This window comes from Archocentrus centrarchus, chromosome 12 (genome assembly GCF_007364275.1).
Source record: "Archocentrus centrarchus isolate MPI-CPG fArcCen1 chromosome 12, fArcCen1, whole genome shotgun sequence".
Classification (NCBI taxonomy): domain Eukaryota; kingdom Metazoa; phylum Chordata; class Actinopteri; order Cichliformes; family Cichlidae; genus Archocentrus; species Archocentrus centrarchus.
In genome coordinates, this window is record NC_044357.1 from 20,533,914 (window position 1) to 20,674,090 (window position 140,177).

The 140,177-nt window shown below is 39.8% G+C and overlaps 4 protein-coding genes across 5 annotated transcripts; 1 reads left to right on the forward strand and 3 right to left on the reverse strand.

Annotated features, from left to right (window-relative positions):
• Positions 1-26,540: 26,540 nt before the first annotated feature.
• LOC115789569 (uncharacterized) lies at positions 26,541-32,075 on the reverse strand. Its single transcript, XM_030743042.1, has 3 exons — positions 30,155-32,075; positions 29,333-29,406; positions 26,541-27,222 (listed from the first exon to the last, which is right to left on the reverse strand). The coding sequence occupies exons 1-3, from the start codon at positions 31,798-31,800 to the stop codon at positions 27,059-27,061; spliced, it is 1,884 nt and encodes a 627-aa protein (XP_030598902.1). The 5' UTR covers positions 31,801-32,075; the 3' UTR covers positions 26,541-27,058.
• Positions 32,076-32,348: 273 nt separating this feature from the next.
• LOC115789568 (protein turtle homolog A-like) lies at positions 32,349-75,624 on the reverse strand. The gene is made up of 17 exons (XM_030743041.1): positions 75,564-75,624; positions 75,228-75,428; positions 68,085-68,231; positions 63,670-63,818; positions 60,370-60,481; positions 55,320-55,461; positions 50,054-50,199; positions 44,371-44,513; positions 42,619-42,759; positions 42,001-42,117; positions 39,733-39,883; positions 39,369-39,480; positions 37,368-37,558; positions 34,462-34,679; positions 33,997-34,081; positions 33,133-33,303; positions 32,349-32,386 (listed from the first exon to the last, which is right to left on the reverse strand). Exons 1-17 carry the CDS (start codon positions 75,622-75,624, stop codon positions 32,349-32,351), a joined length of 2,325 nt encoding a protein of 774 aa, XP_030598901.1.
• A 9,618-nt stretch (positions 75,625-85,242) lies between these two features.
• On the reverse strand, positions 85,243-95,545 carry LOC115789338 (transmembrane protein 230-like). The gene is made up of 4 exons (XM_030742712.1): positions 95,407-95,545; positions 92,566-92,678; positions 91,780-91,902; positions 85,243-86,093 (listed from the first exon to the last, which is right to left on the reverse strand). The coding sequence occupies exons 2-4, from the start codon at positions 92,662-92,664 to the stop codon at positions 85,953-85,955; spliced, it is 363 nt and encodes a 120-aa protein (XP_030598572.1). The 5' UTR covers positions 92,665-92,678; positions 95,407-95,545; the 3' UTR covers positions 85,243-85,952.
• Positions 95,546-122,494: 26,949 nt separating this feature from the next.
• On the forward strand, positions 122,495-129,457 carry adra1ab (adrenoceptor alpha 1Ab). 2 transcript variants are annotated; one of them, XM_030743020.1, is made up of 3 exons: positions 122,495-123,410; positions 129,003-129,024; positions 129,113-129,158. In XM_030743020.1, the coding sequence occupies exons 1-3, from the start codon at positions 122,495-122,497 to the stop codon at positions 129,156-129,158; spliced, it is 984 nt and encodes a 327-aa protein (XP_030598880.1). The 2 variants fall into 2 exon arrangements, with proteins under 2 accessions (XP_030598880.1, XP_030598879.1); XM_030743019.1 differs by having other exon boundaries at positions 129,003-129,457.
• Positions 129,458-140,177: the final 10,720 nt, after the last annotated feature.

A 140,177-nucleotide genomic window follows, 5' to 3' on the forward strand; every position in this document is an offset into this window, starting at 1 on the left:
AGGAGAGAGTGGGGACAGTCAGTGGTATCAATTCCTTTATCCTCCAGGAATTGTCTGCATACTCACGCCACATGAGACTGGGCATTGACATTTACCAAGAGGAACCCAGGACCCACTGCACCGGTGCACCAGTGTAGGATCTGACAATGAGTGCAAGGATTGTATCCCGATACCTAAAGACAGTCAGGGTGCACAGCCTGTAGAGGTCTGTGCGGTCCTCCATGGATATGCCTCCCCAGACCATCACTGACCCACCACCGAACCGGTCATGCTGAACAATGTTACAGGCAGCATAATGTTCTCCATGGCTTCTCCAGACCCTTTCACATCTATGACATGTGCTCAGGGTGAACCTGCTCTCATCTGTGAAAAGCACAGGGCACCAGTAGTGGACCTGCCAATTATTTTTTTCACCCATCCATTTTCTTTTGCTTACCTGGAGCCAGATTGCAGAGGTAGCAGTCTGAGCAGAGAAACCCAGACCTCCCTCTCCCACCTCTTCTAGTTTATCCGTGGGAACACCGAGATATTCCCAGGCCCGGAACAGCTCATCCACTAGGTGCCTAGAAGGCATCCTAGGCTACGTTCACACTGCAGCCTGAAGTGACCCAATTCCGATTTTTTTGTGAAATCAGATTTTTTTTTTTTTTGCGCGGTTGTTCACATTTCCAAATATATGCGACTTGGATGTGATCTGTGTGTGAACAGCAGACAAACCTGAAAGTGTCCCACATGCGCAGTAGAGGACGCGATAACGTCACATGTAGCGAACGAGGTTCGACTAACGGACAAACTCTTTCTAGCACCCTTGCATAGACCTTCCCGGGGAGGCTGAAGAGTGTGATCCCCCAGTAGTTGGAGCACACCCTCCGATCCCCCTTCTTAAAGATAGGGACCACCACCCCAGTTTGCCAATGCAGAGGCACCAACCAGATCTCCATATGACTTTGCAGAGGCATGTCAACCAAGACAGCCCTACGATATCCAGAGCCTTCAGAAACTCAGGGTGAATCTCATCTACCCCAGGGGCCTTGTCACCAAGGAGTTGTTTAACTACCTCAGTGACCTGACCTCAAGTGATGGGCAAATCTTCCCCCCTCGTACCCAGACTCTGCTTTTGCTACAGAAGGTGTGTCAATGGGATTAACGAGGTCCTCAAAGTTTTCCTTCCACTGCCCAACTATAGCCTCAGTTTAATTCAACAGCGCCCCACCCGCACTTTAAACTGTGTTGATGGAACACCACTTTCACCTTCTGAGTCACCGGTTTGATAGAAGTGCTTCGAGGCAATCCAAAAGTCTTTTTCCATGGCCTCACTAAACTCCTCCCACACATGAGTTTTTGCTTCAGCCACAACCTGAGCCACAGTCTGCTTGGCCTGCAGGTACCTGCCAGCTGCGTCTGGAGTCCCACAGGCTAACCAAGCCTGATAGGACTCGTCCTTCAGCTTCATGGCTTCCTTCACCTCCAGTGTCCACCATCTGGTTTGGAGATTACCACCAGGTACCAACCACCTTGCAGCCACAGCTCCGTGCACCAGCCTCAGGTGTGGAACATGGTGCATTCAGTCTCAATATACTCAGCCTCCCTCGGAATTATATCAAAGCTCTGCCTGAGGTGGCAGTTCAAGATCTCACGGACTGGGGCCTCTGCCAGGTGTTCCCACCGCATTCTCTTTATAAGTTTGGGTGTGGCAGGTCTGGCAGGTCTGTCCAGCATCTATCTATCTCTATATATCTATCTTTTTCCCTCAATGTGGATCATAAATGGGTACACGTGCAATAAAGGCTCAGCTAATCATATATGGCAGTGGCACTGCTTCTGGGAGACCTTAAAAAACAATCTTTGAAAAAACAATTTACTTTCCCTGTTTTTCCAATTTAATTTGCAGTAATGTTTCAAGGTCGCAGCTTGATTGACAGCCATTGGCACGAGTATGGCACAATGTCCCGTAGGTTTGAGACAGAAAATAACTTTTTTTTTTTTTTTTTTTTTTTTTTTGTAGGCAAGCTGGAAAGTAGTATGCTTATAAAAGTAAGTAGTATTGTTTTGAGACATAACAACTGGCAACTACTGTAGATGCCATACCACCCTACTGCAGATAAAATGCAAGCATTACATTTCTCTGCAGCACACCCACTTATTCTGGTAAGAGAGAGCCCTTATTAACAAATGAGGGTTGAGTGTCTTGCTCAAAGACACTTTAACAAGGATCTATAGGCAGATTGATTATTGTGTGAATCACACCTGTGACTTGCCAGGAAACAACTCCTCACCACTAATTGTTTTGGCTACAAGGTAAATTGAGTCTTAAGATAACACTCCTATTACTGCTGGTTTCCTGCATAATTAACATTATTGACCCCTACAGTGGAGCTAATTCACATTCATCTTGCCCTCATTTGTTTTGATGAACACTTTCCCGATGCATACTGCTGTGCGGATGATGTAACTGCTTTTTTTCCGCAACGGAGAGGTGTGATAAAGACAGAAAATTATAGCTGCCAGCATACGTTGGATGTCAGTTGTCAGATGTCAGCCTGTACATCAAAGTTTGCCTCTCTACAGTATATAGGCACACACTGCCTGTCAATATACAAGCCTGCAGGCAGTCAGTCAGTATAAAGTCAGTGTGTACAGTTCATGTAATGATTGGGGGAGATCGGAACATCAGGGACTAAGCCTGGAGAGCAAAATAACTTGGACTTACACAAAAGGATACAAAATATAATTTACACTTTGTTGTTGTTGTGACCTTCTATCTCCAGGGTATATATAGCATTGGTAGCAAGGAAGAGGAAGGCAGAAACAGACTCTAGTTATATAACACTGACTGCACTATAGCTGCAGAATTGTACTGGAAATTTTTCTGTTTGATTTTGAATGAACCTCTTCTATAGTAACAACATAAGCCATGAAAAATAATCAGTTAGTCATAAAATTCTTGGAAATTTTAATCCTACAACTAAACAGTATTTAAAATAGCTTTTTTCTTACATAAAGCAGTAACATAAAACCATTCAGATCTTCTAATTTTATAGGAATCCCTCTAAAAGCATTTTGAAAGTAAGGCAAACCAGGATGTTTTATGGGTAATGCAAAGGCTAATACACCTACTGTTATCTTCCGCTGAAAGCTTTTCTCGCTAAGATTTCCTTGGACTGCAATGTGCTTGGTCTGCATTTTTCTTGATTTAGGCCCAGCTTATCTTAAGCTTATAGAGATGTCAGCAAAACCCCCCCTTTAATAGCGCAAGGCTCTTAATTCATTACCAAATGTAAACTTTGCTGCAGAGGAGAGCAGGATGGGCTGGGGGAAAATTAGAGGGTACATTCTACTCAACTAATTACTCTGTAAATTCAAGACCCCCTTGGGAGGAAAAAAATGAAAACACAGAGACATTTTTGTCTGCATTTAATAAAATCTATGTACCCAAAGGGTGTAATTTTCACAATTTTACATGTCATATTAGTTGCTTTTTTTTTTTTTTTTTCCTTCAACATAGGAGCAAAAAAGTCTGGTTAAAAAAAACTATAATTATCCACTTGTACCAGCATTGCTTCTGCCTTAAACCACCTGGTCATAATCCAACCACATCAAACAGAAGAAGATAGTGTGGATAACATTATTCAGGTAGTACTGTGAATATGCCTCCAGACATGAGCTATCAAAATATGTTTATTACCCAAGGGTTTTCTGCTTAATGATGCTGCCAGGGTCACAAAGGGGAAATATCAAGCTACCTGTCTGTGATGACTGTGATGATTAAAACCTTTGATGCAGAGCTGTCACCCTGCCTGACTAAAGACTGATGTAGGCGAGGACACAAATCCCTGCAAACTGGTCATTAAACAGCAGACATCACAGAGCAGAGGATAAGCCAGACCAAGTGCTGCTCTTGTCTGTGGCTCCCATCCACACTCTTATCTTGTCGGAAGAGACAGATTTCAAGGTCAACCAGTGACCTCTTAAATGTCCAAGCTGTCATGCTGCCAATTCAAACACACACACACACACACACACACACACACACACACACACACACACACACACACACACACACACACACACACACACACTTAAAACCTACCTAAGGACACATTTTGGTCTTTGTCACTGTTTGTTTCAAGGGAGCCTTTTTTTGGTGGCCTTTAAAGACTGCATGAATTGGAGTTTTTGACCTCCTGAAGACAAAAAATGTTATAAGGTAAACTCCACTGAAAAAACACTCACATTATAGGCTTAAAAATAGTCTCCAAAAAGGTCAGTTTGAATTCACACTGTGGTAGAGAGAGGGGTGTTTGATTATCAGGACATGGGTTTTGGCAGACTATTCCTTGGTGGCTTCACAGGTAGACTTGGACGTGAAATCTCAGATTTCAGCTTTCCCAGATGGTGATAAAGCTTAAGAGGTTCATCTGCTGGTCAGGTCACCAGTTTGATCCAGAGTGGAAAAAAAAATGATTAGCAACTATTATACTGATTACCATCAAATTTTGATTAGATAGTCATGATCCTCATATATGGATTGTTAATGAGTGATGCCCTGACTTTTCCCAGTGCTGACACTATTAAATTCTTAATTGCTCACTTGTTTTGAGACAGATGATGAGTATGATATTTCATTAAAAACAAACGAACAAAAATTGCAATGACTTTGAAAACAGGCTCACCTTTTCTGGATCAACTGTCTCAGAAACAGAATAAAGAAAAATTCATTTTAAAGTACATGGGGCAACTCTTAATTAGTAATGCTGTTCATATAGCAATTACAACATTTTGGAAAAATTCAACATGATTAAAAGAGTTAAGCTCTTTTATGAAACACTATCTCAGAGCATGGCTGCATCTCATTTTGCTCATCTGTAGGTTAGGATTACCACAGGGACCCAACTGTAGTATATTTTTGGTCTGCTTGTCGTGGGTGGCATGAGGAGCTTGTGCACACTGTATTTTTTTATTTTTTTTTAATGTATAACATACTGGAAAGGTAGAAAATTGACTGTAATAAGTAGAAGAAGTAGAATTTTTCTTGTAAAGCTACTTTTAAACATTAATATACAAAGAGACACCAGACAAGTCAAGAAAAAAATTGGCAGGTAGAAAAAATCTAAGAAAATAGATTTGAAGCAATAATAACAGTAAAAGAATAAAAGCAGTGGAGCAGGAATAATAATTAAGGCAATTGAATGATGACAGACAATAAAAGACTATATAAATTAGGACATCACATATAATGAAACCACATAATTTGGGACTCATATAATCCCATAATCAAGCGGTTTTGATCGCAAAAGCACAGTCATCTTTCACTTGAATCCTGGTGGGGTCCTAATAGTCATTCCAGAGTATGTAAGACTGCAAACTGGCAAGTATGGGGGTTACCATTTCTTCTCCTTGATGTGCTTTAAAAGTGATTAGTAGAATCTTAGCATAAATACTAAACTGTGCAGGGAGCCAGTGGAAGAAAGCCAGGATCAGAGTGATGTAATGCCATCTGCAGTAAGTCATAGCATGACGAAGGCTTCCTAATGGATCAGAGCTGTCAAATCTGTTCAGCTGAAGTCAGTGTATGTTTTCATCAATGCTCATTTACTGTGGCTCAGATGGCAGAGTTGGTTGCACACTAGTCACAAGGTTAATGAGTCAATATTTTGCTCCTCCTCTCCGAGTGTCCGTGGGCTAGATTAAACTCAAGGTCATTCCCAGTGGCAGGTGAACACCTTGTGTGGCAGCTGTACCATGAAGGGCAAGAAATGGCACAGGACACTGGAGGGTCCATTGTTTGAATAATCAAAAGATTGGTGGTTCTATGCTCAGCTCCCCTGGTCTGCAGGTTGAAGCATCTTTGTCAAGATACTTAATGCCAAATTACCACCAGTGCATGAGTGTATGTGTTGGATAAATAAGGTGTGAATAGATGAATGAAAATTTTAGTGAAAAGCACTGTGAGAGGTAAAAAAAAAAATAAAAATAAAAAATAAAACACATTATGTACATTTACTAATAGCTTTGTGTGTCAACACATTGCACTTATAGATACAATGTAGCCTGAGCTTTTCTAGATATTATATTAGAGGTGGATGAGACCACAAAGGGACATTAAATGGCATTTTACCTGTCAGTTCCTTAGCAGAAAGTTCTGGTGATGTCTGATTATGCAGATATAAAAACAGTGCAAGTAGCAATCTGGTATAGAGCAAGTGAGTGGTCATATCCTGTCTTACTTCCATTGCACTCTACTTGTGCAGCATCCTTGTTGTCACACAAATTATGTTCAGCCGTGATGAGGCAGCTGACTTTCTCACTGTGTACAGTACTACATGTGAGAAAGCACAACCTGATTCTTCCATTTCCCAGAGTTGAATGTGTGAAAAAGATTGTAACTACACGTCATTATTTCCAGAAAGCTTCTGTTCATCATACTTGGCATAGCTAATAACATAATATACAATAAATGCCATTTGCTTTTACGATAATGTGTAATTTTCCTTTTATGAACAATTTAATTGATCCAGTCTTTGCTAAGACTAAAATACTCCATCCATCCATCTATCCCTCCATCCATCTTCTTCCATTTATTAATTTCAGGGTCGCAGGGGGCTGGAACCTATCCCAGCTGCCATTGGGCAAGAGGCAGGGTACACACTGAACAGGTCACCAGTCTGTCGCAGGGATGACACAGATAAGATAAGAATACTAAAAGAATATTGTCAGGCTTAAATTAAACAAAAATGCAATTAATGAGTCTGTAATTTGGCTTTAAGAAATTACTTTTTTTCACCCTGATGTAATGTATTGTCATGGAAGCAGCATAAGGATGAGAGGGAGTTTTTTGTACCAGCGATCCACCTGAAACAACACAACACGAGAGCTTAATCATGCATAAGTAACCTTGATACAATTAGCATGCACAGCCATTAAGACTGGGCTGCTCCCTGTTGAATAATAAAGACCCCAGTGCTTTACCGTGACAGCTCGAGGAATATTTTTAATTGCTTTCCTTGTAGAAATATTTCTCAAGACACGCAAAGACTGATGACAGAGAAGAATATACAGTATATGGATGAAAAACTACACTTTAAATCACATGTGGTGACACTGAAGACTTGAAATGAATCTTTGTATAATTGTGTTCATTTAGAAAGCAAGAAGGTTTGGAGTCTATCAAAGTTTAGTTATTGTGTGGAAGTTTTAATGTCAGTAACTCCCATGGAACTGATTCACCTTTTTAAAATATCTAAACCAAAAATCACCACTTTCAAACAGTGCCTAATGATTTAATCAATAAATTCTTCTAAAAAGTGAGCACACCAATGGCATCAGGAGCTAGTATTAAGCTATTGAAACCTGAGCTTTTCTTCTTCTTTCTTTATACAACATTTGTGTCTATTTGAGCAGTTATGGCTAGTTGTGCTTATGATTGTAATGCTGTAGAAAGATCCACTTCTGCCCTACACGATGACTGACTATGTTTTCTGTTCAATTTGGCCAAAAAGTGCTTTTCCTAAAGTCCCTGAAATTAATTAAAAATCTGAGACTATAGTTAAAAAAATAGAACTTTTTTATTAAAAGGTAGACTCAAACTTCTGGTATAGTCAAGAATGCAAAGATGCCTGAACACGTCCCAAAAGGTTTTCTAAAGGTTATCTAAAGTAAAAAAATATGATTTATTTGCACATTTAAGTAAACATTTGAATTATGACAAAATGCCTGCAAAACAAATTACACTGCATCAGCTGTACACTATTCAAATATTAGCATGCAGACATGGCAGATTAAGACCATGGTGATCATAGTAGTAGATCATAGCAGTAGCATTTTCTGTAGATTGAGGAAAAAGCAGTTCCTTTGCAACATGAAAACCAGGGCTCTGTTGGAAAACATGTAACAATAACTTAAAATAAGGTAGAGTAATGCAGTTTACTAGCTTATTTTAATTGGGACATTGATTATTTAAAGAATATGTTTTTTAAAGACAGGCTAGAAAAAAAGATTTGATAAGACTGTAAAAGCAATTTGACTCAAAGGGAACCATGGAGGAGAAAGGCTGAGGTAACAACAGAGAAAGAGAAAGGAGGAAGGAGAGTGTAAGTGCAGCAGAGTGAAAATTGAGCTTTTTTTTTTTTCCCCCCTTCTTCTTACCAGAGCAGGTCAGTGTGAAAACACATGTTCAGTTTCTGTTTGCCCTTTTTTGCAACAGGTTACACTGGCATGAAATCAAAGTTTTGACTCTGTAATGAATATATTCTGTCATCATCTTTATATGGGTTTGATATAGTGGTAGAGAAGCACAGTATTCCTGATGTTGACTTTTAATTACAGTCTGCTTGAAAAGTTTAAATAGATGCCTTTATTTGCTGCAGTATTATCACTGAAAGCACCTTGTGTGGTGAGTCATACTGCATGCAGAGCATGTGGAGCCGTTGAAGAGAAGGGAAAGGGAGTGAGAAGAAGGAAGGGGTGGGGGTGAGAAAAAAGAATAAAGAGTTATCTCACTGATGGGAGCAGAGATGCCTTGTCTGGAGCAAATTACCAGCTGCTAGGAGGGGAAGTTGCTTGTGCTCGCGGGTCTTGTGATGTGAAATCTCTCCAGTGGTTTGTTGCCTGCAGGGAGCCATATGCGGACAGGAGCAGGGCAGTGAGCAATGAGTGGCAAATAAACAGTTCACTGAATGACACGCCGTGTACGCAGCATGGACAACCCGGGCTGGAGGTTAAAACAGCAAGAGCAGCCAACTCTCCAGGGTGGCAGGAAAACCAGTGAGACACAGCGAAGTGGGAGTGTGTCTATGTGACAGGTGTGTGTGTGTGTGTGTGTGTGTGTGTAAACTCTCGTAGATTTAATCTCTAATTACATTTTCTATTTCTTTTGATTAGGTATATTTTTCATTTGTTAGACTTCTTAGTGTTTATGCAAAATAAGAATAATTATAATTACACATAATTACACATAATCACAGAGGGAAAAAAACACATTTTTGAAGATCTAATATTGAATTATTGATTTGAAATGGGTAATGTAGTTGGGGTGTATGCAATTTTCAGAGCATCACTTAACCAGAACCTTACAGGGTCTTTCATTTTTCTACAGTAATGAAGGAAAACTGTTTCGCTGCTTTGAGCTAAAAAGTAATGTATTGGGAAATTTCACACTATTTACCTCGTTCGCCATCTTAGACATGCAAACATTTGCTGACACAAAGTACAGCTCGAGCTCATGGGAGTGTCATTAGTTTAGGAGGAATTTGGTTGTAAACCATAGGATTGAATTTTTAACTTAATGGTCCAATATAATTACTCGAGGGACCATCTGAGTTTTTAAATTTAATCCTTGGGGGACCACAATTGTGTGCACCAAATGTCATATTTAATCCAACCGATACAAGTTGAGACATTTAGTCAAAGCCAAATGTCACCCTCACGTTGGCACTATGCTTAAAAAAAGTCCAAGTGATAGCAATTTCATTTTCTGGCTGTCTTAAAAAAAATCTTGACTGATATTGTTATGCCTCTAGAATGGTAAGGTAAGTGTACTGGGGCGCTACATGCAGCCAAAACATCTTTAGTGGACCTTGAACTTTGATTCCACAAATATCTGGATGGGATGAAACACCATTCTTCCCAATTATATTCCCTCAGTTGGTGTTGTGATTTTAGTGGAAAGCTGTCTAATCAGAGACATTGGATGAGGAGGAGGGATGGCACTCAAAGAATCCTGAATTGAAATTCATGAGGAAAGCAGCACAGCAAAAATGGTGGTAGCCCTATTACTGTATGGGCCAACTTAAATAAAGCTGGTGACTTCATACATGTAATCATTATGTCCTGATGACCAGTGAATTTAAAGCTAATTTAGATAATGCTACCAAGTGGGGAGACTTGCTACTAGCACAGCAAGCCAGCAAGGTTTCATCAGAGAATTAAGGCAATCACTCAAGACAAGTTTGCATTGATTTGCAGTGACACAGTGTCACAAAAACACCCACTGGATTCCTTCACTTTAGGGATAAAGTATTTAAGATTTTTTTTTTTTCTTTAATTTGTCAACTGTCTGGAAGGGAGATTATATATTTCAAAACATAGTCATATCATTTTGAAACAATGTTCTGCTAAAGGCTGAACATTTCTCTGATGATCCATTAAAACCTGCGCTCCCCGAAAAGCATTTCTCCAACTAAAACGGTAAATGGAGCAGTTTGTGAGTCAGTTTTGCTCACAGGCTCAGCCAGTGTTTGTGTTTAAAAGGTTCCTTGATGTGAGCTGATCAATGCTAAAAGTAAAAGTGCATTATGCGTGCACCTTTTAACAAATATCTGCCAAACGTCACTCTTTAGGTCTTTTGACATTCTGTTAAGCTGAAGTGCTAAAAAAGTGAAGTAATGGAGTGAGTAGAACTCCTGGACTGAAAATTAGGTACCAAAGCAATGTCAGAGGTCAGAATATAGGCAGCTAAATAAAAACTCTTAAAGCTAAAAGCTTGGTATTTTGAACAGCTGATGGCATTTTAAAATCTTTATTCAAGATATAAAGATATTAATAGCAGGTGAAAGTGGATTTAATATATATGCACAAAGCGCATACTGTACAGTATATGACAGTTCAATAATGAAATTGCGAAAGCTGCTCATACCCACAGCTATGATTTTTTTTCGACATTAAATACATATTTTACCAAATTCTTCCTGACTAAGTAATCCTCATTTATTGCATTTTAAAACAACTCAAATATGAGGCCGAACTCAATGAATATTCACGTGATGTGGTTACAAATTGTGGCACAGAGTGGACTACGTGAGCACACGCCCATGCACTGTACGATGCAGGAGTGGCAATTTTCCTTCTAGTCCAGCTGTCAGATATTTGGAGTTACTCTTGGAGAGAGTTAATTGGAGTGGGTTTAGGGTCCTTTTCTAAAATAGCTTGGGAAAAAAAAGGAGCAAAAGAAAAGAGGAGTGAACTGTCACAGAAGGAGTTTGTCCAGATCTGCAAGCACATGTGTACTGAGCGTAGTGTACCCTGGTGGGACAGATTTAACTTTGTCTCTTTTAGTAATTAATTTTAACTTAATTTGTTAGTATAAAGTGCTACAGTTAATAGGTGGACAGCCTCGTGGAAGCAACTATATACAGTATATATATTTTTTAAGAATGCACAATAAAGGTACATTTTGCTGCCTGTTCTTTTAAGTAATCCAATTCTCTTTGCCTAGAATCTGGCTGTTAATTCAGTCAGCAGTGTCCTTTGGCCCTGGACTGTACGCCCGTCCATAAATCTCATCCCAGAAGAAATTAAATTGTTCTATAACTTGTCTTCAGCATAAGTGTGTCAGTTCTCTTCCACAGTAACTCTTAAAACTCCATGTTGTAAATTTTAAAAGCAGTAAACATGACGTGACATAATATTCTGAATTATGTAACACTTTAGTAAATATATCATGAATATATTTCATTATTGAGAACAAATTCACATTCCAAGATCACTTTAAGTAACACTGAACAACCACCCGTCTCAGAGCCCTGTGGCCAAAAACCCCAGAGCACTTGCTGCTGGAGTTAGATGCAGTTCCACTAATGAGCAGAATGCTGATCAGCTGTGGCAATCGGGTGTGGGAACACTGAAAGGGAGCGAGAGCAGCTTTCTTTAGTGAAGAGACCAAAAGGTCAGCGGTCATGACCCCCCTACCCCCCGTGACCATATGTGGAATAAATTGGATGCACAAAAAAAAACTGCAATTAATTTTTTAGTTCCGTCAGTCCAAATCAATTTAGTTTAAAAAATATCTACAATACTTGAATTCTTGAGTCTCAATATCCAGATTATATGGCCTACCACATAGTTCTCCAATGCAGTTCTTTTAGTCACATATTCACGCTGATCCCTCATGGATTTTCCTTTGTTAACACAAAACTCAGTAACTTCTTAGTCTTCACCAAAATTACTATTTCTTTCTTTATCATGCAAATCCATACACAGCCTTTACCAGGAGGCACCTGAAGGCTCAGCCTCCCTTGAAGCAAGGCCTCTAAAACTTTTTTTAAAGTTTTAAAATCAAAATGAACTTCTTTTTTTTTTTTTTTTTCCCCCCTTGAAATATTCAGTGGATGTTGAAGGACACTTAAGCCCTGCACTTCTGTGGTTGTACGTTCTCACTTGTGGTCAAACTGAAAGTGGCAGAGATGGTTATATCCTAACATCTCAGACCCCAAAACACAGAATACTGCAACAAAGGGGCACTCTTTCAAAGTCTATGCATCCACATAAACTGTGTATTACAGATATATGTAGCCTCATCACATGAAAAGGGAAGCCAATATAGAACTACCTTAACTCTACAATTGCCAAGGGGGTCATTTTGACTTGTTGGCATTTTAAAATTAATGTAACTCTGTTAAAATAAAAACCCATCATGCCATATTTATTGACTTTTGCTGAAATGGGTTTATTCATCTTATAGTGAATTTTGGGGTGTGTGGGATTAAAAAGGAGAAAAATGGCCAATTATAACTAGAACCTCCAAGGACACCATATTGACTTCATAGAAATTAATGTAAAGTGTTGCAATGGGTCATGCCCGGTTGCCTAGCGACACATTTTGAAGGTTGTTATAAGATGACCCAGAGCTAGGTAAATCCGATTGATAGTTAATAAATATATAGGGGGCTCTAGTTAGATAAAAGATGAACAATTACTGCAGAGCTGAATGGGTCATGGATGGGATGTTGACCCGGGGGGGAGTGTGACTGGACCAGTGGGGAACTGGGTGGGTTGCTGGTTGTGCAGAGCAGCACGGGAGCCGTAGCTGACCTGAGAAGAGAGTCCAGAGTGTGGAGAACTAACCTGAGCAAATAAAAAGTAAAATTAGCATAACTAATTCTAAAATCCAAAACTCATTTTTTTAACTTTCCCATAATGTTCTACAAAAAAAAAATAATAATTCTAATTAAATTCTAATTCATTTTTGCAAAATTAATAACCCACCCAAAATTTAAAACTAAATGCTTACTTTGTCAACTCTTACTTACAGTTATAAAAATTAAATGAAAATTAACAGCTTAACTTGTTTACAAAATAACCTCTTCGCCATTACTGCTACCATTGCAGGATGGGCTCAAAATGCACCCCCACCGCGACCCCAGGTGGTTCTAAGGAATGTTGGCAGTTCTAGTATTGTACAGTAATCTGTGGGAGTGGCAGTGGGTAGACAATGAGTTGAATCTAACATCTAATCAGAGGTAATGACTGTTTTTCATGAATCTATCTGAATTTGTCTTAATGTTTATATTATAAATCAAAACAAAAAAAGCAGTGTCTAGTAGTAGCTACATTGTGACTGAAGTAAGACAAAAAAAACAAGATAAAACGAGGATTTTTATTATTATTATTTTAGATATTTGCGCCGCGAAAGCTTCTCCACAATTAACGTAAATCATCTATGAGACACAGCATCAATAACAGGTCAACATCCTAAGTTTTACAAAGGTGCTGCAACACAGCTTTCAAGGTTATCAGACTTAATAAAAAGACATGGAGCCTTTTGTGTTTATCTGCGTACTGAATGTAGAGGTGCTGTGACAAGCCGGTGATTCAGAGCATACACTTTTTTTTTTTTTTTTAAACACAAGCACAGGAAAAGAAGTCACTTCTGCACCAAGGAAGCCCACAAGTATATAAGTGTTCTTTCTGCTATTGCTGGCTTGAAGTATCACTAAAAGCTCTATCTAGGAAGAAAAAATCAGGACATCTGGACTTGCTGCAGCTTGAAATGGATACCTCATTCACTGAAGCTCCCCTGAGTCCAAGCAGTACTATTGAAACTCTTGCACTCTAGCATTATGTTGGCACAGAAGAGTATAATGTCTCATGAGTTAACTTAGGCCTGTCATAACCCCGGTGTGCCATCCACAAGCTCTAAAAAACATGATTTCTTGCCCTCTGGAGATCTCAGTTTAGTGCACTGAGATTTCTAAGATCTGTATGACGTAAATAAGTCTGTCCACTCATAGCTGACAACAGAGGACATCAAATAAATCCCTGTCTTCCTTCTCTGGAGGGCTGTCACGTGCCCCTCAAACACAACAGCTGTGCTCAAGACCTTTCTGCTGAATAGCAACAGTGGCACACAGTAGAAGAACAGGTGTTTATGCTCTTCCTTCTATCTCCCTGCTTCTTAGAGAAGCCAAAAATAATAATAAAAAATAAATAAATGCTGGAGAAATTCCCACAGAGGCTCTTTGTACATTGTGCCTGACAGGAATAACTGCACAAAACAGGAAAGTTATTTCTAGATTTCATTTAATAACTGTGAAGACTAAAGACCAAGTTAGAAACTAAAGGCCATGTTTTAATGGAGACAGATCTTGAAGGCCTTTAGCTTATCCTTGGATGCTTTTATTGTGACATGCTAACTTGCATAAGGAGAAAGAGTATGCTTTGACTTACCTCTCATTAGGAAATTACTTTGGAATTCCATTTGAAATCAGATTTTTATTTTTATAAATTTACCACATTTAGTAATGTCATACATCACAAAGTATAATGTCCATATGAAGCACTAATATTAATTAACTATGGATAAAAAGCACCCCCAAACCTCTATGGGATTACATTCATGTCTGTAGCTTTTAAATAGGCTGTGTAGCACTGCCAATGCTGTACCCCGATGATGGACGGGGTGGGATTTATCAAGACGTTTATTTCCATCACAACTGACCACAACAAGCCACTATTAAATTTTAAGCAGCCGAAACGCTCTCGAGGTTCTGCTTAACAGCATGTCAAAGCTTCTAGTGATGCAGTCGCTGTGCCTGGGGATACTCGGGACACTTTGGTTCTAGAGTTCTAGAGGTAACACATTACAGTTAATGGCACAGTGTAGAGATGAGGAAAGATGACAGCATCACAACATAATGAGACGTAATGAGACATGACAAGAGTATTGTAATTTTATTGCCCCTTATTAGCGTCAACTGTCCACTACCAAAAACTCATTTTTTTTTTCTCTTGTCTTCACTCATGCTGTTGGTGTTCTGTAATAAGTAGAATTTTTTTTCTTTTTTTTTCTTGACCTGCTCTTTTTGCTAATAACCAGCAACAGGAGCATCAACTGTTAATTACAGTTGATACACAGTGGCAGAAACATTATGGTTAAGCCAAGGAGTGGTCCAGTGAGATGGGTTTGGGTGATGTGGCCCATGGAAAAAAAAAAGAAAACCCAGCCCTAAAATTTTCCACTGAATTTTTTGCATGAAAATTTAATTGAACACATTGATGATGGCAGACAGGTAATTTGTAGGTTGCTGGCGGTTTCCTTGTTTCATGTTACCTGTTTCCAATGTGCCTTATAGCTCTTGCTTGCAAACTCTTAGAAAAATGAATGTTGAATTGTTAGGCATGGTGCTGGTCTCTATTTTACAATACAGTGAAAGTTTAAAGGATGTGGAAAGCAGTAATAAAAACATTTAATGTTCCCACAAACTGAGCTTTCCCTCCATCACATCATAATCGTGACTGTGATTGCTCAAGGACATTTTGAAAATAGCCTTGAAGAAGCCTTGTGCTCAATTTCATTAGTGGTTCCTGGTTTAATCCTGTAGCACTGCACCATATGAATTATCTGCCGGTGGTGCCAAATTGCTTTTGTCCCTGTTTCAGCCAGCAGAGCACTGCCAACTACAGTGCAGATAAGGACAACCAAAGGAAACTTTCACTAGTAGAGATTTTACAAACTGTGACATACTGTTGCATCTACATCAGCATTTCTGTTTTCTTAGTTTATTTTAAAAAGAATAGTTTTATATTCTGATGTGACAAGTCTTCAAAAAGGCAAAGAAAAAAGATCCCTATTGAAACACAAGAGGTGATATAAACACTTGAAAGACAAATGTACAAACTCAGATCGCTGGGAACATTAGAGGATGTGAAAAGTACAGATGTCAGTTATCATTAAGTCACTAGGCAGGAACACCACAACTGTGAACTGGTGAAAGATTAGATAGACTGCTGTGCAAGTGTCTTCCCCTCATTTCTTTTTATTTTTCTAGGAAATGAGAAACAGGTGCAGAAATGTATTGATCAATGTGCAAACACAAATAAGAATACAGTATATAAGGCAAATACAGAGTTTGCACAATTCTAATAAGCTGGAAAGTCAATATTTGGTATGATCGCATTTATTCCTCAACACAGCCTGAACTCTCTTAGGTACGTTTTCTTTTAGTAGTCTTCAGGAATAGTTTTCCAGTATTCTCGAAGGACATTCCGAAGCTTACCTAAGAGAGTAAGCTTCCAAAGACAAAATATCAACATTAAATTTTGTTGTTGTTGTTGTTGTTTTAAAAATCTATTCTCATTTTGAAATCGATGCTAGTAACCTGTTTAACAACAGACTGGGGTATGTTTATCACTGCGTTGCATCGTCACTTCCTTTACCAACATTAAGCATTTAAGAACAGATGGGGGGGCATCTAAGCAGCATCTAAGAGTGACAACCTGGCTAGATATCACGGAACATAGTACAAAGAACTATGCATTGATATCATAGATATCAATGCATTGTTCATTAGTGATCATATAGGGCTGAATAGGTGAGTAGCATGGGTAACTTTGCACTTTTGTGAAACCACGATTAATGAAAAATGGTGCAGACAGGTTTTGGATGAATATATCCTGTCATTTTTTGGAATCACTGGGTTATGCATCTCACAAAAACAATACTTAACTACATTCAACACATAACACAGCAGTAATCCATTGAAAGCCCAGGTACTGACAAACTGACCTACCTGCAGTCCAGGCCTGTCATGCACTGAATGCATTCGCAACATTAAGAAATGATCAGATATAACAAATCAGGGCCTGAATGGCTGAGCAGCTGAAACCCCATATGAAGGAAGAAAACTCCATAGACCTTAGCACACCAGACTGAATCTATGCACTTTTATCTAATTTGCTTTTTGGCCAAACACATTTGACCGCACTAACCTGTTTGTAATCAATTTGACTAATGGAACAATCTATTTGCCCAAAACAGTAAACATTCATTGTGTAAAACAGCCTATTGATGGTCTGTATATGGAGGTGAAAAGATAGAAAATATAGAAAATGTTTGGTTTTATCATATTCTCATACGTAGACTAGCAGTTATGAAGTATGAGGCAACAAACAAGCTGTGCCTTTGTGCATTTCTGCAGGACATTTTGCTCGTATGACAGTGTATGACAGCTCACACTGACACCAGTGCACTGCTATTTTTCTGTCACATTGGCGTCACTTAGTTTGCATCAGGCATTCTTGTCTTTGAAGACGTTTGTCTGTTGAAAGTATAAGTGTGCTGTTGTGCGAAGCTGCTAGCAATCAACAGATTCCATTTCATCATACTGTATACACATCACAGACAAAGTCAAAAAACATGTCAAGGACAATCCTTTCACTGGTGGTTCCTGTCTATTTGAGACGTTTTGAGGGATCAAGAAGACAGAGCAAATCAACAGGTGCAATATGGAGATTGTGGGGACATGTGATGTGCAGCTGCTCTGATCAAAATGAACAGCTGCAGGCAGCATCCCATCTCATTTGATTGGGGGCAAACCGTCATGGCAGTGACAAATCATAAGCTATCGCAGTAACACCTTAAACAGGATACAGACCTGAGGATTACTGAAACCTGTGAATATTATGTATGCATATGCATCCATTACATTCTTTTTTTTTTTATCAGTCTTGACAGTCAGAATTGAGAAAAGTTAAATGTCTAAATGAGTTGGACAAAATACTTACAATTATCACTTTGTGTGGAAATGGATCCATACAGAGAGAATTTTTCAGTATCTAGTTTAAATCATTTTTAAAAATTCAAAAATTAATTGAGAAGATATTGTACCAGTTTATTTACTGTAAAAAATGTAACAATTTTGGTGACACTACAAGAAAAGTCATGCTACAGTCACACTAGGGAAAATAGTGGGTGGTGACTTCAGCATGATCAAAATTATTGTGACCATGTACAAGGAACTTAAGCTCATACTGCCTTTGAAACCAGGTCTGCAGCCACTCGCAGTCAGTTGAAATCTTCAGAGGAACTTTGGTACATCAGGACGTTAATAAAATAAAACAGAGTGAGTTTGCTAACAGTCCGCAAATGATTGTGGGCAAGTTCAGTGCAATGCAAACTGTATGTGATAATACGGTGATTACCTGTGATAAACTGGTGAAAACTGCTAATCTTTTGCTGCCTAGATACAAAGAAATTTACATTTAACAAAATTCACATTAACCACTAACATTAAGTCCAACCAGAACCTCATAAATTTGAAACAAATCTTCAGAAATTCCTCCACCAATAGTGACACAGTTGCTGCAACATGGCGAATTAACTGCAAAATGACAAAGGGGCTTGGCAATCTTACTTTTATATAAGAATAAAACCGTAATACTGTAAGTAAGTAAGTAAGTAAAAAATTTTTATGTAGCACCTTTCTAGATAAAAATCACAAAGTGCTTCACAACAATCAAAGGAAATAAATAATACAAACAGTTGGCAACCAGCTGAGTCAAGTCCCCTAATTCAAAGAGACGGATTGCAGAGAAGTTGTGCTCAGATCGACTCTGTTTGCTTTTAGAAATTAGATGGCAGTTATTTACAAACCTTCACCAATCTGTCTAAGAGTGATTGCAGGCAGTCTGAGTTGACTGTCAGTTGTTTGGAGGCAGGCAACCTGCGATTCACCTCAAAAGGTGCTGCAACTACAGTACTTGCAATCAATCTCCATCAGCCAAAAAAAAAAAAAATCTGTCCAATCGCCAGACAGTCACCAAGTTTCCCTTACATATACAAAACAAGCACACTCACCCACCCATATTACAGTATGATTGCACATTTGAAGTATAATTGTAAACACTGTTTCAAAGTACTCACCCATCAAAACAGCCAATTTGACAGACATGCTGACTGGGCCACATTCTGGGCCCTGGGGCACTCCTCCAACTTCCCCACTGAAAGTTTTGCTTCAGACAACAGGACCATGTGACTGATACAATTATTTATTCAGCAGACTTGTTTAGACTGACAGAGAAGCCAGTTCATGTTCCCTTTTATTATCTGATTATTATTCTATATCTTACATATTGTTTAATGTTTAACAAACTAATGTTTGTGAGCATAGCAGCTGTATTATATTAAGAAGTATAAAAATGCAAACTGACAATTTATAAGCAATTATACTTAATCCTTATTTTTTCCATTACATGTGTATTGTCTGCTGGAGGAATGGTGTTGATTTTAGGAACTTTTAATCTGACATTTTAGGCTGAGAGAATTATAGGCTAAACAAAGAGGTTTGTCAGGTGATACATAAAATACATAAACTGTGAGCACTGTGATTATGGTGAAAATAGTAAACCTTTCTTTGGTTATGAAATGAAATGCTGTTAAATTGAAAAGTGTCTGCATGCTGTATGCGCACTTTAAATATAGACAAGCTATGTATAGGTAGTTTAACTTCAGACCATCTCCAGTAGCGATCCATGATGATCACAAGCAACTGTGATCAAACTCCAAGTGAGATGGAGAGAAGCAGATGGAAACATGAGCCGTGCCATCTGAATCTTACAAAACTGAGAGTTATGAACTTTAAAACACAAATTTGCTTTGCAATGTTTCTTTGAAAAGTTTTAAACAGTTTCTCACCAAGTACTTGTACTTGTTTTATAGTCTGACAATACACTTTGGGTTTAATTTCTATGCCAGTGAGCCTTCTCCCAAAAAGTTTCATTTTTCAAAGGGTTTCAGTCGGTAAAGTTCGATTGATTTGGAAGGCATTTATGTATGCAAATCATTCAAAAAGAGAATACCAATCTGTTTAAGAATTCACTTTACTGCTGATCAATGTGTGTGAACACATTTTATCCAGTGAATGACAAATAGTGGGATGGAAAGACTGTGTAAAGTAACTGCAGTGGAAAAAATCTGATGTTGGGCAAGATAAAGAGGGTTCAGGATCCATCCATTCATTTTCTTCTGCTTATCCAATTCAGGGTCACGAGGGGCTGGAGTCTATCCCAGCTATCACAGGGCGAGAGGCACAGTACTCTCTGGACAGGTCACCAGCCTGTCACAGAGCCAACAACAGAGAGACAGACAACCATTCACACTCACATCCACACCTATGGGCAATTTAGAATTTCCCATTAACCTAACTAATGGCATGTCTTTGGACTGTGGGAGGAAGCCAGAGTATTTAGTGAGAACATGCAAACTCCAGACAGAAAGACCCCGGACAGATGGTGGGTTTTGAGGCAGCAGCGCTAAGCACCGCACCACAGTAAGAAATTAATCAATGACAGAAATCAAGTGCATTTTTTTCCCTGTAAAGCCTTAGACTACAATAAACTGTACACTGGATGAGACTGAGAAGGCCATGAGACATCACTTTTAACAAATATCATGCAAATATATTCTATTTCACTGCACATGAATTCTTAAAATAGTTTACAATGCTGCAGTTTTATTGAAAACAATATTATCCCCGAACAGAGGAGTGTATATAAGTGGAATCTATTGAACAGAAGTACACAAAAGTAATCGTTTACACACAAATGCCTATAACATTAAAAAAAAAGAAACAAAATCACAATCTGATAACCTAATCAAATACTTACAAAGAAATCTGAACGTCTGACATGAAATACAACTTGAAATGTGAGCAGATAATGAAAAATCATAACTCTTCATCTGAAAATAAACCAGAAATCTTCACCTTTTATTTAGACATACTTTACCGTTAAGATGAGCTCTTTCATGCAGTTACAGTCACTTTTGTAAACGTTATTGCAGCTTTTTAAAAAGGTTCACATCACATAATTGTTGAAATGAAAAAAAGTTCACAGGAATATACATGCTTGATTTTAACCATATTTTCCATATAATAAAAAAATAAGTCTCCTTCAGAGTCTCAGCTTCAGAGGTCATATATACAGTTAATTCAGTTAACTGGCAAATAAATCCATTATATATGTGTCAAATATAATTGTCATATTTCAAAGACCTAAAAAGTGCTTTATCATATCAATGGTTGCTGCGGAAAATTGAGCTCACTTATCTTTACGGTAAATGTTTCTTCTCAAGGACACAATAAACCACCCCATATAATAAGGTCATCAATTCTGGATGAACACGCTTTGTAATCAATGAGAGAATAAGAAACACCCACTGCAAGGTTATTGCCCTTGGGATAACAAGAACACAGATGTTTTTCAAAAGTCTGTCTCTTGGGTAAATGCCTAATTAAAGTGAAATAGGGGTTAAGAAAGATTGTGCTGTACAATAAAAGCAATACAACAGAAGAAAAGTCATTCTCTCCCCTGATGCTATTATTCCACACTCTGCTGGGAGGCATTCAGAGAGGTAATTAACTTTGCTGACATGTTGTGAATTCTTGCCTCTTAGGCTGAATGCTGGATGTGTAGATAGACTGATTGAAAAACTCCCATTTAGGTTTCCATCTTTAAATTATCCACGTCCAACCATATTTCCATGGTAATATTGCTGATAATCGCACTAATTTTACACTTGGCAGGAGATAATAGCCACAGCTTATCCTCAGCAACAAGCATTAATTGCCATCCTGATTCGTTATGCCACGCAAAATAAAATACCTGCTATAGTTTGCTTAAGGACAAAAAAAAGCACAAAAAAAAAATAATTATGAACGTCTCTGTTGTTAAACCTGGATGTCGTAGCATGAAAATGTCAGCATGCTGCAGCTAGAAAGTATTAACGTTCATTTCATGGATGATTCACGTGGGATCTATACCCATCTGCCTGGCAGCTCATTAGGCATCTTCATTATTAATATCTATTAATGTTTTTACAGTGGCATGTTAAATATATAAAAAAAAAATACATAACACAGAGGAAAAGTGTTTTACTATATGTAGATAGATAGATAGACAGATATAAAATGTTTGTTTTATCTAGCTAGTATACTGTAGCGCTATAAAATAAGCCCATCAACACATGAGGAGAAAACCGCAAATGTTTGGCTTTTCATCCTTGCTAAATAATTAATATTACATATGCATTATCTGACAGGAGTTGTGATTTAATGAACTTAAATCTCAGAGTGACCTGTTTGTCTGTTTTAATTATAAATCCAATCGATGCTGTGAACTCATTCTTCATCCAGTGATTTCAAAAGTATGCACTGGCGACTTTTAATTGTGCCTCCAGGTAAAACCACTGATGTCACTCTGAGCTCCCTTCAGTAATTGTGTTTTGAGATGGGCATGAGTGAGTGACTTAAGATAATGGGGGGGGGGAGGTTCGGCCTGAAATTGGTCTTTTTAGAAACTGGCTGCAATCAGTTTTTAACATAAAAATTTACTGTTACCTAAATGACTGAAAACTGTGTAGCAAAGTGAAAGGGATCACTCGTAGCTTCTTTTCTTCGACGTTGTGTAAAGACAACATCAAACAATATGTTTTGGCCTCCGAGTGGCCAAAAATACTGTAATATCAGGGTTACGACACTGTTGTAGATATATTCATGCCAACTGTCACTTCTACACAATAAAATGATTAAACTAGTGAAACTAAATTAAGAATTGCCGTTGTGGATGGTAGAGCAGTTTAAACAATTGTAGGGTGTAACAAAAAAAAAAATGCTAAATGAAATCAGAGATTTGTTGCTAAAACAACACATGTATTTTTGGCTGTACTGTAAATGTTAAAAAAGAAAGTTAAAGGAGTTGCTTCTGTGTTGTTTCCCACACAGTGGCCGCCCTTAGAATTGCAGTAAAATGTAGTGGCACACCTCGCTGGCTGTCACCATCGAAATTAGAGTTATTGCCAAAATCACCCAGGAAATTCTGCTTCTAATTTAAGTCAGAAGTCAATTTTATGAATAGAGAATTCTGTAAGGATACTATTACTAATGACTATAACTAAAAGAAACTATAATTAATCAGCCCATCGGAGGAGGTTAATTTATACAAAGAATTTTAAGCCATAACACATGTACAGTGTCAAATCTGAGGCCCAGTTTTTCCATTGTAAAAGAATTTCCTTCTTGCCTAGAAATCACAGACTGTGAGGATGATTAATTCACACCAAGTACTCACGCTGGTGAAATCATGTGAATTTCTGTCATTTGAATGCTACAAGTGTTTTCTTTTGAAAGAAGCTGTTGAACTACCTGTGCACAGGCCGCATTTGTACACACTCATTACTGCTTTCAGTGTTTGCTCTTTGCATTGTAAAATCCACACTCCACAGCCGGAGACAAGAAATACGTGTTTGTCCCACCCCGTAATCTCTGATGTCAAAGTGATATAAAAGTCTAAATAAATGGAATTGCAGAGGATTAAAAAAAATGACTGTGACATTACCTCAGATCGTTTTCTCAGGATGGCGGTTGTCTGGTGCTGCGGTACTAATACCATTAGTATAATTGGAAGCTGGTTCATATGTAATACAAGTACTTTATCAGTCAGTGAAGTCAGCTGCCCACTCGGTGTCAAACAAGCAGAATGGAGCTCAATATTTGTACGCCATCACAGATTGCTTCTGCAGTTTACATTGTGCAAATCAAGTAAAGTGAGAAGCCAGTTTTACTCCTCAATCTCTGCGAAGCAAAGATCTGCAGAAGATCTTGAGCTACAAATTCACCTATGTATCAAGTTGAAATTTAAGGCCTGATTTGATGCCACATATTCAGGGGCTTTGTGGAACCTAAATTAGTGATTAATTCAGAGGTTTTGCAAACTTTTTCTTCTTTAAGAGTGTGATGTGTTTCTGATCTGATCTGACAATGGTTCATAATCAGGAGTTTAATTGCATTTTTTTTTCTCAATTTTTTTCTGGACTTTGCATAATGTATATTTTAAGCTGTCAGAGGATTATATTCTTGTTACAGCAAAAACAATGACAAATGTGTTTTTGGCAAACCAGAATCTGAATGCAATTCAATTAAATCTGTGAAAATCTAGAGAAAAATTATGAAGATAGGTCTTGAAGTCATAAATATATGTACTATTTCTTAGACTATGACCCAAAAAAAGCATTATTCACTGGAATTCAACTCTTTTTTCTACATATCTTTACCATCTCAGTATTTTGAAAACATCTATAATTACATAGTTGCTTTAAATGCAGAGCATCCAACCATGGAAAGTTTAACTTTGATATTCAATAAAGTCTCCAGTTACTTTCTAATTATATCAAGCTTAAAACTTTACAGCGGTAACGTAAGCACTTTTTTTTCCCAGTTTGTGTATGACAACTCCTTTCAGTGAAACCTTGATTGGTTTCTAGCTTTGAGAGTCACTTCCTGGCATTTGCAAATAATTCATTCACTGCTTAATGGCCATAATAAAAGAGTGCTCGCTTTGAAGCTAATCCTCCTAAGTACACACAATAACTGAAAAAGGTAGCAGTATAACAATCAGCTTTATGAGCCCTCGCTGTTCTCCACAACTCTTTGTGAACAGGTTTCTTTAGAGGTGTATTATTTGGCTGTGCTGCCACTAGCCAGTGTTGTGTTTTTCATCCTCTAATATATACATAAATGTTATACATGATCACCTATTTTGCACCAGTTAGGTTTGTAAAGGAAGGGCAAAAACAAAGAGAAAACCCTAGTGCTGAATACTGTACAAATCATCTATGAAACACATGGGATTTTTATCATTTCCAGACTAGAGGTACAATGCATACACCAGAAAATGAAAATGCTCTACAGAAGGGAAACATTTGCAGTAAATGTAGTTGTTATGAGTGAATTTCAGTTATAAGATGGATACCCCACAATGCTTTGGTACACTGCAGACTTCTGGGTTAATTATTTGCTTGACTAATGTGTAGGCCTTAAGATAGAGGTACAGCAACCAAAACCAATTGTTCCCCTTTTCCTTTCCTCCATTGTTCATGAAGAAAACAGAGCATGAGGCACGGGAATTTTTTTTCCTCAGTAGGTTTAGGGAAACGGTGAAACATTTGTGACTGGTTTGATCCTACAGGACGAAATAATCTGCAGTAAGAAAGAGAGGCTGGCAAAAAAAAAAAAGCTCTGATTTTACAATTTGCAAGATAAAATATGGGAATTATTCCCCACATTAAATAATTAAAACTGATGTTTTATGTTATAAATTTGTTCCACTGTTATGCATCAAAACAAAACAAACTCTTCAAACATCTTAGTACCCAATCACACCAGCAGGTCAAAGGTTATACATTGAAAGACATATTAAAGGATAAAAGCAACCGCTATCCTTGCATTGCTCAGAACCACTGGCTTTCATAACATTTAGTTATTTTAGTCAATCAACATAATATCTGATGCTTATGTTACTGAAGCCTGGTATGCGTATGTCATTCTTGCTGGGCTGAACAAATGACTAACACAGAAGTCATCAGTATAAAAATGCACATCACTCCCTAGTTGAGTGCCCTTCTGCAGATCCAGGCTGCAAATTCCTTTCAGTATCAGGATTTTTAGTGTTTAGTGTTCTGTTTCTCCCTACTCTACAGCATCCTTTAGCTTACCCGCTGTATGGCTAAAAATGCCTCTGAGCCAAACGGTCAGCGACAAATGTGTGAGTCAGTGTTTTAGAAAGTCTAATATGAAACAAAATATGAAATGGATAGTAGGAACGGGATTGTGAGTGGTCGCATTTGGGTTAAAAAATAGTGTGCGCTGAAAACAGCATAATATCAAAAAGTTTGGCTTAATAACATTTGATTAAACTTTATGTGTTGTAGTGCTTTACAGACTTATACAACACCAGTCCAGACTCTTTCACAACTTTCTATTCTTAATTGCACCCCTAACTAAAGTTTTCTCTTTTTAACTTATTAAAAATTACAATCTCCATCTAATAAACACCATAAAGAACTACACAAATTTAGTTTCCCTCTGTAAATATAACTTGTAATGATCGTGGAGTTAGATTTTGGCTTTTCTCCAAAACAAATTCACACAAGTGAGTTTTGCAAGGTGAGATCATTAATACACTATTTGACTGCATGTGTGAAAATACCCTCTGACAAGTAAAGGATTCAACTGGTGCCACTTTTCTGACGCACTCCTACCTCCCAAGTGTTTTTAAGCACATGTTGCTGAGAGGAGAAAAAAAACAAAAAAAAAAAACAACATTGATTAGCCAGTAAAGTGACCTTTGGTAAATTAGGCAACAAAATTTAATAAGGCTAATTTTCTTTTATGACCATAAAAAATAAACTAGAAGAAATGTGATCTTAGGTAACATGACCCTCTTCAATTACTGAAGATAATTAATGGTCTTGCTGCACTGAACAAGGAGACAGCGTGGTGAGGAAGCCTTTCATTACGCTGAGTAGATGTTTGGGATTCTAAAAAAAAAAAAAAGCTTCTTTTAGTAAAAACTATCCCTGCGGGGAAATTACAATTCTAGAAAGATGGTTACACTGTATCAGTGCAGCACAATAACCTTTTGTATTTTAGTAATCTTGATTACTTAGAGACATTTCAGTAACATCTCTTCTGTTAAACTCAGAGGTGATGGATACTATCTAAAACTCAATCACAGAATGAACCAGCAACTTGATAATGAACGAGATCGTTTCGTCTTTTGTTTGGCTACTGAGTCATCTTTGGATGATGAATGCATATCAAAGTACACAAGAAAACACGGTGAATCCATCAACCCAGTGAAAAGCTTTGATATTGGCGGATTGGCAGACAGTCTCAAAAGAAAATGTCAAAAGGATGATAGTTATGGGTCACAAAGTGAAACAAAGTTTAAAAGCGTTGCATGAAGGTAGAGACGGTTTTATGGCTCTACTACTTTTACTGAGATCTGTGTGTGCTGAAAATAATTGTTTTCAGTTGAAGTTTAACAAAAAGGATACTCAAACTAAAAAGCAGTTCTGTACTTGCCCCCCCCTGTTTTGGGGAGGTTGAAAGGGGGACTAAAATTGATCACACAAAAGCTCACATTCTGCCACTTGCACTTTTTGTCGACATTGATGTGAGTTAGTAAGTGAAAGGACACACCAGGTGAGACGTGCCGAAGGCTGGCACTGTCAGAACAGCACAGTGTCTGGTTCTGGCTCAGCAGAGCAGCTGCTTTGATGCCCCGGGAGCAGAGAAACCTGACTGCAATTTTTCAGTGCCTTAGTGGAGAACTGCATGCTGGGTAGGCTGCAGCGCGGATCAGGCTTCGGTAGATGTAACGAAGGAAGCAGGCCTGTAGGTAAAAAGAAATTGAGGAATTATAGTATCTGTGAGTTTCCTGACATTTTACCACAGATTTCATTTCATTAAATTTCTGTACCCTGTAGGTTTGTCCCTTATATCTTGAACACCCAGAGATGTGAAACTCTCATGGGCTAAGGGTTGGATATTAAATACTGGCTTCTGACAGCAGGTTAGCTTTCAAGTGAATTCACCAGAGCTAAATATTGAAAACGTCTGAAGTTTCTCTTAATTTGTCTGTGCAATATATAATCACAAATATCCCCAGATCAAATAAAAATGTGCTAAGAGTTCTAGAAATGTCTAGAAATCTACCATGGACAAGTATGCCACACTGCCACTACAAAGTAATGAATTTAAATTTAAATCAAACTTTTGACTGGTACTATATATTTAAATTAAAGTTTATATTCAGCAGTGATATACACTTATCTGGTATAGCATTATGACCACCTGCCTAATATTGTGTCGATCCCTCTTTTGCTGCCAAAACAGCCCTGACCTGTTGAGGCATGGACTCCACTAAATCCCTAAAGGTGTGCTGTGGTATCTGGCACCAAGATGTTAGTAACAGATCCTTTAAGTGCTTTTTAAGCACTTTGAGGTGACTGTTTGTTTGTTGTAATTTGGTGCTATATAAATAAAATTGAACTGAACTGAATTAAGCCCCATTAGTTGCGAGGTGAGGCCTACGTGGATTGGACTTGTTGGTCCAACACATCCCAAAGATGCTCGATTAGATTGAGATCTGGGTCAATTCAAGTCAACACCTCAAACTTGTTGTTGTGCTCCTCAAACCAATCCTGAACCATTTTTGCTTTGTGACAGGGTGCATTATCGTGCCGAAAGAGGTCAGAGCAATCCGGGAATACCGTTTCCATGAAAGGATGTACGTGATCTGCAACAATGCAACAACAGGTAGGTGGTACGTGTCAAAGCAACATCAACATGGATGGCAGGACCCACAGTTTTCCAGCAGAACAGGCTTGCCTTCTTCCCATAGTGCACCCTCATGCCAGGTGTTCCCCAGGTAAGCAACCCACTTGCACCCAGCCATCCACGTGATGTACAAGAAAACACAGTTCATCAGACTAGGCCACCTTCTTCCATTGCTCCATGGTCCAATTAATCTTTCTTTTTTGGCAATTTGAGCTTCAGTAGCGCGTCTGTTGGATCGGACCACATGGGCTATCCTTCGCTCCCCACGTGCATTAGTGAGACTTGGCCACCCATGACCATATAGTTCACCACTGGTACTTCCTTGGACCACTTTTGATAGATGCTCCCAATTGCAGATCCTTACGCTTACCCAGTTTTCCTGATTCTAACACATCAAATTAGAGGACAAAATGTTCACTTGCTCCCCAATATATCCCACCCACTAACTGGTGCCATGGTGAAGACATAATCAGTGTTATTCACTTCTCCTGTCAGTGGTCATAATGTTATGTCTCATGTGTGTATATCCATGTAGTATTTCCAGTCTACTTTCTGATATCATTAAAGACTCATTGGAACAAGTCATTGTCATTTGGGTGGCTGTGGCTTAGGAGGTAGATCAGGTCATCTACTAATCAGAAGGTCGGTGGTTTAATCCCTGACTGCTTCACTCTGTATGCCAAAGTATCATTGGATAAGATACTGAACCCCGAGTTGCTCCTGATGCATTCATCGGAGTGTGATTGTGTGTGTGAATGTTAGATAGAAAGCACTTCAATGTAGAACGTGCTTGTGTAAATGTGTGTGTGAATGGGTCTTTGAGTGCTCATGTAGAGTAGAAAAGCACTACATAAGAACCAGTCCATTTACCATTTGAATTTATGGTTACTGATGTTCAGTTAGACAACTCACAATCTGAACTGCTGGAGAGCAAATGTTCCATTGTCATTACACACTTAAGCAGAAACAATCTGCATATTGTCTCTGCCCTTACTGTGCATGAGGAGGATTACATTCCCACAGGTTAAATGGTGTGGATTTTTCTATTGATTTGAGGATCATGAACCACGGAACAATCATACAAATTGCTCAATGATTTTCAACAGACAGATTTATGGAGTTTTTCACCCATTTTTGCACAAAAAGAAAAGAAAAATGTTTACCATCGTGGTCAGCAGGCTGTGAGCAGAAATCAGTAGCATCCCACTCGTAGTTCTCATCTACAGAGACCTTTCTCCTGGAGAGGTCACAAAACAAGGGATGTTTAATGCACACTCACACACACTCATGACTGTCTACAAATGGAAAAGCACTATGAGCTTCACTTCAAGTGAGAGATCTCTGAGTGAAGAATAAACTGTTTCACATTTGCTTCATACTTTGTCAGACTGAACAGACAAAGCTGAAGGTATTTGCAAATATTTATTCAGACATCTTCCAATATACTTTATTACTATTTTTTGTTAAACAGCAATTAAATGCTTTCCTGTAGAACAAAGAAACTCTCTATAATCTCCTTCTACCTCTGCCTAATATTCTCTAAGCAATATATCAATGTTTGTTCTTGATTTTATTCAAATAGATTATTTTTTTGATGTATTTCAAAACCTAACACAATATACAAACATAATCAGACACCCTTGCACCTTGACAGAGTTCACACAAAGTATTTAAACAAAAAGTACTTTTTTAAAACTTTTTTTTTAACTTGTAAAATTTTTTTTTAAATAAAAACTCTGCTCTAAAGTTTGGTTTTCTCAAATATTCATAATAGTGATTATACAGCCTATTACTGTAATCTGAAAGCACGCTGTGCTTTTTCTATTTCTTTCTATAAATTACATTAAATTGTGTATGAGAATTGTGTATTAGGCTCACCTTGAAAGCCTTGTATCGACCACACAGGGTTGATTTGAGCTGTAAATGTAAGCCCCTACATTTTGTTCTATAAAACATAATTTCCTTTATTCATTATGGCTTAATACCTTTGGCTTGGTTCCATCTGTGGATTTTGCATGTCCTCTGTGTTCCCCTGGGTGTCCTCTATAGTCTCAGGTGAGCTCATGAGGGTTGGGGAAAGGTGACACATGGAAAGGCGCCCATTACTGGGCTCCATGCTTCCTCGCCCACTGCTGGCATAACTGCTGTAGTTGCTGCCAGACTGTGGCACTCCATCGTAGCCTTCTGCTTCCAATTCCAATGCCTCTTGAGTATCGGTGTTGGGTAGCAAGCATATAGTGGCTCCTTTCACAGACTCCAAGTAACCTCCTGCCTCTTTCATGGCCTCCTGGTAGTCCCCTGGCATTGTGGCAGCATGGGGTAAAAGGCCGGCCTCTCTTCTTGGCTTGTAGTGACAAGGCACATCATGATTTGTTATGAGCCTCTCTGGATGACTCATTGAAAATTTAGAGTCCACAGCAGGAGGTAAATAGGTGGCATATTGGGTAGCAGAAGGATCATTTGCAGGAGATCTGGAAATCTTTCTAGGAGCAGAACTCTGAGGTTTCTGGAACAGAGAGTCTGGAGGACAGGATGATGCAGCAGAGATGTTTTCTTGGCTAAGAGACTCTATCCACGCATCTGGAGTCAGGAAATCGCTTTCCTTCTGCCGTCTCAAGTCTAGGCTCTGACTTCGCTGCTTGGACAGTGATATTTTAGAGCCTTGGCTCACACCTTTCCATATTTCTGGTTCTAAAGGTTGTGGGCAATCTGGGACCCTGAAAATATCCTGCACAGAAACAGGGGCCTGGCAGTTAAAGCTTGTGCTCCTCCTCACATCATCGTGCCAGCCTCTGCGGGTCAGTGAGTGCCCTTGTTGTACATGAGATGCAATTCGTTGGTGCAGCATGGGCTTTGTAGGCTGCATAACACACGCCTCATACTCTGGCTCATCCACACTCATCTCAACACACAAATCTTCATCAGTGCGCTTGGGGAGCACTACCTCCACTTTTGAAGAGTCTGGCACTGCATCAAGAGCTGAATTAGATCTTTCAGTGTATTTATTGCTGTAGAAAGACAATGTTGAAAGGCTGCCATGACTAAGATTGTTCTGTCTCTGTGCCTCAGAACATGAATCATTTGTTTGCATATCTAGGCCTGTGGATTGTGGTGAATCATTATAGCTTTCTGGTGCTGCCCCTACTCTTTCATGTCTCTGGTGCTTTAGGGGAAGATGTGGGAGAGTTAATCTGTCTTTCGAAAAACTGCCTGCCTCCTCAGATTGGAAGGCGGTCTGTTTGGGAAAAAACTGAGAAGAATGACGGTTGCCGGACTTTAAATGTGAAGGAGTTGCAGGTGATGATGCACTGAGACGGGTCCTGGATTGGATCAGAGTGGGAGGCGAAACAAGAGGATGCGTTTCCCAGTAGGCAGAAGATGATGATAAAAAGCTTGGTGACAGACAGCGGTTCTCCTTGCTGCCTGGGGGGCATCTGTGTGGCAAGGTGCTGCTCTTATATTCCCATACAAGCTCATCACCACCATTTTCCCTCCTCTTCAAGTCTGATTGCTCCCGATTTGTGGAGTTTCTTTCTAGCGTGTACCACTGCAGCTCCCTCTCTAGTTCCTCCCTCTCCTTAGCCAGTTTCAGGCAGCGGTGCAGATTCCCCCTCTCCCTCTCATGTTCCATTTGAAGCACCAGACTGCTCGCAGTTGTAGATGGCTGACCGAGGCTAGATCGGATATGTGGAAGCACTGGAAATACAGGAGTTATTTCTCTGTCGTGATGATAAATGGTGGCCAAACTACTGTTAGAGTACAAGCTGCTGTGATCAGGAAAGACCTCATAACTTGACTTCTTGCAAGGTGGGAGATCAACAGAAAGCACAAATGGAAGTTCTTTCCTGTCTTCCCTCTCTGAGTGCAGTGACACAGACCTTCGAACTTTAGAGTGTTGGTCATACCTTACACTTTTCTTGCTGTGAATACTCAGAGTCTCAGTGTCATATGGTGGGAGTGTGAATCGCCCATCTGGACCTCTAGAGATCATCTCAATTGAAGGAGAAATTAGAGAAGCGGTTGTCTTAGTAAGGCTGTCTCTGCTGTACTTGGACATGAGATGCTTCCTCTGATTATTATTCTCAGTGCTAAATGAGGAACAGTCTGTCTGCAAAGAGGAGGAGGTGGTGGTATAGGAAGATGTGGGATAGTGGGAGCTGGCTGGAAGTAGGCTTTTCTTCAGCACACTGTCTGGAGTGCCGGTGCCTGAAGTCTTTCTGTGAGGGAGAGAGAGAAAAAGGAGGGGGAGGGAGGGGTGACAGAAGAAAATTGTAAGAAAAACTGGAGGTGTGAGAGGAAGAGAAATAGAGGCCGAGAAAATAAGACTGAGTGAAAGTGAAAGAGGGGGCGGGAGAGATATAGACAGAGACCAAAACAGCAGCAGCAGCAGCAGCAGCAGCAATAGATGAGGATGAGGAAGGAAACAAAGATATGCAATAGAAAATAACTGAAGTGCTGGCATTTTCAGCACACTTAAAGGAAAGCGGAGAGAAAGGTCAATGGGAGGTATTATAATGAAATGATAAAGGGGTACTTACATTGATGGGGAACATTTATAGATGGCAGTTGGGGGCTCTGAAAGGGAGGGAGAGGGGCAAGATGGTATCTGACTCAGTAGGATACAACCACACTGACCAAGAAGTAAAAACATAATCAACCCTAATAAGAGCCCATTACAGGTCCCAAGGCACCCAGGCTTGTCCAAAAAGTTAATTACACTTACATTTATCAGCCACTAATGAGAAATTACCCTAATTAGCAAGTAATGTAAATGACATCAATAACTTTTACAACTGAACGGACGAAGGGGTGGACAGGAGGAGCGCCAAATCCATGCAGTGGGCTATGATTTATATAATGGATAGAAAGCGCTTTCAATATTTTATTGAATAAATGATGATATTCACGATGCAGTTCATCAAAGTGAGTGTCTGCCGAGTCTCTGGAGTGAGGAGCATTTTACCATCTTTCTTCTTTCTGCGACGCTGGTTCCTCTTGCGGCTGATGACACAGGCGGACCCCAGCAGCAAGACCAGGGCCAAGAACATGAAGCCGACCCCACCCAGGACACCGGCCAGTAATGGCTCTGGGACGAACTCCAGGAGTCGGGATGTGGAGGGGTAGACCTCCATACCTGTGACATACGTTTAAGAGTAGTACACACTGATAAACAAAGACTTGTCTGGTCATAACTATTTAAAATATATATATAAAAATATAGGATAAACTAAATATTTGCTTGATAATGGGGTTAACACAAACATGAGAACAGCAACAACAGAATAATACTAAAACAATGAATTTACATTCTACATTATTAAAACTTCACTATGGAATTTGGTGTTAAGTAGATTTAATCACCAGTCTACATCACTGATAATGATGATCTTCATCAACTTATTTTACATAACTCAGTCAGATGTAAAACTGAGGTTATCAGCAGAGCTGTGTTAATCAACAGGACCCTTTTTTTAGTGCTGATGGTCCCACACCATTAGGGGTTGTAGATCCCTCTGTTTGATGTCTCTGTACTCTATCTAATGTAACATTCATGCCATATTCACACAATAATAAGAAAAGTGCAAATTCAATCACTAACTCTTTTGAGAAGTTATTAGTGGAGCCATTTCTATCATTCAGGCTTCTAATGGACAGCTTTCCCTGAGGCCCTGCTCTAATTTTAGTCTAATGCTGGGAACAGAGGGTTGGGATAAGAAATGTAAAAAGAGAGAAAAAGAGTTAGACAAGTAGACTAAGGGAGTAGGATGAGTTCAAACACAGGGTGGGACACAAATGTGAAGCGAGCAGGGTTGCGCACCAAACCTACCCACGGTGGAGACATTGACTGATGGACTGGGCTCGCTCAGCAAGTCCCCACGTCGAGATAGCAGCCGCAGCTCGTAGACACAGTCCTGAGACCAGCATCCGCGCACACACAAACACATACAAACACATGCAAACACACACACACAGTGGGGAGGACAGAGGATGAAACCACACTTTGTCAACACCGGACTGTGCTTGCAATGCTAATGACGTTCATTTGAATTCATGTAGGCCCATACAGGAGAGGAAAAAAGGAGGATGAAACAGACTGGGGAGGAAAAAAGAAAAAGGCAGCGCACGCAGATTGAAATATGACTGAAAAGTGATGACTGCCACGAAGTGTGCATAATTGAAAGTCTGAAAAAGTAAAACCAAGGCAGTGTAGCCTAGACAAAAATCTCAAAGGCATTCAACAGGCAGTATGGACTGATTAGGCTCGCAGGGAGCGGCACGTCTGGCTTGTTACCTTGTGCAGACCCGGAACCACTATCTCGCTGCTGTTGGCACTGATGTCCTCATCCAAATTAAACCACTCCCCTTGTTCGGTGCGGGACTGGAGAACAAAGCCAGTGATGGGAGGGTGCTGAGCTTCAGGAAGGGACCATTGCAGAACAACACCTGCTGAACCCTGATTAGCTAACAGCGACGCAGGGGGCTTTAGTTTATTTCTCCTTGGTGGAGGATCTGATGCAGAGAGAATGAGAAAGAGCTTCAGTCGATCAGCTTGATATGTTCTGGTGGAAAAATTAAATTACACCAGAGGAAATTGCTAAAGCCCCTGATGCTCAATCTTCAGAATGTGAGTGGAATAAAAGTGAGGTTGACATTAGTCTTTTGCAGTCTGACAAACAGGAAATATAGAGTCATCTTTATGAAGTTTGGTAAATTCAAGGCAATAAGCAATCAGTCCATCCATCTATCCATCCACCCATCCATCTGTGCAGCATTAAAATTTTCACAAGGCACATCCCTCCTGAAACCGCTGAGATAGCATCTTTATGGATGGAAGTTACCTTTCATATTGGTAATAATTAACTGATGTGATGAATGTTTAACAAGGAGAAACTAACATCATCAGGAAGCTTGTTTCACCAGAGTGGAGCCTCAGTTTATTTATTAATTTATTGGCTATCAAAACAAACGTTTTAAAAATAAAAATCTATTTTTTTTTCTTTTTTTTACTTACTATCCAATGGATTTAACCTTCAAAGGAATTTCCATGATCTCTCAGATGTCTCACAGATATATTTTCTCTGACCAGAATGATAAAATGTTTCAAGTGAAAAAACCAAAACAAAAAACAAATCGGCATTTAACAAGATTTCCACAGACTGCACCATCCACTGCCCTGGCCTTCACTCAGCCGGGGCATCAGACTAAACAAATTTGAATTTACTTTCCATTCTATTATTAAGAAAAAAAAAGTAGTGCCATTGGGTATATAAATGCTGCATTTTTGCCCCAAGCAAAATCTTGAATTTTTTTTTTTTTTAATGACACCAGAGAGCTATAAATCACACAAAATACCTCAGAACATATGGCCCACTGCTGAAAAAATGAAGAAAAAGAAAAAAAGGTTAAACATGACAAAGAGTGACAGCCATGCTGACAGCTCTCTGTATTTAGGCACAGCAGTGCTTTGAGATAAATACTAACATGCTCTGACAGTGCTAACATGCTAAGCTTTATATAATGTGTTTATTAACTCAGTTTTGTGTCGTAGCAGTATTTAGTATAGACTGATGGGGATATTATTAGTTTAAAGTCAAAAAACAGTACAGCCCTGTGGAAAATACTGCCAGCCACCAGTGCTGCCCCTCAGCCTCCTGGCAGCTGAATCTTTAGGTGGCACAAATCCCCTGGAAGTGCAAGTTCTAGAATACATAATTACAGGTCTCAGTAGATCTTAATGGGGTGCATATGAGCCTTAGTGACTTTATTCACCATATCAATTCAAAAGCAAACGGCTAAGTAAAAACCAGGAACAAGAAACGCTAAAATCATAATAAATATAAATCACTGAGAATACTGTCACTTTCTGTGATTGGCATTATTATGCAAAGAACTATAGTTGGACTTTCCTTTATAACCATAGTGGTTTTTTGACTAATATTCTACTCAACTCAATAATGTGTTAGCTTTTATATGTTATAGAAATAACATTGAAGGCTGAGTTGTTAGAGTGACTAATCAGCTATTAAATATGCAACCATCCAACCTTCACAATCACTTAAAAATCCAGGTTTTATGTGTCACAGCAGTTACAGATGCGTATCAGTGGTAACAAAAAGAAGTCTATGTCACCAAACTGAACTCAAGTTAGTAAGCCTTAATGTATGAATGTTCTCTTAATCACAATGTATTCTTGCATGCATTGTCATGACAACATACATGACCAAACAGTGAAAAAGTAATTAACCCCTTCATGACTCATGAATTAACTGTCTTGAGAGCTTGCTGAACATCGGCAGTTATGGCAAATGCTTGATTACAGTTCTCGCTGCCAAGAGTGGTACGACCATGTATTAGATTTAGAGGGTGATTACTTTTTCACACAGGGCCAGATAGGTTTGGATAGCTTTTTCCCCTGTAAACGAATAAAAACTGCATTTTGTATGTGCTCATGTTATTTTTGTCTAACATTAAAATCTCAATCATGCAACTGTGACAAATATGCAAACAAAATAAGAAATCAGGAAGTGGGTAAATAAGATTTCACGGCACTTTGTATTTTTTCCAGTTCGTGACACTACAGGAAAACTTAAACGAGGTCACTAAGAGTAGAATGTGCAAAATTTTTGTTTTGTGTTTGTTTGCCGTTTTAAGTCTATGTCTAAAGGTAGTGATGGAGAGATGAGAAACAACACACAAGAAAAAAGTACAGCTAATTTCTATATTTGCCTCCCAAATATATGCAAACTAACAAAAAGGTTATTGGACTGCTCTGGAAATATGAAAGATGTTGGAATCCATGGGCTGAACCCATTAGGGCTCATCTGCTGTGCATTGAAATTCATGGCTGAAAACTAAGTTTAGGTTTGTGCTGGGGATTAGACCAGCTGATGGAGTATCTTACAGACTTCTCCAAACACAGAGAAAGTTAGTTGAACTGCAAGAACATTATTATTGCGACTGAGCACTGACTAGCATATTTATCACACAACAGCTAAAGTTTGCTTTTGGCCTTTGGGCAGAATTAACCTTAATTAGCTGCAGCTGAAAGTGAGGAGGAATACAAACATCTGATAATAGATTCGTTAGCTTTGGAGCTCAATGAATCAGGCTGATCTTATTTTGGCACAAAATAAGATCAGCCTTCGAAATTGCGGCTCCATAGACAGATTTAGATAAAACCAGGGGGATGATACTGACCCAACGTCCGTGCGGTGGCGATGTCACTGAAGGGGCCGGTTCCCATTTTATTCTGCGACAGGATACTGAACTGGTAATCGGTGGAAGGAGACAGGCCTGTCACCTGAAACCTGCTGCCAGAGGAGGGGGGGACGGGCACAGAGAACCAGTCTCGCTTCCCATCATCATCACTTGCTAAAATCTTTTTCACCCTGCAGAGGAAGAGAGACAGAGAGAAAAGGAGTGAGAACAAAAGAGGAGCGGGGAATTCTGGAAGTCTGATTTTATGAAACATGACAGAAAAGTAGGTTTCATTAACCCCTTAACTGGCAAGGGCCCGGTGACGGGCCGTTTGTAGTCCCTTTTATATGGCAGGCTAGACCCTCCCATTTTTATTGACACGTTATTCGGCCAATCATGTAACTGGCTGCACCAAATCACCTGACAAAGCTACGTGATGCCCTCTGAGTATTATTGGCTCTGGGAAACCCATTTCTTAACATGATTGGCCGAATGAGGTGTCAGTCAAAATGGGCGGGTCTAGCCTGCCATATAAATGCACTTCATTCGGCCCGCGGACCAGACGCAGCCGGTTAATAGGCTATGAAATGGGTTGTTCAGAGCCAATAATAACCAGAGGGTGTTATGTAGTTGTTTCAGGTGATTTTTTTTGCTGCCAGTTAAGGGGTTAAACATTCATATTCGTCATCAGCTCCAGAATGTGTGGTAGAGATGGCACTAATGTATCCTGTGCTATTGCACGGAGAGCTTGCAACTCCAATTATAATGATTTTTATGTTTCTACCAGAGCTGAGGTTCCACACGTTTTTTTTCTCTAGAGAAAATTACCTGACCCTAAGGCTAAAAAAAAACCTATTCACCTATTCAAAACTGCACTGAAAATATTAATATCATTCTCAGAAAGGGAACTTTTTCTTTCTTTTTTTTTTGTTTTTGGAAGATAATGCTTTTGACTCCAGTGAAGTGGCATCAATGATACTGGTAACATTAACATGGTTCTGGTGACTGTCTCTTTTGATATTCAAGTATACACTGAATTTAACTTAGATACCTTCATATTACTCTGTCCTGCATTAAGCAGTTCGAGTTTTATTACGCAAATTGCAAGAGATGACTAGTTCCATTTCTAAGAGCAATAAAAAAAAAAAAATCTGTTCTTGTGAATATCTGCCCAAAGAGCTGCAACACATCTGCATGACTATTAAAAATTCTTTTGCCAGATGCCACAAAGTGCAACAAAAGAACATATTTTAATCTATTTTAGACATCATTTGAACAAATGCAGATATAGTTCACATTCTACCCTAATATCCTTATATCATGAACTTCATAAAGTTAAGGTGATCTCCATCTTGCTTTTCTCACTTAACCTGTGGCCACAGCAAGACACGCTGTGACCAGAGGCTATCAAAGCCAGCTGCAGCCAAGACCTGGGAGAGTGTTAATCCGGAATGGCTGATCTATTTTTGTATTTTTTTAAGTAGTTTAGTTTTATTTATGTGCTCCGTACTATAACACTGACCCAGCTCCCTAAATATAGTTTTCTATTTAATTTGTGAATTTAATTTTTACTCATGCAATATTATTGAACTTTTTCTTTTACACTGTGCTCATCCTCATGATTCCTATCAGTGTAATTCTGGTTGTTTTTGTCCAAGTTCCAGCAATTTAAGGTTCTTTTTTTATCCTCTAAATCACCTCAGAAGCATATCTAAAACAAAATTCATTCATCTATGATTCATCAGTACAAAAGTGCTGATTCACAGGGAAAAAGAAAATGTAGGCAGATTATCCTCTCTTTTGTCAGTAGCCTTCTATTGTAGCTAGCATGGCCACTGCATTATGAAGTTATGCTCTGTAACAGCGTTTTTTATTGTAGCTGCCAACAAGTGATAACAGATAAATGAACTCCTCATTCTGGAGATCAATAGAGTGATAGCACTGCTGTCGATGGCTGCCATGGTTACTGCCCGAAAAGAAAGTGGGTGGCTTTACACCCACCAAACTGAAAATGTCTGTGCTGATCCTCCATCAAAGCCTGCCTCCCAGGATATGTTGGCCTGCTTCACCCCTGGAGACACGGACAGAGAGGTAGCCGCATGGGGACTGGTTCCTGTAATGGAGGGAATGGAGAGGTGTTGGTGGAAATCAGCCAGCACTTCAACTACCTGGAGTTTAGAGGCCATCTCTCTGTGTACCACATTTATCCATCGGAGGCGGAGTGGAGGCACAGGCATCTGGCCTGTGCTGCGTTTAATGGAGGTTTACACAGGTATACAGAAAATAATTTGGGAAAGTAAAAACTAAAAATGTACACAGCTCATGTAATCACTGTGTGGTTAAGGTATTGTTAGATAGGACTCACCCAGGACAAATACTTGTGTACTGGTCTTTACTGAGGCTACACGATTAGAAGCGCTGCACTCCCACACCCCCTGGTGGTCCTTGATGAGAGGCTGCAGAAGCAAAGAGCCATTGGCTTCTACGGAGTAGGAAATGCGACGAGCCACATCGACCTATTGAAAACACCAAGACCATTCACACATGGAAGAAATCTCTGCATTGGTCTAAATCAAGCATACATATAGCATGGATGGACAGAAAAATCTTATAACTTTCAGTATGTTCACAAACTTATTAGGACAAACAGATTACAAATCAGACACAAATCAAGAAATGTATTTCACAAGAATTTCTGTTTTTTTTTTTTTTTACATTATTACAACACACTGTAAATAAAAGATGAAGGTGTCCCTCTGGGTCTGAAAAGCTAATGCAGAACTGCCTAAAACCTGCAATTTTTTTAATGGCCAGTGGGGGAGCAGGGGAATGATAAAGTTGGGTATGATGTTGGAACACCCTTGGTTTCTCATTCAGATCCACTCCTTGCTTTTGATATCTAGCTTGAAAGAAATTAAGATGGTGAAAGATCAAATTAAGGGTTCAAAACAGACTTCACAAACAGGTTGAGTGACATCAGGGTGGCTACGTCCCATTTAGAGTAAGGTTTAATTTATGCTATTGAAGTCGTGTCTGCTTGCAGAGGTATTTGCCTATGGAGAGCCTACAGGCAGGGGATTTCAACCACTTCAAAACTGCTCCCATGCAGTACTCCAAAATCTCAACTGCACGTTGCTGGATGTGGATGACGTGTGTCGGTTCAATGGTGATTGGTTAACAGGAATGGAAGAAGTGTGGAAAAAAAAAATCAAATATAAAAAAAATACAGTATGAAAAATACAGACGGTGGCTGCATTCTGTGTTTCTGACACTCGGTCAAACAGACTGCCAACACGCTACTGTACCGCTGCTGAACCATAATTTCCCCAGTTGATAATGCAGGGTGTGATGTATTGATATAATATTTAATTGGCTAGCATGTAAGCCTGCAGGATCCCCGACTGAGATTCATGCCCTATTTACAGTGCCTGGTTTTCAAAAATGATTGCAACAGCCAAAATGCTTAAATCAAAGCTTCAAATTAAGACATACACAAATCTGTTGGGTGATATTACTGAATCTATCCATGTTATATACAGTCCACCATCTATACTCCAGGTGACTGGATTTGAAATGCAATAACAACGGAGATTAAAGAGTAGATTTACGCTAAATCTGAGTTAGTAAATTTTACAATATGCACATCAACTTTGTTATATAACCGTCTGATTCCTGTCCCTGTTTCTGCAAGTGTGGATTTGAGGTCCTGGTTTTTTTTTTTTATTTAAGTGGCTGATTTCATAATAAAAAGTGGTGATAAAGTTGCTCTTTCAAGTGCTGACTGGTCTCAATCTCTCACGAGGAAAAACACTGATTTTGCTTCTGGCTGAACTCATCATCATTTGGTCTCGTTACTTCTTAGACTTAGTCAAACGGCAGCAAGAGCATCTCTTATTTCTGTAATGTGACTTATTTTCAAATGAACCGGAATATGTGTGTAAGATATTATTATACAGGGAATATGCTCAAATTCTTCAGATAACTAAGAAGATGGCACGTTAAGCGCCTACAGCGTAACATACTGTACCATAGAGCTGTGCATGACTGTTTGTATCCATCCACGCCTCCTTTATCCATGTCCTTAGATGATGAGGAGGAGGAGGATCAACTAGAAATGAATAAATTAGACCTCGAACGCTGTCCTTTGGAAACCTAAACAAAATTTTTGCCAACTGCAATCAAAACACATGCCTCCTACATGATACAGCTCCGCCAGCTACTACTACCCACAAGCTAAGGTCAAGTGCAGATTTATACGATGGGAGGGGTTAGGCAGTCACCCCTCAACATGTTTGACTGGATAAATTTATGTATACATCCCTAAGTGCAGGATGAGTCACCGTGAGTCAAAGGGATGTAGGGTGGAAAGCGTGAAAAATATTGTCTATATTCATTTAGAAAAGTGCATCAGGAAAACCATAACTGGAAATGTATCTGTTTAAATACATAAAGACTGCATCATATGCACTCTATCTGTCCTGTGTAAGCATTGACTCATACTGTATTTAAAATTGTGTGTCTGAGTCTGATTTCTGAGTAAACAGCATGAAATGAAGATCCTTGTAAGCATTTGCAGTGACATGAATAAAACAGGACAGCTTGCTTTTTAAATAACCCATAGTGGGTAATTTACCTTGCTCCAGGTCATTTTAATTGTTGGATCCACATTTCCTTGACAGGGGATACGCAGGGTTCTACCAGCCTCCACTTTGTACTCCTTCTCCGGAGTGATGCTGAATGATGGGGGGTCCTGTGAATTGCCAAAACAATATAGCTGAATTAAGAAGACTGCGGCAATGCCAACAATGGATTTTAAGACTGGATTACTGCCGCTTTGGACAAGATTATCTTAATAACAAAAGGATTAGCCACACAATTAACTCCCCAATAGTGCCACCATTGTAGTTACTCTGAGTTGACTTCTATTAATGTCAGAGGACTCACATCGTAGTAAAAAGGTCAATAAAATGTCGTTTCTCTTAAAGTTTTTAATTCACTGTGACAGATTCAGTTGTGGCTAATTAAAAAAAAAAAAAAACCTCATGGTATTGCAACAGACAGCGCAGTCATACTAGAAGGACAGATTCAGTGGCAGATTTGATGAGTTTATAGGTCATATCTGAACAACAAAACTGGTATTTGTGGTGTGTGAAATGTAATCTGCCTTACATTAATCATTACAGTGGCTTCGTGTAATACACAGTATCTCTCTGGTGACCCAGGACCCAGGTGGCCTGGACTGCACACTAACCTGTAGAATTACACTAGTTCGCCCAGATGTACCCATGGTGCCATAGCTGTTGTATGGGGTACACCTGTACATGCCTGCTGCATCATCATTGACAGTGGCCATGAACAAAGAGCCATCTGATGTCAAGGTCCATCCTGGATACTGAGAGAAATGCACAATTCTTACAGCACTCTGACAGCAAAAGACTAAAAGGAACTAGGACACACAATGTTGAATAATACATAACATAAATGTAAAAAAAACATATTTTATGCAAGCAATAGGCAAGATGCTCAAATAGCTAAATAGTAGAAAATCTGTAACCAAGCAAGCGACATATGCGCCTTTCAGATATGTGTGAAGGATTTACAGAAGTAAAGTTTTTAATATTTGCTTGCCACAATCCTATAGTCCCCACTATGTAGATCACATCCAAATTTCTATAAGCGTATAAGCGTGCATAATTTAATTGTGGCACAGCTTTTGCAAGACAATATTTACAATAAATGAGAAAAGATAGGGTGCTGGTGTCTTTGTCTGATTAGAAAAGAATTTTTTTTTTTTTTCAGTTTTCCCCTTTAAGGTCAGTCCAAACACACATAACAGAAATGGTCTGCAAAGCTTTGAGTCATTTTTTGTTCCATTAAGCCACAGTTGGAAGGCTTGTGTTTAGCTTTGACTGTGCAAAAGGTTGCCACTCAGTTTAATGAAGTCAAACCCCCCCCACCCCACCCCCACCCCCCCAGAATGAGGCTGTGAGAAAGTATTACTGTGGGTATGAGAGCTTGTGACATCCATAGTAGAATTGGAATAATTGGCAGAATAACAGCCTGACTTCAGCGCCTGTGTCTCACACTGCAGGAATCTATTGCATTTCCTGTGGTGCATCTCATCTGCTGACATGTCCATAGCTCAGACATAAAGCATTGAGGAGGGGGTCAACTCGATGTGTGAAGTTGAGGAGAAAAAGGAAGTGAGTGGATCTTTTGCACACCAAATTAATGGAAATGATTTGATTTTAAAAGCTGCTTCCAGGGGACAGAAGCTCTTACTTTGTTTTATATATATATATATATATATATATATATATATATATATATATATATATATATATATATATATATATATATATATATATATATATATATATATATATATATATATATAAAACATGTGCAAGTATGACTATATGATTTTTTACAAAAGAACAAAGGCTAAGAAAAAATGTCAGGATGTCCTACTCCCTTCTCCTCATCTATAATGGTTCCTGCACCCATTTATCCAATGAGATGAGATGAGCAGTAGATTGAAGTGAAAGTGGAAAAAAATTGAAAAAGATTAGAGCACAAGGGGCAGTAAGAAATGCCTTTGGGATGGCTTTCAAAGCTTTTAAGACTGAACAAATTACCCCACTCTATTAAAATGTATGTAATTGAATGGCCTTAGACCTGAGAAACTGAGTATATTTTGATGAGTCAACAGAGGAAATGTGCTTTTAAAATGCTAAATACATAAATAAATAGTGAATAAATATAGTAAATGCTAACAGCTATCGATAAAGCTTACAGCAGTTTTGAATAAATTGTACACTCTGTACTTAAAAGAAAACAAATTGTTCCAACCAGTGTTTCCCTGTGAGGTTTTGCAGTATCAGGAATCAATAGACTAGTGCTGGGTGCACAAAATAGGGGACAGAAATTTTTAAGGACACAGTGAAGGCTGGCCATTATTATGGGAAATGTGCAGTAATGTGGAAATTATTATTCTCATTACCAAAGACAGGTCGAGTGGTTCTCCATCCTTTATCCAATCCACACGGAGCAGCGGAGGCTGAGCTATCACTGGGCAGAAGACCACACCACCCATACCTGTGGGGAGGTATGTTTCCTGGGGCATTTTTAGTACCTTGGCAGGGTCTGAGTACAGTTAAAAAACACAAGTAATTTATTTTGAAATAACTAAACATTCAAATACTTTACTTACTGTTTTAATACAGAGGAAAATTGCACATTCCAGCACAGAAGAACTGGGCCATGATCCATAACTCATTTTGAAAACTGACTGCTTTGTTGTATTGCATTTTCTGCGAGTCTGTGTATTCAGTACAAGAAGTTGTAGGCTGGTATTTGCAGTTGACTGAGTGCCTGACCGAATAATATCTTTCACAGGCAAGAGCAAAATGTTAATAGGGAATTGTTTACAAAACCTTAAAGAATAAATAAATAAATAAAAAATATAAGAAGTAACAGAAATGACAAAAATTGGGGTTTCAAGGGAATGTATGGTCTAGTTTTCTACATCAATTCTAGTAACTATGTATTTTTTATTATAGTTTAGTTTAGTACCAATGCTACTGCTGACAGCAGTGCAATAAGACTGTATCTAAAGTCTCTGTAATCCTTTTTTACTCTCGCTTTTTTATTTAATTTATATGATTTTCCTTAATAAAAACACACAGCTTATCAATCTCATCCAGAAACTTATTTCGACTCCATGTCTGTGTAGGCTCTCAGTCATCCAGGTCACGGTCTTCTCAAGAGCTTGAGAAAAGACAACGACTGGACTGATTTCACCAACGAGGTCCACAAACCTCCGCTGAATCCAGATGACTCCTTACACAACAGAACCAGCTTTACCCCACTGAGATTTGCACACTGTTAGACCTCTGCCTTACTATCACATATTTCAAATACAACAAGGATTTCTACATACAAAAGCAAGTATATGCCATGGGCTTACCAGTGTCATCCAGTGTAGCCAACTTTTACATAAAGTAAAGCTTTTGGAGCCTTCAAAGAACCACCTAGCCACTGGGACAGATATGTGGATAACACCTGGATCAAAATCAAAACCCAAGAAGTACATACAGTAGGAACCTTCACTCGCCACATCAACTCAGTGGATAAAAACAGAAAGTTCAAAGGGAGGATACCAAGACGATAATAGTTTACCATTCATGGATGGTGCTGTGCTCATTAAGGAAGATGGAAGCCTCAACATTGAAGTTTACTGGAAGCCCACATACACAGACCAGTACCTACTCTTTGATTCCCACTACCTACTGGAGCAGAAACTTGGGCTGATCAGAACCCGTCAACACCGGGCAGAAAGCATTCCCTCTAAGGCAGAAGGGAAACAAAAGGAACACACACACATAAAGAAAGCTCTTAAAACATGTAGTTATCCCAACTGGACCTTCATCAAATCAGCAAAGATGCAAAAGAAATAAGGTCAGACACCAACTAAGGAGAAAGACTAAGGAGAAAATGACAAACAGAACAACAGTCATCCCTTATGTAGCAGGTTATGTAGCATTCCAGTGTGCTTCAGACCCAGCCAGACTCTAAGACAAAAACTGGTTCATCCCAAGGACAAACCTCCCAAGCACAAGCTAAGCAACATAGTGCGGTGAGGAATGCTCAGACCTCTACATCGGATAAACGAAACAGCCATTCCAGAAACACACAGACATAGAAGAGCCAACCTGACGGGACAGAACTCAGCTGTACATCTGCACCTAAAGACCCTCTTCTGAAGATGCCAATGTTCACATTTTGGACTGGGAAAACAGATGGTTTGAAAGAGGAGTAAAAGAAGTCATCTACGTCCACTTTGAACGGCCATCAGCACAGAGGTGGTGGCTTACGACACCAGCTGTCAGACACCCACAATGCAGTCTTGAGAGCCTTTCCCCGGCACCTCAACCCCCAATCACACCTTACTTCGGCTGACCTCGATAGGCCACATGATACCGTGGGAAAAGATGTCACAGTGGATTCACCCGAAACCACTGGTGGTAATGACCCACGCCATTTTTCACACATTGGTTAATGTGATGAGGCACATAATTAATAGTGGGTCAACAACCACCCCCAAAGGGGACAACCCACACTAGGGTTTTAAATATCTGGCACAAGCCTCTTAGATCAGAGGTGAAATGTCTTCAAAAATTTAAAGAAGTTCAGTCAGCTTTTATTTTTCCAAGCTGTTGAGACTGTTTTCACTGTGCTGCCACTGGAAGGACAAACTGATATATTTTGCTTCTTGGCATTCAATAACTTTGTTATTTTATGATGTCACTGTTTCAATTAAATGAAATGTGTCTGAGGCATTCCTAAATATTGATAATGGAATCAATCAGGGCATATTTTTATAGTTTAGTGATTAAAGTAAAGTTGATTAGCATTTAATCAGTCAGTTCTTGACTATTTTTATTACAGTATTTATCCACCTTAATCCATTGCTATGTTTCTAATGTGAAGACCATTCCTCCGTATGATAGAAAAAATTTGATAAATGTGAAAAAAGGAAATAAAATAAGGAAATAAGAAAATAAAAACAAATTTAAATAGGCTTTAAAATAAAAATACATATCAAATATACTAGATCCAAATGGAAAAATATATACATAACCTAAAGATCCCTGAGCCCCACTCCCACACACAGAAACATACACGCTGTAAAACCGTCATATATACATGCACCTATCATTCAATAACCAGACCATAGCATCAATATATGAATAGAACATATGAAAGACTAGTTTCTTAGAATCTACTTTTTTGGCATCCCAAGAAAAATAAAATAAAATCTAGACATTTTCAACCCATAGGGGAGCATGATCTTTTCCTTAATAGACTTAGATGAAAAGGAGGATTGTGCAAAAGCAGAGTTTCTTTAAAGGAACTCTACACAGTTGATCCTAAAGCTCTACTTATCTGGGCTGAGCAAAGTTATTCGAAAGGTATCAGTGGTGGAGGTACACTGCTCAAAAAAAAATAAAGAAATTCATTGAAGACACATCAGCTTTCAATGGTAATCTATACTGCTATGGACTGGGTAATGGAACAAAAAAAGAACAAAAGGATGCCACATTGTTTGATGAAAAAGTGAAACAATTATGAAGACGGATAGTCCAGCTTGCTAAAATTTCACTGCAGCAACAATGTTGGCGCATGCTCCTAATAAGACAACAGACGGTATCCTGGGGGATCCCCTGCCAGGTCTGTGCCAGGGCTTCACTGAGCTCCTGGACAGTCTGAGGTGTAACGTGGTGGTGTTGGATGGACTGAAACATAGTGTCTGTCCCAGATCATTGGATTTAGGTGAGGCAAGCATGAGGGCCAGAGTGTGAGAACCAGTCAGTGGGATCAATTCCTTCATCCTCCAGGAAGACTGCATACTGTATACTCCTCACATGAGGTTGCCTGTTGTCATGCACCAGGAGGAACCCAGGACCCACTGCACCACATAAGGTCTGACAATGGCTCCTGACACCTAATGGCAGTCAGAGTGCCATTGCCTAGCCTGTAGAGTCTGTGCATCCCTCCATAGATATGCCTCCCCAGACTATGTCCAGCCCACCACCAAACTGGTCATGCAGCATAATGTTCTCCACAGCTTCTCCAGACCCTTTCACATCTGCCACATGTACCACAAGAGGATGTCAGGCCCTCAGGCTACCCTCATGAAGTCTGTTCTTGATTGTTTGGTCAAAGACATTCACACTAGTAGCCTGCTGGAGGTAATTTTCTAGGGCTCCAGCAGTGCTCATCCTGGTCCTCCTTGCACAAAGGATCAGATACTGGTCCTGCTGATGGGTTAGGACCTTCTATGACCCTGTCCAGCTGTCCTAGAGTAACTGCCTATTTCCTGGAATCTCCTCCGTGTTCTTGAGACTGTTTTGGGAGGCAGATCAAACTTTCTGGCAATGGCACGTATTGATGTGTCATCCTGGAGGAGTTGGACTACATGTACAACCTCTGTAGGGTCCAGGTATCGCCTTGTGCTACCAGTAGTCACACTGACCCTGGCCAAATGCAAAAGTAGTGAAAAAACTGTCAGAAAACATGAAGAGCAGAAAAAAAAATGTTCGTGGTCTCTACCTATAAAACCATTCCTGCTTTGAGGGTTGTCTCATTGTTGCTTCTCTAGTGCACCTGTTGTTAATTTCATCCAAAGTAGCCGAAACCCCCTAACCCCCTCTACTACTTAACTGACCAGATCAATATGCCAGAATTTTAATTGAATTGATGCTATACTCTGATTAAAAAGCACTCCTTTAACGTTTTTGAGCAGAGGACTAAACCAAGATAAGATAAACATGTCAAATTTTGTTTGTACTGTGATGCAAATGGACGCATTCGCTTACTGGATGACCAAGAAGCTCACTAATCCTTGACTTAAAGGTGTCAGCTTCCGCTGCTATCTGTGTCAACCTCTTGCCATCCGTGATGCCAACACCTGATCGATTCCTGTCAACATCATCCACTGAAACCATTTCCCAGAGGGGATTAGAGATGTGTCATGGTCAGACCACATGGTAGAATTTCTTTGATAATATTTGTTAAAAGTTTATGTGTTTTAATGGTGTGAAGAGTGATGTTATTGGGAATGATTTTGAATTAGATTATTCTAACTTAGATAACAAAGGTTTTAAAATAAAGAAGTGTTAAATCAGCAACTGCCAATTCCTTGTATATGTACACACACAGTACCAGTCAAAAGTTTGGACACACGGCGGACATAGGGCCCTTGCACATTGGCGGACATTGGGGCGTGGCGCAGTGCAAGTGTGTTGCCAGTCGGGCATGGTGCAGCTGAGAAATTTCCTGCAGTCATTGGGATGTTGTTACACCCCGGATTGAAATTTGGCTGTTGTATAGACAGGTTACTTATCACTTCCTGTGCCCATTAGGTGGTGTACAAGAACACACACTAATTACATGTTGTTGCATACCCCGTTTGGAACCACCAATGAAAATTCATGTACATCAGATGCCATTTATCACCTACTGCAGATTTCCTGTTGCCACTAGGTGGCACTCTGACTCTTATGAAACATGCTGTTTGGGACAGACTGGACAACATACCTTTGAGACATAACAATTCTGTATCATGTGGTAAATAATTAAAATTTGGCATGCTGCCACATTCACAACCTTTAACCAGAATTCAAAAGCTTCAAGCAACACCAAGATCTTTAGATTGAACTCACCAAAGATCGTGCTAATTGCATAAAATTTCTGGGAGGAGTTTGTTAAAGTATAAAACCAGAAAATGACAAAAATCCCACCAAAATTCCATCTTAAATTCAAAATGTCTGACTTCCTGTTGGGATGAGGGTATGGCTCCAAGAGGCTTTCTTGCATGTCTTGGGACATTACAGTCCCTGGGCAAGTAAAACCAATCTAGTGTACATAACACCAGATATATATATATATATATATATATATATATATATATATATATATATATATATATATATATATTAAAATATTTGGCTTCTCATATTGTATTTCTATTATTTTATTGAAACATATACACCATTCTACCTATTTAAGCTGTTTGCTATATGATTGTTTAACAAAATAATTTTCCAAATCTGGGATAATAAAGTATATCATATCTTATGATGTCTTATTTTATCTTAGCCACAGACCACACATAAACATACGCGTCACTGTGAGGATGGCAGAGGCAGTCGGCGGAGTCAGCAGGCCATTGGTTGGCACACAGGTGTAGTTGCCAGTGTCCTCTGGGATGAGCCTGGAGATAAGCAGAGTCCCATCTACCATAATCTTCACTCGTGACTTCAGAGACCTTGAGAAAAACATCAGAATGAGAACAAATCAGCTACAAATCAGCCATTCCATTTGTTAATAAATTTACATTTTCTCTAATAATTTACCTTTTTTCTTTTTTATTATTATTCACTACTGTGTGTAAATACATTTACAGAGGAGAAAAAGATAATTAAAAACAAAGTCTCCACCAAACTCTGTGACTTGGGTGATGTGTGTTTGTGGGACAACTCTCTTAACCCCTGTATTTGTACTATTTACCATACAGGTCAGATGATTCATGTACTATAAGAAATCTGTGTACATCTCAGCACTACTGTTTTTTTTTTCTTGCATTAGCAAGAAAAAAAAATCAGCTACTGAATACTTTAGTTGTTTAAGCTCCACTGACCAATAATGTGTGCCATATTAACAGTGAATCAAATGAAAAATGTGGCAGGGGTCACTCTCAGTCACCACAAAGATTTATTGCCAATGCCGAAGGTCTATGGAGCTTTTCAGCCTCTTTTAACTCAATTATGAGGCTTTACGGCACATTTACTTTATCAGTCAGTCGCAGCTGCAGTGGACATCTTCTTTAGCAAACAAATCTCTTACAAACCAATTGCATGTTACCTGCCCCAGCACCAAGGAGCAGGCACACAGAGGACAACCTGTTAAATAAAACTAAATAAAACTGCAGTCAAGACTAAAATATGTCAGCAACTACAAGATGAACTGCCATGTAAAACAGTTATGTAGTCCACAGAGCACTGTTTGTTACTCTTTCCTTCCATTCATGTTTTCCCCAGATTAAAACCGTCAGGTTTAGTTTGTTCACTACTGTAAACCTGAAACACACTAGCATGTTTGCATTATTAGTATGAACAAACAACCGTGCATGTTATGGTATAGGGTTTAACGTTTAACTTTTTTTAACCATTCCCTTGTGGTTTAAAAAAAATAAAAGTCTTCCTAAAGTCATTATTTTTCACGATAAATGCTGCTAGATGTACCAGATTTATTCCAAAATAGAATAAATAATAAATAAACTGGTGCCTACAGTTTGAAATTTTTATTTTTACATATCTGAACAAGACACTTGATCTTCTGAAACAATGACTAAAGATAAAGGTACAATACTTGATGTAAAATTAGCATTTTCAATGCTAATTATTCAACAAAAATATGTATTTGATATTCAAAATACTCTTGGCTTCTGGAGCTAATACTGCCCTATTTAACAGCAATAACTTCTTGTAGGCATTTTTGCATAATTCGCCAGGCTCTTGTAAAATTTTCTACCACTCCTCCATGCAGATTTCAGTCAGTTGTACTATGATAGAGGGCTTTTTTGCATGTACAGCCCATTTTAAATCCTCCTACAACATTCTGACTAGGCCATTCCAAAACTCTTCATCACTTCTTCTGCAGCCATTCTTTGATGGATTTGCTAACGTGTTGAGAGTCATTATCCCACTGAAGGGTCTTCTTCAGGTTCAGTTTGAAGCTATTTATTTAAGAAATTCATATTATCTTACATAACAAAGATAATCATTGTTCAAACAAGGGACACGGGACTGCCAGCTGCCCGGTCTCTTACGGACCACAGCAACCCCAAATCATAACACTGCCACTGTAATGCTTCGCCAACTCTACATTGGAATTATCTATTTGAAACACATCACTGGAAAAAGGGCTCGCATTTGCCTGTAGAGGTATTATCTATCTTTAATTTTGCTCTAATGTTATGTTTAGGCAGCCGACCCTTTCCTTGTACACCTCCCTTGCAGGTAAAAGTTGTGTTATCTCTTTCTGACAGCAGTTGCATGTACTTTGATACTGACAACTGCAAAAGTTACCTGTAGGTCCTGGGATAAAATCTGGTGGATTCTTGGGGACTTTTTTCTGCATCAAATACTTTACTCTTGGGCTAAATTTGAGCAGCCATTCTTGTACAAAATCTTTTAAGTCCCCTTGCTGGACTCATAGGCACCCAGAACTTTTTTTTCCCTGAAACCCTTACAGGGTGCTTTAGATCTTGACATGAGAGGACACACTTCAATAGCGAGGAAAACACCTGACTCTTGATGTCATACATAAGACAGGTTCCAGCTCTCCCTCCCAAAGAGAAATTATTGGCACCTAATTTGGAACTCCTGATCCCAATTTCATGGATTTGAAGGTGTTCTAAATGTAGAAGTGTACTTATTTTTTTTTTCCATGTGACTGATTTGCTCTTTGAAACTAGCAACATTGTGAAAATTAAATAATTAGTTTAAGAATAGAAGCTTTATGAAAAGTAGCGTTTCAAAAAGGTAACAAATTCATAAAGATGTATTTATTTTTATTCTCATGACTGCGTCTCCAACCTAAAGAACTGCATGAAATCAGAGTTTAAGAATAGATTTCTTGTTGAAGAAAAGCCAACAAGAAATCTATTTTGGCACTGTCAAAGAGCACCTCACTATTTTTAACAAAGAAATGAAAATAGAGCTTATTTCCCAATATTAGTCATAGATAATCAGAATAATCCTCATGTGCTCTACTCAGCTGTTAACAGCAATATATATCAGCTCCAAAAAGCCTCTCTGATTTTTTCCCTCCCATCGAAATCCGGTTGAGCATTAACCTGAGTATAATGAACAGTAATACCTGTGATAGAGAAATGCTCAAGGGGGGAAGTAATGCAAATTAAGCCCCCCACCTGTTCGGCTGACCCTATCCTAGCCACTGTTTTTTAAGAGACTGTTCAACTGTCTGTTGGATGATATGCTGGCAATCATGAACCATTCCCCGCTCACTCCATCTTCTCTCTGGCACAAAACAGAGCTTTTGTGAAACCTCTCCTACAGAAAAGCTCATTCAGAGCTTTACAGTTTTCAGGGCGATATTTTTTTTTTTCTTTTAAAGTGACATGGCTGATGCTACAACATCAGAATTTCTCCTCTTTTCTCTGTGCTTTTATTTCTGTATTTTTCTTTCTGTTTGGAGACGACAACATATTGTCTCATTTTATTGCACCTTATTTAATTTGGGGGTAAAATATAAGTTGAATTCCATGAGACAAACATGTACCTTGGCATATTTATTGTCTTATAAAGTTGTGGCAGAACTGCACATTTGCAAATCCAAGCAACACGAACGAGCTGTCCAGATAGCTCCAGTATTTACTTTAAACTAATAATCACCTTCATATAACTCATGCTGAGATAAATTCCTGGTTCCTTTGGTGCTAAATGCTACTCCATTTTCATCAGCTATCATCAGACTTCTGACTTGATGCTTTTTGGCCAGCTGCTGCTAGAACTGAGGCCAGTGCAGTGCAATACAGGGTTTCCCCTATTTTTAATCATTGCGCTCATGAACTTTGTCTTGATTTCCCATTTATTTATATTGCTGAATGACCCAAGTGTATGACTTATTAATCATCTTCAGATTGTCATACTGATTTAGGAGCTTCCCCCAATTTGCTATAATATTGTTTTTTATAGGACAAATATATAGGCAGACAACTCCAAGGTGAGAATCACTGCAGGAAAAATCAGAAAAGAGAAGTTCTTCTCTGACTTAAAATCCTCAGTACAAAATGTCAAGCCCCAAACAAGTAACACTGATGTGCTTTTTTTTTTTTTTTTTTTTTTTTTTCTTATTTAAATTTCACATCTGAAGCAGCTAAAAAAAAAAAAAAAACCTTCTATCATCTCTGGAATATTGCTGGTGTACAGCTCACCCCCTCTCCTGGGCAGATACCGGAGGAATAAAGCATTCTTTCATCACTGGCAGACTTGATTACCGCAAAGCGCTTTCAGCTCTGGGCCAGCAAAGAAACCTTTTAGTTTTTAGTTCTTTAACGTGGCCCTTAGATCACCACTGGACTGTAAAAACAGTTTGTGAAGCCAATGTTAACTCAGAGTGAAAAGAAGTCACTCAGTGTTCATTTTTATTTAATTCAGTTCTGTCTAACTGCTTTACATCTACCTACAACACAAGTCATGTCATGCTTATATTTGTACTCATTAGCACAAGGGGGGACATTTGACTGGTCCATGATTTATTGTAAAGCATGATAACAACTGCAAATGCATAGCCATAGGCTTGCAAGACTATCTCCAAGAAAACATGCCCTGAAATGACATGACAAAGGCATTTCTTATTTTTAGTGCTGTGCATATTCTGGCAGCCAAACCAGGGATCACCTTAGACACTCCCATGGGACACTAAATACTCCACTCTGTCTTTACGAATAACAAAAAACATCCGGGATGTATCAGGTGTATTTTTTCCAAGGAGCCTTACTTGATATTCCTGCAGTGATTTTACATTTTCAGGTTAGGTTTGTTGCTATTTTAGTACACACTGACGTTAGCAAGCAAACTCAAAGAAACAATATTATGGATGGCATTTACCATCCCACAAATGCAGCATCAGTGAGGGTTTCATAGCAGAGTGATCTTAGTAAGAATGCATCAATGCTCTGTGGTCAAAGGTCCCAGGGACATGTAGTTCCACCTTTAGCTGACAAGGGTTTTAACATTTAAAATTGATGGGTTCAAATTTCTATAAATTTGAGTACATTTTGTGTTCTCGTGTGTCTCTCCATTCAATGCAGAGCAAGCTCTGAAGACTCTCCCTCAGTCATCAAACCTTCAGTATAGTCAGTAGTCAGTCTGTATATAGCAGCGAGTGTAAGATCGGAGGCAGAGCAGGTACTGCACCTGTTTTTAAAGACTCCACAGACTGCATGTTAGCTTTTGTCATGAAAGTATTCAGTGAACCGGCACATGAGTACATGTCAGACAGGCTTTTAAGGTATGAAAAGAAATAAGAGGAGGTGAGGTTATGTTGCTGTTGACACAGAAGTAAATTTCTATACAGTCCCTTTGCAGTATATCTTATCTCTTGCACAGCCTTCCCGAAATATTTTATTAACCTCAAATTAAAATAGTTAATAGTTAATATGACTAATCTCAGTAATTGTCCACTTTTGTGAGTGACCAATTTTTTACGTTGCAAAAGAAAATGAAGCCAATCATGTACAAAAACTACATAATTAGATTTAATGTAACAACCACTGAGCTTTTACAACATTTAGGGGAAGAAAAAAAAAAAAGATAATTAATCAAAATGGTAGAACTGTTTTCCACATAGTGCACTTACTCTATGTGATAGACGTTTTCTCCACCTTTCTCCCACACATAAGTCATGTTGGGAGGATCAGCCACTGCCTGGCACTGGAGACGTGCATCCTGCGACATGTTGAGTGAGGTGCTTTTGGGAGGTACGACAATAACAGGTGGACCTAAAGAGGCAGGGTACAAAATGCGTCAAGCTGATCATCAAGCAGGGTACAATAATTGGCAGAGGACACACACAAAAAAAAGAATACTTTATGTGAGCTCTCTCGGAGACTTAGATGAGACAATTCAATAATGAGGTGAAATTCCTTCTGCAGCCAGATGAATAAACTAATCTCACACATAATAACAGTTTCAAAAGATTTCTCTTTGGCAATACTCACCTTCACGACATGTCCCCCATTTACAGCATGTGTCACATTCTCCTTTAATTTTAATGACTATTTTACCAGAAAGAATGAATGGGAGGGAGAGCTTAGGTAAGAGCTATAATATATAGTCAAAAAATAATAAAAGACACAAATTCTCAAAAAGATTCTTACTAACATAAGACATGGATTAATCCAGTCAGTCTTTTCTTGTATATTACACCCTGTTAATTAAATTTTACTCACTATAACCTTCAGTATCTTATATATGTTTTTAAGATGCAACAAAAGACTGAATATTGCAGATGTGAAGTCTGAAAAAGGCTTCAGCATGCTTCATATGCTTCAACACAAGCTTAATACATCAGCAGCTCCTTAATATTCTAAAACATTAAGCTGGACCACAGTGTTCTTCTCATAGAAAATTACAGTATGTTGTCTCGCCTTTGTTTTGACTGGTCTCAGGGGGAAACTGGTTTACCCTCCATAACAAATGTACTAATTTCTTACATTCTCTTAAAAATCTTATTACTCATAAGAGAGAGAGAGAGAAAAAGAAAAGAAATATTCTGTGATACAAAATAGCCATCTAATAAATGTCAGAATGAATTATTCATGACATGCATGCTAGTGAAAGAAATGACCACAGATAAAGTGGGGAAAAGTATTAACTTCAAATGCTCCAAATGGAGCTGAGTATTTAATGGAGGGTTAGATAGGCTAACATAATGAAAACAAAAGTAGATTTTAAAAACAGAACAAAGACAAAAGTAGAAGAACTCAGTAGAGCTCCCACCCCAAATTTTCTACCATCAAGGTTGTTATGCTGTACTCCATCAGGTTCAGCTATATTTTGGTGTTAGCTGCATGTCACTGGCTTTATTTCTTGCTCTACAGGAGGGAATTCTTTTTTGAGCCTATAATTTGCAGCATTATGGATCATTGGATCTGGAATCCTCCTTCAATCATGAACAAACTTTGCTATATGACAAAACTTATGGCCATATGGTACCCTATTATTATTTTTTTTTTTTTTGACGATTCTGACTTATCCTCATAAAGTTAGACACAAATATGTGAATATTGTCCCAATGGTAAAGAATCATTTTATAAAATCCTGGATCCAGATCATTACCTGGATCACCACCAAAATTTAAACAATTGTTTCTTGTACCACCCCCAACAAGTCTAGAAATTTTCATCGAAATCCATTCCTAATTTTCCGAGTTACAGACAGACAGACCAGTGCAACCAGAAACATAGCCTCAATCCATCTATCGGTAGGCGAGGTGATAAGAACAAAAAAAAAAAAAACCCATAAAACAAAAATTGAATTGCAGTAAAAAAAATCATGTCTACTTAGAAATGAAAATAAAATCTCACTTAACACCCCACTAGTTTTTCAAACACTTCTCCATGTGGTTAAATTTTTTATATGGCATTTACCCCAACACTAAAATATATAAACCTTCTGCCATGTTGCAGCTGTCCTCTGCATGTCTTTGCTTGACCAAACACGTCACATACGGTATATTTTTACATCCTTTACATTCTTTATGAGCAGCCTGCTGTCTCTCTCTGAGGTCTGCCAGGTTTTTGTTCAGCAACCAAGTAATTACTTAAAATTTGATAATCTCAATATGTGGTGTGAAGGACTGTAGACTGAAGCTGAAAATTCACCTGTTATCAGTTATTGATTTATCAAGGCACTGTTTTCCTGAAAATAGTAAATACAGCTCAACAGATGGCAGATATTTGAGGCCAGTGCTGAAACTGCTTTAAGGTAGTTAAAAATTGTGACATCAATATTTCTAATATAATTCCTTAGATACAGAGTATATACAGTGCTTAACAAATTTATTAGACCACCACCACCCAGTGTAATATTTGTGCTGCCCTAAATTAACAGTGCTGGTAATTACCAAAATATGTTTTTAAATGAAAACTATTCTGACAAAGGAAAATTAAGGTATCATTGCTTATTAACTTTCCAGCAATGTGTTTCTATTTAGCAACTTGCCATACAAATATAATAGTATTTACAAAGGAATTGGAACCACCCTGCTGGACAAACTATGTAAATACACCTTTTCTAAATTACCCCAAACATCTTTTAATGTATTGTGCAATATGTTCTGTTCTCTTTTTATGCCATTGCATACTGGAAATAGTAACTATATAGAGAGAGCTTCCACAAGTCACTACTGTATGAGTATAGAGTGCCCTCAGTTTTTCCAGTCAGATCTACCTCTCATGCATGAAGTCTGTTTCAAAAAGCTGAGACATCAGTGGTCTAAATGCTTAACTGAAGGGCTCAAAAGAGACTTTACAAACTAATGGGTGACCTTATAGTGGCTGTATCCATCAGTTATGTATAGTCTATGACCTGAGACCATATACACCAATACATCAGTCAGTCTCTAGTTTCCTAAGGTTATAATAGTTGACTGAAAAATTGTTACATGTGAGTGTTTAAACAATGACTCTTTTGAAGCTTTAGTCATGGTGACATGCTGATACAAACCAAGCCAAAAGTCAAAAAGAAACTCAGTGTGTGAATACACCAAAGCAACTGAAAAGAATCTGTCAAACACAGCTATTTCAGAGTGCCATTACAATGTCACATTTATCTCTTCCCTCAGCCATGCCAAGCTTGTGTCAACACATGTGCTCTTTGCAAAGAGCTAAAAAAAAAAAAAAGAGGCCTAACATCACATGTCTTATAAATATAAACAAGAACATAATCACCACAGCAGTCATTACTGATCAGGTTTATAATCGTAAATGCATGATGGATATATGCAAGAGTGAGTGTTTAGAGGTTACTTAAGGCTTTTAGTCTGACTCCATCCAGATCAGCTATTAGTCAGTAATCCAGCCATGTGGCAACGCTTCAGAGAAATGCAGCCAAAGCTCAAATTATGTGACTTAGAGTCATATGTGCTCATGATTATTATTTAAAATGTGGCCACTGCAACTGTGAGATTCAAAAATTAAGTGAAGCCTCAATAAGACTTTGTGCCAAAACAAAATTATTTCCCTATACACCATGCAACAGATGAGCCCTGGTTCTCCAGAGGAAAATCAGCAGTAGGAGTTGGAGTAGGAGTACAGAAGAAGTCAGAAATATATCCCACAGTGTATTATGCAGTGGTGTGTTGGTGTAATCCAATGATATACAGTAACCTATTTTGCATATTTTATATGTATTTGTCCTTAAACTGGACTGTACTTCTATAATATGAAATGTGTGTGTGAGTACCTTTATAAATGAAAAACAATTTTAAGCAATTGTTATCAAAAGAAATATGAATATTTCATTCAATAATGGTTTTAATATACACACACACACACACACTCACACACACACACACACACACACACACACACACACACACACACACACACGAGAAGGCCTGGTTTGCAGTCTCCACTCTAATTCATACCAAAGACTCTGTGCAGGCCAGTCAAGTTCAGGCCAAACTCACTCATTCATGTCTTTATGGACCTTGATTTGTGCACTGGTGTGCAATCATGTTGGAACAGGAAGGGGCCATCCCCAAACTGTTCCCACAAAGTTGGGAACATGAAATTGTCCAAAATGTCTTGGTATGCTGAAGCATTAAGAGTTCCTTTCACTGGAACTAAGTGGGGGGGGGGGGGGGGGGGGGGGGGGGGGGTGTCTCCTGGTACCTGCCAAACCCAGACTCGTTCATCAGTTTGCCAGACAAAGAAGAGTGAGTTGTCACTCTAGAACATTTCTCTACTGCTTTAGTGACGGCGTGCGTGCTTTACACTACAGTATCCAACCCTGTACATTGTGCTTGGTGGTGTAAGGCTTGAATGCAGCTATTTAGCCATGGAAACCCATTCCGCAACGCTCTCTATGCACTGATCTTGAGCTAATCTGAAGGCCACTTGAAGTTTGGAGGTCTGTAGTGATTGACTCTGCAGAAAGTCGGTGACCTCTGCACACTATGTGCCTCAGCACCACTGACCCCAATCTGTGATTTTATTGGGCCTACCAATTCGTGGCTGAGCTGGTGTCATTCCCAATTGCTTCCACTTTGTTATAATACCATTAACAATTGACTGTGGAATATTTAGTGGCGATGAAATTTCACGATTGGACTTGTTGCACTGGTGGCATCCTATCACGATACCACGCTGGAATTCACTGAGCTCCTGAGGGCGACCGATTCTTTCACAAATGTTTTTAGAAGCAGTCTGCATGCATAGCTGCTTGATTTTATACACCTGTGGCCATGGAAGTGATCGGAACACCTGAATTTAATGATTTGGATTGGAGAGTGAATACTTTTGGCAATATAGTGTATGACCAGAGACAATACTCTTTTCATTCAGTTACATCAACCTTTCAAGCTCACAAATCTCCGGCATCTCTAAAATGCAGCATTCAGAGTGAGCAAAGCACAAAGCGTTATCACGATAAAGCAACATTGCCAAATCCCAGATGATATCTTGTCTCATATCATGATACTGACTCTTATTTTGTCACTGCGTGGCTAAATAGCAGTCAAGTTCAGTTTGAATTTCTTTCACTGCTCTGTTGTATGATGCAAGGGCAAGAAACAGAAATGTAAATTTGGTGGCTTCAAGCCAGTTAGGCACACAGACATCACAGAAACTGAAGGAATTGGCAAGCAAAAAGACAGATAGACAGACTGTTAGGCAACAACTGACCTTTGATCTTCACTTTTGTCACGCCAGTCACGTTTCCCTCAGAGTTGGAGGCGTGGCAAGTGTACTGTCCTGCCGACTGCATACTCACTGCTCGCAGAGATAAAACTCCGTGCTGATAAATATGACATAAAAGACAAACTGAGAGGTGGATGAATGCAAAAGGCAGATAGACTCAAAGAAAGTACAACAGGTAGCAGCAATTGTCACACGTGCAAAAGCATCAGTACGGTACAGTATGTTTGCATTTAGTACTACAAAACAGTACTACATAACAGAAGTACATGTAATATAGTAGTAATATAGTAGAACACACACACAATGTTTTCTGTGCCACTCAACCACAAACCACTATATTTCAGCCCAATGCTTAACAGGTGGCAGGGTGTTTTTTCTTTCCCTGTCCTTAATCACATATTTGGTGACTGTGGCAAAGAGCCTTTGTTTTCCTTCCAAGGGCTCTTCTGTGTAGACCCTATTTGTGTGCCAGTTTTGCCTCAACACTCCAGTGCCGGATGGATGGATGGATGGACGGACGGACGGACGGACAGACAGACAGACAGACAGACAGACAGACAGACAGACAGACAGACATTTGGACTAAGACTGATTTATAGCATGTTAGAGCCATGAGTTGTAATTACTGCTTTTTCACTTCAGAAAACATTTGCTCAGGGTTATCCAGACTGCATATAACAGCAAGATTAACAGATGTATTGCTCTGCATAAGCAACAAGCACTACAATGTATTTCAGAGGGAAAACTGTTTGTTTATTCCACTCCATTTATGTGACAACTATAGCTCTCTACCTTGCTATATTGCAGATTTGAAAACCCTTAAAACTTGATTTTAAATGTTTGTCTTTCTATGTGTTATTTCTGAGTTCTAGTTGTGTTTGCTTTTTTGTTTGCTATTAAAAAGGAAATAATTTATTAAAAAGCAGATAAAGCACAAATAATTCTATACCTAATTCTATACTAATACATACTGGCAAAAAAAATAACCTGAGAAAATGCAAAACACAGTTTTTGAATGATAATTTCAGTTATTAAGGAAAAAAAGCTATTCAAACCTACCTTGCCCCAAGTGAAAAAGTAATTCCAACCCCTAATTAAGTCATGAATTAACTGTGATTAACCACATTTTTTGAAAAACAGAGTTCAGTTTCACTAGCCACACCCAGGTCTGATTACTATCAGACCTGTTGAATCTAGAAATCATTTAAATAGAACCTGCCTGACACAGTGAAGTAGGCTAAAAGAGCTCAAAAATGCTACACATCGTGCCATGATCTAAAAAAAAAAACAGCTGCAAAACAAAGTCACTGACTGGAAAGTGTCACAAAGTCATTTCTAAGACTTTCTAAAACCATTATTCACAAATAGAGGAAAATCTGGAACACTGGTGAACCTTCCCAGGAAGTGGCCGGCCTACCAAAATTACTCTAAGAGCCCATCAACAACTCATCCAGAAGGTCTCATACAGTAAGAACCCAGAAGAACATCTAAAGAACTGCAGGCCTCAGTTAATGTCAGTGTTCATGATTCAACAGCCAGAACGAGACTGGGCAAAAATGGCGTCCATGGGAGAATTCCAAGGCAAAAACCACTGCTGACCAAAAAGAACGCAAAGGCTCATTTCATCTTGATGATCCCTGAGACTTTTGGTAAAATATTCTGTGGCCTGACGAGACAAAAGCTGAACTTTTCAGAAGGTTTGAGTCCAATTACATCTGGCATAAAACTAACACTGTATTTCAAAAAAAGAGCATCATTCCAACAGTCAAACATAGTGGTGGTAGTGTGATGGTCTGGGACTGATTTGCTGCTTCAGGACCTGGACGACTTGCAATAATTGATGGAACCATGAATTATGCTCTCTACCAGAAAATTCTGAATGTCTGGCCATCAGTTTGTGCCCTGAAGCTCAAGAGCACTTAGGTTTTGCAACAGGACAATCATCCGAAACACACCAAGTAAGTCCATCTCTGAATGGCTCAAAAAGAAAAAAAAAAAAAAAACTCTGAATCAAGGTTTTTGAGTGGTTTATTCAAAGTCCGGACTCAAATCAGGTTGAAATGCTTTGGCATGACCTTAAGCAGGCAGTTCACACTCTAAAACCATCTAATGTTGCTGAATTAAAACAATTATGCAAAGAAGAGTGGGCGAGAATGCCTCCACAGTGATGTGACTTATTTCCAGTCATTCCAAATGCTTGATTGCAGTTTTGTATTTACAAAACTGGTTCTGATCTTCAATCAAATTTTAAGTGAGAAATGTGCAAAAAAAAAAAAAAAGAAACCTAAGAAATCAGGAAGGGGCAAACAACTTTTCACAGCACTGCATACATACACTGCTCAAAAAACTTAAAACACTTTGAAAAAAGATCAGATCTCAATGGGGGAAAAACATGTGGGATATCTAAAATGATATGGACTGGATAATGTTTTAGGATGCCACATTGTTAGATGGAAATGAAAATGATCATTATCATCCTGATACCTAATGGCAGTCAGGGTGCCGTTGCCTAGTCTGTAGAGGTCTGTGCATCCCTCCCATCGCCTACCATCACTGATACACCACCAAACTGGTCATGCTGAACAATGTTACAGGCAGCATAAGGTTCTCCATGGTTTCTCCAGACCCTTTCACATCTGTCATATGTGCTCAGGGTGAATCTGTTCTCATCTGCAAAAAGTACAGGGCACCAGTGGTGGACCTGCCAATTCTTTTATTCTATGGCAAATGAAAAATCGGGCTCCACGGTGCCGGGCAGTGAACATCCCGGGCCCTCAGGCCACCTTCATGAAGTCTGTTTCTAATTGTTTGGTCAGAAACATTCACACCAGTGGCCTGCTGGAAGGTTCTGGCAGTGCTCATCCTGTTCCTCCTTGCACAAAGGAGCAGATACTGGTTCTGTTGATGGGGTAAGGACGTTCTATGGTCCTGTCCAGCTCTCCTAGACTAACTGCATGTCTCCCAGAATCTCCTCCATGCACTTGAGACTGTGCTGGGTGAAACAGAAAACCTGGCAAAACCTGGCATGTATTGATGTGCCATCCTAGAGATGTTGGACTACCTGTGCAAGGTATCACAACCTCCATTCCTGTTTTGGGGGTTGTCTCATTGTTGCCCCCCTCGTGCACCTGCTGATAATTTAGTTAACTGACCAGATCAATATCCCAGACATTTAATTGACTTGATGCTATACTCTGATTAAAAAAGTGTGCCTTTTTTTGAGCAGCGCATTCATTTCAGCTTTTTAGAAAAGCATTACGCATGATTTCATACTTTCATACATACCTCATAAATATTTCTTTGAATAGCAATACCATCTTTAAGCCAAGTGGTGGTTGGAGTAGGGTTGCCATTAGCCACACAGGAAAGAGAAACATGACTTCCAACCAAAGCCTCGAGGACAGGAGGTGGAGATTCAGTGAAGGTGGGTGGGGCTGCAGACAGAAAAAATTATGGTCATAATTAAACTACTTTATAGAGATGCTTACAAATTATCTAAATGTTAAAAACAGATTTACCCATTTATACAAAATAAAATGTCAGATTGGTACTCAGCCACACTATCCATAGAGATATATGTTTTGATGGCACAGTTTGTGTCCCCTTAATGGGAAGGGGCAAGAGATTAATACAGCCACTGAGCCACTAATTTTTCATATGATAAAATATTTATTTATTGACCAAAATTGTCTCCATAGGGATTAAGTTGCCACTGACTGGTTTAATACGATTTTTAATTGGCCCAACACCTGTGGGGAGATTTTGGACTGAAGTGTTAGACAGCAATCTCCACTATCACTATCAAAACAACAAATGTGGGAATATCTCTGAGAAGAATGGCGTTCCATCCATCCAGTGCATTTCAACAGACTTGGTGAATCAGTGCTAAGGAGCATTAAAGCTGTTCGAGCTGTTTACCCTTCTGTAGAAAGCAAGAAAAGCACAGTCTTCAAAGCAGGAGCGTTAAGGGAAAAAATACAAAGGAGGAAAAACTGGATTAGCAGACAATACACTTATATACAACATGACAACAGCACGGCCTTCTTTGTTAAACAGCAGCAGCCTGTAAGACACATTATTATTTCACATACCTAACTGAAAATGTCAGTTACAAATGCGGCCTTTTAGATGTGCCTTTTGAACATTTTGCTGACACTCTAAATCTCAGATCCCATCAGAGGACAATCAGGCTTTCCTTTTTGTCTGCAAACACTTCAGAGTTAAAAGGCCACCTGCATTTTCTTATATTTATATTCTTACTGTAGTTGTGTGCAAAGAATATTTAACAAGTCTTTTAACCTACGCCAGAAATAAGCTACAATATATTATTGATTAATCAAAGAGGGAAAAGTGTGTTTCCTGCTGAGTTCTTTTATCTCTGCAATTCAAACCTGTGACTGTCACGTGTGTTGAAGTGGAGTACAAACAATAGCTAAACCGCATACCTGCAGGGCATGTCAGGGACGTTACATCCAAGGCCTCAAGTACGCAGTCATGATCTATTACCATGCTCGTCTCTATCCTGACGCTCACACAGACCAGCTAGGTGAAACTGTCTGCCGCTTTGATCTGCGGCGCACTCGTACTTTGTTCTGTATGTTTGTGTGTGGAATCATAGCAAAGGTTTTTCCAAAATATAGATAAACTTCAAAGGGCAAAAATAATGATGCATATTTCATATTACGATTTATTATTTACGCCTATCAAAGAAGGATGATGCTGGCTCCAGTCAGTGACTATTCTTTCCAAAACACAAGTGAAAGCAGTCAAAACTCATCCAAATTACCTGATCTGTTTAAAAAGTTTAGACACTTTTTAAAGCTTCTTTTAACATCACTTTCGGGTTTGTTTGGTTTTTTTTTTAGTTTAAATAGGTGATTTTTATACAGCATATACAGCCTGTGTCACAACAGTATGTTTAAGCAGTGCTTTGTAGAATAAAAGACATAAAACACCTGATGTGTGGAAAGTTAGTACAGGAGACTGTGAGCTTAAAGATCACATTTAAATAATCTAAACTTAATGAGGCTGGAAAATTCAATTCAATTTTATTTACATCTATATAAACATTCATTTGACTTTCTATCTGATGAACAAATGAAATCTAGCAACAGCTGATATCAGCAAGTAACAAACTGAAATACAGGATCAAGAAAACATGCTTCTTAAAAGAAGAGTGGCTCCTTCACATAAACCTAGATTCAACAACTTTCCTAATATTTTTTAAGTTATTACCAAAGTCATGAATTAATGAAGGACTAAGGAAAAGCAAAAATAAACAATTTCAGGGTAAAAAGTTTTAAAACAAGGAAATCTTTTGTTGTCGGTGGAGACCTGTGCTGGTTTTATTATGCCATGGAAGCACTGGAGAGATAAAGTATTGTTCACACTGTGGTCATTGTGGTGTGGTGTGGTGCCTGCACTTGTTCCACAGGTACCATCAAAAAGTCTAAAAAAAAATGACGTCCTACCAGGAGAATTTATACAGACCTAGGAAAAGAGAGAGAATTTGACTCCACTTTCACTAGACCCCTTAAAAGAGTGTGAACCCAAATGCCGGACTCAGGAGACAGGAATGAACTCAAAAAGCAGCTTTAATGCTGTTACTAGCAAGAATACAAAGTAAGCACAATTGTGGAGGAGGAGCAAGGAAGCAGAAAACTAGAAAACACAGAGCGGGGAAACAGATAACCATGAGGGAGGACGCAACAAAGAACAGAGGGGGACTCAGATAATAATACACACCGGGTAATTAGGGAGACGGCAAACACCAGGGAATCAAGCTCCAACAAATCAGGAAAACCAGACAGGGAAGGTAAAACTCAGTACGAAGCACGCAAGACACAAGACTATCACAATAAAACAGGAACTAACTCCAAAACACAGACTCAAACATCCAAACTTGACACAACGAAAAGGAAAAACCAGATAAACATGGAGGCAGGACACACAGGCACAAGGACACAGCTGGGGAAGCAGAAAGGAATCACAAAAGAAGATGACTAAATCCTACATGGACTCAACTAGAACATAAGCTAAGAAGATGGACTAGAATACAAAAAAGACACAAGTGATCCTCAAAACCAAAACGAATCACAAAACCCACAAAGAAACACAAAAGGCCCAAAACCCAGGAACAATGACAAAAGGAGCAAACTTAAAAAAATTAAATTAAATAACCATTTTTTTCTATTTTTTTTTCTTCTGGAGACCAATACAAAACCAAATAACTCAGAATCTTTATTTATAGAACTTATATAAATATATGCAAGGCAATACCTTGATAAGAAGCAGATTTAAAGTTCATAGTTAACTTGTGACAACATGTTGAAAAACAAAACATATCAGCAAGTTATGGAAATGGAAAACACACTAATAAATAACATTTACAAGATCTGCACCACTCAGTCTCTTTTCTTGAACATTTTTATAAATGGTTAGATGGTGTGTTGCAACGAACTCTGGGATGGAATTATCTCCTGTCCTTTCCTCGAGGATGGTCAAGTGTGTCCTGTGCTAAAGGAGGTAATAAAGGAGGCACTGAAGTATATTTCCTTAATATTTGTAGAATTCAAATAGCTCATATAATGGCTGCCACACGGATACTTCCATGTTACTTCAGTCATTCGGGAACCTTCCTAAGCTAATTTGACTATTCAACCACACCCCAGGTCTTGCTTTCCATCCTGACTGCACCGCCTTTCTCCTGCCTTCTCCTGTCTCTAATTGTACCATTGCCTAAGTCCCAGGCTACACTAATGCAGAGTGAGGAGTCTGCATTACTGCATTATAGTCTCATTTGCTGCTAGCGTGAGGGGTTAGTTTTTGCTTGGTAAGTGGTTTAAAATTGAATGTACCTAAAAGGACGGTATGACACACACATCTATCTGCTTGCTCATTTTTAGTTCTGGTGTTTTTATATGTTTGACACACTCACCAGTTTAAGTTTAAAAGTCACGTGAAAAAGAATGTTTTTTTAAAGGGTTCTCTGCAGGCCAGTGAAAAACTACACCCTTACTGCTTCCATAGGAATTAAGGTGGTAAGTAAGAGCAAGATGCTGGTAATCAAATGCACTTGGCTCATCATAAAGAAGTGGGCCCAACTCTATAAAAGCAGAATTTGCTGGTCTGGAGCATTCAGGTATTAACATAATACAGTCTTTTTTTTTTTTTTTTTTTAAAGAGAAAAAAATAAATAGTCAAGTATTTATTTTTACTTTCATTTTTCTCACCCATTTTTGGTTTTTAATTTACTCCAATAATAATAGGGCCACAGGACTGACTACTTTGGTTAAGTTTTAACAGTGTGGTCATCACAGTTGGGCCCGTAAAAGAGGCATAGCTAATGCTAGATTCCGCCTCTTTATTTGAGTAATGGTTAAATCATATGTTATATGTGCAGTAAGTGAAATAAAAAGATGTCTGAAAAGTGAAACCAATGCAGAAATGCCTCAAAGCTGCAATCCCTCTCATCTCAAAAGGGGGCAACGCCACTGGCTGCAAACAGAAAACTGACTGAATCCAAGTTACACAAGTTTTGATATTTCTTTAATAAGATATGTTCATTTTGTGAGTTACGATCCTATTTGCCAATCCTGTCCTTTGTTTACATTGTGTTCCTTGGTTTAGTGTAAAAGCCAACTAAATTCCCTTTTGAAATTAGTCATACAGACAAACACAAGCTGCTCAATTAACCTCACCAGTAACAGAAAGTACAGTCCAGGTGCCATTTCGCAGCTCGTCTGTGGGCTTATCCAGTGAGAGAATTCGACACTCATACAAGCCCTGGTCATCGAGCAGCAGGCCCTCCAACCTCAGGGTGGTGATTCGCACCAGAGATACTCGCCCTATGGAAACAGAGTGCAGGTAAAAAAGTGAGCGGGTAGGTGCGTGGAACGTGACAGAGGAAAAGTGTGTGCAATTGTGACTTCACTTGTCATCTCTCAGGTCTCAGGTGTGTGCAGCTGTTGGCGTGTGATGTTTTGTCACACAGAAAACAAACGGTGTCCTCAAAAGGTGCCTGAAAACGACCACACAGCAACATATGCGCAAGCAAACACACAAACAGCAGCACACACGCGCGCGCACGTGCGCGAACTTAGAAATCTGATCTCCCCGTTGCCAGGTGACGGCTCCCTGGAGCCAGTGTAGCTTGCAACATCAAGCCTTTATCTTTTCCAGTCTGCAGCCCACATCTTTCTATGTCCATCTAGTTTTTCACACTTTAACAGGCATGCAATTGTCCAATGACCCAATAGCATGGGAAAGCATGATTGAAGAGAAACTGTCAATGAAAGCATTGTGTAAGGACACACAGACTTCTCTTTGCACCATCTCAAAAATAAAGACATGTAAACAGAAAGCACTCTGCAGCGCAGAAGCCTGAAACCCACTGAGATGCCTGTGCTGTGATGGTAATTATTAACAGAGACACTGATTTCTATTGACTATGACAGGGAGGGACTGCCCTGACAGTCAAAAAGAACCAGGAAGTTGGAGTTAGGTATGTTGACACCGATAACACAGTGTATTTACTTTTCCAATCTGCCAAAGGGGACAAAATCCACAGGGGAAAACTGAGGTGGGGGTTAAGGTAGAATAAAATACACATGAGCATACACTCGGGGGATTAGCACTTTTCAAAATCCCACCCTTTGACCCCCAGCACCTTTTTTTTTTTTTTTTTTTTAACTGCTCTCCTGTTTACTAGATCAGTGTGATATGGGTCACTATTGCACCTTAGAGGCAGGGTTGGGCTTCGGCTGGGATGTTGAGGAAATGTGACTGGGAGTGATGAGATAAAAGGGAAAAGAGGGGTGGAGGGGAAGTAAGAGCATGGCCTGCTGACATCACTGCTGCTGTTTGAAAAATGCATGATGGCAAGGGATTTGAATACAAGGTAAATTAAGTGTGAGGCCAAAGAAACAATACAAAACAGAGGCAGAGACAGAGACGGGGGAATTTAGACTTTGTCTCTCAGCACACATAATCTATGTCTGTCAGCCTGAGCTGCGCACACTGTCTGAAAATGTGTTCATGCATGAGAATGCATGAGAATCAAGCTTTAGCAAATTGCAAAGTGTGCCAACAAATCAAGAGTGTAGTAAAATGAAGGGAGCCTGGCTTTGCATTGTTGATGTAAATATAACAACAGCATTTCCATTTTTGTCTTTCAGCCAAACTCACTCCTGGCCATCAAAACTAACAACAACTATTAAATATAGAGCATTAATCAGTTAGAATAATTTATGATAGTAAATTGCTAAATAAAAAGTGTCTATCTAATGGAATAAATTATACCCATAAACTGTTAAATATGAGGTGGGATCAAAAGGTTTTGTTAATCGACCTATAAAGAGCAGAAACTGTACCTGATTTAAATTTGGCCGCTATCTCATTGAAGGTTGTTTACTTGTAAAGTGCTGCAGTGCTCTCATCCCTGCTGGGATGTTGATGTTTGGCTGGAGAGCAAATATCAACTCATATGTCAAACTGGCATGTCGAGGATCATCCCCGATGAGATGATGAGATCTGGGTGTCTGGTTATGACCCACATCTTTAGTGAAGGATGCTCTACCAGGAGCATGCCTGCTATTTTTTTTAATATTCATGATTGTATGAAAATCATCCTCAGACTGTAAATGCAGAATTCTATTGTAATATCCTTAAGTGTCTGAGTACAAACAACCTGAATTATACGAGGATCTGATTGGGGGTCTTTTGGCCACAGTAGTAGAATCATTACTTACCACATACACTACCATCTCTCTGCAACCCTGCCCCCCCCCCCCCCTTACAAAATAAAAATAAATAAAAATTGATAAGTGGCTGACTTCACAGAGGAGAAGAGACCTGCGTATTGTTGCAGTTGCACATGTAAACGTATTCAGAACAGGATTAAAGAGGAGCCAAAGTTAGCAGCAGTGCTGGAAGTGATGCAGAGTTTCATAAGAAGGAGAAATCATCCAAATATAAATCAGGTATCAAGTATCTGCAATAATTTAGATTTTTTTTAACAATAAAAATTGTACAAAGTTTTTTCATTCTTTTTGCAGATTATGCTGTTTTACTGACAACTATATTGCGGGCAGTGAATTTTAATTTCTGCTCTTTAGCTTGGTTTCATATTCTACTTTCAAATACCACAGTCTCTAATAATTTGTGGATGTAAAGCAGCAGATCTTTGCAGTCATCTTACTAAACTGTTCAGAGCTTGCCTGGAGAAACTCGCTCCAAAACAATTTTGGGGAAAAAAATAAAATAAAATCTCCTGATGAACTTAATTTTGGAAAACAGAAACCCAGCCTCCACCAACAAAACTCCCTCCTCGTCCGTGTCATGTTCACTGCTTCACATACTGACAACATTATAAATTAGCCAAAGAGCAGCTTTGCAGGTTTGAAACTGATCCAACTATCCTCCTTGCAGTTCAATTCAACATACTCCACACACACACTCACATATACACGGCTGAATAAAGCGTCTCCAACAGAACCCCCCCCCCCCCCCCCCCCCCCCCCCCCCCCCCCCCCCCCCCGCCCTAAAGGCATTATCCCCGAATACATTCTCAGGTGACAGAGAAACACTAAACCTTTCAGTGCTGTGAAGAAATACAACTCTCTATAAATGAGGGAATTAAGTCTGAAATGAAAAGTCTACAGACTGACTAGAATAGATTATTAAATGTGGTGGTCATTATCTTTCTTAAGACAGTGGCTCTATGAGGGAAAAGCAGACGCTTTCTTTATTCAGCAGAGCTAATTAAAAGGCATTGTTTTATTTGAGATGGAGTCAGAAGAAGATTTTTGCAAATAATTCAGATCCTTTTGCAAAAATCTTATTGTCTCAAAAATGTTTTTTAATTTTTTTTTTCTAGCATTTGACCTTGAAGAATTTATGCCTCATCCATTACTGTGTTTTATCCACTGTACAACCTAGGTTTCTGTGTTATTTGAGCATACTGGAATTGTTCATTTATTCCTCGATTTTTTTACTATACATTTTATATTTTAAAAAAGTGGAAAATCAGGACAAGGATCATAGCACCAAAATGTTTTTAAAAATCCAAACAAAAACACCTACTATCATGGAAAGAGCACAGGTTTAAGGTCCCTAATAGAGCTCGCTAAAAAGCAGGCACTTTACTGACAAAAGGGACATTTGGAGTACTGTGGAGTGCGCTTTTTATTTTTACTAGTTTGATTCAAAGTGAAGAATGCACCAGAGATATTTATTTTCTTTCTTCCAAAATGGATATGTAACATTTTGAAGATCGAAGGTTTCAAACTCTACAGAAAGGCTTTGGTTGGGTAAAGGGTGCATCAGGGGAAAGCGTCTTGTTTTCTGTGACAGGGGCTTGTATGAAAAATTATTTAAATTCAATACCATCTTGCGCAGCACAGACATTTATGACCCTGAGAATGTGATACTCATGGGCAGCAGGCCCACATCATCTCTATGAGATGCCGTCAGCTCTTGGCAAGCTTCGCAGAGGCATTCAGGTTTCGGGTAGAGAAAAGAAAAAGATAAGGTTTCACTCCCTGTTTTTGTGGCTCTATTAAGCTCTACTGCGTCATGGTTTTAAATTTGGAATTGATGATCTCCGTCTCTGTCAGAGGCTGAGGCATACTCACTGCTGTAACGACCATGAGCGATCCCAGTGCAGGCTCTCGTGTTTGTCCATGTGGAAAAAAGGAAGTGTATTAGCCATTCCAGCTGTGTGTAATGTGTTACTCCTGCACACAGACTGATTATGGTGGGATTTACATAGGAAGAGCTTGTGAACAGTGCATTTATACAGCTGTATTTACTTTTTTATAGAGTCAGCAGCTGTATGGGTGTTGGGGGACTTTCTGTCCTTTCCACAGAGAAGATGCTAATCCTTTGATCTTTATAGCTCTATTACACCAATTTATTTAAGCCCTTTTAGCCCCTAACCCTCTCAGGGGAGCAATCAGATGAAAATCTAAAGTAACTCACACTTTGCAAACCTACAAACATGGCCAAAAGACAAAGAGTATTGATGGGAAAGGTGGACTGCATGCAGAGAAGTTTAATCTGTTTAAGGTGGTGAAAAAGGGAGGGATGACAGAAAGAAAAAAATTAGCCTCAGCAGAGTGAATCACTTGGATAACTTCCATTCGAATCACAACAGCTAAACAACAGTTGGAGACTGAGTCCTGAAGCCAAACTACTGAGACACCCGAGAACATTCATGGCTCGAGGGGGTGAAATGCACACCAGTTGTTCCATCTCTAAAGCGTTAGTTTCCCATGCTGCACCTGTTACTCCCACACTGGCTAGTACCTGTGAGAAAGCTCAGCATCAGATGGGACAAAGCATCTTTTTCCAACCTTCTGAATCTGTACAGAACTGCAGCTTTTTGTTTGTCACCTGAGAGGCTTGTGGTTAGCAAACCTGTCTATTAAAGCTGATGCTTTTCCACGATGAAAGCTTTATGGTTGGGTCGAGTACAAAAAAAAGTGTAATTTATGGGCTGAGGGGTGATCACATTTTATTAGGGGTTTTATTAGAAGCCTTCTTCTGAAAACTAACATGCAGTGCAGTGAGGTGCACATTGAAGGATTGTCTTAAGAGTAAGCGACAAAAGGCTACTGTCTTTTATGAGCCGGGGCTGGAATTAAAGTCTGCCCCACTCCCACTTACGATAATTCATCAGCTAACGTTTGCCCTGACTTTATGACTATGTAAATGCCTGTATCATATTTCCTGGTCAGGCTGGGCAAGGGAGTGCCATCTGACTCAGATGACAAAGACCTTGACTCAGCTGGAAGCAGGTTCTGATCCTTTGACAAACACACATCTAATGGTGCTGATCAGTGCTCATTACTGTATGTTATAGAAGTCAGTGATTCAGATACCAAACAGATTGTTACATTGTACAAAGTGACTTGAAGGATAAAGCAGAATTATTCTATATTAAAAAAAATGAAATGTCCAACACCAACAATGAACTGATATTGCTGTCAAAACCTGATAAATCTCATTCCTCTGGGTGAGAGTTCCCTTATTTAAACATATATTTGCATTGCACTGGGTGTCCTTTGTTATGAACACAAGCCCTGGATTTTATTTTGAGTAAATTCCTAATGCATTACACTGTCCTGCTGCTGTGAATACAAAAACAGCACACAATGTGTAACTCTACACTATTTACTCCTACCAGTGTACTACAGTGCCCAGCAACCTTTCTAAAAGTATTTATTCAGTGAATATAGGAAAAAAATTACTGGTTTGAATCTCTTCATGGGATCTGAAGTAATCCTTCAACATTTAAATATTTTTTTATAATGTTTTATAATGTTAGTTTCAGAAAATGCACCACACTATTACTATTTTCTGTTTTGGAAGTTGCACAAAAAAAATAAAAACAAAAGTATAATGATCAGTAATTATGGTGATATTTATCCACATTTACATACTTCACTTAGTTCTGAACCCACCTTTCTCCTTTTCCTTGTATACTCCTTTAAATTTTGAAACTCCACCAGATCAAAACAGTCTACATTTTTTGTTCCTCATCTTTAATACACATTTCCTCAAATAAAAAAGAAGAAAAAAATCAGACATATCTGGTGTCTTTGGAAGCTCTGCCAGAATTTTAAAGCGATTTGTGTGGGTTTGAACAGTTTTTTAGCTGCACCAAATGAGTTTATAGGGACTGATGCAACAGTGGGTAAGAAGGCTTTGGAAGAATATTGAAGAAGAGGATTGCCTTAGCAGTAATTATACAAATAAAATGTTGATTGCTGCTATCTACCCCCTATCGGTATTCTCATCATCGAAAATAAATGACAAGGTAACAACTCAGTGCTAGTTAGCTGTCTGCTTTGTGCTCCCACCTGAACTGTATAAATTCGTTTTACTCTTTGAAGTGGGATTATCATGCCTCCTTTGGCATTTTTCCTTTCTAAAACTGCACTTTAGCCAAAAACTCTACATTGTTCTCAAGCAGAAATTCAGAAAGACTAAAAAGGTCCATAGGTTGAACTATTCTTCAGGCAGTGCTGTGGAAAAGAAAACGTCTCTGACAAAAGAGAGATCTGAGTAACCCAGACGTGCTTTCTTTTTGTCCACATTTGTTCCATTGTTTGCGACTTTAAAGGATAACAGGAGCCACACAAAGGTATCTTTGGACTATAGAAGATCTTTCCCCCCATAGACTCTTTGTTCTCGGTGCTGTGGGCAGTGTGTGAACAATAGCTGATGATGCAATGTTTCAGCTCCTTTAACAGTAGTTCCAAATGTAAGGTTGGTCTGAAAGCACGTTAAGGTGTGGTACTGAGAGTATTCTGGGAGCCAGATATTGGTTACATTCTTTCAGTCGTAGAAACATGGACTGAATCATGTCATATTCAGCCATCATTCTAGTATTTTCAACCTGAACCTTAAATTCTCCTTTTCTCCTCAGCAAGAAGACAGGACAACCAAAATTTCTCTACATGATTTACTGATTGTCAGTCCAATAGGATTTGAGATCCTTCAGACTGGACCAAAGAGGTCATGGGTCATAGTTAACCAACACTGTCATTCATTGCAATACTCAGAGTCCTGCTGGTAGCTGTTTACTGAGATTACGATCAACAGCTTGCGATTTAACTGCTGAACAAATTACTGTCATTTTGGTAATAAAGTAATAAAGAAGCTCCAACACCTTTGCACTCTACACTGAAGTGTATAAGCTACTGGAATCCTGGCCATATATAATAACTAAAATAATAACATAATATATAGCATGCATGTAAAGTACAAAGTACAATGATACTCATTTATAGCAAACAGTAAATGCACGTTGGTTACTTATTGTGCTCACAGATGCTTACCCTCATATTGTGGATGTACACGAGGTGCATAAGTTCCAAATTTAATCAGGACAGGAATGTCAAATCCCTGTCGAACCCATTCAACCACGTGCTGGGATGCAGAAGACACAGCCGCTGGGTCTGATGGCGGAAATCTGCACTCCAGCTCCACGGAGCTTCCAGCCTTTCCCTGCACCTCAGAGCTCAAACCTTCAGTGGTTACTGTTGAGTTTATCAGAAGCAAAATGAGAGATGTGTTTCAGTTAGTTTAAAAAGCAAAGGAGAATGGTGAGCAAATGGTTGAATGTTAGAATGCTAAACATTCAAAAAAATAAAAAAAACTATGGAGATACTTACAAAATTGGCAAATAACTCCCACCACAGTGAAAGTCTGCAAATAAGATCTAGCCGACCCCATATCTGTCACTCATACAACCTGCAGCATGTTCAATCTGTAGGCAAAAGGGATACAATTGTCAAAATTGCATTACTTCCTTGGCTGCACACAAGAAGGCAGCCATCTGTGACAGATTTCCAAAACTAAAAAGTCTATAGCAGAGCTGCCACTTCTGTCATAATTTTACAGACACGAGGAAAGGAGCATTCAGATTTTTATACAGCTTTCCAATAACTGGAATTCATCCCATATCATTACACAAATGGGCAGAGCGGCCTCTGCAGCCAGAAAGCTCCCCAGCCTTATATCGTTTTCTGAAAGTAAATGTCATAAATGTCAAATAAATCTTTTGAGAGTCACGTGCAAAGTGACATCTAAGTGTTTTATTTAGAGCACATCAATGAAGACATTTGGCTGAAGCAGCCAGGAGACTCAGCACTCAAGGACAGAGATGAGCTGAGCTGATGGGAGCGTAGGGTACAGTTAAGCATTAAGGAGTGCGACTTAATGCCAAAAGGCAGCAGCTGATTGAATCCAGTCAAAGTAATCCCTGCTGAGATTTGATCAAATATGTACACAAGAGTGAGGAAATCAAGATGATGGGTCATTTTCAGGTCAGTTGAGTTTTAACCCCCTATCATAGAGGCTGTTCAATGAAAACTCTCTAAATTAGTAAACATCCCATTACTGACTAGGGAACTGGAACTGGCCCAATTTGAGATTCCAATTAAATTATCCAATCCATTGGAATAGCTTGCCTCAAAGATTATTCCTTTGAATTCCTTTGTTGCATATTGCAAAACAATGACATCAACTGATGAAAGCAGAACCTTTGAAGTCCTGCGTCACATGCAAACCTTTCTCTGCTCTGCGTCTACACTAAGAGCCACAAACTGACGCTTGTGTTCCCTTTGCAGTATGCTTCGGGTCAGTATCCATCATCATTTGGCTGAATCTGAGCAGAGAGTATAGCTCTGTACACTTCCACCACGAGTCACATCATCACCATCAACAAACACCAGTGACCCGATTCCACTGCCAGCCATACATGCCCATAATATTGCCTCCAGCATGTTTGATAAATAATTTCTAAATAACTGGGCAGCTCATTCATTCATAAAAACACTTTGGGGTCAATTTGGAAGAAAGGCGGACGTTAAATGTAAAAGTGGGGTCAGAGGTCAAATGTGTCATGATATTTGGATGCAAACTATAATGTGATGTTTAGAATCTCCATACACCAGTATCATTTCCTAAACCTTGCCAATAAAAACAAAGGTAGTGGAATTTACACATAGTTTTAAAGATAAAAGACATTTTATAAAAGTTTGACCTTATGTGACCTTGAAGAAGAGGTCAGAAGTCCAATGTGATATTACATATAAGTATCATGTATAAAGTGATATTTATAATCTCCATATATCATGTGCCTATATGTTATCAATGCAAACAATGGCAGTAAGAAACAGCTTTAATTAGCTTATATACAGCATTATTATCACTTTGAGCAATCTATTGACCTTGAAGGTACTGTAAGGTGAGAGGTCAGTTGTGACATGATATTTTAAATCTTTATATGCACTTTCTATATGTTGACAATGCACACCACACTTGAAAGAATCATAGTTTTGAAGTTCTGAGGCTTTTTGTCAGTTTTTGACCAATAAATTATTAAGTTGACCTTGAAGACATTGATGCATGTAAGCTCATTTTTGTGGATTGTTAACATGACCCCACTCTGTACCCCTACAAAAGTTTTTTTCAGAATTCATTTAAACTTTTTGAGCTATCGTGTTTACACATTCATGCAAACACTACCAAAAACATCGTGGCAGTGGTAACAATGATACTCCAACCTCCTCTAAGTGTCCTGGACTTGGCTGGAAGGGTTTTCCCTGACCAAAGAAAGAATTCTGTGGTCCTCCATCTTAGTTGACTTCTGCGGGCTTTCGAGACTTTTGGAGCTGCAGCTGCAGAGCCGGCCAGTGCATTTCTTATTTATAAGAATGTACCAGATTGTTGACTTGGCCACCCTTAAAAGTTTTTGTGTTCTCTTTGATAGGTTTATCTTGTTGTTTCAGCCTAACAATGGCCTGCTTCTCTTGCATCGACCTCTCTTTGGACTGCACATTGAGCTTTTCAATGAAAACCTAGAAAATGCAAGTTTAACACTTGGAATCAACTCCAGATATTTATCTCCTTTATTTGTCATGAAATAACGAGGGAACAAGCCTCACCTGGCCATGAACCAGCATGTCACTCAATTACTTTTGAGCCTCTAAACCTCAGGGACTATGCATTAACTCTGCTGTAACTCTTAAACAGTTAATCCAAACTTTTGTTAAACCTCTTGAATTAAAGCTGAAAGTCTGCACTTCAATCACATCTTGATTGTTCGATTGTGGTTCGATTGTGGTGATGTGCAGACAAAAATCTGTCATCCAAATACTTCTGGATCATATTCCAACAGCACATTTTACATGCTTTTAATAAAGTAATAAATGTTAAATAACAATTATGTCTAATAAGGTTATCACAGTAGATGTGTGAGATAATATAAAATGGAAGTCCAAATATTCCTTAAACCTGTTATTTCTCTGTGACTCTTCTAAACAGCAAAGACGCTTACCTGTGTTTCCACTCTAATACAGTTAAGTGTAAAGTGTAACACAAAGATAAAGACAAATTATACGTCACACTGCCCACTATGTCCTTTTGGGCTGAATGCTTTCAGTCTGTATTCATTCTTCTACACTTCTACACACACTGCAGTGACAACAACACATCACAACAATATCAGGAGTTAAAAAAAAAAAAAGAATAATATGGAATCAATATAGATTCACATCACCTGAATATTATAAAATAGACGCACAGTCCAAAAAATTATTTTGCAAAATAGTGCTGATTTGAATTTGAGACATAAATTTATTACTGCTTTAAATTAAGTCCTTTGTAATAAATATAAATGGTAACTTTGCAGTTTCTAATGTATAGTGACTATATATGTTGTATAAAGATTGCATATTGTTATTATATTATAGTACACTGAATTAAAAAAAATAGCAGATTAATGAAGTTAATTGTCATGTTGAGTGATCTCTGTACGTCCCGAATATAAACAATGCTACGACTCTTGACCCAGCAGCACAGCTCGCCCTATCAGCTCTCCATAACCACAAGGCTTTTATGGGCTTGTTCACTTCACGGCTGGGACAAAGTCTGAACTTGAGAAAAACAATTACGCAGGGTGTCAGCAGCTGCTGTGCTCCTTTCCACGTATTCACATGCTTCAGAAAGCAGCACCGCACACACAGGTTTTCCACAAAATCGAAGTGAAAGTCAAAAAAACAAAAAAAAAAATCTTCAACACATCCGCTGATCACAGTGTATTTGACAGTCAACACTCCCTTGCCCTTGATCCACGTGGCTTCATGCAAAGCAGCGCAACAGAGTTTATCCTGAACTTATTATGTGTGATTTAGGCCTTGCATGTTTGCCGAGACTGAGTCTGACAAGCCAAGGTAAAGCTTCAACATTATGACTCTGTTGCTTCTCTTCTTCACACAGTGTGAGAACATGCACAGACATACAAATTAAGACTCCCTGTTGCCATGACTAAGCTTCCCCTTTCGGCTCTTAATGAACAGATGCTCAGCATCATCATCTTATTATTTATGGCCCTTATTTGCCTCTTGTTAACTTATAACAATGGAGATGATAAGGATTCAACACAAAGTACACACAGTCATCAAGTCACTGATTAAAGAATCATAACAAGATTTCTACCCTGCATTTGGCATCCAAATACTTACAAGCTACAGATGAACAAAAATGCTTATCGTTTTACTGCTCTGACAAGGTGAGACTCATTTATGTGTATGGTGAAATAGCAAGGCAATAAAATGGATCCACATGAGTTAAAAAAATATATTTTGGAAAGAGAGAGAAAAGAAAAGGAGGCAAACAGCAAGAAGAGAGATGAGAGGCAAAAAAAAAAAAAAAAATCTTGTTAAGCTGCAGGACATTTTCTGTCATTAAATTTGAACCAAAAACTCAGAGAGCTGCCAAACAAAGCGGCCTGCACAGGTGAAGCTCTCAGCTATGGTAACACAGATGGTCTCTAGACATTTCCCGCAGACGTATTATCCCTTCCTCTGACACCGAGGACGCGCATAAACACGAGCACAGTGACAGCACAGCACTCTGGAAAATGTATAAAGCTATGCTAAATGAGCCAGTAGCTCACAAAAGAAAGCGCCCTGTCTCGCATGGATTTATCAGCTGGCAGAAATAGAAAAGTCAGTGACAGGCATGCTGCTGAAATTCTGTGTTGTTGCCATTTTAATCTACATGAGAAGAAAAATGGGGAGCAGCTGATTAATCATGACAGAGGGTACAGTCACAGATTTAATCAGCAGCCAACTCTCCTTTTACCTACCACAATTAAAACTTAAAGATAGAGGAGCTCCTCCTGCCTAAATGTTTTCAGATGAAAGTCTGCTTCCTTTTCATGTATTTTGTAGTGGTCCCTGCTTGTTTGGGTCTATTGTCCTTTACAATAATGCAGGTATTGATTTGGACAACAACAGGTGCTGCATCCTTTAGGGAATATGAAAACTCAGGGTATTTGCTCCGTAGGTTTGGACTGCTAAAGGCTGTTTGTATCTGCCAGCAAGCGAGCTACAGTAAATTGAACATTAGCCTCTGACCAGAGTGCAAGTAGAGGGGGGAAAGAAGTCAAATTGCTCATTTGCTGTGACCTAAAGAGGTAAACAACTGCATTTAACGGAAAATGGTGCTTCAGCTTTGAACAAACAAAATCATTAATCCAAAGGCACAACTAAAAACATTAAATTCCTATAGATCTGCAGACTTTAGGCATGGACCTGAATTGGACTAAAAGGCTTCTGTACGGTTGGGTTTAAATTTAAACAGATTACAGTGCAACAGTGAGAGAAACATGGTGAAATCTTTAGTCAGTAATCCAAAGCAATGCTCGCTTTGTGGATCGCATTTGATACATGTCCATCAACAGTTCAGAGCTCAGGGCACAAAACAGCCTCCAACCGAGAGGAATGCAACACATACTTTAACATCAGGTATTCATCACGTATTTGAAGAGTTTTTAGACTGTGCTCACACAGCGTGACACCAGAGAATTTACAATGTTCCTGTTATGGCACAATGCATTTTGGCTTTGAAGCCAAACAAGGCCAAGAATGTACAGTGATCATAATACTAATAATAATAATTGTTAGGTACATCAGTTCTTTAATTACTAATAATAGCATGGCAATAGTGTCACAATGTTGATGCTATCATGTGGTACGCATTTTGATGAACTACTATTCACACAACTTTTAAAGGGCTATATAACTTTCATTATTCCTGAAAGACTTCAGATTATCATTAAATGCAATTTTCAACACTTGAGACTTAAAATGAACTCGCTTTTTAAAGAGCTACAGTTCCAGCCTCCTATCAAGTTCACATATACCTTAAACACAAATCAGCCACAACATTAAAACCATATCCATGCCATTGGCACAGATGGGCCCAGACAACAGAAGCCCTAGGGAAGCCCCGCCAATCCACTGGTGCCAGACACCACAGGAAACTCACAACTTATGGACCCAACCCAAGACCTATGTGCCGATGGGTCAAAGCTGTTTTGGCAGCAATGTGGTGGTGGTGGTTGGGGTGGGGTGGCTTCACAGTATTAGTCAGGTGATTTTGATGTTGGGCTGAGTAAAATTATTTCAATTTAAGACTCCAGTTCTTCTTTGCCAATCCCATCACTGACATTTATGAAAATGTGAACTGTCATGTCATGAGTGCTGATTGTCAGCCCTCTTTCACAGCTAATAAACTCTGCACAGTGGCATCAACCTGCTCTAACCCACTCTGTAAGTCTAGATTTTTTTTTATAGCTTGCACATGGGTTAGAAAAAGCCCATTTTCAAAGTCAAACACACACTTTCCATCACAATAGGAACCCCTCTGTGTAGCTTGGTTTGATGTGCGCTTAGGAGAAAATAGGGCATTCAAAGGGGACAGAAAATGGGAAAAATAAAGAGGTTTTTTTTTTTTTTTAACTGTGTGGGTATTGCAGCTCTATGCTCAGAATCCTTCCTGTGAATCCAGTTGAATGCCACAGTCTTTTGTTGATTTAATCCATCATCTACAGGTTATAGAGCTGAGTCCCAAATCAAGCCCCAGGTCAAGCTGAAGTCATGAACTTTGTCTTTCAAGCCCTAAATAGATCGTTATGAATCCAAATTTACTATGTGGCTCAGGAGGTACAGCAGGTCATGTACTGATCAAAAGGTTGGTGGTTCGATCCCTGGCTGCTCTACTCAACATGCCAGAGTATCCTTGGGCAAGATACTGAAAGCTGCGTTGCTTCCAGTGCGTTCATCAGAGTGTGACTGTGTGTGCGACTGTTAGCTTACAGTTGTCTGTAAACTATGTAATGGTCTTTTTTCCTATTTTGAACAACTATTTGTAATTTCTCTGATGTTTTGCAAGCTGTTGTCTGTATTTTTTGGTAACAACAGAGTTTTTACATCCGAATCAAATAACACGAGGTATCATCTGCTGTGTGTCTGTCTGCTGCTCTGCACTGCCAAATGCACCCTTTTCCAGGGCTCATGCAAAGTGACTGGGCACTACTGAAATCATCCAAAGCACTGTGGTTGTTAGGGAAAGGATTTTATGACAAAAATATTTAATCTTTGGGCTTGGAGAGGCTGTTGTCATTCCAAATAAAAGGGCTAAACTCTGTGTGAAAGTCTGAATTATTTGTGTCAAGTTAAGGTCTTCATGTCTAAAAAAGAAAGAGACATGAAAGCATTTTTTTTTTAGTCAACTCAAGACTCTCCAAAATCCAATGAAATTCAAACATCAGGAGACTGTTTGATATGGTTATACTCATAACAAACAAGGCCAAATGTTTCAAGTAATGTTATCATATGTACAAATGACGAAGAGGCAAAATCTGAGGATTCACACTGCTCTAAATGCTCAGCACAGCTCTGGCTATGAGCACAGCAGCCCCAACCAACCTGCTGTTCAAACCTAGTGTTTGCAAATAGCAGCTAATCAGATGAACATGGGCTTAAAGGCAAAGTGGCCTTAAAGGGAGATGAGCTTGTTTCACACAGCAGATGGACTGAGGTGCACAATGTAAGATGAGTGAAGCAAGCTGGAAATGAGCATAACAGGTCCCCTTTAAAGACCCCCCCGCCCTTTTTTTTTTTTAAATTCAGCTACAAATGTTACAAATGTTTGGGGTATTCCACAGCAGAAACAACTTGTATTTTTCCTTTCTTTCTCTCTGCCTTTGCTCGTCTTTGTGGTTTGAAGTGGGAGGGACCGAGTTTGGTAAAAGGTGATCCCTCTATGCACCAATCAAGACTTAGCAACATTTGAATCATAACACAATAATACTTGTATTAAAAAAATAAATAAAAAACTTTAAGAACGTTAAATTCTAAATGCATAAATATGTGCTTAAATTAGATTTTTGTTCATGCAGTCCCAGCTATTTTGTAAACAAATACATTTAGCATTACATTTCCTTTTTTGCTTTTAAAGAGCCATACATTTATGATATATTGCACTTTCCATTATGATTTCAAACACTGAGCAGTTGATGGTCTCTATAGCTGTGTTACACTGAAGAAACCACCTTGCAGAGATGTTTTGCACATGATTCAACCTAACGAATATCATCTTTAATTGAAATTTCTGTCAGTTTTTCTCCAGTAACAGTGCTGTGCTCTGGAAACAGTCACAGGAACACAGAAGCTAAAAACACTGGTAAGGAATTAAAATAGTTTTGCGGGTAATGACCTGCTTCAACCCACTTTAGGTATCAGATCTGAAGTGTTTATTGCATATGCACTATTCAGGTGCCACTATGTCCTGTCCTGTTAATTGCCACTCAGCTCCCTCTGATGATGTAAACTTTATGGAAAATATTATATTACGGGAAACTGCACCCATCTGGCACATCAGCAACCTCAATCAAACCAAAAATAGATCCTGAAACCACTAAATGATGCTCGTCTCGGAAAGTTAGAGACTATTTCTCCCACAAGTGGTGAAATAAAGATAGACGCTGGGTTCGATACAAAGACAACAGCACAAAAAAGATGAGATTTTATATTCTGGCTCTCGCTCTACATATTGCACCGCTGTTTGTTAAAGTTAGATCCATATGCGACATTAAAAAACCATGTACACACCTACACTTGTCAGCTTACGCTCCAACAGCCAATATCTTCACCCTGTTTTTCTCTACTTGTAAGAGTCCGGATCCTTTAATAATCTAAAGGTTGTCATTCTCAATTAAAACAATGGACATCACGGAAGAACAACATACAAATAATATCAAAGTATAAATAATAGAAAACAGACCTAGTTTGCTCTGGAAGTTTTGAATTACTCATGACAAATGGCTGCTCCTGATCTGTCAGTTTCATATTGCACATTAGAATGAAAATCCCCCCCATAGAAACTTCATTACTGACGTTTAAATGCATGCCACAGTTCAGAGGATTGAGAGGAAACTTGGCACTCCACAGTTTGAGCTCCGAGCATTAATTTCTCATCCTTTTAAAGCTGCTGGAAGTCAGACACACTTTCAAAATCATTAACATCTTTTCTTTTTTTTACTTCTCTTACCTGTAGCTCCGTTTTGAGTATTTTTTTTTTTTTTTTTTTTTTAGAAGCCGCTGGCAGATTTTGCTTTTAAAAACATCCTTCTCGTGTTTTAGTCCAGCTTGTGCCTGAGTTTGTAGACACTGGGTCAGTGGCTGAAAAACTAAAAGCGGGCCTTACTCCTTTGTGGCGCTGCAAACTACCTGAAATTTGAGCGTTTCCTTTTTTTAAAAAAAAAAAAAAAAAAAGCCCACCGGCAACCAACAGGTGTTCATTTCACTTACAGGTGACAGCGAGGTATCGACGTACTCTTGTCTGCTCTTCCCTGCCCGAGTCCAACCTCCCTCCCTCCCCCCTCCGCTGCTGCTGCTGTTTCCTTATGTTCAAATGACTCACAGGACAACAAAGTAAACTGACAGCACAGTCCTATAAGCCCCTGGATGTTTGAGCCAATGCTGATTTAATAACTATGTTTGTTTGTGCAGGCAGATGAAAGGCGATTTTTTTTATTTTTTTTTTTAGCCCTTAATCCCTTGATGGCATCCAGCTTAGCGGTAACCACAAGAGGGTGTCCTTTACCTGATGTTGGTGGCCAAACAGGGAGAACAGACGTCGTTATTCAACAAAGGACATGTTTTCTTTTTCTTTTTCTCCTCCCTTTTTTACCTTGTGAAAGAAGTTGTTTCTCAGCGCATGAAGAAAATGAGTAAAACTGCTCTTTTGATCCCTGCTTTTCACTTTCTTTTTTTTTGTATAAAGACACATTTTAAGACAGATTATTTATTAAAGTGAGACATGTCTCTTTGCAAACACTCAAGTTTTGATTCATGATCCATTTGCAGTCTGACATGATAAGCACATCTCAAAGGACTTTGCAGAGAATATAATCCAGCTGTAGCAACAATCACAAAGGATAAAAAAAACCCATCAAACTCTACTTTAGATTTGTAGTTTCATTTTTTAAATTATTTTATTACTTTTTTAGCTCAAGCAGGCACATGGAAAATAACATTTTAGTAAATATTCAAAACTAAGTGAATATACACAAAAGGCAATACTTTACAAGGAAAGTAATACATTTTTGTTCAAAAATATACTTTACATGATTAGAATGATAAATCTTGATAGAACTTCAAGTACAATCTTTAGAAGAAGTTCCCACCATCTTTTATGATGTAACATATCATAAAGTCACAAATTTAAAATACAAGATATCTATTTGTTTAAGATATCTAGACATCATTAAAGTACTGTGCAAAAAAAAACAAAAAAAAACACACCGATTCCCGGTCATGAACTTTAGAAGTAGTAAATCAAAGGCATCTGTGAAAACTCCACTCATTAATCATTTCTTAAATATGTAGTGAGTTTTGTAGCAGTGAAATATTGATGGCTGTTTCAGGTAAGCAGATGGTCTGATATCCACAAGTCATTGAGTGTTTTACTGTTAATAAAGCTGCATATAAAGTCTAACTTCTGTCAAGCTTTGGCAGAGATGAGAACACACAAGCCACATATTACGGGGAAAAAAACCAAAAAAAAAAACATCAGTAACCCCCCACCCACACAGACAAACACAGGTATCCATCCTAGAATTATGAGGTGTTGCCTTTTGTTACACACATTCAGTCAGAAAACAGCAGGCACCAGGATACACAGTGAGGCAAAAGGAGCGGTGAGACTCAGTCACCAAAGTCTGGGATGTCATCATAGGAGTAACCCCGGTAACCCTTTGCAGCATAGTAGGCGATCCTCAAATGGTAAAATCCCGGAAGAAAAACAAGTATCCCTATGATGATGACAGGAATAGTGCGGTCAGGATGCTAAAAAACAAGGAGGAGGAAAGAAAACAAGTCTGGGAATCAGAAGGAATTGACATCCCGGAAGTTCAGTTATTTATCTGATAATCACACTCACTGTTGCACACATTATTAGAAGATATCACCAAATTTAGATAAACTTCATAAATACTGAATACTGTATTTGGTAATGGAATGCCAGAAGGGGACATTAAAGACTAATGTACTCCATCACGCTTTAACATATTTACCTCAGCATTGCCTGCCAGCACAACATAAACACGCTCTAAATGGAAAGGGTGTTGATGAGGCATGCAGCCGTGATGACTTCATCGTCTCAGATCTGATTTCATGTAAATGATCAGTCATTTCATATGCATGGCACCTAGTCACCGGGAGGCACAGGCAGTCTCTATCAACAAAGTGATGTTTAATGTGTTTAATGTTACCACCAGATGGCAGTCTTGTGCTCAGAGTCACTCTAACCCGCACACAATGTTTTGTTGTTGGGTTTTGTTTTCTTTTTTTTTAAAGATGCAAGTGGGCCGCTGCAATGGGCCGCGGTAATGTCCATCATTTGTCTGTATTAAGCTCATGAAGTGTTCCATTTATCAGTGTCTTGTAAAGTGTCCACTTACAGCACCTTTTCTGATGGATGTCATCAACCAACATGTCCTCAGCTGTCAAATGAGATGACTCAGTTGTCATGACAGTGGCCCTATATTTAGGCCGCATGATAACTGAGCCATTACCATGAAAAGTGAGCAAGCTCCATCCATTAATGAAGAGCAGGCAAAGCACACAAAAGCCCCAAAAGATTATGAAGTAAAAATTATCTTTCATTTTCAGTGTCTTTGCATTAATTTGGGCGAACTGACCCTTGGCTCTTCAGATGATAAAATTTGAAGTTTAATACCTGAATTAGCTGCATTCATTCACTTCCTTCCCCTTCATCCATTTCCTTTGCATTTCCTGCTGAAAGGTTGACCAGGCTGAGTCCAAAGTTTACTGAAGCCCTTGGCATGGCTCCAGTTGTAAAACAAAGATTCACCCCCAAAGTCCTACAGCTTCCTGCAAACAAACCTGTCTGATTTCTGTTTCCCAAGTATCTATTGCTTGAACCTTGGATAATCTCCTAGTATTAGATATGCTATTTTAACTTGTGTGGGATAACTGGCAAGTACAACGGACTCATATGCTGCCTTCATGTCAGATCAAATTTTCTGCAAATACAATCTGCAGAGCAGAGCATTACCCTCCTACTGATATTACAAATATGTGCAGATTCAGTTATCTCTTATTTGGTGTCATGAACTTAGGAAGCAAAAACCCCAAAGCAGGGGCTCCACTCAAGTTTAAACTCCAAGCTATAGAATATCAAAATCATTAGTTAGATTAAAAAAAAACACATAAAAGGCACCGAGACCAGTAAAAGCAAGAGCATAGCAGAAAACTGACAGCAGGACTATAAAATCTCAGGACAGCTGTTCAATTACAGCTATTTAAGAACAAGAGTAACAGCAGCGGGGGTGTTTTAATTGCTGCTCGCACTGAAACTTTAGATTTTTTTTTGGTTGGCTCTCCAACTGCGTGTCAAAAGTAGGACTGGGTATTACCAAAAGTACTTTATTAGTGCAGACAGAAATGTCTCTATTGTACCAAAAACAGTCATGTACCAAAAGAATATCTGGACAGATCGAGTGTCTTGTTATTCTTATTCTCTGATAAGATAGCTCAACATTTAAATTAAAGGCTGCAGCTTTTAGACCGTTAAAAAAGGACTTTTTATATATATATTTCAGGAAATACTAAACACCTTGCTAGAACCAGGGCTGGAACCCCTTTTGCATTCAGAACTACATTCATTCTTTATGGCACAGATTCATCGAGGTGCTGGAATCATTCCTCGGAGATTACGGTCCGTACTGACGTGACAGCATCACAAAGTTGCTGTAAATTTGTCAGCTGTTGAACTTCAGCATGTGATTCATGTGATTGGTTGATTAGAGATTAGCGTTAACAACCAGTTAAATAAATGTACCTAATAAAATGGCCAGTGAGTGTGTATACGCACAGCCCAAATCAGAGTATTAGCACCTACTGAAAACATTCCTACTTATCTTTTGCTATATTCACACGTGATAACACCTGGAACACAACTATCATAATCTGATGGTAAAGCTGTGTTGAATATTATGCAATTTGCTATAAATTTGGGGATATGCAGTATTGTTTAAAGGAATCCCTCAATTCTTTATATTTTGCTTCCAAGGACCCAGACTTTCTTGTAATTTTTTAAAGTGGTCTTGAGCAATAACTCTCCAGGCTTTCTGAAGGTCTTCTGGAGGTTTTTCCTTTAGACATCGGGTGCATTCTCACTCATTTTCAGCCCAGTCCTTGTACTGGACCATTTTCAGAGATGTTTTTTGTTTGTTCAGCCACTTAGCACTGACCTATGAATCATTCAGCAAAGAACCAATTTTAAATCGTATCTTTAGGCACTTTGATACTAGTAACCTGTCGCAAAAGCACATTTTTGTTTTCCCCTTTTTTAGTTGAATCTTTGAAATATATCAAAGGTAACTTGGTCTGACAGGAATAAAATAGGGTTTTTGCACAAAGTGATATTAGCCAATAACTTGGAGTAGGAAGGAAAAAAAAAGAAAAAAAAGAGGCAACTGGACAAGTGAAGGACAAGAAAAAATGACAGCCGTGTAAAAACTATCCACAGCAGATGAACAGTCTCTGAAAGTCATGTCCTTAAGAAATAGGAAAAAACCCAGCAAAGACCCGACAGAGAACCTGAGAACTGCATCTGACCCTTTAGCTGATCCATCGCCTGTTCACCAAAGCTTCATCAGAAATGGTCTCAATGGAAGGGTGGCTGTCAAGAAGCCGTTCTTAAAGAAGGGAAATGGGGGGGGCTGAGGCAGAAAAATACACAATGCAACACTATCAGTCATTGACTGGCCTCCCCAGAGCCCAGACCTCAACTTTATTGAAGCAGTGTGGGATTATCCTGACAGAGACTGCAACAAAAGGCAGCCAACATCCAAAGAAGAACTGTGTCCTTCAAGAAGCCCGGAAATCTATTCCTGAAGACTACTTAAAGAAATCACAAGCACGCTTGCCTCAGAGTTCAGTTTTTGTTGAAGAATAAAGGCACTCATGCTAAATACTGACTTTCAAGCTCATTATAACTGTTTCTGCCTTATATACTGTATGTTTAAATAAAATCACTATAGCCATTTCCCATTTTGCCATCAAAATACAAAGAACTGAAGGATGCTTTCAACTACAACTATTCATTTTTTTTTGTCAGAGCTACATCTTTAGAATGATGACAGTCAGCAGCTATAGGTTAGTTTAGAGAAAAAAAAAATAGTGATTATTGCTTTGTCCAAAGATAAAATAGAAACAGAAATCATGTGGCATGTAAGCCCCAATTAAACCACAACTTGTCATTTAAGTTTTGACTCATTTCAGTTTTTGCTTGGATGTAAGATGCTCATTAAGGAGTTTCATTCGCTGGCAGGCAGACTTCTCTTTCAACTGTGCTTAGTCAAAGCAGGTAAACAAAGCTAACCAGCTGGTGGCTCTACCTTCAAATGAGAATGGTCTAGCTCTTTGTTTTTAAACTGTCAAAAAGAAAGGAAACACATATTTCCCAAACTGCAATAAACAATTTTTGAAACATTTAAAATGTATTATAGATGGTGCCCTTCAAATGGTTTAGAAAACACTTTCTGGATACAAAAAAAAAGAAAAGAAAAAAATCAAAACAAAATACAACTACTAAGCTTCACTGGGAAGCTGCTGAAGAAACACTGAGCATGAAGTAAGATGTACAGAGAGGTGATCAAATAAAAGAAAAAACTAAATATGTGACCCACACAGCGAGGACATCTGGTTGCATTTTTCGAGGATCTCCACACAAAGGTGTCCTGAGTATCCTACTCCCATCTTTCAGTATACCAAAAACCCCATCCATGAGGCAAAATGGGTTCACTGATGGTTTGATGTAGGCTTTTGGGAAATTGTGGACCAATGTGTTAGAAAGAGGTCCCCACTATTATAATCAAAACACCAAATAATACAATATCTGTTGAACTGGCACTACATCTATGGGTGGGCGATACAGTCTCAAAATTATATCACGATATTTGGAAATTTTGCAGTGATGACATTTCTGACAATATAGAAGATATACTGAACATTTTATCTGTGAGAGCAGCTTGCAGGCAGCAGCATCTATTAGTACATACAAAATGAAGGGGATTTTCCATCCTTCTTTTCCAATGAGCTACGGTTATTGATCACAGACTGCCTAATTCGAAGTGTGAATATTTTGCCACAAGGTGCCACCACCGCCACCAGCAGCAGCAGGATTATAGTGCAACAGCAGTGACACAGCATTAGTTACAGTGACACAGCAATGTAAGCAAAAAAGTAGCCTAGTTAGAGTTTTCCCTGGAAATTTTAGGCAAAAGTATAACATAACGGCTTCACATTTTACTTTAACAATAACTAAAGTAAACATCTTAACCTTGTGACCCTTCAGGAGCTGTACAATATTGTCACACAATAAAACTGACAAATTTTTTTTTTAATCTGCAATGTTCTATCTTTGGTCAAGCTTTTTAATCAGCTGCTTAAAGCCCTACTTTGCCACCTCCTAACTGTATCTGTAATTTCCATCCACAGTTTGCTTTTCCTGTCATACAGAGTGCAGCTAGCGAATGCTCCAGCAATGCTCGGTTGAGTCATTTATTTACTTTTGGATTGCACATCCGCTCCTCAGGTGATGTCATTGCCTGGTTTCACTTGACTGTGTTTTCTTTTTCCTCGAGTGGTGAAACAAACTTGTTGTTTCCACTTTCACGGAGCGGTTTTCTTGCACATTTTGCAAAATATGATGCTGTGCTGAAAGTCTGACCCTGTTGTAACCAAACCGCATCCATACTATTGAAGTAGCTCCCTTTTTCTCAGAGGCTGACACACTGGTCTTGTTTGGGCTTGTGTCACTGTTGTACATGCTAGATTATAAGGTATGGCTTCACTAGATCACTGATATTGTGACGCCATACTATTTTATCATGTAAAAATTTATACTGTTATTTTCATGGCTGCTATGATAGGGCACAGCCCTAATTCCATCCCTCTGTTAGAGTTAAACAGACTTGGGCATTCAACATCAAGGTGCACTGATGCTGTTCTGCCTGCATGTGGTAGCCCAAAACCTAACTTTCAGTCTGCTTCCCAGTCATGGATTAAGCATAGTGCTAGCCTAAAAAGAAAATTTGATGAAGATCTCCATTAGAAATAGCATTTAGTCCAGGATTAGACATACATGTCTTGGAAAGTAAACATTTCTGTTTATTTTTCCCTTTAATTTGTCACCAATCTGTATCTTCTAAACAGGATTTAAACAAAAAAGGCAGGAGGCAGGCGGCTCAGACAGAAACACTTCCTCCACACATAAATTTCAGGGGACTCGTATTCCTAACACAAGACTTACCATCAGTCTTCAGAAATAAGAAACAAAGGAAAATTATGGTAAACAACAAGCTTTTTTTGGCAGCAGAGAAGGAAATTGTTTTTCAGGCTAAAGGCTGTAGACATTTTTCACTGTGGTTCAAATTACTCTTTACTTGAGACAAGAAAATTTTTTATTTGAACAGACATTATTAAATAAAGTGACCAAACTCACCTCAACCTTTATGGTTCCTGATAAAAGAAGGGCTCCAAAGATGATCAGTAAAGAGCCTACCAGAAACAGGAATACTGCCAGTGCAATCGCCTTATAGGGGACCTTTGGAGGGGTTTTCTTGAACTGCAAAGAGTGACATTGTGGCAAAATGGTATTGAGATTTCAATTATGTACATCACAATATATTGATATCTAATGATTTCATGATATATTAACAAAAATAGACAGTGCACTCCGTAGGCAGCTACTCGAGCAAATCTAATGCAATTAGAGTCTCCAAATCAGCTTTCAACCATGTTCAGCAACAAGATCTCAGTTGGGAAGCTCCCCCATGTGCAATTTTTAATAACCAGCCTGCATTCAGTCTGGGATTGGATGAAAAGACACTGGGATTGCCTAAACCCAAAGAAGAACTGAGGAAATTCTCCAAGATCTTTGGAACAACTTACCTGCCAAGTATTTTAAAAATGATGCAAATGTAACAAGGGGAACTGGCACTGTTTTAAATGCAAACAGTGATCACACTACCCATTAATTTGATTCTTTTTTTTTCCTGTTTACTCCACTTTGTTCGGAAGTTAAATATGTATGACCTACTCGTGATATTACTGTTGAAAGCAGCTTCATTTGGCACGCCTAAAACTTTTTCAAAGAGCTGTTTTAATTACAGAGGACCTCCGCTTTTCCACAGAATCATTACTTGAGATTCATCACAAATCACTGCTGATGGTGGAAATTTTTTTTTAAGTAATTAATATCCTGTTGTCAATCCATAAAGTCTCTCACCTGTAAGTCTATGTAACCGTCGTCATCAGCAGCCAGCCGTGAGTATTTGACCTTGTTGTTGGATATTCCAGCAGACAGCATGTTGCTTCTGGTTGCCATTTATGGCATGGAAGCTGTTTGGAGAGAGAAGAGCAAAGGAGGTAATCATCCAAGTTGGCTACACTTATCTCATACGGTGCTGAAGGAGAGCCGTCTATTTTTGATTTATGCACAGAAAAACAACCTGGCAAGTAAAGCTCAACATCGATGAGGAAAAAAAACAAACAAAAAACACAGAAAACGAAGGGATTCTGCTCACTGATTTATAAAACTGCCCAAAGCATTTGGAAACTGAAATGATTATTCAACATCCATCATTGCTGTCAAACTTATGTGTGCTCTCGGCACATCTAAGTTTTAAAAGAACTGCAGAATATCGCTGAAAAAGCAATCTAAGCAGAAAGACTGAGAGGTCAGTGACCAGGACACACTCATCTGGGTCTTTTCACTTCTGCTTCTGCTCGAGCATGTAAACAGTGAATAGATAAGTTCCTCTGATAAAACAGTTTACATTCAAATAAAGCAAGGTCGTGGAATAGCTCAGATTAAAGTGTTTATTATTGAAATGCTTGCAGAGAGGTTTTGGGAAATAAAATAGGGGTGCCTTTCTCCACCTTTCCCTTCACATTACAGTATGTTTCTCTCAAGAGGAATGTACTGCTTCTATTCTACGCACAGCTTCTTGTATGCTTTACGCATAATCAAGTCAGTGTTAATAAAAGCATTTTACTCCTGCTTCACTTGATGCAGCATCCACTCAAGAAAATAAAATAAGATTAAGATTAAGATAGTGTTTATTTGTCACATGCACAGTTATACACAGTACAATGCACAGTGAAATGTATTTTGTACCTGCAACCATATATACACACACATATAAATAAGAAGAATAAAAATTAAAAAAAAGTAATTCACACTATACACTATACTCTATATACTATACACTATACACACTTTTATAAATTATAATATTTACATTGTGCAATAATGGTCCAGTTAGGGCTCAGAGTTGAGCAGACGGATGGCTTGTGGGTAAAAACTCTTCTTCAACCTTTCAGTCTTAGCCCTCAGGCAGCGGTAACGCCGGCCTGATGGGAGCAGGGAGAAGAGAGAGTGTCCGGGGTGGCTGGGCTGTTTTAGGATCTTCATGGCCCTCAGCCTGCACTGCTTGGTGTAAATGTCCTGCAGGTTGGGGAGGGTGGTTCTGATGGTCCGTTCAGCTGAACGAACCACCCTTTTTAGGGCCATGAAGTCCTGCTTGGTGCAGTTACCCATCCAGGTGGTGATGCTCCCACGCATGATGCTCTCGATGGTGCAGGTGTAAAAGTTCCTGAGCACCTTGAGTGGGAGCTTGAAGTCTCTCAGCCACCTGAGGAGGTAGAGACGCTGTCTGGCCTTCTTCACAGTGATGTTTATGTGATGAGTCCAGGACAGGTCCTGTGAGATGGTCACTCCCAGGTATTTGAAAGTGTCCACTCTTTCCACCTCAGCACCACTGATGACAAGTGGATGGTAGTCCCTCTGCTGCTTCCTGCTGAAGTCCACGATCAGTTCCTTTGTTTTGCTGACGTTGAGCAGGAGGTGGTTCTCCTGGCACCAGTTCTCCAGGCGGGAGACCTCTCTCCTGTAGGCTGTCTCCTCATTGTGAGAGATTAGTCCCACAACAGCAGTGTCGTCAGCAAACTTGATGATGACGTTGGACTCTGACGTGGCCTCGCAGTCATGGGTGTACAGTGAGTACAGCAGAGGGCTAAGCACACAGCCTTGGGGGGATCCAGTGTTGAGGGTGAGGGAGGATGAGGTGAGGTGACCCACTCGTACCACCTGTGGTCTGCTGGTCAGGAAGCTGTGAACCCACCTGCACAGGGATGGGCCCAGGCCCAGGTCCAGCAGCTTAGAGACCAGCCTGGAGGGAACTATGGTGTTGAATGCTGAGCTGTAATCTACAAACAGCACTCTCACATAGTTCCCCTTACCAGTGTCTATGTGTGAAAGGGTCTTGTGGAGGAGGAAGGATATGGCACAGCAACACTGCAACACTGATCTACCCCAGAGAGAAATATGACTACTCATGTGATCTGATCCCTCTCAAGGCCTAAGTTGTGTTTACATTGGATCCCAAAAGAAAGACTACGGCAGTACATAAAAATCGTAGACCCTACTTTAACACGTTATGGGGGAGCATTCAGAAACATCTTGTTATTTTCCTGACAGCTGTCACATCAAGTTGACACAGAGCCATTTGAGAGGGTTACTGTCAGGTTAACAGCATGTGCACGGCAGCAAGGAAATGCTGCTGAAATGCAGCTTTGCATACAATAAGTAGTAATTATTGGTATCCATCAAGATCATTTTCAGACAGACAGAACCTTTTGTGCAAATGCAGAAGACTAGCTTGACGACTTCTGTATTTTTTTTTTTTTTTAGTGTTTAAACACCAGAATTAAACTTTAGCAGTTTGGCGAAGGATTTTAAAGCCCACTAAGAGAAATTAATATATAACTTATAAGAGGATATAGTTGACTTCCCTTGTCCACTGATCACAGAGGTTTTCTATATGACACAACGTTAATACGATGTAAAGCAAAGTTACAAGCAGCACTTAAAATTCAGAAGCCCAGAGTTATCTTTGCAAATGACCGTTACATGGGAATATTTACTGTGTACAAGTGCGCATTAACACCTGCGAACTTTGATTGGTTACAATAACTTACGTTACCTAATTAGCATTAGCACCTTAGAAATGTAACCGGACAAACGCGAACACATTCAACTCATTTCTTTCCCTCATTTCTCTCTTACCGTTATTAGAGGTATGTATAAACAGCATAAATGTTTCCATGTAGCTCGGACTGCTCTCAGCGGTGACACATCTGTATTATTTACGCTTATTAAAAACTACCTCAACTTCCTTATTTCTTTTTTTTTTCGTCAGCGCGCATGCGCACACAGATGTCTCTCTTTTTTTTTCTTTTTTTTTAATTGATTGAACTTTAACGGCACGCAAGCTGTGAGGTAAACACTGAGAATTATAAGGAATAACAAACAAACAAAAAGAAGCCAAACAAAAGAATAACACGAAACCATATGAACGCCATCTGAGTATATGTAAGATACTTAGCCCAAACTCCTGTTACAACCAGAACATTAACATAAACAACCAATAACACACACACACACACACACACACACGCGCGTTTTTATAATATGGAGGCAAATGCTCTGCTGTGGTGATCCTAAAGGGATCAGTCAGAAGAATAAGAAAGTGGCTTTAAACACTAAAATAGCTAAAATTCAGTGAATCAAAAGAAATCTGGATAACAATGGAACAATGGCTTACTGGCTTACAGTAAAAAAAAATCATAACAGCATTGTCAGATGACAATAAAGTGGCTCAGTATAACAGCATAAAGTGTAGTGGACAATGCAATGCAGTGGCTCTGTGTAAACAGAGTGCTAAGTGTTTTGACACAGCAGGGTTAAATAACATGAGAGAGCAGATGATTGTCTGCTTGACGGACAATGTTGCATTGCAGGTTGCCAGTCCATCACAGAGCCAGTACAGACAGACAACAATTACCACTTACATCCACACCTACAGCCAATTTAGAATCACCCTAATATGGATGTCTTTTGGACTGTGGGAGGAAATCGGTGAAAACCCACTCAGGCACAGAGTGAACATGCTAACTCCACACAGAAAGTCCACCAGCACTTAGAAAGCCCTTCATTCAATATTCCACCCCCATAAAAGTAAAGAGCCTTCTCTGCTAAAGTGTCGAAACTAACTATTATGTTGGTACCTTATAATTATTGAAATATTGTTGTAAAAAGAGAATGCATTATTATATAAGTAGCAATTTAAAAGGTGAAGCAAGTCAAGGTCTTTTTTTTTATGATCTATTAAAAAGAAAACACACACACAGAACACAGCCATAACATTAAAATCCCTGGCAGATAAAGGCATTAACTTTACTGTGCAATATTTTGCTTGGAAACCTTGGTTCCTGGTATTCATGCCACTCACATTGCAGCAAACCACATAGCGACAGCATCCAACATTATGCCCTGATGGCAGCTACCTCCCCGCGCCACAACAAAAACTGATCAGCAATATATCAGGGAGCACAAATCTGAGGCCAAGGTTTTGATTCCACTTGAAAAAAAAAAAAATTCCCAGATCTCAATCCTATAGATCAGTGGGTCATCAAGACAACCCTGCAGGGTATTCTGCATACCAAATACCCTGCCCATACCCTGATGTGTTGCTTTTTCTATTTTTTTTTATGCAAACTATATAGGTGTAAGTATAAATAAGGTTGTAATGGCCATGCCTTTGTAAATTATTTAAATGTAACTGAGTGAACAAGCTACATTCAAACTACAAAAGTAGTGCAGAACAAAATCTCCTTCCAGTGAGCAATCACTGTTATGTAAACAAATTGGTACTTATACGACACGTTTCTTATTACAAGCCTCATTCACCCATTCATATAAATCCTATTTTTTTAACCCAACATTCACATACTCACACGGATGAATCGGGGCAACTCGGGGTGGGGTATCTAGGCCAAGGATTCTTCAACACACAGGTTGAAGCACCAACAACCCACTGAACCTCCTGAGCCACTGACACCCAAACTCCCGAGTTATGCTACTGCTCTTTATATTACCCTGTTCAGAAACTATTGATTGTGAAGCAGCTTTTTAGGATTTTTATTTATTTATTTATTTTGCTGTTAAGATTTATGTAAGCCTACAAATACAGATTATGTGATTAAATGTAACTGTTAGCTAAGTATATTTACCTTCCTCTCAAAATTGCAGGTATGCGGTCCTCAGAAAGACATCGTCCTTGAGTTTCTCTCTGGTGTTTCTCTTTTTGTTGCATTTCTATATCACTGTATTTGTGATTTATCCTCTCACTTTAACTGTAGACCCAATTTCACCTACTCCTCTGTAATCCTGGCTTTTATTTATTGATTTGATTTGATTTCTTTTTTTTGGAGGGGGCTGTGCAGCTGTTTGGTTAAGCAGAGTGTAAATGTCACTCTGAGGATAAGATCCTTCTTGAGCTGCATACAAACAAATACCCTGACATTACAGCCAGTGAACCAATCAGTGTTAAACTGATGTGGATTCTTGAAGGAATTATTAGTGGGGTTTTTTAACCACGATGTTTTCAAACCACAAATGAAACTGTTCAAACTTTAAACAATAAGTAGTTATTCCCTGTGCAAACTTATAAGCAGCTATACTGGGAGGAAGTCACCTATATTTAAGCCCCACAGCATCAAGTCAATTAAACTTTTGGGATGTTGATCTGGTCAGTTAAGTAGCAAAGGGGGTTGTTCATCAGTTTCAGCTGATTTGGTGTTAATGAAATTAACAACAGGTGCACTAGAGGGGCAACAATGAAACAACTCACAAAACAGTTTTACATGTGGAGACAGCTTTTCCCTTGTCTTTTCTGATTGTTTTTACTAGTTTTGCTATTTACTGGTAACATGAGAGGATACCTGGACCCTACAGAGGTTGCCTGGGTAGTCCAGCTCCTCCAGGACAGCACATCAGTATGTGCCATTGTCTTGTGTCTCCCAACACGGTCTCAAGAGCATAGAGGAGATTCCAGGAGACAGAAATTTACTTTAGGAGAGCTGGACAGGGCCGTACAAGGACCTTAACACATCAGCAGGTTCGGTATCTGCTCCTTTGTGCAAGGAGGAACAGGATGAAGACTGCCAGAGCTACAAAATAAACTGCAGCCGACCTCTGGTGTGAATGTCTCTGACCAAACAATCAGAACCAGACTTCATGAGGGTGGCCTGAGGGCCCAACGTCCTCCAGTGGGCCCTGTACTCACTGCCTGGCACTGTGGAACCCAATTGGCATTTGCCATAGAATACCAGAATTGGCAGGTCCACCACTGGTGCCCGGTGCTTCTCACAGTTCAGAGCAGGTGGTGATGGTCTGGGGAGGCATATCCATGGAGGGACACACAGACCTCAACAAGCTAGGCAACAGCACCCTGACTGCTATTAGGTATGAAATCGTTGGACTCATTGTCAGACCCCATGCTGGTGAAATGGGTCCTGGGTTCCTCCTGGTGTGTGGCAATGCCTGGCCACATGTGGCGAGAGTATCATTGATTTTCAAAGTGTTTTTAAATTCAGCCCTCTGTAAGTTGATGATTTTCATTTGGATCAAACAAAGTGGCACCTTTTCATTCCAGACGCATTACCCAGTCCATATCAGTATAGATATCCAGCATGATTTTTCCCCCCATTGAGATCTGATGTGTTTTCAAAGTGTTCCATTCATTTTTTGGAGCAGTGCATATCACTAATGCTTACTTCACTGCTAAACTAATCCTAACTGTCCTTGCTGACTATCAATAGCATCAGCCACCTTCCTCCAGGCAACATTTCTTCAGTCAGTGGGAGTCAGAATCAGATAACAAGAGGAAGAGAGTTCACACAGTTTGGGATTTCCTGATGCAATTATATACAATTTATCTTCTAAAGACAAGATATTAAGCTCCAGCACAACTAACAGGCTGGGGAGTTCCAGGTTCAGCATCTTAGCTCAGCTCATTTATTGGGTACTTATGAGTTATATAAGATGAAGATGCCTTTATATGAAGGCTAACATTTGCATGCAAACTTTTCCTTGCAAAAAGTGGGTCAAAAGCATCAACCCTAGGGTTACACACGTCCATGAATTTCTGTGCTGAATTTTGTGCTGACTGACCATTGAAAATCAGAATTATCTGATTTTTTCTGTACAATTTGTACCTTCATACTATGATAACTGACTACATTACAAGTACTAGAAGCACATGAGGTTGGTTTGAAATTTGGTGTATTTTTGATATCTCGCAAGTTCTCAAGTCCACGAGCTAGGCATGTGACATTTTTAGGGCTGAAAAACATATTATATAGAAAATTATTTTGAACCATAAGGAATCACAGCTAGAAGATTAGCCTTGTATCAAATTTTAGATCAATAGGAGACCTTTCAGATGCAGTAACTACTTTTGACCAGTCACATGATCACTCATGGTGATCAAAAGTCTTTACCCAAAAGTTTTGTTATACGTACAGTTTTCATAGTTTTTTTCATGGCTTCATTAATATTGGCAAAATTATTGTACAAAAATTATTACATTGTTTTTGAGGGGGTCACTGTTATGTCCACAGATTTCAGTTGCATGACATCTCTTTTAATCCATTTACTTTGGCAACTGGGAACTTTTCTCAGATTTGACAGATTTTATGTGGAATGACCTCATTTCCCTGGATAGGTAAAAACTTTGACCAACTGATGGCTAATAAAATCAGCAGGGTTCAGAGGGGTTTTTTCATTAGAATTCAGATCTCTCTTTCTAGTCTCTGTCAGTACTCTTGATGCAGGATTTTGGATCTTTGGCTTTTTCAGGAAGTTTTTAGGACAGCCTGATAATAATGAATTACAATAGCGCAGCCTAGAAGTGATAAATGTATGAAGTAGTTTTTCAGCATCACTCTGAGACAGGATGTTGTGCCATCAGCACAGTACCACAAAATTACAGTGCTGAAAGCCGGAACTGTTAACACCAGTGGCTTATGAGGAGTCCCCAGAAAGAAAAATTAACTGGTGATTGCAGATATAGCCCACAGATTCCATCTAACCCATTTTCCTTCCCATCAAGATTATCTCAGATTGTGCTAAGAAACACTCATTGTTCCTTTCCTCATACCTGTGCTGGTTCTCAAATGGCACCAAGACAGAACTGACTCCCCACCTGCAGCGGCATCAGCACCGCATAGTCAAAAAAAGATAGAGATGTTTTTAATCATCTATTATTAAAAACACATAAGGTGGCATGGATCATTTTAATAGCTGTATCTACTTTTAAAGTAATAATGACACACTGCATGTATGTCATCCTCCTTCACAAAAATCCACAACACAGTAAAGGGTCAGTGCAGACTGTGAATTCAGTACAATTTTAACATCCTTCGTTTACATCCTTCATTTACATGAAAAACTCCAAATGCCACTTTAAAAAACAACACCATTTGGGGGAGGCTGCTGGCAGTATTCAGAGAAACTGGATATAACTGGAGGGAACAAACTGTGTGAGCCTGAAGTCAACTGCCTTTTTCTACTGATGGCAGGAAACCAGGGACCTTCACTGAGAACTTATTGTGCTCAAATGTGAACTCCCTACCATCATAAATAATAAACCGCTGTTAAGACTACACCACTTTAATCGTTGTGAGAACTACAAAAAGAACTTGGCATGTCAAGCAAAAAAACAATGGAAACAGTGTTATATTATTACTATCATCCAAGCAGTTACTATAAGAATGAAATACCACACACTGCAAAGGGCATATCAGCAACATTCCTTTCTTGCTGTATTAAATCAAAAAGCACAGCAGACCCCTGCAGAACTGAGGAATTGATAACCTGTATTAAAGTCTGAGGAGAAGCTAAATTCAGGGACAACACTTTCTGTGGGCTTGTGTTGCTAGAAAATTTGGGGCAGTCATAACCTTTTTGTTGTTGTTTTTTTTTTCATTATTTATTAGCCAGCGTGGTTCATTCAATCAAACAGATACAATCAAATGAGGAACAGTCTGGAGGTACATGGTGCTTGTGCAGCACTCCATTTAAGCAAAGACCTTGAGGCACTTTAATTGCACAAACACTTGTTTCAGGCTTCTGGTCTTCAGAATGTGCTGAAAGGTTGCTGCTTAAAATTACTATTGGTGCCAAAATGAGCCTGCTACCATGGAAAATATTAGATGGCTTGTACCATGATGCTGACTCCTGCTGCTGCTACAGGGGTCATAAAGAAAAACACAGCGTCTTGCCTGCTGTGGCGGAGCTGGCAGGACACCTTGTTCACATGGGCAACCCCATAATGCACCAACTGTGTACTGCCCGAACTCCTCATTTGTCCTTTCTCTGTGAGCTTGTTTTGTACTTTCACCACAAAAGGCAATATTACTATGTAATAAGCAATATGTCTGTGTAGATTCTCAGTTATCCAGGTCATAGTAGTCTCTGGAGCTTGAAAAAGGCGACTGGACTTCTTTTGTAATATGTAATAAGCAGATATACTTTTACCATGACGTTTGGACACATTTTTTTCCAGTGTTATACTTACATGCTGTTACAGTCTATAACCTTTGAGATTATGTTTTAGCCCCTGAGTTCAGGGTTTTATTTCCCCCCCTTCTAGCAAGCCTAGAAGGGGAAATGAAGACACGCATACAATCCACCTCATTTATAGCATTCATGGCAGACTTGTAGGAACAAATCTCAGTATAACACAGATTAAGTTTCTAAACTGACTAAAGAATTTAAATCATCATGTGTCTAAAGAAGAACAAAAACTTTCTTGAACAAAGACATCATTGCATGGCTGTTATATTAGATAGCAGCTTCAGCTAAGCCATTTGAGCCTATGTGGTTATATTGCATATCCATGCATCCACAGCTGTGTGTGCTGTGTGTATATACAGAGCCATGTCTATCTCCATTCATTGCTGTGTTCATACAGAAAGGTTTATGCTGGTCACATTGTTACCCACAATGTAAATAATGTATGTGGTAGGTTCTAGTTGGTGCATTTGTCCATGCATATGTGTGCGTACTCTATATCAGTGTTTCTGTCCTGGCATGTACATATAAAGTCACAGTTCAGTACCAAACTAGGACCTGATTGTAAAAGGAATAAAGTGAATCAAGTCACAGAAAATGAATGTAGAAATAACCTGCCTATTTTATCAAAATTTGAGGCTGTAGGTTAACAGCATAAAGCTCCAAAGCCACAAATACAGTCGTACACCATGAACAGGAATATTTATTTGTCGATTCAATGATGGCATTTACAAACTGAAAGAACCAGTTAGCAGCTTGCTTATCCAAATAGCAGTCCCTGCATTTGCAGCAATCAAAAGGCCATTCCTAAAGCTGTGTGCCATTAATTGCATGCCCTGAGGATTCTTTCAGTTTCATTTCCATTCACTTTTTTTTCTTCTTCTTGCCACAACTGTTGATGTAGACATCCTGTTCTATTGTCAACCCCAGAGGCTTTGCACATTAATGAAACAAAAGTGCTCATTTCAAATTCCATTTGCCCATCTCTAAGCCCATTCCACTATTAACTCAATACACTATATCTTTTGTCCCAACAAGTCCCCTGGTGTTGTAGAATCCAGCAGCATCTCTGCAGAACTCTGCCTAGTAACGGAAATCCAATTAGTATTGACATCATTTCTTTGAAACGTACCTTTCTACAAAGGGAGGGAAAATAGTATGTCTCACACTGATGGCTGTAAGCATACCATTAGTCTAAAAAAATAAAGAACTGTATAAGAAGCCTTCCTTTTACAGCTTTCATCGCTCCCAGCCTGTATTGCATGTGATAGCAGGTCAGAGCACCAAGCAGGCTGCTGCTGGGAAAATGATTATGATGTCAGCTCCACAGTATGTAATTTTTGTCTGCCAGACCATTTATTTTTTTTAAACTGCATATAATAATATAAAGCTTTATGCAACCCAATACTTGAAATATTATAACTGCATTAATTTAGTTTTGCTCACTAGGGGGCACTCTCCTTTAGTTTCTAATTAACTGTGATAACAGGGTGGAACAGCTGGCAGCTAAAGAGCTACAGTGCTGTGAAAAAGTATTTACCCTCTTCCTGATTTCTTAGTTTTTTGCATATTTGTCACATTTACATGTTTCAGATTATCAAATACTAAATATCAAATATATAGTTCTTAAGGTTGTTTTTAAATCTGACAAAGTGAAGCAAAAAAAAAACAAAAAAAAAAAACACATAATCATAGAAACTCAAGAACAGATGAGAAACAAAGTCACTGACAGTGATCAGCCTGGAAAGGGTTACAAAGCCATTTGTAAGGCTTTGGTGAACCTTCCCAGGAGTGGTGGACAGACCAAAATTACTCCAAGAGCACATTGATGTCTGATCCATGAGGACGCTGTCATGAAACAATGTGTGGAAGGAAAAAAAAGTTTTATGAACCTAATGAAAGACTCTTGAGACAAGAACAAACTTTAAACAAGCTTTAATGCAAATCACAAAGTCCAAATTCCGAATGATAGCAGGGCACCGAGCCAACGAATCCAAACATCCACAGCTTATAGTGCTCAAAATTTAAAGGAACATGTTTTAATCACAGTATGGCATAGAGTCAATAAAACTTCTGGGATATTGATCTGGTCAGTTAAGTAGCAGAGGGGGCTGTTAATCAGCTTCAGCTGCTTTGGTTGACTTTGGTTGCGCCTCAGACTGTCCTGGAGCTCACTTATGCCCTTGTCCAGATCTGGGAGGAGGATACAACTAACCAGGGGAACAAGACTAACTTGACACAGGAAAACATTGAAAGACAAAAAGACAACACAGAAACAAAACTCATGAAAGGAACAGAATGGAAACACAAAAGGGGAACTAACTATAACCTGAAGCAATCAGAATCTATACAATAAAGAATCTATACAAAACCTATGATAACCAGAAACTTTAAAAATTTGAATTCTATTAATAGTAAACTAAATAGTGACCAATATTCCAAAAGAAACAAAACTGAAATATAAATCATTCTCAAACCAGTCAGACCCCTGTGTCTAAGACCCGGGGACCACGACAGTCACAAAACAACCCAGAACAACATCTAAACAACTGTAGGCATCAGTTAATGTCAGTGTTCATGACTCAACAATAAGAAAGCGACTGCGCAAAAATGGCATCCATGGGAGACTTCTGAGGCAAAAACCACTGCTGACCAAAAAGAACACAAAGGCTCATCTCACATTTGCTACTGATCCAAAATACACCAGCACGTCCACCTCCGAATAGCTCAGAAAAGCAAAATAAAAGGTGTTTAAGTGGCCTCATCAAAGTCCGGACTTAAATCCAATTGAGATGTGTTGGCATGAGCTCAAAAACCCTCCAGTGTGTCTGAATTAAAACAATTATACTGAGAAGAGTGGACCAAATTTCCTCTATAGTGACGTGAAAGACCCATTGCCAGTTATCACAAATGCTTGATTGAAGTTCTTGCTGCCAAGGGTGTATGCATTTTGCATTTACTCGAGTTATCTTCGTCTAATATTAACATTTGTTTGATGATCTGAAACATGCAAGTGTGACAAATGTGCAAAAAAAAACCCCAAAGAAATTAGGAAGTGGGCAAACACTTTTTCACAGCACTGTAGCTTTAGCTGCCAGATGTTCCACTCTGTTATCACAGTTAATTGCCAACTAAATCTGCCTAATGTTTGGATCTGGGGAGGTAGAAAATAGTGTGCTTGGCCCTCTTGTTAAAAACAGCTGCTGAACCAAACAGTACATGTCTTAAAAACTGAAACAACTAACTTAAAGAAGCTGAAAAAGTAGTTTTTGTATGTGGTTTTTTTTTGCTTTTTTTAAAATAACTGGAGCTCCTATGAGCAATATTTAAATTACCCATCAAAGTCCCAATTTCCACTTCTTCAAACTTTTCAGGGAAGACAGAAAACTAATTATATAATATGAATAAGCCCATTGTGTTCATAATAAAACTTTAACTTTGTCAGCAAGATTTGTTGACCAAACAAAGACAGTTAACTGTAATATTTTGAAAATGTTACAAGTGTTTAGAAATGTTGTCATTTTTTTCTTATGATTTATAGACAAATACTGGAAAATCACCATATAATGATATGTGTTGTTCCTATAACCATGTCTCCTAGAAATTAAATTATTTGCCCATATGGTTATACTAGATCTTTAACACGCCTTCATTACAGGAAGGCATACCAATAGATGGCCGATATTACAGGTTTTTGAAACCAAAGATTAGACCATATTCTCATCTGATGTTTGGTTAAAGCTCTGGTAAAGTTTCATTAGTAACTGACCAGACCTCATTAGAATTAAAAACAAACAAATACTTGTTAAATTTCTTAAAGATCATTCATTACTTTCTTAAATGCCATTAAAGTGCAATTAGGTTGAACATACTCTGTGAGTCTGTGTTTGTAAAATGCTGAGAACTAAACATCATTAATGTATCATTTCCTTTTAATTTTCACATCCTGCAAAGATGAATATACCCATTATTGCTTTGCTGAGTATATTAAAAGTTTGAGGAGCTCTGTAAATAGTTATTGACTGCCATGTTTTTTTCTCATTACAAAAAAAAAAAAAAAAACATCCAGGATGCTGGTGTTCAGCCAGCCTCGCTGCTACATTCAAGCAGCAAACTGGATGAACAATTAGGCGCACTAATCTCATGAGGGCAAGCCTTTACCTTCCTATGAATAATTTAGCATTTAACCAACTGAAACTGATAACAACAAAATGTATTTCTCTCTGCCAAGCAGAGGCTGGAGCCGTGTGTGTTTGCATTCCCCTGGCAGCTAAAGGAGTGAGTTTTTCCTAAAATGCAATCAGTTTAATGTCTAAAGGCGGCAAATGTGCAAGAACATCAGTTATGAGAGGATGCCACAAGCAGTACGGAGCAGTAATGGCTCTCTGAGATGCCTGTCTGCTGAAGATGAGGAACCTGACCTTTAAAGTAAAGGAGTTCAGTATTTTTTCCTTAGCAAGAAATCTCCAGACAGGAGCTGAATGCAACAAATGTTGCGCTTGTGGCAAAAATGACTGACCAGAGAGTGCATTTTTTATATCGGTGACAGGGCAACAAAGTCATATTCTTTTCTTTTAAAACAAGCATCAGCTTGAGCTTCCTTTTTCCAAAAAGAAAATGCCAGTTTGTGGACTAGCTAAACTTCAACAATTGCAGAGATCAAGAAAAGGGGAGCATAAAACAACAAGAATAAGAAGAAACACTTTTCTGATTGAAGTCTAAAGAGTATCTGAAGCGTTTGAGTCATTCTATAAACTTTGAGAAAAAAAAAGTCTCAAGTTGTCATTTCATGGCAGGAACACAGGGTTTGTCAACACAACTCATAGTCAACATCTGATAGCACCTCATGAGTTATATAAAATAAGCAGTTGGAGTCAGAAAAGAAGTTTAAGACTAACTTTTCTCCCCAAAAAACAGCCTTAGGACTTTCATTGTTTACACATTTTAGATCTTCACACAAGGCAACTTGACACATTAAAGATATGCATCCTGAGATCAAGTGTGTTTTCATCTTTAGTGGCATACGCAGTCAGTCAATATTCCTTTAGCAGACACAGCTAAAGGAATATTGGCAACAGATAGGCAACAGATGAACGATTCTGTTGCCTACCTACCTTAATATCCTGTCTTAAACTTGTAGCCAGGGGCAGCCAATCAAAGGGTCCAGTTTGGCCCTCAGAATTGCAGTGAAGTCGTTAAGACCGTGCAGTGCTGTTACTGTTAATGCGATGCCAGAATTACTAGAAATAAGTGCAAATGTTCAGAATGTTTTTCTAGATATTGATAAGAAGTTAAAATGGTAAGTTATCTCACATTGTCATTTCTTTAAGAGAAGGATCATTCTTTACATGGGAATATTTTTAGAATGTCCCCATTCCAAAAAACTTACATTGAACAAAGATTTATCATTATTGTTCTTTCTACTCTTCCAGCTCACTTGAACTCAAACTGGTTTGTGTATATGGTCCATAAACCAAGCTGAGGTTGATGCTCCTGGTTTAGAAGCTTTGAGAGGTTTCAGGGACAGCCTGTGTGTGTGTGTGTGTGTGTGTGTGTGTGTGTGTGTGTGTGTGTGTGTGTGTGTGTGTGTGTGTGTGTGTGTGTTTTTTCCCACTCAGCTACCATTTTCCAAACACTGTCTTCTATCCTGACTTCATCAAGGTACTATATGATTATCTATTTATACACAGTTCTAGGGATATTGTTTTACCTTGAGCCAGTCCTTCATCAGTTCCTTTATTGTCTGCTGAGTTATTTTCCTATGTGGAAGAAAGAAAAAAAAAAAAAAGAGCTTACACAGTCTTCTTCTGTGACCCACAATTGAACAATAGTGGGTCACAACCACCTCCGGGTAACTACGCCCACTGGGGTTTAAATACCTGGGTCTCTCCACCTTTTGGTTTGAGAACTGAAGAAGCCTTTCGGATGAGAAGTGAAACATCTTCAGGAAACAAAAAAGTCCAGTCGCCCTTTTTTTAAAGCTCCAGCGACTACTATGACCTGGATGACTGAGAACCTAAACAGACACAGTCTTCACCCACTTGTTGCCAGATTGCATCTCATGGGTTGTCCAACATTTGTGGTAGTATAGCTTGGGTTGTTTGTTGCGTGTTCCTACTTACTTGCTTTGTACATATTTGTCTGTCTCCTTGTTCTTCCAAGGAAACCTGTTGGGAGAGCTTGCTGAAAATACTTATTCGCGAACCTGCCTGGTCCACTCTTGCTCTGCCCGTGAGAACTACATACCTGCTCTTAGCACTGGAGCTCAGCCCTGCAGAACGAGAGGAGAAGCTCTGTTTCTGTTCCCAAACAAACTTGTAGGAAAAAAGAGAAGCTGATCCAACTGCTAAAGGTATTTACCTGAGTACAGCTTCTGCCTGTGAATAAATTAAGAGACTAACCCAAAGATAATTACTGTACCAGATGAACGATTCTGTTGCCTACCTGTGATGTTCATTGCTGTTTAAACAATGTAAAAACAAATGTCCAAAACCATTGTGATATTAAATAAAACTGAATGTATCTTAAATCAAAAATTATTATAAATGCTGCATTGTTCCCTAATAGTTCCATATCTGACCTGCTGTGTGGCGGTTTGGAGAAACACATACAAACTCAGGAGTAATCCAGTTTATATGATACAGAAGGCCATAAGAATTATAAATGGATTGGATTATTTATGAGCCAACCAAGTGAATATTTAATATTTAGTTGAAGTCAGCACTGCGCTGATGATGCACAAAACACACAAGAATCTCTTTCAGGACTGTATTCAGAGGTTGTTTGAAATTAGAGACAAAACATGAACTTAGAGGAAAGGCATATTATAAAAAAGCAATGACCAGGAAAATATTAAAAAAAAAAAAAAAAAAAAAAAGGATGTGTATCTGTTAGAGGTGTAAACTTGTGGAGTAATTGTGACGAGGAAATAAGACTTTGATGTTCACTATGTAATTTTTATTTAAATTCTAAATTCAGATGGCAAAAACATAAAAATGAGGTATGATGATCACTGTTTATGAAAAATGTGTTTTGTCTTTGTTTATTCTTAATATTGTATTTACTTTGATGTTTGCGTTTGTGAAGTCTAGTAATTAAAGTGTTGCCATTTATGATATGCTGTATGAGACAAGTGTAGGTGGAATAAGCTTGTACCTTTTTTGGGCCACAATTTGTGTTCTTCCCATTTAATTCAGTTCTTGATTGTTATTTATTTAATTTCTTTTGTTTTTGTCTTGAAAAAGAAAATCTTAGTAATCCTTAATAATGACCAAAATAAAAAGCATTCTGTTTTTCTGAAGATTGTTTATTAAAATTACTTTTTGAATGTGTCCTGCATTTTGTGTCCTTCAGTGAAACCATGGCATTGAATTGCACCTGGAGTGGTTTTATAGCTGGACCATTGAAAGAGGAATACACATTCTGATGTTCATGCATTTATTCTGATTTTGTGTAGGCCAGATGAACCTGCACTATCACTGTTGTTTATCTGATTCTCTATTCATTCCTCTAAAGCACATAATTTTTGTCAGCAATAGTATTTTGAAAGAAAAATTCAGATCACATGCTTGTAATATGTATATTTTAGTAGCATTAGATGGACAGAAGCATATGCCTCTTTTCCACTAGTACCTACAAAATTTCATTTATTGTGCAATGACAATAAAGATTTCTTATTTTCAAGATATCTTACTTGGCTCAACTTGACACAACTCTACTGTTTCTAGGGTTGTCCATTAGGTGTACCTGGTATCTAGTACTTTTTTAGTATCTCCTCAGCTGGGGTTCCAAACCAAAAATGTGAAGCCAACAGACTGCATGCCACTGATTGTGTCACGTCCTGGGCCGTTTGCCCAGCGTTTTGTGTTTAGTTTATTTCCTGAGCTTCTCCTCCCAGTATGTTTGTCTTGTGTTTCCTAGTGTTGTGATATGTCTGCGTCTCTGTCCTGAGTCTGTGCCTGTTCCCCGTGTTTAGTCAGTATGTTCCTTGGTTTGTCACTTCCTGTTTATTTTGACAGTCTGGTTTTCCTGTGCTTTGTGTTCAGCTTTGCTTCCCCTGTGTAATTAGTTTCATTTGCCTCACCTGTTGTTCCCTGCTGTTTCCTCTTGCCCTGATTACCCAGTGTGTATTTAAGCCCTCAGTTTCCATGTGTTCCTTGTCGCGTCGTTGATGTTGTGTGCCCGTGTGTTCCTGTGCTCCCTGTGGTTCCCCTTCGTCTCCCTTCTGAACGGTTTTTGTATTGTTTTTCCCTACTTTAATAAATGCCTTTAAGTTATGCCCATCTCCGGAGTCCTGCATGTTTGTCCTTCCTCGTCCGTTTCCTCCCCGGCCATGACAGAACGACGCGACCATACTAAAGACCAGGCTAGCTCCGGCTACTTCAACGGCACTCGTCTGGCGCTGGGGGGCCCAGCATTTCAGAACAGTGCCCGTCAGCGTCCTTCATCTGCGGCTCCGCTCACTGGCTTCCCCCTTCCACTGCAGTCGCGGCGGCCACAGAGGAGGGGGAGTTCCCGGCAGCATCGGTGGGGGGCCCCCCCAGACCCGAGCGGTATAACGCCGCGGATATTGTCACAGCGTCATGCGCAAACTACCATCTCTGTGAGTAAGACTGACTCCAGTATCACAACCGTTTGGGATAAGGGGCTTTCTCACACCACCAGCTGCCAGCCAGATCTCTCTTGGCTACCCGCCGATGTAGAGATAATCGATTCTCCCCTGATGGTGGACATTTTGGAGGCAGAAACTCATGCATCTCGGCCCAACAGAACAAAACAACCCACTAACAAGGACAGACGTTCACAGGACCCCGCTGCTTTTCCCCTCCCTGAGGTGGCAAAGCAGACCATCATTCGGTGGGTGGACTCGTTGGTCTTTGAGCTGCTGTCTGACCCATGCGAGATTGAGCAAAAAGCTATCACAGCCAAACTGCAAGGGCTAGTGTGTGACCATCCTTGGCTGCTGGACTCTCTGCATGGGCTCGTGAAAGACTTTGTCATCACCACCCTTCATCCACAGCCAGCGCCACAGACCTCAGCTGTAGCTCCAGCCTTCTCGTCTCCCCAGTCAGCTGTAGCTCCAGCTCCTCCTCAGTCGCAGTGTTCCCAGTCAGCTGTAGCTCCAGCTCCTCCTCAGTCGCAGTGTTCCCAGTCAGCTGTAGCTCCAGCTCCTCCTCAGTCGCAGTGTTCCCAGTCAGCTGTAGCTCCAGCTCCTCCTCAGTCGCAGTCTCAGACCCCTCAGTTAGCTCCAGCTCCCTCTGCTCACCCTGCTCCCGCTCCCTTGGCTCCAGCTCCCCCTGCACCCGTACCTGTTCCGCGGGTGGGGGCAGCCACGGACGGGCTGACCTCTGCACCCGTACCTGTTCCGCGGGTGGGGGCAGCCACGGACGGGCTGACCTCTGCACCCGTACCTGTTCCGCGGGTGGGGGCAGCCACGGACGGGCTGACCTCTGCACCCGTACCTGTTCCGCGGGTGGGGGCAGCCACGGACGGGCTGACCTCTGCACCCGTTCCTGTTCCGCGGGTGGGGGCAACCAGGTCCAAGCCTTCGCATCGGTTTTCTGTGTTAGCTGCAGCAGCAGGGTCTCAGTCAGCTCTAGCTCCAGTCGCTCTCCCTCGCCTTCAGTCAGCTCCAGTAACTCTTCCTCGGTCCCCAGTGTCAGCTGTTTCAGTGCCCTCTCAGTCAGTTCCCTCAGCCCCTGTCTTAGTTCCTTCGGTTTTGGTCCCAGTTCCCTCAGCTCCTGCTCCTTCTGTAGCTCCAGTAGTGTCAGCTCCCTCTCAGGCCCCAGTGTCAGCTAGCTCTCGGTCTGTTTCCACGCAGCCAGATCTCCCTAGCTCTCGGTCTGTTTCCACGCAGCCAGATCTCCCTAGCTCTCGGTCTGTTTCCACGCAGCCAGATCTCCCTAGCTCTCGGCCTGCTTCCACGCAGCCAGTCGTCTCCCGGCCTGCTTCCACGCAGCCAGTCGTCTCCCGGCCTGCTTCCACGCAGCCAGTCGTCTCCCGGCCTGCTTCCACGCAGCCAGTCGTCTCCCGGCCTGCTTCCACGCAGCCAGTCGTCTCCCGGCCTGCTTCCACGCAGCCAGTCGTCTCCCGGCCTGCTTCCACGCAGTCCCCTGCACCTCGGCTATTCCTCGAGCAGCCCCTGCTGCTCAATAAAGCAGCAGTGTGCCCTGTTCCGCGGTCCCAGCCTACGCATCCGGTGCCTCACTATGTAGGCCCCGTTCAGCCCATGGGCTCAGCTCACTCCAAGCCGATGGGGGTCTCCGCTCAGTTCGAGCCGATGGGGGTCTCCGCTCAGTTCGAGCCGATGGGGGTCTCCGCTCAGTCCGAGCCGATGGGGGTCTCCGCTCAGTCCGAGCCAGGGGGTCCCGCTCAGTCCGAGCGCTCCGCGCCAGAGGGTCCCGCTCAGTCCGAGCCGATGGGGGTCTCCGCTCAGTCCGAGCGCTCCGCGCCAGAGGGTCCCGCTCAGTCCGAGCGCTCCGCGCCAGAGGGTCCCGCTCAGTCCGAGCCGATGGGGGTCTCCGCTCAGTCCGAGCGCTCCGCGCACGAGGGTCCCGCTCAGTCCGAGCGCTCCGAGCCAGGGGGTCCCGCTCAGTCCGAGCCGGTGGGGGTCTCTGCTCAGTCCGAGCGCTCCACGTCACCCGAGGGTTCCCCACCAGAGCCCGGGGTCGCCCTTCTCCGCCGCCGCATGCCCCGCGGTCGGCCTCCAGTGTCTGCTCCCCGTCGCCGCCGCCGCACGCCCCGCGGTCGGCCTCCAGTGACCCCTCCTCGTCGCCGCCACCGCTGGGAGCGCGGTCGGCCTCCAGTGACCCCTCCTCGTCGCCGCCGCATGCCGCGCGGTCGGCCTCCAGTGTCTTCTCCGCGTCTCCGCCGCCGCCGCTGGAAGCACGGTCAGCCTCCGGTGCCTGCTCCCCATCGCCGCCGCCGCTGGGAGCGCGGTCGGCTTCCAGTGACTCCTCCTCGTCGTCGCCGCCGCCGCTGGGAGCGCGGTCGGCCTCCAGTGACTCCCCCTCGTCGTCGCCGCCGCCGCTGGGAGCGCGGTCGGCCTCCAGTGACTCCCCCTCGTCGTCGCCGCCGCCGCTGGGAGCGCGGTCGGCCTCCAGTGACTCCCCCTCGTCGTCGCCGCCGCCGCTGGGAGCGCGGTCGGCCTCCAGTGACTCCCCCTCGTCGTCGCCGCCGCCGCTGGGAGCGCGGTCGGCCTCCAGTGATTCCTTCTCGTCCTCGTCGCCGCCGCCGCTGGGAGCGCGGTCGGCCTCCAGTGATTCCTTCTCGTCCTCGTCGCCGCCGCCGCTGGGAGCGCGGTCGGCCTCCCTCGTTGGGATTTTGCTTTGTGGCCCCTTGGCCTCTGCGGCCTCCTGAACTGTGTGTTTTTTGTTTTTGGATTTCCCACTGACTCCCCTGAACTGTGGACTGTTTTTTCCCCTGCTGTTTTTTGTTTTGTCATAGCTCCTGGACTGTTCCTTGTTTTGACCCCCTGTTTTGGACATTGGAGCTCTCCGGCCTTGTGCCGTCGCTTTTTGTTTCATCCGGTTGTTTTTTTTGCTTCTCGTCCCCGTGTTTTGTTCTTGTTTGGACTGTGTTGCCTCTGCTCTGCCTCATTTTGATGCCCCCTGTTGGACTGTCTCCGGCCTTGTGCCGTCGCCTTTTGTTCTGGTCCTGTGTTTTTGTTTTCTTCCTGTACGGGTTTGATTTGTTTTGTTCACGCCCTGTGATTTCTGTTTTGCTCCCTGTCTTTGTTTTTGTTTCGGGCCCTCCCTCCTGGTCCCCCGCCTCCCGCCCTTGTCTGGTTTTGTTTTCTGGTTTTGGCCGTCGGGAGCCGGCCTTTAAGGGGGGGGGTACTGTCACGTCCTGGGCCGTTTGCCCAGCGTTTTGTGTTTAGTTTATTTCCTGAGCTTCTCCTCCCAGTATGTTTGTCTTGTGTTTCCTAGTGTTGTGATATGTCTGCGTCTCTGTCCTGAGTCTGTGCCTGTTCCCCGTGTTTAGTCAGTATGTTCCTTGGTTTGTCACTTCCTGTTTATTTTGACAGTCTGGTTTTCCTGTGCTTTGTGTTCAGCTTTGCTTCCCCTGTGTAATTAGTTTCATTTGCCTCACCTGTTGTTCCCTGCTGTTTCCTCTTGCCCTGATTACCCAGTATGTATTTAAGCCCTCAGTTTCCATGTGTTCCTTGTCGCGTCGTTGATGTTGTGTGCCCGTGTGTTCCTGTGCTCCCTGTGGTTCCCCTTCGTCTCCCTTCTGAACGGTTTTTGTATTGTTTTTCCCTACTTTAATAAATGCCTTTAAGTTATGCCCATCTCCGGAGTCCTGCATGTTTGTCCTTCCTCGTCCGTTTCCTCCCCGGCCATGACAGATTGGCCAGGTAGTGAGTCAGATGAGTCATAAGAGTGACTCTGTCACAAGAAACAAACCTAGAAACAAACAATCTTTTCATCTGTGAAAAGCCCTGGGTGCCAGTGGTGGATCTGCCACTTCTGGTATTCTATGGCAAATGCCAATCAGGTTCCATGGTGCTGTGCAGTGAGCACAGGGCCCACAAGAGGACATCTGGCCCTCAGGCCACCCTTATGAAGCCTGTTTCTGATTGTTTGGTCGCAAACATTCACATCAGTGGCCTACTGAAGGTTGATTTTGTAGGGCTCTGGCAGTGCTCATCCTGTCGTTCTTGCACACAGGAGGAGATACCAGTCTTGGTGATGGGGTAAGGACCTTCTGCGGCCCTGTCCAGCTGTCCTAGAGTAACTGCCCGTCCCCTGGATTCTCCTCCATGCTCTTGAGACTGTGCAGGGAGACACAGCAAACCTTCTGGAAAATGGCACATATTGATGTGTCATTCTGGAAAAGTTGGACTACCTGTGAAACCTCTGGTCCTGGTATCACCTCATGCTTCCAGTAGTGACACTGACCCTAGCCAAATGCAAAACTAGCGAAAAAACAGTCAGAAAAAAGGAGGAGGGAAAAAATATCAGTGTCCTCCACCTGTAAAACCATTCCTGGTTTGGGGGCTGTCTCATTGTTGCCTCTCTAGTGCACCTGTTGTTAGTTTAATTACTGTAATATCACAGCAGCTGAAATTGATGAACAACCCCTTCTGCTACTTAACTGATCCAATCAATATCCCACACGTTTAATTGACTTGATGCTAAACTCTGATTAAAAAGTGTTCCTTTAATTTCTGAGCAGTGTATATATGTCTTGGGTTTTTTGTTTTTTGTTTTTTTCTGAAGACACTCTTCTGCAATTTATATATTAAACCCACAGATAGCATCAACACATCTGTGGAGTGAAACTCGTTTTTTGAGAAAATTTAACTGCAAATCGAGTTTTGTTATTACAGTATTCTGTACTGTGCTCTGTAAATACACATTTTAAGCCTGTGCTGAGTCCTGATTTAGAAAAGTGAAGTTTGTCATCAGACAACCATTAAATAGCTCTATGTCAATCCAAGTTCTTTAACAGCAGGTGCAATATTTATTTACTGCCAGTTAAGTTCTGCATGCAACACAGTCTCACAGCAGTTCATGAAATACTCACAAAATTGAACTACCAGTTGTTTCCCTGGACACAAATTTCCCTCATTTTTTTGTTTACAGGAACATGAGTTATATCTCAGCATCGTCTCTGTTGATCTGTTGCTTGGTGTCAGTCAACACACAGGTTTGGAGGGTGGAAAAAGTTCACATTTGGATGCTGAAGGAATGGCACAGGCCAAACTCATTTTGCCCCTTACCCACCTGAGAACACAGTTCAAGCCCCTTAATAAAACCACCACTTTCTCCAATATTACTTTTACGCAAGTTTTGTTTTTTTCTTTGTTTCAAGGGTGTATTCTTCATTTTCACTTGATGTTTGGTTAGGTTTAGTTACCAAAACTACTCAAGTTAGAAAAAGATTATATTTGGGATCATAATTGGGATAAAATGGATGCCATTTTTTTTCCCAACTCTGTTTTCCTGATTGCCAGAGTGTCCCCTCAGTGGACACTCAAAAATATGCAGTGTCTAGAGCATGACATTCTCCAAATTTAATTGCATTAGTTGACTGTAATTGCAACATGGGGCAATTCATGGACACAATAAAAGAGACTCAGGACTATTTGACCATGAGTTTTGCCATGTCATTTTTAAGGCTTCAACTGCTCTTGCTTTTTGGATGAGCTCAATCAGAATAGGACTCACCAATGCTAAACAACAAATCAGTTCTTGTTATTAAGTAGGGGACAAGCCATGGAGGTCAGTCTAAGGACAGTGTAAAAAATACATCTCAAGTTAGCACTGAAAGTTGGAACAAGCCCATACACCAGAAAGATCCATATACTAGATCAATACACACAGTGGTAGCAGACATATGAGACAACTCTGTCATGTGAAGATGAATGCATCATCCTAGCAGTCAAGACAGGATTGTGAAAAAAAAATCTCTAAGTGAACACAGCTGCCCATGCCCTCAACGGCATCTGAGACACCTGTGGTCAAGCTGCTGAGCCGTTGGAGAATCCATAAATAACTCAACCCGAAATAATAATCCAAGAGAAGAAGAAATAGCCTATTTGTCATCCTTGAGGTATTATTGATGTACTGGACCTCTCCTGCCCCCTTCAAGGGTCTGCCTCACTACATCTGGTATCTCTCTGCAAAGCAAAAGACAAGCATCACCAGGATCAAGGTGGTCCCATTGGTCCCTGGAGAACCACAAATCCATCATCCATCCATCTTCTCATTGTCAAAAGTCCTTCACAACTGTTTCAGGCAGCTGTAAGTGAACAAAGTATGCGGACACCTTTATCAAACTTTTGTAAGCTTTTGGCCTGAAGCTTTTGTTCCCCCCACGGTTTAAGCCTCTTTGCTCAACAGAAGGGAAAATGTAATTTTATAGCATGCAGTGGTGTTTGTGCTTCAAACCTTGTACTGTAGCAGCCGTTAATGTCAGAAATCCTGGTTTATATAGAAACAGTTCTTATAACTTTTTAAAAGTTAAAATGTAGTCTGTCTTGAGAATTGCACAAATGTCATGAGCCCATCAATATGAACAGCTTATGCCTTTAGGAGCATGGATGCAGCCACAAGTGCTATTGCAATCAGCCCCTTTAAACATGGGCTATTTTGAGTGGAAAGAATATGGAAGTTTGTGTCAGTTTTTGTAGTCATCCCACTGGATATAAAAATTCTTGGTGTGCACTTAAATGTCTGGATCAATTGCAGTGCTTGAAGGAAAAATCACTAAGGACAAAACAAACAAACAAAAAAAAAAAAAACAGTGGGACTACAAACAGATACAAGAAATGTGAAAATTATAAAACTGCTGATATAAGCCATTCATTCACTCACTCACAAATGCATTTTATGTTGTTTAGAATAGGAACCTAAACCAGCACTGTTACATGCTGTGTCCAAATTAGTACACTCACATGTGGTTATAGACAACAAGCTAGCCTGCATAAACACCAAACAATGCCACAACATACGTGATGCGTATGCCTGGTAAAAACATGCCACTGTCAGGTAGCTGGCACCACCATTTATGCTGGCATTGTATTATCTGCTGCTTGAAAAGTGTTTAGTGGGACTCTGATGGTAAGAAGTGTATGCACAACTTTTTAATTGTTATGAGTACGTCATCCAGGTGCTCACAGTGCACTCCATGCACAGTCACTGCATATATACATCAAAATATTGAATGGATAGTATGCAAGTAAGTGATTATAATTTGGTCATGGTTAAAAGATTGTGAGTTGGGAGGGGTTTCCTTCCAAAATGTCCCCACTCATGGTTTAAACTTTAAAAAGCAAAAAACAACCCACACACACGCAAAAACATCATGGCTTTTGTCACACAAAAATAGTCATGATGTTTGTGATTATTTTTGACAGTCTCAGCTTGTTGCACACATGGAAACTGCCAAGCTAGATAAAGTATTAGGGGCTAACAAAAATCCAATCTTAGCAATTTAATAACAATAATGATTGCCCACTAGCACATTTCTTATTATATTCTGACTTCTCTCTTGTCTGTATCACACAGTACTAATGCATTCACCTAAAGAGATTAAAAAGGTCATAAATCTAGGGTTTGATTAAAAGAAAACAACTAAATTATTTCCTACAAAACTGGGCGCTCTACTTTTCAGAAAACCTCCAGGAGATACGCTTTTGTAAAATATTTTCAGTATGCATATAGAGCTGCACAGCAGCATGACAGTGAATATGTAAGCCATGTATAATCTACATTACTGTGCATTATTTGAGCCATTTTTCTTTGACATTTTTCTGAGATTCAGCTAAAGAAATGGCAACTTTGTGTGTGTGTGTGTGTGTGTGTGTGTGTGTGTGTGTGTGTGTGTGTGTGTGTGTGTGTGTGTGTGTGTGTGTGTGTGTGTGTGGTCGACGGATTGCTAATAAAGTGCGTAAAGATACAATTTAAACTTGGTTCTTTGCTAAGTTTTCTGTTATGTGTAGCATTTTTTAATGTTTAAATGATTCATAGGTCAGTGTTAAGTGGCTTAATAAACAAAAAACTCCCTCTGAAATGGGTGTTTTTCATTCTTGTGCCTAAAAAACCTTCAGAAAACATTTAGACAGCCTGGAGAACTTTTCTCAAGGCCACTCTTAACAAATTAAGAGAGTCTGGGTCCTTGGAAGCAAAATAGAAAGAAATGGGCATGGGGGGGCTCAAGACATTTTGCACGGTACTGTAGTGTTTGTACAGCAATATAACCATGTGGCACAGAGGAATGAGATGTATCAAGCACAATCCACTTGTTAGGATCCGTCTATTAACTGTGAACAGTAAAAGAAAAGCAGGAAAGAACAGCAGAGTTATAAATCTTGCTTTCTGGAGCCTAATGAACCTTTAAAAACAGAATGTAATTAGTTTTAGAGCTCGGTTAGCTCGCCCTCACAGGGTCACACGCACGTGAACACGGTAATTTGAATAAGCGTTTAGTTTAAATTGAACGGCAATTAAAAGGTGTGAGCCGCTCAGGCAAGGGGGGGCGGGGTCTGGGCGGATCAGGTGGGGTGGTCCACTGTGACTTTATTTTTCACCAGAGAGAGCAAGAGGACAGCAGGAGGGAGAGAAGCACTTGACTTTGCTTTCCGTGCTGTCTGCGGCTGACACTGTGACAAATGACTGCTTTCAGAGAAAATTAGCTGAATTCCGGTGAGATATGCGCACCGTGATGAAGGTAAGACTTTCCCCTCCCTTTTCTATCCATACTCCAGCTTACTGTACTTCACAAGCTGACTTCCAGTCATCATAATGGACCATTATGTTTGTTTTTAGATTATTTTTAACCGAATGGAGGAGGCGGTTATTGTTTAACAGGCCACATACTGTATGAGCACGCTGAAAAAACTGCTTTATTTCCGTTTATTAATGATAATTAATGCAACCTTTTAGTGAGTGTGTATTTCCTGTATATTTAAAATATGTAACAGAATGTTTAATATTAATAATAAACAAAAATACAAGGCAGCAAGTAAAATGAAGTGAATATTAATAAAGAAAATGATGAATGGTTTTAGCTGGAGGAGGCTGTAAGACCTTGTGCTTCAAAACTCAGGAAAATTAAAAGCTTTGGTCCTCAGGGATGAATCTCCCATTAAGTGGTAATAAACACTAACAAAATCATCTCTTCAGGTGGATGAAAGGAGACACTCGTATTGTGCCTCCTGAAAGGCTGTGTATGTTCAGAGTGGATGGAATATAATGATCAGTGTCAGGAGGTTACTAAATTATGAACTTCAGGAATTGACTCTTCCCCCCCAGGAGAATAAATAGCAATTTTGAAACTGACTCCAAATGTAGGGTGATTCATCATGGTAGTGCTCTCTCCTTCAGAGACCTGACACAAGCTGTTACAGTGTTTGTGGAAACAAATGATATATGAACTCTACAGTGGCATACACTGGCATCAGAATCAGTCATAAATTCAATTTGTTTTGATGTGATGCGGTGACCTGAAGGAAATCTATTCACAATAAAAAATTGAGCATCCTTGATTCCCCACCACCACCACCTCCCACCATTTCTCAGTGCTGGTGTTTTGGAGAAATATTAGATTTTAATTATTTTTAATCAGTAATTAGATCTATGTGCACATCAGTGTTATAGCATCATAAGTGATTTATTCTTCTGTCCTTGTGGGAGCTTGTGGGAGCAATTTGTCAAAATCAGTTTATTGAATATGCACTCATTGGTCTGCAAATCATGCAGCAGACAGTAATAAATTATTTACAGGTGAGCAGGTTAAACAAAAGTGCATCCTCGATGATTAGTGCCTAAAAAAGTCTAATAAATATGTAGGAATGTATTCAATCGAATGCAGCAGTTTTTGGACTTTACAAAGTGTAGCAAACCCAAACTCGCAGGCTTTAGCAGGACTTCCAGATGTGCTGCAGTAACAAAATAATATCAGGACTGCTTATAGCAAGCTAATATTGCCCGTGTTACCCTTGTGATAATGATGCCGTCCCATGCTGTGAACTGCTGTTCCGATTTAATATGCCCATGGTCAGGCTACATTAAGTCAGTTAATATGCTCACTAATATCCTCTCTTTTTAAAAAAACAAAACCCTAATTATAATTATAATTCTCGGTTTAATTGGCTGACTTGTTTCAATTCAGCAAAGACCGCCCAGCTGGAGGGGGGGAAAAGTTTCTTCAAGGGCAGCGCGCCATCTTTCCAGGAGATCCACTAATGCACAAACCATCTTTGGATTCAGATGTAAATTGGATTGTAATGATGTTCACTGATAGCTTTTAATCAAATCTTATCTGCAGAGAATGATGGACGTGTGCAGAGTCAGTCTTTGTTTTTGCTGGCTGCTGGACAACAGGGAGGCGGGGGGGGTGGGGGTGCGGCTGTGGTTATTTTTACCTATTAATCTCTACGATATCTTTGTGGTTTATTAAATGAAAAAGGACATTCATCTAGCAATAATATAAAACAGAGAGAGATGCAGCAAGTGAATATGAATGCTCCCAAAACAGTGATTAAATGCCTCTTTTCTATAGTATGCAACTATTTTTTTTTCCATTCTTGATCCATATTTTTACATTTTAGCACAGTTCATGAGCGGCCCCTTCAGTTTTTATTTGTTCTTTAGATAACTGTGTGGCCTTGAGGCACGTGGCACACTGGTGATGAATGTAGGAATACCACATAGCATTGTAGATATCAGTAATCTCATTTCACCTACGTTGAATTGCTTCTGCTGCCTCGGGTCAATGTAAATATATTCCCTGTTTGACACCCTTCCACAATAACGATAGTCCTTAAACACTGGTGGGCTGAAGAAAAAATAATTTTAAAAAAGCAATCTCTTTGTGCAGACACGACACCATACTGAGAAATCGTATTACAACCAAAAATGTTTTCCAAATATCACTCTGTATAGTTTTTTTTTTTTTTTTTTCTGCTGAAACAATCCAAGATATGTTCTCACTACCTATATCAATTTCCCCTCTGGCCACTGATGCAGAAATCCCAGCATCGAGTGTTTATTTGGGTGAATTTTGTTCCGCCTAGCAGTGGGACGTGCAGCGAGCGAAATCCTTTGATCCCGCACGAACATGTGACAAGCATGACTCTTCTCTCTGAAGGCTTTATCGCGGCAGCTTTTTCATTCTATGCCTTGCTGGTGCTTATCTCCCTCACTGACATCCCTGATCTAAACCACATTCACTGTGAGCGGTACTGAGGGGGACTATCTGCGGCTGAAGCCTTCACTGGGGTAATATAGTGCCCTCCTCAAAGTTCAATTCTTGGCTTGGCATCTGGTAGATGAGTTAAAACCTTTATTGTAGACAGAAGACCTCTGAGGAAGCATCACAAGCTCTCTTTCTTCATTTATCTTCATGCTCTCTGAATGGTTATAATCTTCACCACCCTTACTTTTTAAGAACACTTCCTGTGTAAAGAGAGGTTGAGCTTTAATCAACCTGACAGCTTAAATAAAGGTTAACAAAACATCAGATATAAATAATGGGATGTTTTATGCATAGCAGCGTTTGCTTGCAGTCAAAAACAGGTACGCTGCACTGATTTTTGAATGGAAAGAAAATTGTGAATGCTCTGCTAAGGAGCACACTGTTTTCTCTACTGCAGCTGTAATAAAAGGGGAAGAATGTGCACATAAAGAGGCTGAAAGAGGCCGTTAAATGTTGTTTTTACCCTTTAATCATGGCCCGGTGATTATACTTAACAATTTTACATTTGATGTGCTCTGTCTTGCATCTTCTGTTTTGATTTGCTCCTACGCTGCCAAAAAGAGAATAGCACTTAAGCAGTAATGAGCCTGTTTTGGGGTATTTATAAAAGTCTAGGATTATGAATGTGTTGATAAATGCACTTCATCTCTTTTCTTGTTTTAACAGGTAAAGCATTTGCAATATGGCACAACATGACACCCCAAATCCGTCAGTGACTGCCACTTGAGCATTTGTCATTCTTATTAAGCTTTTCCAGACTAAATGTGGCAAACTGTGGCAGTGTTACTCTTCCAGCAGAAGACATTCTGCCAAGGAACCCTGGCCACATGATCACTGGAGTGCTGGCAAGAGCCACTGCACCTACAAATTAAATAGAAGAGCCATTTATGCAGATGTAAAAGCTTTTATCCTCTGCACTGGGAGGAGCGGAAGAAGGCAGAGGGTTGGAGCTGTGGTAATTAAAGAACAGATGTGGCATGAGTGTCATCAATTTGCAAGACACTTCACAGCTTAATGCACCCAACAGATTACAATGTTTCCTGCAGAGAACTTGAGTGTTTTTTCTGCAGCAGGTCGCTGTCCAAACTGCAGCTCCTCCATCCACCCAGAGGTAGATGTAGCCAAGGCAGTTGTTTTGGGGATAGTGCTGGTGGTTTTTCTAGTGTTTGGGGTCCTCGGCAACATCTTGGTCATCCTGTCTGTGTTATTCCACCACCACTGGCGCTCCGTGACACATTACTTCATTGCCAACCTGGCAGCAGCAGACCTCCTGCTCAGCTCTGCTGTCCTGCCCTTCTCCGCCACCTCAGAGGCTCTCGGCAGGTGGGTGTTTGGCCGCTCCTTCTGCAGCGTGTGGGCTGCTCTGGATGTCCTCTGCTGCACTGCCTCCATCCTCAGCCTGTGCGTGATTTCTATTGACCGTTACCTGGCTGTCAGCTACCCTCTGCGCTACCCTGCTATAGCTACCGGGCGGCGAGGCCTGACCGCAGTGGCTGCTCTCTGGGGACTCTCAGCAGCTATATCTGTTGGCCCTCTATTCGGCTGGAAAGAGCCCGACCCAGAGGATGAGACGGTGTGCCGTATTACAGAGGAACCTGGCTACGCCCTGTTCTCAGCCTTAGGATCTTTCTATATACCACTGGTCGTCATCCTGGCCATGTACTGTCGTGTATATACTGTGGCAAAGAGAGAGACCAAAACCCTCAGGAAAGGGAGGAAGGGAAAAGGGGTAGAGATGGAGGGGGTGATGCTGAGGATACACAGAGGGAACGCTGCTCAGACAGGAAAGCAGGAGGATGGCGAGGGGACCGCAATGCATAAACGCTCCTCCTTTTCCCTGCCAAGGCTGCTGAAGTTCTCAAGAGAAGAAAAAGCAGCCAAGACTCTTGGCATTGTTGTCGGCTGCTTCATTATGTGCTGGCTGCCGTTTTTCCTGGTTTTGCCCATCGGTAGGTACCTTCTTACCTCCTCTGCACTGAAGTTGACAAAGCTTCACTTTGTATCACTCGTGTTCTTTTTGGGTTCAAGGCACAAACCTATGCATCTGCTATTCTGAAAAAGAAATTAATCTTTTGTGATATACTCAAGGACATTTATTGATGTTTTAAATGGACATTCTATCATTCTTCTGATTCAAAAAATGTTACTTGGATAGCAGCAAATATATATTTATTATATTTATACAAGATACAAATAAATATTAGATAAAAAAAAATTAAGTTACTGCAGTAATGTCTTAGTGCACTCTCAGATCTATCTATCTATGCATCTTGACCTCAAAGGAGAATGTGGTTAAAGGTGCAGACGAGTTGATGTTCACTTTCAAAACCACTTTTATGTAAATGTGCCTGCGACAGATGTCTGAGTGGTGAAAACACAAAGAAAGAGCCTTGAAAATGTTCTGATTTTATTTTTCATTGCTGTACTAATCCTTCAGCAGCAAAAGAAAATGAAAATCAGACTAAAGATAATCAAACTAGAGAGTGATAAGTGATAACTGGGAGGCTTTAGCTTTAACAGAAAAACTTTAGTAAATGTATTCAGTGGGGCTATACCCCATTCAGTACACCACTGCAGCATGCCTGCCACCAATGCAAACAAACACTTCAAGAGAGAAACAGCAAGTCCCGTTACAAAGGCCCCTCCCACTTCAACAAATAACACTCCAGCAGTACTTTTACCTGTTATCCAAAAGACAATTATGAGCTAATCATAGAAAATAATTAGTAAACATAATAATAGAATGAAAATGATCACACACCTCCTCTTCCTATAAACCACACTTTTCACTATGAAGGGGGTCCAAAAGGGCAGGTTTAACAGTTTCTTGGTCCAAACCAGTGGAAGGTGAGACACTTAAAAAAAAAAGTCAGTCAGAATATTTTGTCACAGCCCCCCTGTTGGGGAATCTGAAGTCTGCTTATTATGAATTACTTTTGGAATTAATTTGCTTGTAAATGAGTTCCAGCCCGCTTCCCTTAGTCTGACAATAAGTGTATTGCTTTGGCTTTGATTGACAGGTTTCTTGGAACATTGTGATTACAAATATAATGATAAAATGTAACATTTACAAGCAGGAGATTTAATATGATTCATCTGATGGTGATATATTTTTTTTCTTTTAGAAAACTAATAATTTTAGCACTTTCACAGAAGCAAAATTAAATGATAAAATAACTATTGAGCATGAATTATTCAGCTTAAGTAGTCCATCTGTAGATAAGGGCCCTGGATAATGTGGAGAGGCTCACTGAAAGGTAAATGTCCGCTCAGTCAGATATCCTCAGCTTCACGTGTAATAAGTTTTTCCTACATTTTTTTTTTTCAAAGACGGTGACAGCGGTGATGCTATCACAGATGTAAGAGAGGACAGAGACCAACTGTTGTGAGGCTCTATCTAACAATCTTAATTGCTTCTGAAATAAGTCTTGCAGCTTGACTGATATAAGTGATTGCTGGAGTGGACCGGCATGTTTTTAAGAATAGCAGTCAGTCGGTATTTACCTCCCAGGTCACACATGGTGAGATTCATACTGAAAAATCTATTTGGCTACACAAACACTAATCTTATTGAAGGATGAAACCAGCTACGATAAGAGATGGGGGAGACGTGGATGAAACACATCATCTGGACAAATAATATAAGTGTTATCTTTTTCATTTTTGTTTCTTTGCAGTGTGTACATTCATAGCTCTCCATATTACTGACCCGAGGTATAATCCAAATGCAAACAAAAGGCCTTTTATTCTAAAGACTGGAAGTTCATGTCTTGGTTTAATGAACAAACAAGTCTTTATATGCTGGGATTAACACATCACAATAAATGTGCCCAAGTTATAGTATGACAAAACAATACCAACCCAAGGTCCAGATGATATTAAAGGTTTATTATTTAGTCATTAAGACCTTTTGATATGTTAATAATAAATAATGATGGATGGGTTATGGTTACATGTTTCATTTTCAGGCCCTCGCTGTCATGGCTTCCTGACATTTGAGAGTAGAGTCATTATTAATGTTAATAGAAACACATGCTTTTCCCTACAGTGACAAGTCAAAATGTCTGTTGCGAAAGAACATCTATTAATGAATAATTTGTTTCACTCAAAGCTACTCAACTGTGACAGATTTTTTTTGCTTACTGCTATTGGCTATCTGCTTGTAATATGGAAATACAATATTGAGGGGGTCTGCTCTATTGCAAGAAAAGACATAAAACTGTGATGGGCAGCTTTTAAACAGCTGCATCTGAAATTGTTTTTATCTTGTGCATGCATGTGTGTTTGCATCAGCGCCATCATGGTAAGATGTGATGCTCGTGACACTTTGCGCAGTGGGAACTACCACGTGCCAAAGTACTTTGGCAGGTGTCAGTATCTCTTTGGATTTTGTCAGTGTGATCATGTGGCAACCCTGCAGGGTCTCAATTCAGGTACACTGAATTTAAGGCATCATTTTGCTAGTGGTTGGAGGGAACCAGTAGCATCTGGATCATCTGGATCAAAACCAGCAGACAGATCAATTGATCAGGTGACTGGCAGACTTTAGCAATGACAAAAGCTATGTTACAATGACTAAAAACCTAAAACTAAGTCTTTAACAAGCAGCCCTGATGTAACGTAGCAGTTAGCTATGTAACTTTTGTGATTTAAAAGTTGTTCAGGCCTGAATCGTTTGTATAATATTGCTTGATGTTTAGTTCTATGAAAGCATCAAGCGAGATTTTTCTCCTTCCCTACTCTGCCTTGACTCTCCTGGCTGAGTTTCTCTGAAGCAACATCAAGAAATTCAATTACAAGCAACCAAACAGAACAAATAAACCGCCATATTGGAGCAGAAAAGGCTTCAAATGTGAGTTGAAATGGAAAGCAGCAAACTACTACAACCCCCACCCCAAACCTCATGAAAGCTATTATAGATAATAACTAGCATGAGGCTTAATGGGCTGTAATACCAGGAGGCATCCTCGTTCACCCTGTACCCACCTGAGGCAGCCAGTCACCGGGGGATAGTTATGCATTTCAATTGAGACAGACCTTCACAGCTCACAGCACAGTGCTCATTCAAGCTCTAAGGCAATGGTAGGCTGAGATTCACAGACTGAGGGTTTGAAAAACCAGAGTATTTTTTTTTTATTATTTATTTTGATTTATCCTGAGTGCTTGAGATCAAATGCCTGTTTTTTTTTTGCTAAACCACTTGGTCACCAGCCTTTCACAGCAGCTGCTACAAAAGCAACTATAAGGGCACTCAGGGAGCGTCCACCTCTGCCAAAGCTGATAGTCAGATCAAATGTTTGTTTGTTTTTTTGTGTTTTCAAAAATAATGAATGACATCATGAATGACAAACACAGAAGTCTAAGTAATACAACACCAAAGGAGTTAGATGCTCAAAAATTAAAGAAACAATTTGAGAAAACAATTTTTTTTTTTTTTTGCTGGATATCTGTACTGATATGGACTGGCTAATGTATTAGGAATGAAAGGATGCCAGATCAATTGACGGAAATGAGGCTTATCAACCTACAGAGGGCTTAATTCATAGACAACCTGAAAATCAAAGTGAAAAAAATGATGTGGCAGGTTAGTCCATTTTTGTCGAAATTTAATTGCAGCAACTCAAAATGGTACTCAGTCGTTTGTAGGGGCTTGTATGCATTCCTGACAATATCAGAGCATGCCCCTAATGAGGTGATTCCTATGGGAGTCACTTCCCTCCCAGATCTGGACCAGGGCATCACTGAGAGCCTGGACAGTCTGAGGTGCAACCTGGTGGCATTAGATGGACTGAAATATAATGTCCCAGAGGTGTTCTACTGGATTTAGGTCAAGTGAGTGTGGGGGCCAGTCAATGGGACCAATTCCATCATCCTCCAGTGCCTACATATTCTCAAGGCCATGCCTGAGGCCAGGCATTGTCATGCACAAAGAGGAACCCAGGACCCACTGCACAGCAGAGAGTCTGACAATGGGTACAAGGTTATCATCTCGATACCTAGTGGCAGTCAGGGTGCCATTGCTTAGCCTGCAGAGTTCTGTACATCCCTCCATGGATATGTCTCCCCAGACCATCACTGACCCACCACCAAACCTGTCACATGTGCGCAGGGTGAACCTGCTTATCTGTGAGAAGCACAGGGCACCAGTGGTGGATCTGCCAATTCTGGCATTCTATGACAAATGCCAATTGAGGCTCCATGCTGCAGTGAGCACAGGGTCCACTAGAGGATATTGGATCCTCAGGCCACCCTCATGAAGTCTGTTTCTGATTGTTGATTGTTGCAGTTTGACATTCATATCAATGGCCTGTTGGAGGTCATTTTGTAGGACTCTGGCAGCGCTCCTCCTGTTTCTCCTTGCACAAAGGAGCAGATACCACTCCTGCTGATGGGTTAAGGACCTTCTGTGGGCCTGCCAGCTCTCCTAGTGGAACTGCCTGGCTCCTAGAATCTCCTCCATGCTCTTGAGTCTGTGCTGGGAGACACAGCACTGGCACATATTGAAGTGCATTCCTGGAGGAGTTGGACAACCTGTGCAACCTCTGTTGGGCCCAGGTATTGCCTCACACTACCGACACTGACCTTAACTAAATGCAAAACTAGTGAAAAATTAGTCAAAGATGAGGAGGGAAAAAATGTCACTGGCCTCCACATGTGAAATCATTCCTGTTTTGAGGGTGTCTCATTGTTGACCCTGTGTCCAGTCACAAGCAATCACACCACCCACACCCCTAAATTTAGCTATTAATAAAAACTGTGTTCTGTGCTGTGAAGTTTTGCGTTTTAACTTGGGAATCCATGGGGACTGATTTGCCTTTGGAGCCAGTCTCACTGGAGAAGCTGCAGTTTTTGGTACATCGGTACATTGGACTTGTTTCTGTGCTTTGGAGGCCGCAGCTTGGTCTAATTACAATTTGAAAAAAAAATATTACCACGAAACAATCAAAATGAAACTAAAAAGCAACTGAAAATTAAATAAATAAATAATAAAATTAATGTAAGCTTTAAAAGAATGGGTAAAGAAATAATCTACTCTGCAGGATTGCACTCCTCTGTATGCCTCCCTCATCCATGCAGATTTGTCTATTTAGCCTATTTGTCAGTCACTTGATGTTGGCTAAAGCCAATACAAAGAATAGCCCCAAAATTTACCCATTTCATAAATTTAGCACCTTTTTAGCATCAGTATAGTTATCACACTTACTAATGTGAAGCTAGGCTTGTTTTCCTTCTAGGATGCCATTGTAAATCATTCATTTTTTTTTTTTTTAAGGAACCAGTCAAAATCATCCACTTGGGAAATTATATATTTATAAAGCTGGAAACACAAATTGTCAAGCTGATAGAAAAAATTGCTGTTTTCATAACTTTCTGGCATGCATTGAAAACCTGTAAAGTTAAAGTTAGATAAATGTTTAACCTTGCCATATCTATGGGCTTTCAATTTCTGCCTTTATCGTGGATCTTGAGTTATTATTGGTCTTATCAGTGTGCTTTTGGATTCATGTTCTCATTTGAGCTTCTTTCTGCATCTTTGCCAGGATCCATCTTCCCATCCTATAAGCCTCCTGAAACCATCTTTAAAATAACCTTCTGGCTGGGTTACCTCAACAGCTGCATTAACCCCATTATCTACCCGTGCTTTAGCCAGGAGTTCAAGAAAGCCTTCCACAGCGTGCTGCGTGGGCAGTGCCTGAGAACCGGTGTGCCGACTACTTCTCAACCGCAAGGACACATCGCTGCCCAGGCCTCCAGTCCAGGCCCGGTCCAAGACCCTGTCACACTTTCTTCCTGGACCTGCTGTAGGGTACTGTCGACCTCATCCTCATCTGTCAGTGGTCTAGACCAATCTCACAGTGCGCAAGTCCAGAGCAAGAGTCTGCTGAAGGCATGGTGTTTCTCAGCGAGTCAAACTCCAATACCAGAGACGGCCTCCACTCACAGATCTGCTAAGGTCTTACACCTTTCCCTTGGCATTTCAGGAGAGGCTGTTTGACAGTTTTAACTTGTACAGCTATGTAAAACCTTCACATATAATTATATTTCACAGAGGTATCAGAGTGCAGGTACACCCAACAATGGCTTCAGCTGTTGATGCTGCCTCGTCAAATGAAATATCTTTTGGAGAGTGAGTAAGTAATACTTGTATACATACACAACAGCCACTACTGAGCAGCACTTGAACGGAGCATTAAATGTCAAAATTTTCAAGAGGAGCTTTTCAGTTATGAGCAAGTAGAGGTCTGTGAATGCCCAGCGAGAGAATTTTGGAACAGATGCAATCCTCTTTGGGTTGAGAATGCCAGTTAAAAGCCCTTTTGGCAGGTATGGACAATAGGATAGAAAGTATAACCATCCCTGCATGCCAAGGAATAAACGAGATAACATACATCTTTGGAAATACTATTGTCAAAGAACTCTGGAGGCATGATTTCTTTAAACATTAGTGGTATTTCTTCAGATTGCACAAAAACCCTTAAGGGCGAGATACTCAAAAGTCATGAAAATAATTTGTATTCAGTGAAAGGTCTGAGAAAGTGAAAGGAGGGTGTGTATTGCATGTGTGACCTTTGCTTTAAAGAGATGAAACACTTTCCTAAAAGAAAAAAGTTTAAAAATTAAGGTACATCAGTTTTCAAGTGGGTATTGGGTAAGAGGAGGACATCTTCACAGCACAGTTTACAAATCTGAAGTTGAAGGGTTTTTGCTTTTGTTGGGGTTCAATCAGCTTTCAGTGTCTTACACCACAGCTTGTGTGAATACTGTCTCCTGCCAGTGTAGCGCTTCGACACTGTGTTTAACTCGAGCAGTGGAAAATATCCTGGTTATTTAAAACTGATGCATGAGCATTCAAAACTGCAATGATTCTTCTTGTCTGTAAGCTGCATCCATGTTTTCTGTGCAGAAGGACTCTAAGCTCACTTGCACCCAGGCCTGATGTGCATTATTATCTCCTTAAAAAGAGGCTATGGCTAACATAAAAAGACATTTGCCTGCTTATATATCCAGCGGAGCAACACTATCCACTAAAACATGTTTTGCTGTCCACCCGATGAATGAAAATCTAACAGTAACTCTCATTTTAGCTGCATTTTCCTGTCTAATAAATCTGAACTGATACAGCCCTTTAGCAAATACATCACAAAGTAGACTCGGGTATGCATCTTCGTGAGCCAATTAAATTTTAGTTCCTGGTGCCACAATTAAGTGAAATCAATTTTATACAGCTCAAATGCAATTTGAGACATAAGTGGCAGCTACGTTACCATTCTTGATTCAGTGTTACAGAGTGAGAAAATGCAAAGAAAAGTGTGTGGGAGAATGCAGCTGTTTTAACGATTCGCCTGCATTTATTTAGGAGCATCGTACAGCTTACTGCTAGTGTAAAAAAAAGAAGAAGAAGAAAAATATCTAATGATTGTGTTGTTTACTGATCCAAATTACTGATTAAATTATTGATGTTATATCTTTGGCAGAGGAGGAAAGCTTCCCTTCTCTAACAGAGTGAAAAAGTGTTTTCCTAAACCAAAGCAGAGCTAGTTATTAAATTATTAAATCCAAAATGACCCCAAGCTCTGCCTCTCATTGATGAACTGTTTGCCAGGCACACTGCTATCATGATCAAGTTTCACTTTTTATTTAATTGACCTACAAAATTCAGAACTGATTCAGAAGGACAGAGGACAGGAATCCAGATCCAGATCTTATGAATGAATGAACTCCACCACCACTATTACCAGAAACCCATGTGGGACTGCAGGGTATTCACCACTGTGATTTAAAAAATAATCAATTGTCACAAAAATCTTATCATTTGAGGCTGGACATGGTTGGGATCCAGTTAACCCAATATCACCCACCACTACCAAAGGAGGTGGACAAAATAGGAAAGTAGTGAAGAAGGGGATTTACTAGAAATGCACTGAATGCCGTTTTCTTGGCTGGTTCCAATTTTCTTTTTCTGTCCAAACAAAAATAAACTTTTCTTTAGTGTAAAATGTTATTGTTAAATTATTAAACTACAGTAAGTTACAGAATCTTCTGTCACTTAAACAACAGAAAAAAGTACAAATAATTAACTGAAAATGACACACTGTTCCAGCCACCTTCACCCAGCACATTTTACATTACCAAACAAAAGCAGGCACATCAGAGTTACACAACAAAACAAATGTCAGGTACTTACAGCATTTTCTAGCTAAACAAACTCTTTACACAGTTAAGATCAGAGGTTTCCATGCACTCATCATGAGCATGAATGTCATGGTAATTTGGGGTTTTTAATGATTTCTTTTTCCAAGGTGGAACGATTGCACAGCATACATCTTTAATAACTATAAAAAACAAGAATTGGGTGCGTAGTCCACAAATTTGCAATAGAGTTGAGGTCAGGCTTTGAGAAGGTCATTTTTTTTTTCCTGAAGACATTGGCTCATCCATGTGGGCAGCTGCAAATGTCAGTGAAGATTGAAGGTGTTGATTTTGGAGCAGGGGCTTCTATCTTGGTCACACCCTCTCAGTCCATGGTGATGTAAAACTGGCTTGACTGTGGACAGAGGGGCTGCTTGTTCCAGCAGTTTCCAGTTCAGGAGCCTTGGGCTCCTGGGCCAATTTCCTCTGAACTGAGGGTGACAATTATTCTTGCAGACCTTGGCAAAGAGGTTACATATCTGAATAACTTAATAATGTACAACTGAACTGATGATCTTGGAATCTGCAGTTGTTTAGAAATGGCTTTCCAACTTCTGTAAATCTACAATTCTCCTTCTTAGAGCTTCACCGAATTTGTTGGATTTTTACAGTCGTTTGAGTATTGGTCAATCCAATGAGTCCTGTCAAACAAATCTATTTTAGAGTGGCAAAGAGAAACTACCAGTTTTTAAAATCAATGATCATTTATGAGAAGTTAATAGGCCTTGATCTCGTTAGGTTCTACAGTGTCTTTTATCTTCAGCACCACTTAATAAAAGGTTTGAGCGTATGTATACTTTTGACCCTCTGTGGATTAGAGAAAATCCTAAATAAATTCAACTTAAAGTCATTAAAGATGTATGCTGTACAAACATTCCACCCTGGAAAAAGAACAGTTTCAAATAAATCATTAAAGCCAAAATAACCATGACACGCCCACGATGAGAGTGCGTAAACTGACCGCAACTGTAAATTCACCAGATAACAGGACATCGACCCTTTTCTCTTTTTCACTCATCTCGAGTTTCCTTTCACCCGCTTTGATCCTTTTGCTTAAATCGAGCCTGTGGCTCGTGGTGGCTCTGAGCTCTGGGTAGCTTTAGCTTTATCCACTTTGCCTTTATTAGCTTTTTAAAATGTCCATTTTAAAGAAGTTCACCGGGGTGAAGCTGATTTAAATGATTAAGAGGACCTGGCCAGTCGACCAGTGCATCTAAAGTGTTTGATCACTACTGCATTAACTCTAGACAAATATTATTATTATTATTGTTTAACAAAAAAAAAGGTTGTAAGCTTTATGATGACACATGCCAATGCTATCCTCTCATCAGTACTTGAAACTGTTATTATTTTGTATGAGATCAATAACTGAAACTTTACAGTGGGTAGATTTTATTGTAGGCTAATTGAACTGCATTGCATTACTGGCACTGAAATAACTTCTGTGTCTGTGATGTTTGAACCCACTCTGTGTCTATAATGAAATTAAGTTTAATTTTGTTTATTAACAAAAAAATAAAAACAGCCCATTCACACTGGAAACCTTTTACAACCAAACTCATTGCATTCTTGTGTCAAGATATGTGACTTTTTCCTTACAAACAATGTCATGAGCATTGATTCATAACTGTGAAAAGATGTTTGGGTGTCTTATCTCCTCTAAGAAGTTGTCTTTTTTTTAAACTATAAATCCTTGGCTTCCTTCTGTTATAAGTTGTTTTTCTTCACAGTGCTCAGATTAAAAGGCGTTTTCCCACCCTACAGACATCGTAGCAGGGATGAATACCTGAAATGAGCTTATCTGCGAAAAGCAGACTGTAGGAAGAATTCCCAGAAGACAAGTGATTTGTCATTTTACAATAACCTAAGGTCTAGCTACAATAAGATGAGTTTCTTTCATCGTGCTGTGCTCTCAAGGATTTCTACTGTATATCTCTGTTTAAACTCCAGCAGCTCTCATTTCCAACAGCAGCATAAACATGGAAGATTTATTTTTATCTCCATGGCTCCTTCTCCTGTTTCATTGTGAAACCAACCTACACAGTCCATCCTTGGCTTTTTCTGTTTGGTTTAAATTCACATCTATTGAAAAGGAGAACAGAAACTTTAAAAAATAATGACATGACACAATATCACTGCAAGAGGGGGCACTCAGAGGGAGAATCATCACACCACTCCTTTCGGGGTGAGTGCACATTCATGCCCAAGTGATTTGTGTCCATCCATGTGTGTGTACCAGCATTTATGCGCACTGTAGGGAGTTTTCTGTGCACGTGTGTGTGTGAAGAGCAGCGTCGTCTGCTTCCGTCAGTTCCAACGTTATTTATGGAAATAAATGCATCGCATTCCGATTAAACATTCACCTCTCGTTTTCAAAAAGGAGCAAAGGATTCAAAGAGTGTTGCAGCAGCTGTCATATCTAAGCAAACAGTGTTGTGATGAATGGATCCAGGCTTCCATTGGGGAAGAGACGAGCTTTAACCTAATCAGTTGACTTAGCAAAGTGATGTTTCATTACACAGTGTGATCATGATTAATAATGTTGAGCAGTGAAGCACAGCAGAAGACTAGAATTGTAACTTCGGGAAGTCAAAGGTGCTTCATTTGCAATGAAGAAAGTACCGTTTGTGTTAGAAGACTTCCCAAAAACTTCTTCTGAAAGTCGTCTGTTCTTGACTTCTGCCGAGTCACTGAGCGTAAATATGAAATTTTCATTAGACTCTCAAAAGCATTCCCACTGAATACATAGCTTATAAAGCATGAGGGGAAAGTATGGAAAAGTTTGCACAGCTCCAAATCCAACTAAATTGAAAAACTCTCATATCCGAAATATACTCAGGTGTGCTGTGTGCACTGAGGTTTGTGCAGACGTGTGGAAATGAGTAACTTACTTGCGAATGCAATCACCGGCACAAGGTTTGCTGTTAAAGTTGCCAGAATTCCTCGGTGTGTTGTTTAGTTAAATAATTTCTGTTCATTGAATGTTTAGATATACTCTGCAACACAGAAGGTGACGAATTCTGCCTGCCAGCAGAAATTAAATTGGGACTTTTTTTTTTTTTTAATGTCTCCCTGAATTATATGTTACAAGTTGCTAGTAGGTTTTGGCCAAAAGTCAAATGTTATGCTAAATTTTCTTCCTGTACCAGATGTTACCATTTACTTGGAGTTGGAGGATTGCATAGCAGCTGCCCGGATAACTGAATGAGAAACTGCTCTGCAGCTTTATTGTTGGGCCATAAGGATGTCATGTCCTTTCATCTTATCCAATTTTGGGAGGTGTATTCTGGTTTGAGTCCTAAAATTAAGATCTCAAATAGCCGGAAAAATAATCAAAGTGGACGTGAAAGGACAGTTGCTGTAATGAGCCCACATGTCGTCGCCAGCTGTGCATTGCATTCATCAGGTAAACAAACGCTGCATAACTCAAAGCGAATGCTCATATTGTTTTAGTCTATATGAATCATAAATTTGCTTTGAAGTTTCTTGATTAGTACAACTTAATAATGCAGCCTAAAAAGCCAGGGTAACTGTGTCAGTGAGAGTTTTCCATCATTTATTCAACTTGCGTTAACGTGATTGTGGTACTGCATGAGGACAGTAAGAATGACAGATGGGTTCGAGCTACAGGTGGGATCACATCAGAGATAAGCTCTGAGTTCTTTCTTGTTTGCAATGGTGATGAACATGTTAACAGACAAGAGCAACCAGGAATCTCTGTGGATAACGACGACAATGTGATCTATAATGAGAGTAGGGAAAAGGTAGAAGAGAGCCTGGAGAGGTATGCTCTGGAGAGAAGAGGAATGAAAGTCAGTAGAAGTCGAGACAGACCACATGTGTGTAAAAAAAAAAGAGAGACAGGTCTAACAATGAAGGTGCAAGGAATAGAGGTTTAAATACCTGGGATCAACCATCCAAATTAATGGAGAGTGCACAAGAGAGGTGAAGAACAAAGTGCGGGCGGTGCGAGGTGGAGTGGAGAGTAAAAAGCATGTAACTGACAGTGTTACCCAAGTGTATGAGTCAGAACATCAACATTAGTTAAAATCTGAATAGAATATTGATGATGATGATCTGAAGAAAAATTTATCATCAACTGTGCTTCACTGCAAGCTCTGGCCACTGGACTGCACAGTGAAGCTGCTAAAACCTGCTGAAGTATTATGGTACACAATTTAATCTCTTCATCCTTAAAGTTACAGAAAGATTTTTTTTAAATTATATGGCTGAAAAATATCAAGTATGCATCTGTATGCATCTTTCTGGGTGACATCTCTTAAAAAGCATTCATCCAATCCGCTTCAACTTTGTTTTGCTGGAATGTAATGAAATGGAAATTTCATGGCATGTGAACTTTTGCCTGGGCAAATGAAATGCTGAGTTTTAGATTGTCCAGATGAGGGGTAGTCTCTCTAGCGCTCTCTATTTTTTTTATGGGTTTTTTTGTTTGTTTGTTGGTTTTACAGTAAAAAGCAAACAAGGTCATTGTTGATGTATAAATATCTTCACCATCCTAATGTCTCCATTTGATCCTAAGAGAAATGTTTCAATCTGTCCATGTTTGCACCAGCCTTTGGTCTTCACCCAAACAGAAAAGTGATCAGTTTTCCTTTCTCTGCAAAGGTGCTGCACCTCCAATCTCCAACCACTGCAAGGCAGTGATTTCTTTTCAACTGACGACCTCTTCACCTCCTCTTCCAGGTTATTCCCGTCCCGTTTTGATGACTTGTAAATTAGTGAATTGCAGTTTCACCATGAACATCAAAACCAAGAGTAAACATGATCCAACATGTCAAGGATCACCACCACAGTATATAAGCTCGAAAATAGCCCATCAAGTCAGGAGTGTGGTCAGGTGCATACATGTTAGAATGTGTGCTACAAATTGAGGTCCTAGTGCATCTGATGAAGAACAAATGATGCAAACGATTTGTCATTGTTCCTTTGTTCAGCTGCTTGAAGCACATGGAAAAGGCAACAAGATTTTTGGCCATACTGACAAAATATTCACTTGTCACATGTTCTACATGTCACATTTAGCCATCTGTAACTTCACCCTCCCAAATTCATCTTCAAAGGTCGCTTATTTTACACACTGGAGGTGTTTAGAGTTCAGTACAGATGTGCAAGTCCCAGTGGTAAAAACAGGAATCAGGAGGTGGATAAAAAAGCTGATCTTGAAATAGCCAAAGGTTTCATTTTTGTTATGGGTGAAATCAAGAACAGCACTTCTGTTTGTGTGAAGCTGGAAGGCAGGAGCAACCAGTGACAGGTGAAATATTTGAGAGATCATCCAAGGATGAATTGGGACATGGAGGGTGATGAGGATGTTTGCAGATAAATCTCCATGTTCCCTCTTTATTCTTTTGATGTGGGTCATTTTGATTCTTTGTACGTTTGTTGAAGGCTAGTGCCGCATAATTTAACCTGATTTTCCTCTTTTTTGCTGGTGAATGAAGCAGGTTTGATCTGCCAGCTGCCTTCATTTCCCATGCACCTGAAGTAAAGTTTAATGCCAAGCCACATTTAGTTTACCAGTCCCCTCCGGAGTGTTGGGAACTTTAACTTTGAAATCATCTTCTCATATCGAGGTATCTCGAGCTGTTTGCAGAATACTTTCTTCCTATAGATGCCAGCGGTGAAAACAATGTTGCACGCTGTGAATTCTGTTTCTTTGAAGAGGCCCCACAACTCACTGAGCAGTGGGTCAGGTGGAGACAGGAGAAGGAGGACTTGCTTACAGAAATCGCACTGAAAGCACACAAAATACTCCAAAAGCAAGAGCAAAATGATGTGGGCAAATCTCTAATCACATTTGCTCATGAGGATTGCTCATACCATACAGTGCATTAGAAAAAAAAATCATAAATTTTTATGACAGCAAGTGGATTTAGCAGTGGTTGAAAGTCAATATGTCAGAAAGAGGAGGTGCTCTGGCTGCATGTAAAAAAAAAAAAAATTATATTTGGTGGTAGGTAAACTAAAAAAGTGGAGAGATCGAGGCTTTTTTGTACACAGCTTGTTATTAATTTTACTTAAGATATGTTGTTGTGATATTTAATATGTATACAGAGGTATTTTATTAAAAGTACAGTGAAATTTTGGCTCAAAGTCATGAAAAGGGATTTTTTTTTAAATCATGCATATTTATTGGTAAAGATGTGTAAGAGCCCACTGAGCCCCTCACAGGAAGATTCAAGCCTTCAGCCTTGTACCATTCTCTTAAAAATAATATATATATATATATATATATATATTCTAACAGACGCTATATCCTTTTTACATCTAGATTAATGTTTATAGTTTCCACACTGCTGAACTCTTATGTGTGCATTCATTCCTATAAGGCATTCCTGCACTGCAGACCTACTAGAATATCCCTCTCTATGTATTCACCAGTGGCCTGATCTTACTGAGTCACATCACGTCCTGCTCTGACATTCTCAGGCACCTGAGGAAGACTTGTTTCTTACCTATCACACTAATGCACACCCAACACAGTCCTCAAACAAGTGCTGTCAACCACAATTTCCAACCCTCACTATTTTTTTTCAGTTAGATATAACTGAAGATGTCACTTTAGTCACTGTTCCTAACATCTGTCAGTCGAGCAATCATCCATGCCCCAACAATGAACTCTCTTTCAGAGTCACTTAGATCTTTTTCTTCTTACCATTTTGATGCAGAAACAAGGCCTGCTCAGAATTTTAATATACCAAAAATAGCATGATTAGATGATGAGAAAGCAACTGCATTTGTTGTGCTTCTCCACTCATTTGTTTAGGTTTTTTCCTTTATTTGTCATCTAGCTGTAGCCTCATTCTGCAACACCACAGATTTACACTTGATTTCAGGAACTGAGTGATTCATGGTAGCAACATTAGCTGTATTCATCCGCTTTTAGTGCCTCCCCAGAGATACTTTGTGCTTCAGATGACTCGCACGTATTTGAAGCACCTCTTTATTTTGTTGTTTCCTATACATGTAGGGCTTTTTTTTCTAAATTATGTGCTTGTGCTTTTCAAATTGATTATGATGTTTCCTTAACATGTTTGGGGTTTTTTTTCTACTTGATGTGATTCAGTTTGCAGCCTTAGTTGCTGCAACAAACTAAGGTTAACACTACCTCTGGGACTGCCAGGGACAATATATCAAGTATAGACAGTGTTGTGTCCCAAGTCAAAGCCCATAGAGGGTTCCTGAAATATTGGTAGAACAGTTCAACAGATGTTAATAACAGAGGCCACTTTTTTTTAGGTCTGTTTTCATTCCTCTGTGGCAGAAAATACTTAGAAAGTCCAAGATTCTTCTCTCTGTGGGTCCACCTCGACAGTCTCAGTACACAACTTTGGCAGTTCACACATTTCATTCAGAGGCACACACTTTAGGTAACACAGAATATATGCCCCGCTGAACATGCCCAGCTTCCAGTGCACACTCTTTGTAAACAATATTTTAGGCTTCTCTGGCACGCTGGCAGGCGGCAGCAGCAGCAGCTGAAGGCTTCTCTGTGCATCTCCTAGGAACCGACACACTGCTGAATGAAAGGAGAAGTTAATTAGTAGATGCACAACTTCTGTGGCAATTACACCAACTGGCACCCTTCTCTGAGCCACTCTGCCTCACCTGAGCTGAGTTAAACCACACCCTACCACAATATTCAACACTTTTCTTTTTTTTTTTAAATTTTGTCTTCTTCTTCTTCACATTCTTCAGAATATCTGGATAACAGAAGCAGATGTAAACGCATATAATGATTCACTTTTCTTGCAGCCACATTTCAGTTTAAATTTGGCTGCACTGGGAATCTTGTGTCAAATCAGTATGGATTCAACAAGGTGCTGAAGACATTCCTCAGAGAATGGCGCATACTGACTGCTGTTACTGCAGATTTGTTGGCTGCACAACCATGATGCAAATCTAAATCTAAAGCAATCTAAATATCTTATTAAATTTTCATTCTATGTTCAAAACTAAAATAAAATATATCCCGCATCACACCACCACCAGGCTGAACTGTTGGCATATCCAGGATGGATCCATGCTTTCATGCTGTTTACGCTTGAAGCAGTCTGTCCATTTTCTTCTTCTGACCTTTTCTGACTGGATGTTTTCTCTTGTTTTTGGACCATGCTCTGTAAACCCTGGAGATGATTGTGCATGAAAATCCCAGTAGATCCACAGGCATTAACAACCATGCCACATTCAAAGTCATTTGAAACACCTTTCCCTCCCGTTCTGATGCTCAATTTGAACTTCAGCAGGTCGTCTTGATGATGTCTACATGCCTGAAAGCATTCGGTTGCTGCCATGTGACTGCTTGATTTAACATTTGTGTTAATGAGCAGTTCTACATAATAAAAAAACAAAAAGTAAGTAAGCACAGATGAAAGCTGCAGTGCATCCACGCTGCACCAACACAGGTGCTTTTACCTATTTTCCCTGACTTCTTTTGGCACCGTTACAGAGCTCGACGTCTTTATCATTTGTATTGAGTTTAGTAGCCTCACATTGTTCAGAGC

What these genes read in the sequence shown, in the direction of transcription:
- LOC115789569 (XM_030743042.1), bottom strand. Translation starts at nt 31,800, where the DNA reads ATGGAACATGAGAGGGAGAGGGGGAATCTGCACCGCTGCCTGAAACTG. An exon ending in CAGATGGAACCAAGCCAAAG is followed by an intron (nt 29,407 to 30,154) that starts GTATTAAGCCAT and finishes TGACCTCTCCAG; the next exon opens with GAGAAAGGTCTCTGTAGATG. An exon ending in ACAGCCTGCTGACCACGATG is followed by an intron (nt 27,223 to 29,332) that starts GTAAACATTTTT and finishes TTTTACCTACAG; the next exon opens with GCCTGCTTCCTTCGTTACAT.
- LOC115789568 (XM_030743041.1), bottom strand. Translation starts at nt 75,624, where the DNA reads ATGGGGTCGGCTAGATCTTATTTGCAGACTTTCACTGTGGTGGGAGTT. An exon ending in GGGAGTTATTTGCCAATTTT is followed by an intron (nt 75,429 to 75,563) that starts GTAAGTATCTCC and finishes TAAACTCAACAG; the next exon opens with TAACCACTGAAGGTTTGAGC. An exon ending in TTAAAATGACCTGGAGCAAG is followed by an intron (nt 39,884 to 42,000) that starts GTAAATTACCCA and finishes TGTTTTCAATAG; the next exon opens with GTCGATGTGGCTCGTCGCAT.
- LOC115789338 (XM_030742712.1), bottom strand. Translation starts at nt 92,664, where the DNA reads ATGGCAACCAGAAGCAACATGCTGTCTGCTGGAATATCCAACAACAAG. An exon ending in ACGGTTACATAGACTTACAG is followed by an intron (nt 91,903 to 92,565) that starts GTGAGAGACTTT and finishes CACTCTTTGCAG; the next exon opens with TTCAAGAAAACCCCTCCAAA. An exon ending in CAGGAACCATAAAGGTTGAG is followed by an intron (nt 86,094 to 91,779) that starts GTGAGTTTGGTC and finishes CTTGTTTTTTAG; the next exon opens with CATCCTGACCGCACTATTCC.
- adra1ab (XM_030743019.1), top strand. Translation starts at nt 122,495, where the DNA reads ATGTTTCCTGCAGAGAACTTGAGTGTTTTTTCTGCAGCAGGTCGCTGT. An exon ending in TTTCCTGGTTTTGCCCATCG is followed by an intron (nt 123,411 to 129,002) that starts GTAGGTACCTTC and finishes CATCTTTGCCAG; the next exon opens with GATCCATCTTCCCATCCTAT.